Here is a 124,785-nt window from a genome sequence, read left to right as displayed (position 1 = left end):
TAACAACACAATCATGCATACATGCATTCATGCATAAACATTTTTCATGCATTCATCGAAGGGTTTAAACAAATGAGAATTTTTGTAAATAATCACAGGTATGAAGAAGACTAAGTGCTACAAGTTCAAGGAAGTGGATTTGGTTAGTTTGAGAGAGTTGGCACTCAAGGTCAAGAGTCAAACAGGGTTCCGACTCCGATATGGGGGATTGCTTACTTTGCTCCGAACCGATGTGGAAGAGAAGCTAGTGCACACTCTAGTGCAGTTTTATGATCCGAGCTTCCGTTGCTTCACTTTCCCGGACTTCCAGTTGGTTCCTACTCTCGAGGCTTACTCCAATCTAGTGGGTTTACCTATAGCCGAGAAGACGCCTTTCACCGGTCCCGGGACTTCTCTTACTCCTCTGGTTATTGCTAAGGATCTCTACCTCAAGACTTCCGACGTCTCCAACCATCTTATTACCAAGTCTCACATCCGGGGGTTCACTTCAAAGTATCTTCTTGATCAGGCTAATCTCAGTACTACTCGTCAGGATACACTCGAGGCTATTCTCGCTTTGCTTATCTACGGGCTCATTCTCTTCCCGAACCTCGACAACTTCGTGGACATGAATGCTATCGAGATCTTTCATTCCAAGAACCCGGTTCCTACTTTGCTAGCAGATACCTACCACGCCATTCATGACAGGACTCTCAAGGGCCGTGGGTATATTCTTTGCTGCACATCTCTTTTGTATAGGTGGTTTATTTCGCACCTTCCGAGTTCCTTCCATGATAACTCGGAGAACTGGTCTTACTCGCAGCGGATTATGGCCCTCACTCCTGACGAGGTCGTCTGGCTCACTCCGGCCGCTCAGGTGAAGGAAATTATCATGGGTTGTGGAGACTTTCTCAATGTACCTCTTCTTGGTACTCGTGGAGGAATTAACTACAACCCCGAGCTTGCTATGAGACAGTTTGGTTTTCCTATGAAGTCGAAGCCCATCAATCTTGCTACATCTCCAGAGTTCTTCTTCTATGCGAACGCTCCTACCGGACAAAGGAAAGCTTTCATGGATGCTTGGTCCAAGGTTCGAAGGAAGAGTGTGAAGCATCTAGGTGTGAGATCCGGTATTGCTCATGAGGCCTATACTCAGTGGGTGATAGATCGAGCTGAGGAGATTGGTATGCCTTATCCAGCTATGAGATACGTGTCTTCGTCTACTCCATCTATGCCTCTACCTCTACTCCCCGCGACTCAGGATATGTATCAGGAGCATCTAGCTATGGAGAGTCGTGAGAAGCAAGTGTGGAAAGCTCGGTACAATCAAGCTGAGAATCTAATCATGACTTTGGATGGTAGAGATGAGCAGAAGACTCATGAGAATCTAATGTTGAAGAAAGAGCTAGCTAAAGCCCGGAGGGAATTGGAAGAGAAAGATGAGCTGCTTATGAGGGACTCCAAGAGAGCTCGAGGACGACGAGACTTCTTTGATAGATACTGTGATTCAGATTCCGAGTCCGATGATCTTCCGACTACTTCCTATGCTTGAGGGCTTCATTTGTTTATCTTGTTGAATTTTCAAAGTCTTCCTTTTGAAAATGCTATGTAGTTTTGATTATTTGCAAAATTTCTAATTTGTTTAAAAATCCTTCGATGAAAAAAATAAGTCTTTCGCATTTGCATTTGCATATCATGCATCATATGCATCATGCATCGGTCCCAAAGGCTTCCAAGTGCTTACCACCTCCTGGTTTCTCTGCCGCAGTGTGAAAAGTGGCTCGTGCTCAGAGAATTTACGAACCTGATAGAATTGATCGAACCAGAGAATACAGAAGAAAGAAAAGGGCTATGGAAGAAGAGAACACACAGCTTCGTACCGAATTGGCATCTTTAAGGGAGGAATTGGCCAAAGCTCATGATGCTATGACTGCTCTGTTGGCTGCTCAGGAACAACCAGTTCCTGTAGTTTCTACAGCTGCAAATGTGACTCCTACCGTAACAACTGATCCCCGCTCTATCATGCCATCCGGGTATCCTTACGGACTTCCGCTGTACTATACTGCTAATACAGGGGCAGGGACCTCTGGTACTACCAACAATGGCCCAATCCCAGGGGCAAACTTAACTCCTGTCAGTACCGCCTTGACTCAAGCCGCAACAACTGTTACCGAGCCCATTGTGAATGCGGTGCCTCTATTTGTCCATGCTAATGCGCACCACGGGAGTATTGCCACAACCGGAACTATGGAAGAGAGAATGGAAGAACTTGCCAAAGAGCTCCGACGGGAAATTAAGGCCAACAGGGGAAATGGAGACTCCATTAAAACCCAGGATCTCTGCTTGGTATCGAAGGTAGATGTTCCAAAAAAGTTCAAAGTCCCGGAGTTCGACAAGTATAACGGGCTGACTTGTCCTCAAAATCATATTGTCAAATACGTCCGGAAGATGGGCAACTACAAGGACAATGATTCCCTTATGATCCATTACTTCCAAGACAGTCTGATGGAAGATGCTGCAGAGTGGTATACTAGTCTGAGCAAAGACGATGTCCATACTTTTGATGAGCTGGCCACTGCTTTCAAGAGCCACTACGGGTTTAACACTCGTTTGAAGCCGAATAGGGAGTTCCTCAGGTCCCTATCTCAGAAAAAGGAGGAGAGTTTCCGTGAATATGCACAAAGGTGGAGAGGGGCAGCTGCCCGTATCACTCCTGCTTTAGATGAAGAAGAAATGACCCAGACATTCTTAAAGACCTTGAAGAAAGATTATGTTGAGAGGATGATCATCGCTGCCCCGAACAACTTTTCGGAGATGGTCACTATGGGAACCCGTCTTGAGGAAGCAGTCAGGGATGGAATCATTGTGTTTGAGAAAGCTGAATCTTCTACGAGTGCATCGAAGAGGTATGGTAATGGACACCACAAGAAGAAAGAAACGGAAGTGGGGATGGTGTCAGCCGGAGCCGGTCAATCTATGGCTACCGTTGCTCCTATCAATGCAGCTCAAATGCCTCCGTCATACCCATATATGCCGTATTCTCAGCATCCGTTCTTCCCACCGTTTTATCATCAGTACCCTTTGCCACCGGGCCAGCCTCAAGTGCCCGTCAATGCAATTGCCCAACAGATGAAACAACAGTTGCCGGTTCAACAACAACAACAACAACAGCAGCAGCAGTATACTAGACCAACTTTTCCTCCTATACCAATGTTGTATGCTGAGTTGCTTCCAACTTTACTCCAGAGAGGACACTGCACGACTAGACAGGGCAAGCCACCACCTGATCCGTTGCCTCCAAGGTTCAGGTCTGATCTCAAATGTGATTTTCATCAAGGTGCCTTAGGTCATGATGTCGAGGGGTGTTATGCTTTGAAGTATATCGTGAAGAAGCTCATTGATCAGGGAAAGCTGACTTTTGAGAACAATGTTCCACATGTCCTTGACAATCCTCTTCCAAATCATGCCGCTGTGAATATGATCGAAGTGTGTGAGGAAGCTCCTAGACTTGATGTCCGCAATGTTGTCGCCCCTCTGGTGCCTCTGCACATCAAGCTGTGCAAAGCTTCTCTGTTCAGCCATGATCATGCCAAGTGTCTAGGATGCCTCTGTGATCCTTTGGGTTGCCATGCTGTTCAAGACGACATCCAAAGTTTGATGAATGATAATCTTCTGACTGTCAGTGATGTTTGCGTGATTGTGCCAGTTTTTCACGATCCGCCTGTCAAGAGTGTACCTTTGAAGAAGAATGCTGAGCCTTTGGTGATAAGGTTGCCAGGACCAATTCCTTATGTTTCGGACAAGGCAGTGCCATACAAGTACAATGCTACTATGATAGAAAATGGAGTAGAGGTGCCTCTAGCCTCCTTTGCCACAGTAAGCAATATTGCCGAAGGGACTTCTGCAGCGCTAAGAAGCGGGAAGGTTCGTCCGCCATTATTTCAGAAGAAAGTAGCTACGCCGACCACTCCACCAGTTGAAGAAGCAACTCCAACCGTTGTTTCACCTATTGCTACAGATGTGAATCAGCCAGGCAAATCTATAGAGGATTCGAATTTAGATGAGATTCTGAGAATAATAAAGAGGAGCGACTACAAGATCGTTGATCAGTTGCTGCAGACTCCTTCAAAGATATCTGTCTTGTCGTTACTCTTGAGCTCTGAGGCTCACAGGAATACCTTGATGAAAGTGCTGGAGCAGGCTTATGTTGACCACGAAGTTACGGTAGACCGTTTCGGTGGCATAGTGGGAAATATTACTGCTTGTAACAACCTCTGGTTCAGTGAAGAAGAGTTGCCAGAAGTGGGAAAGGGTCACAATCTGGCTTTGCACATCTCGGTGAATTGTAAATCAGACATGATATCAAATGTGTTGGTGGATACCGGTTCCTCTCTCAATGTAATGCCCAAGACAACTCTAGATCAGTTGAGCTACCGTGGGACCCCGTTGAGGAGAAGTACTTTCTTGGTCAAAGCTTTTGACGGATCTCGAAAGAATGTGCTGGGGGAGATAGACTTGCCGATAACCATTGGCCCTGAGGATTTCTTGGTTACTTTCCAAGTGATGGACATTAATGCATCCTACAGTTGCCTGCTGGGAAGACCGTGGATACACGATGCAGGTGCGGTTACTTCCACCTTACATCAGAAGTTGAAATTTGTGAAGAATGGAAAACTCGTTACAATCCATGGTGAAGAAGCATACTTAGTCAGCCAGTTGTCTTCTTTCTCTTGTATTGAAGCAGGGTCTGCTGAAGGGACTGCTTTCCAAGGTTTGACCATTGAAGGTGCAGAGCCTAAGGAAGCTGGGGCTGCTATGGCTTCATTGAAGGATGCTCAGAGAGCCATCCAAGAAGGTCAGACTGCCGGCTGGGGCAAGATGATACAGCTCTGTGAGAACAAGCGAAAGGAAGGTCTCGGGTTCTCCCCGTCATCAAGGGTTTCCTCGGGAGTCTTCCACAGTGCAGGGTTTGTTAATGCTATCTCTGAAGAAGCCACTGGATCTGGTCTCAGGCCTATATTTGTTACACCAGGAGGCATTGCGACAAATTGGGATGCCATTGACATTCCTTCAATCATGCATGTTTCTGAGTAATGTGTCTTGTTGCTTTAGTGCTTTGTTTTCAAAATAACAATCCTCTCGCTCTGCCCAAAGCGAGAGTGATATTTTCTGTAAGGGCATGTTTGTTTCGGCATTGCCGTTGATTAATAAAATTTTGTCGTTTCTTCCACGACTACTTTTTTTTAGTGCTTTTTCCCTTGGAAACAATGGTAATGCCAGAAAAAAACCAAAACGTCTGTATTTTCTTATTAATTTCAAAAATCTGCATGAAAAAAACTCTTTCTAAAATCATCCAATCAGTATATGCAGGTTGAACCATAATAAACCCGTTGAACACAGTAATCCTACGGTTCCTCCAAGTTTTGATTTCCCTGTGTATGAAGCCGAAGATGAGGAAGGTGATGACATACCGTATGAGATCACTCGGTTACTTGAGCAAGAAAAGAAAGCCATTCAGTCTCACCAAGAAGAGATTGAGCTTATCAACATAGGTACCGAGGAAAACAAGCGAGAAATCAAGATTGGTGCTACTCTAGAGGAAGGGGTTAAACAGAAGATCATCCAACTCCTCCGGGAATATCCGGATATTTTTGCATGGTCCTATGAAGATATGCCAGGTCTAGACCCTATGATCGTGGAGCATTGGATCCCTACCAAGCCTGAATGTCCTCCCGTCAGGCAGAAATTGAGAAGGACTCATCCAGATATGGCTCTCAAGATTAAGAGCGAGGTTCAAAAGCAGATTGATGCGGGTTTCCTCATGACAGTTGAGTACCCTGAATGGGTTGCTAATATTGTGCCTGTGCCAAAGAAGGATGGTAAAGTCCGGATGTGTGTTGACTTCAGAGACCTGAACAAGGCCAGTCCAAAAGACAACTTTCCATTACCTCATATTGATGTGCTTGTTGATAATACTGCTCAATCTAAGGTGTTCTCCTTCATGGACGGTTTTTCCGGTTATAATCAGATCAAAATGTCTCCTGAAGATAGAGAAAAGACATCTTTTATCACTCCATGGGGTACTTTCTGCTACAAAGTGATGCCGTTCGGCCTAATCAATGCTGGTGCTACCTACCAAAGGGGAATGACCACTCTGTTTCATGACATGATTCACAAAGAAGTTGAGGTATATGTGGATGACATGATTGTGAAGTCAGCAGATGAGGAGCAGCATGTTGAATATTTAACAAAGATGTTTGAAAGGTTGAGAAAATACAAGCTGCGATTGAATCCCAACAAATGTACATTTGGTGTCAGGTCCGGAAAGTTATTAGGCTTCATTGTCAGCCAAAAGGGCATTGAAGTCGATCCTGATAAAGTCCGGGCCATCCGAGAAATGCCAGCTCCACAGACAGAGAAGCAAGTCAGAGGTTTCTTGGGACGTTTGAATTACATCTCCCGATTCATATCTCATATGACTGCAACCTGCGGGCCGATCTTCAAGCTACTTAGAAAGAACCAGCCTGTTGTATGGAATGATGAATGCCAAGAAGCTTTTGATAGCATCAAGAATTACCTGCTGGAACCACCTATCCTTGTCCCACCCGTGGAAGGAAGGCCTTTGATTATGTATTTGGCAGTATTTGATGAATCCATGGGATGTGTACTTGGTCAACAAGATGAAACCGGAAAGAAAGAGCATGCTATCTACTATCTAAGCAAGAAGTTCACCGATTGTGAAACTCGGTATACAATGCTTGAGAAGACTTGTTGTGCTCTAGCTTGGGCTGCTAAACGCCTGCGTCATTATTTGGTGAATCATACAACTTGGCTGATATCCAGAATGGATCCGATAAAGTATATCTTTGAGAAAGCGGCTGTTACTGGGAAGATTGCACGCTGGCAGATGCTTTTGTCTGAATATGATATTGTGTTCAAAACTCAAAAGGCAATCAAAGGCAGCATTCTTGCCGATCACCTTGCTTATCAACCTCTTAATGATTACCAACCAATTGAATTTGATTTCCCTGATGAAGAGATCATGTATTTGAAATCCAAAGACTGCGACGAACCGTTGATTAATGAAGGTCCAGATCCCAATAGCAAGTGGGGTTTAGTCTTTGATGGTGCTGTCAATGCTTATGGCAAAGGAATCGGGGCAGTCATTGTATCCCCGCAAGGGCATCACATTCCCTTTACCGCTCGAATTCTGTTCGAATGTACAAACAACATGGCTGAGTATGAAGCATGTATCTTTGGGATCGAGGAAGCAATTGACATGAGAATCAAACACCTCGACATCTATGGAGATTCTGCGCTCGTCATCAATCAGATAAAGGGTGAATGGGAGACCCACCATGCTAAGTTGATTCCTTATCGTGATTATGCGAGACGTCTTCTGACATATTTTACAAAGGTTGAGCTGCACCATATTCCTCGTGATGAGAACCAAATGGCTGATGCTCTTGCTACTCTATCTTCCATGTTTCGAGTAAACCATTGGAATGATGTGCCATTAATCAAAGTGCAACGCCTTGAAAGGCCTTCGCATGTGTTTGCTATTGGGGATGTGATCGATCAGGCTGGTGAAAATGTGGTTGACTATAGACCTTGGTATTACGACATCAAACAGTTCTTGCTGAGCCGTGAGTATCCGCCGGGTGCTTCCAAACAAGACAAGAAGACCTTGAGAAGATTGGCCAGTAGATTCCTGTTAGATGGAGATATCCTGTACAAGAGGAACTATGACATGGTACTGTTAAGATGTGTTGATGAACATGAGGCGGAGCAGTTAATGCATGATGTACATGACGGTACCTTCGGGACCCATGCTACAGGGCATACTATGTCAAGTAAGTTGTTACGGGCAGGTTACTACTGGATGACTAAGGAGCATGATTGCTACCAGTACGCCAGAAAATGCCACAAATGTCAAATCTATGCTGATAAGATTCATGTGCCTCCGCATGCTCTCAATGTTATGTCATCCCCATGGCCGTTCTCGATGTGGGGCATCGACATGATTGGAAGAATTGAACCGAAGGCTTCAAATGGTCATCGTTTCATCTTAGTGGCAATTGACTACTTTACCAAATGGGTTGAAGCAGCATCTTATACCAATGTGACCAAGCAAGTGGTAGCTAAGTTCATCAAGAACAACATCATCTGTCGATATGGTGTTCCCAGCAAGATTATTACCGATAATGGTACCAACCTGAACAACAATGTGGTGCAAGCTCTTTGTGAAGAATTCAAAATTGAGCATCATAACTCTTCTCCCTATAGACCTCAGATGAATGGTGCAGTTGAGGCCGCTAACAAGAATATCAAGAGAATTGTCCAGAAGATGGTAACCACTTACAAGGACTGGCATGAAATGTTACCCTATGCTCTGCATGGCTACCGCACTACCGTGCGCAGTTCAACGGGGCAACCCCTTTCTCTCTTGTATATGGTATGGAAGCAGTTCTTCCTTTGGAAGTGGAGATCCCATCTCTCCGTGTGATAATGGAAGCAAAGTTATCTGAGGCTGAATGGTGCCAAAGCCGGTATGATCAGTTGAATTTGATTGAGGAAAAACGTATGGATGCCATGGCTCGTGGACAGTCATATCAAGCAAGAATGAAGACTGCTTTTGACAAGAAAGTCCATCCTCGAGAATTCAAGGTAGGGGAACTTGTATTGAAAAGGAGGATAAGCCAGCAACCCGACCCAAGGGGCAAGTGGACGCCTAACTATGAAGGTCCTTATGTTGTCAAGAAGGCCTTCTCCGGTGGTGCTTTAATCCTTACACACATGGATGGTGTAGAGCTTCCAAATCCAGTGAATGCCGATATAGTCAAGAAATACTTTGCCTAGAAATATGAAAAGAACAGCGTGGTAGGTCGAAAACCCGAAAGGGCGCCTAGGCAAAAATGCGCTTCCCGGTGGGCCGAAAACCCGAAAGGGCGGTCCAGGCAAAAATAAGGGACAAAAAAACAAATATGAAAAGCTCGCTGAGATTGTACACAACTCAGGCAAGAATGAGCGTCTCGATGAGCCGAAAACCCGGAAGGGCGGTTCATGCAAAAATGAGATTGAAACAAAAGGCAAGTAACTATATCTGGCCAACCACCGTCCCCCTTGGGGCATCTGCAGCTGTTAATGACCGTCTTCATCAAAAGCTCTTATGCTTGCGAATTCAAAATTTCTGGGAAATGTCATGATTACTGTGTTCAATGTACCACCAACCAATAAAATTACCATTTTCCAAGCTTTGTAAATCCGTGGAGTCACGCCTTCGGCTGACCACCACTCTTATACATCAATTTGAGCTTGTGCTTTTGTTTGAAACTCTATTTTTCTTCTACTTTCAAAGCTGTATACAAAACATTTTCTTTCTATTTTGATAATGACAATGCTTGAAACAAACATTTTTGAAAATTGAAAACCTTTTGTCTATTTTTAAAAAGCAAACCTGAGCAACAGGGTACATTCAAATGAACATGCATGAGCGAGTGTGTGTTGGTGTCTATTTCAATATATGTTACAAACAGGTTCTCCTCCAGGATAGTCTGTGGTCAATGGCAAGAATGAAAAAACAGAATGAAAATGCATGAAAATGAAAAGGCTCGCTAAGTTGAAAACCCGGAAGGGCGGCTTAGGCAAAAATGAGCACCCCGCTGGATTGACAACCCGAAAGGGCAGTTCAGGCAAAAATGGGGCATTGAAAAAGAATTTATTTCCCCGGTGGATCGAAAACCCGAAAAGGCGATCCAGGCAAAAATGGGATGAAAAAATGATGATGAATGAAAGTTGAGAAAATAACATGCAAAAAGCGTTGACCACAGATGCGATGTCCACGATACATCCGGCGTTTTCCCCAGTAAAGTCTTTCAAGATTCTATCTCCAGCAAGTTGCATACCTGCCCACCCTCAGCCTTGGTTCCGAAACGTCTCCCAACGACGTCATCTCCAAAGAGGATTTCCAAGAATGTGTAATATAGCACGAGCCACTACGTGCCCAATACTCTAACGTCTTGTCTTCCCCGTGAAGTCGTGCCTACAAACTGCCAACAGTCATGCATTACAAGCATTCATACATGCATAATCATGCATATTACGTACCCATGCATTTAATGAAACTGTTATATCATCCATGCATATCACATTTCCAATGTCAACATCAGTCTTAATTCAATACTCATGTCAGGTTCTCTGTCAAAACCTTGTGAGCCAATAATATCAGTCAATCTCTACCTTTCAATTCGAATCGACGTCAAGTCAATCTCAATCTATATTTTGTCAACAAACCAATCCCCAGTGAATATGTTTCTGTTTGGTCAAGTGGCTAGTTCAAGTCCAAGAACAGCTTGTACCTATCAATTTGCTTATGTTATCGATCAAGTGCCCAGCTCAATCCAAGAGCAGCTTGTACCTGTCAATATGTTTCCGTTTGGTCGAGTGCCCAGCTCAATCCAAGAGCAGCTTGTACCTGTCTATCTGTTTCTGTCCGGTGGAGTAACCAGTTCGCATCCAAGAACAAGCTCATACCTGTTTATTTGCCTTTGTCTCCGGTGGAGTAACCAGTTCGCATCCAAGAACAAGCTCGCACCTGTCTATTTGCCTTGCTTTCAGTCGAGTAACCAGTTCGAATCCGTAAGAACAACTCGTACTTGCCAATTTTCTCTTTTTCCCAGTCGGGTCACCAGTTCGAATCCATAAGAACAACTCGCACTTTCCAATATCCCCAAGTGAGTTATCAGTTCGAATCCATAAGAACAACTCATGTTTGTCCAGTAACCTCTATCCCCTGTGAAGTGACTAGTTCGAATCCATAAGAACAACTCGCAGTTGTCTGTTTGTTTCATCCCCGGTCAAGTGGCTAGTTTGAATCCAAGAACAGCTTGTACCTGTCCAACTTGTTTCTAGTTTCCCGTTACTCTGCTATTCACTATCTTTGTCAATGTCTACCAATCCCGCAATGGATACGACATATTTTGTTAATTCCAATCCCCGTGAGGTCTTGCATTCATAATCCAAATGATGCATGGCATGCATATTATTTGAAAATGGGTAGGCGTATTTTTACGTCCAAACACAGTGCAAATGCTAATATTTAAGTATCTTCGTCCTGTCAAGCCAAAGACTCCGTCTCTTGACTCTCCAGACAAAGAAACTTAAATAGGGGCAGCTGTTATACCCTGTTTTTGGACCTAAAAATACTGGGCCCAATTTCATTTCAAACTTTGTCAATTATCAAATTTCAACCGCACAGTTCAAATTGTCTCTGCTTCGCAGTATTTTCAATCACAATTTTACCTATGTTTTTCTTGCATAAAACCTTTCGAAATGTCTTTACTTGTCTTGTAAGTCATTCAAAAGTGTCTCTGAATCATTACATTGCTTTTTCTGCAGTTTATTTCAAAATTTGCAAAAAGTCATACAGAAGGGTATTTTGGTCATTTCCTGCAGTGGGACCCATTTTCATCCTTGTGACTATCTCTGAGTCTTTTCAAATTCATTTTTGACATTTCATCAGTAAACCCTGTCTAAATTCATTTTAAATTTGCGTCTGAGTCAGTGTCAGGTCAATTTGAATCTGTTTAGGTCGTTTTTAGCCCTAGGGGCATTTTGGTCATTTCACATGAAATTTTGGCATGGGGAGGTTACTTTGAAGTACCTCATTTAGGCCATTGGTTCGTTTTAGTCCGTTTTGTCAATTTTATTTTTGTTTCGCTTTACGTTTGGTCAAATTACGTTTTTATTCAATTTTATTTTTTATTACATTTTGGTCCCTCAATTGAGGTCCCAAAATTACATTTCAGTCCAGTTTCTTTTCCAATTTTCATTTTAGTCCTTTTTTGGTCAATTGCAGTTTAGTCCTTAAGTTTTGTTTTTTGCAAGAAGGTCCAAATTCCATTTTAAGTCCAAGGCCGTGTCATTTTTTTTTTTTCAGGTCCAGGTGTCACTTTCTCATTTGTTCAGAGGCACACATGTCATGCTATAAAAGGTGCACAGTGCCACTCAAAGCCATGAATCACACGCCAACTCATAAACACAAATACAATTTTCTTTTTCTCAGCAACTGAATCAAAACAGAAAAATTTCTCAGATTCATCAAGAACACCAAGAACACAAAACCCTAACCGTTTTCCAGAAAGCAAGAATCATCAAAATTCGTTGGATTTTCCATTGATTCTCAGAGATTCCTTAGGAATCATCATCATTGAATCATCTCCTTCGCAATTCAAGGCACGGATTCACTGCAGAAGCAGCAAATTCCAGTACCGATCACGAAGAAGGTTCAGCGAGAAGAAGAGGGAAAGAAACAAGGTTCTAAACCGGCGAAGAAGATGAAGAAACAGAACCGGTGAATCACCGATTTATTTTCGGTCCAAAGAACAAGCAGAAGCATCAAAAAATCAGCAAGAACAGAATCAAGTTTTCTGAAGAATCTCACAAAATCTCCAATCAAAAATTTCAGGTAAAACTCAGAATCTTTTTAAAAATATAATATCACAGTTGAACCTGTAAAAACATGCAAGCAACACAGATCTAAGATTTCCAGAATTCAAAAGCGAAGCCGTAACCGTAAACACAAAACCTAGATCTATAAGGATCTAAGTGTTGAAAGCGAAAACAAGCACTAGAGAGGCAATAAACGACGAAACGATGTAGATCCGTAAAGATCTAAACGTTTTCTTTCAAAAAAGATCAAAATCAGTTTCAAAACCGTACGAAGTTTTTTCCCGATCTACGTCGTTTCAAGATTCGTTTGTAAAAACCAGTGCCAAAATCATACTTAGAATAAGAAGACGAATCGTTTGATGTAGAAGTTTTGAAGTTCTGGAAATTTAGGTCACCGGAGGTGCTTAGGCGCGCCGGAGAAGATGAAGCTTCCGGCGGACCTTCAAGGTCTCCGCCGTGGCTTCATCCTCACCGGCGGTGAGGGTTTAGAGAGAGATGAGAGAAGAGAGAAGAGTTAGAGAGAGGAAGGATTTGCAAAAATGAATTAAACCGGTGCTAGTTCCCTTTTATAGACAACTGAACCGGACCGGTTCAAGACCGGTCCAATCCCTTCAATCCTGAGCGTTGGATCTAGGGTTTCCTTTCCTGGATCAATCCAACGCTCCCTGTGCATCCGGATCTTTTAGGTTTGGGCTTTGGTTTGGGCTTAGTCCTTTTTTACGTTTTTTTGTTATTTTCTTGCTATTTGCACTGCCTTTCTTGCTATCTGAACCTGTTACTTGCCTACATTTTTTATAAAAATTCCTAAAAAAATTCTTAGTTGTTTCTTGGTATATTTTTGGCATTTTTATGGTGTTTTCTTGCATGTAAAAAAATATTAAAATGGCATGAACAAATTTCCATGTGTTTTTACACTTTTGGGTATACTTTTTGCTATGTTTTTGTTCTTGATACTTTGATGTGTGTTATGAATAAATGATACCATATCTTATGATGAATATGCCTCTGGACATGTGCTTCTTTTTGCTGTTTTGAATATGATTTTATGGATTTCTTGTTTTACAAGCAACAAGTGTTTGTTTTAGAGAATAAAGTGTCAAATTTCTCTATGAATTTGGTGTGATACCTTGCTTGCATATGTTTCCATTAATTTCATGTCATGGCTTGAAACAAAATTTCTTGCAAAATTGCCATGATGTGATGATTATGGGTTACAAGCACCTTTAGGTATCACATCAAAGTTTTTTAGGTTTATTGCCACTTTATTACCTTTTCTTTGCCATTCTTATGCATTTCCTTTTGATTACTTCCTACTATTGTGTGCTTTATGATTACTAACCATTTCATCTCATGTGCCATACATTTCATAGCATTCCACCACTCTCTCCACTTTCTTTAGCTTAGCATTTATTTTTTTTTGCAAGTTTTAATTCATTTGGTAATGTAATTTGTTATCATTGGTTTGTAGCTTGGCAAAGGGGCCATAGAATGTATTTAGGCAATTTTTGTAATATGGACTATGGACACTATGACGCACCGACACGCACACACTCACCTTAGATGTATGCATAGGATTGTATGGTTAGGTAAGCGCTTAGGTTTGAACACTTAGGGAAAATCCATCTTTTTTCAAAAAAAACAATTGAACTTCACTTCAAAAATTTTCATAATAAGTATGAAGTCAACACTTCATTTTTTCCTTTCTTTTTTCTTAAGAAAAGTTCAATTCATCTTAATCATTTAGACTTTCTTTCTAATCACTAATCAAACCTCACTTTTTTTGCTAAATCTAATGCTCATGAAGCCTCCCAATCTCCTTCTTCAAAACCTTTTTTTCAAAACTTAAAATCAAACAATTAAAACAAAAATAGTCTTTTTAGCAAGAACTACGCCGGTTTTGATCCCGTAAAACGGTACGTAGGCAAGGGACTTTAACCCCTCCAAGCCGAAATAAAATTAAAATTCTACTTCTTCTCACCCCCATTCTTCACTCAAATAAAACTTCTTTTCTTTCAATAAGTAGGCAATAAAAATAAAGCGTAGAAATAAACTTAGGAGAACGGTTCTTATGGAATACCATAATCGCTCCGGGTGCCTAACACCTTCCCGTAGCGAAAACGACCCCCGAACTTAGAATCTAAGGGTTTTTTTCTCAATTTTGCCCTTCCCAAGAAAAAATAGAGATATCAACGGTCGAAAGGTACAAGTCCAATTAATGGCTTGGCACCCAAAAACCATGATAACAATCATGAATAATGATTCAGAATCTGAATCATCTTGTGCAATTTTGGCTTCCTCTTCATCATTTTTTGATTGCTTTCCTTTACCAGACCAACATTCAGAGGCATAGTGTCCAAATTTCTCACATTTGAAACACTGAATCTTCTTCTTATCAACTTTCTTCTTTTGATTAGAATTTCCTTCCTTTGAAGATTCACCTTTATCAGATCCATTGTTCTTGCCTTTAGACCAGTTTCCTCCCTTAGAGTTTTTCTTTCCTTTCTTGAAGTTCTTCCTATCATAATCATCCTTCTTGATAGTTTGAACTTGCAAGGCTTGTTGAATTGATCTTTCATTGCTTCTTTCTGAAACCATCAATTCATGAGCTTCTAATGAACTTTGCAGCTCCTCAATCTTCAATGTCTTAACATCTTTTGATTCCTGAATTGCCACCACAATGAAATCAAACCTTGAAGATAGGGTCCTCATAATCTTTTCAACTATCTGTTGATCAGTGATTGCTTCACTACAAGCCTTCATCTGATTCACAAGATTAATGAGTTTAGAGATGTATTCAGAAATCTTCTGATCATCTTCCATTTGCATCAATTCAAATTTCCTTCTCAGAGATTGAAGCTTAATCAACTTCACTTTATCATCACCTTCATGATACTTTGAAAGAATGTCCCATGCTTCCTTTGAACTCAGTGATTTTGAGATTCTTTCAAAGTTTCCTTCATCAAGACTTTGTTGAATCAAGAACAGAGCCTTGCAATCTTTCTTCTTCAATTCCTTGTGTGCGTTCCTTTGCACCTCAGTAGCATTCGCAGCTAATTCATGTACACCATCCTGCACAATTTCCAACAGGTCTTGTGCTCCAAACAGATTCTTCATCACCGCACTCCATCTTTCCCAATTGCGTGCTTCAAGAATTGGAAGATGTGTGTTGAAACTGCTGCTACCATTCATGGTGATTCCTTCAGCGTTTCTTTCTACAAATTGCGTGATTGAAGATCTTGATTACCCCTTAGAACGAAACCAAAGGCTCTAGATGCCAATTTGATAGCGCAGAAAATCAGAAGCAGAAGCTTTGTTCAGAAGCAGTTGTTCAGAAGCACTGTTCAGAAGCAGTTTCTGATTCTAAGGTTTTATGTGAATAAGAGAGAATTGAGAGAGAAGAAAGTTATGATGAAAATTGTAAATGATCTTTATTGATTCTACATAATGAATGTACAAGATAATGGTCTTATATACAAGTCTAAACGTTGCTTGAAGCACAAGCAATGTAACAAACTCTAACAACCTTATTTGCTAACCTCTAACAAACTTCATAACAAGCTAAAACAAACTTGTGATTAACCACTGATTATGATTATGACTAAAACTAAACTTGAATTAAAACAAACTAACAGCCACATCCCCAACCAAAATGTGGTAGACAGAAAATACATGTGTGGGCTTTACAATCAGTTAAGGGTCGGAAAAGGACACATCTTTGTTGAATGATATCAAATTTTGCTTTTATTTGGTTGTGCTACCAATTGAATGTAATTTATCCCTAAATACCGACCAGAAAACAAAAGAACTAAAAATATATCTTCAATGTATTTATTTAAATTGATAGAATATCATGTTTTGGTCTTTATAAATATACTTAATTTTGTTTTTAATCCTTATTAAAAGTGTCATATTATGATCTCTATAAAAATATCAGCATGTAGTTTTAGTTAAATTAAAATTTGTTTAATTATGTTTAAACTTTTAAATTTTTGAGTGATTTTTTTTACATAATTGTTTAAAACATTATAAAAAGTTCATATGTAAAATATTAGCTTAAAATTTGATTTTTAGATCTAAATTTTCATTAGTTTTATCTTGAAATTTTTATGTTTAAAAAAATTCATATTTAATTCATTATATGTTAAAAAGTTCTAATTTTAAAAAAAAAAAAAGTTTTTAATAATGTTCTTAACATGTCTATAAAAAATGAGTAAATTATATTCCCCTCCCCTCAAATATGCTTGAATTACACTCCCCTCCCCTCTTAAGTTAAAATATACACTCCCCTCCCCTCTTATTCAAAACATATTAGAAAAAATTCCACCCCCCTCCCCTTAGAGAAGCTTGAATTACATCCCCCTCCCCTCTTATGTTAAAATCTACACTTTACTCCCTCAATATTCTTTTTTATTATTTCTAATAATCTAGCAAAAAATAATAATTTAACACACTTAAAAAAAATATTATTGCGGGTCTATTTTAATATAATAAAAAATTGAATACATATTTTTCGCTATTTTTTATTCACAATTTCATTAACATGTAGTTTTAAACTCTATTATAAAACATGAAACAACCCAAAACGAAATTAAAATATGTGAAAAATTACTAAAATCATTAAAACATGATTATTTAAAAGTTAATTTTATACTCTAATTTATAAAAACAATAGCAATATATTTAAATTTAATTATCATGACATTTAAACTATAAAGAAGTGAATTAATTTTTCTTAAATGGTGATTCAAAATTAATATATATATATATATATATATATTAAGAATATTTATTTATGTTCAAATAGATTAAAGTGTAGTGCATATTTAATTATTAAGGGAGAGGTTTGTAATTCAAGCATCTTATAAGAGAGGGGAGTATAAATTTCAACATAAAAAAAATATTGAGGGAGTAAAGTGTATATTTTAACTTAAGAGGGGAGGGGAGTGTAATTCAAGCATCTTTGAGGGGAGGGGAGTGTAATTTACTCATAAAAAATCAATCAAAAATTTAAAAATTTAATCAAATTTTAATTTAATAATAATTTAAACTACGTGCTGAAAAATTTGAGGATCGAAACTTTGTCACTTCTTTTATGAGAACTAACAATGAAATTTGTTATATTTATAGAAACTAAAAACTTATTTAACTTTTTTTTTTCTTTTGTGAAATTGTTGTAGGTTGATATGTTTATAGGAAAGTGGTTTCTAGGGGTCAAAATTTGAAATAATTGGTGTAGTCCAAAAATTGCATATATATATGATTTTTTATTATCTTAATCGGATGATTCATGATCTAATTGTCTGTTTTAGATCTATTTTTCTTAATTGGATAGGTGATGGTCTGACAATGTGTTTATAAGTGGGGGTAATCCTTACCTCACAAGTCGGTTTTGTGGGGTTAAGTTAGGCCCAACCACCATGTCTAACATGGTATCAGAGCTTGTCGAATTCAAGGACCGCCTAAACCTATTTACGCACCAAGCCCAGAGAGTCCAAACAGTGTTGGGCGTGAGGGGGTGTATTGGAAAAAACTCAAGTCTCACATCGGATAGATAAGACTCTTGAGAAGAGTATATAAAGAGGAGGCAATCCTCACCTTACAAGCCGGTTTTGTAAGGATGAGTTAGGCCCCATTTCAACATAGTATCAGAGCTTCAACATTGAAATCCTTTGAGTCCACAAAGCCACATCGTCAGGCCACAAAACCGGCTTGTGATGTGAGGATTTCCCACTTATAAACACATTGTCAGACCATTACCTATCCGACGTGGGACTCTTAACAATTTTGCAAAGATGAAATACTAATCGTTCTATTGAAGATCAAACTATTGTAATTACATGATTGGAAATAATTGTGTGTTTGATCATGATTACAAGAAATTATGTATAGAACCTAATTTTATAGGACAATCTTGGAGATCCGTAAATTGAATATAGCTTAACTGATGAGCTGAAATGTCATGTAAAAAAGGCTTATTAATTCGAACAATTGAAGAAATATCTATAATATTCATTACCAATATCTAATACTAGTATTTTATTAGTGCACTAGACCAAAAAGGATCATTGTTGTTTTTTATTCGGCTAATGATCTATTTGAGCAAAAGTATAGTCGTTGAATAGGTCATTTACTCGATTCTAAACTCCAATTTGGAGATGTATATGATAACTATGACGGCAGATGCATAAACCATGGACGTTGTTAGAGAATGATTCAGATATGTTCTTTATTGCTATCAACACAAGGACCTATGGAAGAAATTGGAAGAGGTTTGAATATTTTTTTATGGGTTAATTAATGTTTTCTCCCTTTCTGAAAACCCCTGTGAAATAAAAAAATTTAGATCCCCCTTTCATTCTTTTTCTCTCCATAAAAAACAGCATTGACCTCATCAAATAACTAGTGAGGATTTGGTACAACATAATCCTTTCTTACTCTTCCTTGTTTCCACTAATTCTTTAGTACTCTCAGCAAGCATATAACGCTGTTTTAAGAAGGGTATCATTCAATAAAGTATGTTCCACAAGAAGGGCATCATGCAAATATGGAGTTTATGTAAAGCCTAACCCTCGTTTTCCTTCTTCCGTCGATTCTTCTTCTTCCTTCTTGCATCTTTCTTTTTCTTCCGTCAGTTCTTCTTCTATTTTCCTTTTTTTTTTTTTTTTTCTAGTTATTTATTTAGGTTTTAGAAGGGGATAAAAAAAATGTTTTGCTATTCTGAAGAAGTACTTTAGGTTTTGACTTTAGTTAAGAACATTAGGTTTTGCGATTAATGTTTTTCATTAGGTTTTGACTTTAGTTAAAAACATTAGGTGGGGAATGAAGTGCATTAATGTGCTTTAGTTAATGAAAAAGCACATTAGGTTTTGCGATTCTTCCTTTTGTTTTATAATAATAATCTAATTTTCATTTTAATTTTTTTTCAAAAATGTGAGATGGATTTTAAAAAAATTGAAAAATAAACTAATTTGTCCAGTCAGCGTGCCACATTAGTTTAGTTGCCTAGTCAGCTGAGGTCAAAGTTGTTTTAGATGGAATTTTTAAATGGAGAAAACTTAGGTACAATTCTGCTTTTTGTATGGTTCTTAACTAAAAATACATATTTTTTGTTATAACAAACTTTGAGAAAATTATGAATTTGAGGAAGTCATGGTGAATTTAGTTAAGAACCGTACAAAAAGAACCGTACAAAAAGCACGGAATGAATTGTACCTAAGTTTTCTCCTTTTTAAATTACAAAGGGGATCTATAAAAAATTATTTTACAGGGATTTTTTCAAAACTCGCTCAAATATCGGGAGTAAAACATTATTTAACCCATTTTTTTAATGTTTTTTGAAAAAGAACCCATTTTTTAATGTTAACCGTAACAATTAGATATATTGGTGTCTCCAGTGGTGGAGCCAGAAATTTTATAGAGCCTGGGCAAAAAAATTATTGCAAAATGTTACTTCCTTCCTGCGAATAATTTCACATTTCCTGCGGAATCTGCAGGAAATGTGTTTCCTATGGAATTTACATAACAATTCGCAGGTAAATCCGCAGGAAAAGATAAAAGTTCTAGTAATAGCTGGACTTGCTAGAAAGAAAATTGGAGCTGAGGGGGTGGCTCCGCCCCTGTCCCTTTGTCAACATGAAACTTGTTATTTACTGTGACCTTTGACTTATTTAGTGTGACATTTGACAATGAACTTATGTGTATATTTATGTGTAAAGCATGTTGCGGATGTCTAAAATTGTACTCCATGTACATATACTTATACTACTATAAATTCTCGATTTTTCTACGAATTTTGGTACAAATTCCGCAAGAAAAGGGTCTCCTACAGATTTTGCTAAGGATTTTGATTCCCAGGTAATACCTTCGTGGGTAGTTGTTTCCTTAGGGTGTGTTTGGATGGAGGGTTTACGAGGGAAAGGGAGAGGATGGTTTACTTTTCATTTTTAAACTACAGACACTGAAATGTTTTATAAAAAGTTAACATATTAACATGATAAACGATCATATAATACTTCAATCACACATAATTTATTTTTAAAAAACTTTTATATAGTCCATAATTTAAAAACGAAAAGTAAACTATCATCTCCCTTTCTGTTTATGTGATGCCTTAAGAATGATCTTAATAGTGGTATTTATAGCCCTTTGTGGGCTGGTTATAGTGTGACTTAAGCCCTAATTAAGTTGGGCTTTGGGTCTTTTCACCCAGTTCTAGGTGTTTCTAGAAGTTGGATAAGGCGGCGCCTAGACTTTAGGAGCCCTCCCGGAGGATGCCTGAGCCTTTCTAGATAGCTTTTAGACCCTTAGGAATATATTGATGGTCCACCTCCCCTCCTAAACCCTCAATCCAAACACCCATTAGGATTTTAGGATCTGCAAGAAAAGTACATCCGCAAAAAAAGTGAAAAAATCTCAGTAAACATTCGGTCAGGTTTTGAGGAGTCCTCTTGCCCGTAAGCGCGATGAAACGTTAAAATAGAACACCAATCCGTTGGTAATTCGGCAAGAAATTGGTTTATTTATTTAAAAAAAAATAATGTATTTCAGAACTATAAAAATAAAAATTATAGAAAAAAAATCACAGAATATTCAATGATACAGTCCACTAATATTACCATATTGAAACAAGCTTCCTATTTTGACATGAACCTAGAGTCAAAACTATGCCAAATATGAGCCACTGGACTTCCCTCATCTGTGGCAGTGGCATCATCAAACTTAGTGCTTTTTCTCAATGACATAAACTTCTCACGTGCCTGCAGCATGAATTTCGAAATCAATCAACAAATAAATACAACAATCACGACTTCAAACTTGTGATTGCAATTTCAAGAGCATAAAACATTACCTGCTTCCTAAATATTGCTCCTTGCTTCAATCAAGCTCAGGTTGCCTCTAAGTAGCTTAAGAAGACACTTCTGCCCCATTCTGAGCATATAGCAATTCTGACCCGTGCTTTCGGTAACTTTCTTGTTGCAAGTCTTACATGCACTATGAAATAGGCATAGCATATCATGACAACACAACATATCATGCACAATGCACTTCTTTAACAATTAAATTACTAGATTAGACTAATTTACTTAAGATAGCATTAAGTCCAAACAGAACCAAATTGACCGCATCCAACTGTAATCCAATACACCAATAATGATGAAACTAGGAACTACACTGAAAATGATATATAGTTTACAGTTTATTTAGGTTTACCTTATGACATAAGTGATCATTTAAGTATTAAGGAGGACTTATAACATGGCATGATGTCCATAAGCTATTTATAGCTTATTTCTGCAAGCTTCCAATGACGGCTAATGAAAACAACTTAGTACTATATGAAAATAATAAGTTTAACTACATTTATGTTGTTTTTGGATTTCCAAATTGTTGTATTTGGATTTCCAAATTCTATTATCTACCGAAGTTGTTATTAGGTTGAGTCACGATCAGGTCGCTCTCTTTAAGACGTTTCGTGACATTGTCCAAAATTGTGCAAGGCAGACTATCAACCACGCCACCTCCAGGATAAAACAAGCACTGCTACAAGTGTTGAGACCACTCAAATATGGTGTTAATATCATTCTAACTTTAAGTTCTCTAAACTATCAATATGGTACTACGACCACTTAAATATGGTGATACCACCATTTCTCCTCAAATAGAAAAATATTGAAATACTTTTTATATATACCGTTAAGATCATTATTAATTCCGACGGGACATTGTTATTCCAAATAGGGACTATGATCTTAAAAGTGCTCTTTATTCTGAAGGGACATATATTATCGAATGGACTATGTTTCAAGACCATTCTTAATTCCGAAGGGACATTAAACCGAAAAGGGACTATGGTCTTAAGAACACTCTTATTTCCAAAGGGACAGAAAGGAGTAGAAAAAGGAGAAGGACTTGTCAACACAAGTCGAAGGAAGGAGAAGAGATGAAAAACACAGGAACGTCAGCTGTGAATTTCAGTGTGTTTTTGAATTAAGTGGATGTTGAGGCAAAATCCCTAATTAATTTTAAAGATAATAAACTTTAATGATTAAGGATTAAATGGACTTTGATTAATTCCTTGGTATTTAACTTGTGCTCTTGAGTGTTTTCACTAAGACAAGAACAAGGTTTGAATCATACCAAGATGCATAAAATCAAAGGACATTGAATCCATGAACTAATTCTGAAGTTCAGAAAGTTAGTTCAGAATGTTGATCAGAGAGTTGATCAGAACGTTCTGATGAGAGTTCAGAAGCAACCCAGTTCAGAAGGTTGTTCAGAAGCTACCCAGATTCATCAAGAACGTGAAGAGCATGCAAGTACACTTGACATGAATAAAAGGTCCAGAAAAGTACATCTGCATGGATCTATCAACAAATAAATGCATGGACAAGGATCTATGTCAAAAGGATCTTTAATGTTCATCCAAGACTATGAACATTAAAGTACTAGGAATATTCCAAAGAGAATATTGTCCTAGATGATGCATTCACTGCACTTCAGTTGTATCTTACTATTAGGTTTGATTACATTAAAAGTTAAGTCTTATAAATCAACCTAAAGTAAGAACAAATGGAACATTCTGAGATCAGAATGTTCACTTCTGCACATGCTTCCAGCCATGAACAGTGTAGTTGGTGGAAAGATGGAAAAGCTAGCAAAAGAGATCTTGCATCAAAGATAACGTGTACTCTGAGATGAATCAAGCAAATCTCCTTGAAGCATGGTGTTATCGTGATTTTCGGGTGTCAAGTCAATGATTAGGCTTGAACCTTTCAATCGTTGATAATCTCTATTTTTTGGGGAGGGTGAATCGAGAAAAAAAACCCTTTTAAAAAAAACCTAGGTTCGGGGGTCAGTTTCATTACGGGAAGGTGTTAGGCACCCGGAATGACTATAGTCCTCTATAGGAGCCGCTTTCTTAAGTCTACATTTACGCTTATTTTTACTTATTTTTGAAAATGGGAGGTTTATTTAGTTAAGAATGGGGGAGAGAAGTTGTAAGATTTTTGATTTTTTTAGTTGATTCTAGTGTGTTTCAATTGATTTTAAATGTTTGCAAATAAGGAGTTTTGAAGAAGAGGAAGGGGCCTTAAAGGCATGGGAAGTAAAAATGTGAGGTTTGTCCAATTTGTTAAGAAAATGGTCTAAATTGCATTTAAGATTCATTTGAATTTTTCCTTAAGAAAATAAAAGGAAAGCTAATGGAGTTTTGACTCCAAAGTTTTATTTAAAAAAAACTTGAATTAATTCACTTTATCAAAAAAAAGTTTTTCTAAGTATTCGCATTTCCTAAACATACATCTAAACGAATATCATGCAACGTGTGTGCGTGTCGGTGCTTGTGTCGGTGTACATCACTTATAGTGTCCATGGTCCTTTTACATTGTCCTAGATACATTCTATGGTCTTTGCAAGAAATGTAAAAGAGATAAAATCTACCTAAATATTACAATTCCAAATAAAAGTAAAAATGCAAAAAAAAAACCTAAACTATGTAAAAATGGAAATGGAATGCTAAATGAGATGTATGAAATATAGAGATAAACTTGTTAGTGAAATAAAGCATAAAAATTAACAAGAGACAAAAGCATATAAAATGACACAAAGTTAGTAATAAAATGATAACAAATCCTAAGAATTTTGGTATGAAACCTAAAGCATTTGTGGCCTCTAATTCTCATGCTATAGCAATTTTTGAAATGGTTTTCTTTATCTCAAGCTATAACATAGGATTATTAGAAACATGCAAGCCTAGTTTCATGCCAATCTTTTGGAATAGAATTAGCATTTTATTATTTTCTAGAATATGCATACATTGCTCACAAAATCAAGGCTTCATGAATCAATCCAAAACAGCAAGATCAACATGTGATTATAGGCACAATTATCTCATATCAACACATCAAAAGGCCTTTATCACATATCCACCAATCAAGGACAAAGATATGACAAAAAATTCATAAGAAATAATCCAAAAAGAATTAAAATGCTATGAATTAATCATACAAGATTCTTATCAACCTCAATATGCAAAAATGTCATAAAAACATCAAGAAAATATCAAAAAGCAAGCATGAATTTTCTAGAAATTTTATCAAGATTTTTGATCAAAGCACTGGTTCAAATAGCAAGAAAAATGGTGTGAATAGCACAAAAAATAGTAAAAACGTAAAGATCCAAAGGAAAACAGGCCCAACCCAAAACCTAAAAGCCTGGGCGCACAGGAGCCACATGATTGATCCAGAATCCTGAAACCCTAGATCAAACGGCCAGGAACAAAGGGGAATGGACCGGTTCTGGACCGGTCCGGTTCACTGGCTTATTTAAAAGGCAAGGCTCCGGTTTTTTTCATTTGCAAACTCTCTCTCTCTCTCTCTAAACTCAGAGCTTCTCTCTCTTCTCTCTTCTCTCACCTCTCTCCTCCCTTCTCCGGTGGTTGTTGGCCGGAGAAGATGAAGGTTCCGCCGGAAACTTCATCTTCTCCGGTGAGATGTTAGGGTTCCGACGAGAAAACAACCAGAACTTCAATTTTTTTACACCTTCTTGTTCGATTTTAAACCCTAAACATGAATCCAACACTGATTTTCACAAACAAGGCTTGAAACGATGTAGATCGGAGAATTTTCATACGGTTTTAAAATTGTTTTTTTTTTTTTTTTTTTAGGGTTTTGAATGCGTACACTCAAACTCTTGAGGATCTACATCATTTCGTGTTCGTTACTTCTCTGGTGCTTGTTCTTGCTTACAAAGCTTGGATCCTTATGGATCTAGGTTTTGTGCTTACGGTTATGATTTTATTTTTATGGTTCTGGAAATTTTGTAGATCTGTTTGCAGGTTTAACTGTGATTAATACTTTTTAAAAGAAAGATGAGTTTTACCTGAGTTTTTGGTTCGGAGATTCTTGATGAAGATCTTCTGGAAATTTCGATCTGGTTCTTTTGTTGCTTTGATCTGATTCTGGAAACTTCTTCTTCCTCTCACTGATTCCTTTGTTCTTCCTTCCTTCTTCTTCTCACTGATTCCTTCGTGATCGGTGCTGGAGTTCGCCAATGGCGAATTCTCACCTTGAATTGCGAAGGAATACCAATTCGATGATGATGATTCTTTGAAGAATCTCTGAGAATTGCGAAGGATCTTGGTGATTCTTTGTTGATTTGCACTGATTTGTGATATTTTGTATAGATTTGTGTTGATTCTGGGTTGGTTTGGAAATGGTTAGGGTTTAAAGGTTCTTGGTGTTCTTCATGATTTCTGGAAATTGTTGAGCTTTGATCTTTGACAGCAGAAAGAGAAAATTGGAAAGTGTTTGTTGAGGTGGCGTGTGATTAATGGATCTTATTCTGACTTGTACAGTAATTGCACCTTTTATAGGCTGCCAAGTGTGCTCGAGACCCAATGAAAGAGGGACACCTGTAATTGGACTTTTCTGCAAAAAAAACAAAATTAAAGGACTGGACAGCAAATAAGAAAAAGGACTAAAAAAATGCAATTTTTAAAGAATAGTGGACTAAAATGCAATTCTGGGAACTATTTGAGGGACCATAATGAAATTAAAAATAAAATTGAATTAAAATTGGTAAATTGAAAAAACGTAAAGTGAAACAAAAATAAAATCAACAAAAGGACTAAAACGAACCAATTACTGACATGAGGTATTTCAAAATACCTCCCTGTCAAAATTTTGACAGGAAAAGACCAAAATGCCCCTAGGGACTAAACTGACTCAGATGCAATTTTTTGAAATGATTTTTAAACAAAGACTCAACAAAGATTTGTATAGACAAATTGAAAAGACTCAGAGACAAACACAGGGATTGAAATGGGTTCCACTGCAGGAAATGACCAAAATACCCTTTTGTATGATTTTTGAAATAAAATGCAAGAAAAGGCAATGCGATGTTTCTGAGAGAGTTTTTTTCAAATGACTTGTAATGCAAGAAAGACATTTTGGATAGCTTTATGCAAGAAAATCATGATTGAACATACTTTGAGACAGAGACATTAAAATATGCAGATGAAAAGAGAGCAAATGTTCGGAGTAAAATAACAGCGAATTGACCAACATCAGTGGTAGAAAATAAATTTGAATGAGCATTTTTAGGTCCAAAATCAGGGTACAACACATGGGCCTGAAGATTGCAGATCCACTATCCTCTCTTTCCTGCACCAAATCCAAGACAGATTTAATCAACTTTATCCTATTTTTTCAAGCAACTTTTGATGCAATGGAGAAGTAACTTTTGAAGGATAAAACTTGAACAAATCTCATGTCACGTATTGGATGGACCCAGAAACTCATCAGACATTCATCCTTGATGAACCCAGATGAAGAACATTATGAATATTAAACATTCTGATGGTCAGAATGTTCAGCTCAGCACATGCTTACTTTATGAACAGTACAGTAGGTGAAAAGCAAAAAGCAAATCTGTCTTGATCAACAAGAGATAGACACATATGGGAGTTGGTATAGTACAAGGACCACACAATCCCTCAAAGCATGGGCATGAAGATGCAGAATCCCACTATATCTTCCTGCACCGGTCCCAAGGCAAAATCTGGGAAAGGAACATTCTGATGTATGAAGAAAAGTCCATACATTGGTTATTGTCCAGAAATTCATATGAAAAGCATATGCATATCCCAGAACTTCATGTGTTCATTCATACATGATGAACCCAGATGAAGATCATCATGAACACAACAACATTCTGATGTTCATCAGAGATCAGAATGTTTGCCCAGAATTTCAAGTTAAAGCTTGTGGGACCTAGAACACATGGCATAACACCATTGGACATCCTACAACGGTTATATGAGCCCAAAGACTCTATAAATAGAGATCAAGGAATTAGCAAAACTTGCACCATTGCAAAGCATACAAGAAAACAACAAAGATTGTTTGAAGCTCTTGCAAATTGAAATTTATCAATCTCTAAGGCTTTTGTTTCCTTAGTGCAAATCAATACTCTTAGTTATCTCGTGCAAAGATAACTTTCTTCCTCCTCCTCTGTTTGATTCTCAAACATTCAAACTCCACAACAAATTGCAAAGCATACAAGAAAACAACTTGATTGTTTGAAGCTCTTGCAAATTGAAATTGATCAATCTCTAAGGTTCTTGTTTCTTTAGTGCACATCAATACTCTTTGTTATCTCTTTAAAGATAACACTTCCTTCCTTTCTTCTCTTGTCTGATTTCAATCATTCAAGCTTCAAACATCTTGTAAAGTCTCATCTAGCTTTAGGGGTACTAAAGTGTTAGTTTGAGCTAAAGGTGCAAAAGTCTAAGTGGGTAACTTAGCAAGAAGAAAAGAAAGTCTCATCTAGCTTTAGGGGTACTAAAGTGTTAGTTTGAGCAGAAGGAGAAAAAGTCTAAGTGGGTAACTTAGCAAGAAGAAAAACAAATCTCATCTAGCTTTAGAGGTACTAAAGTGTTAGTTTAAGCTGAGTTTGTAAAAGTCTAAGTGGTTAACTTAGCAACAAGGTGCAAGCCTGCTGAGGCTTAGAGAATACAGATGTTGTAATTGTTCAGGTGAACAAGGAATGTAAGGTGCAGGATTTGAGAGGTTATCTCAAGCATCATAGTGGAAACTCTCAAAAGATTGTGAGGAGTGGACTAACCCACATTGGGTGAACCACTATAAATTCTCTGTGTGTTGATTCTCTCTTCCCTATACTCTTTACTTACTGCATACACAACACACACAAACACATTTACTTTATTAAACTGTTTTTGCAATCAGACATCAGAACGTTCTGAAGTCTGTTTTAACTTAACCATTCCAAGTTTCAACTTGAGAATCAATTTTAAGTTACAGGTTTAATTTTTAAAGGGTCACAATTCAAACCCCCCCTTCCTTGTGACTATTTTATCTACTTCAGTGGAGTCCTCTATTTATATAGAGATTCTGTAACTGTTTTAGCAAAAATTGTGACAACAGTTACTCTAATGGATAAGATTAAAATGGAGTTTATCTATTAATCAGTTCAACAACACTTGTGGATAGGATCAAAAGAAACAAATCCACAAAAGTGGAGGAAAAAAACTATTGGATTTGAATGAAGGAAATATAATAATAATTAAATTATTATTTTATCACAACCACCATAAGCTAAATTTATGGAAAGTGATATTCTCGAATAAAATAATAATTACTATTATTTTTATCATTATCAAGTATTTAAAATTAAATACCACAATTTAAACACTAATAATATGTGTGTGTTCTATTTTATGTGGGACCCCCACACTCTATTTTTTCAATTCACACAACATTAGATCAAAGTATAATTACTTGATGTTTAATCTTCCAATTTTTCATCAAGCATCACATCAATGTTCCAACAATTTCCAAAATAACTAGTTAGATAACAAGTTATTGTACCTATCTACTCAAAATCAACACTCTATTTTGCTGGTTTCTTTATACCTCCCCTGTTTATATAAATCACTCCCCGCTCCATTTTAAAAGAAATAAAAACATTTGAATAAAGAATACTTGGTGTACATCTCGATCGATAAAGAATGCCACAAACGAGGCTAGGAAATCAAATTGCCAATGTAACACCACATGTGATGGTTGAAAACTAGTACTTTTGTACCACCTATTTAACCAATGTAACATAAACTGTTCAATCAAATGTCTTAAAAATAATTCTCCCCACAAATTAAAAGAAAAAGTAGCCATTAATATGCATTAAAATCCTATAATTTGGTGGCAAGAATATTAAAAATCAAGAGAATCTTCTCACCTACCTATACATATTGACCTTTTAAGGTCGAGTCAAACTTACTTGCCTTTTGCTAATCCAATATTTTGAACCAGATGATAAATGTAATAAGACAACATGACTTCCTTTCATAGTGAGGAAACACCCTTCAATCAAGAGTTCAAAATCTTTACGGTCTATACAAATTCTGACAGATATTTAGTGAGTGAAGTTAGAAGATGAGATCACTATTCCTTTGAGAAAGTGAGATACAAATCTTGAGCAAATTGTTAATACATCAGATCCTCCACCTGGTCATATGTACTATTTTTGGATTTGGCTCCTCTAAAATGATGAGTGCTCCTCAGAGAATATGATGCAAAATTATAACTATTGAATTTTTTTTTAAGAAGTTAAAATGGAATATATTACGAAATCAATGAGTCTTTCCTAGCACAAGATGTACTAAGAAAGAACCAGCAAAATCCAAACAATATTTATAATAGAAACAGAGCAAAAAACTAAGAAACAATATTTATAACTATTGAATTGAAATCAATGGTTAAGACTATAATTTAACTACTTCATAGTTCGTTCCTTTTGAGTACAGTACAAGCCCAGATTGATGAAACAACTGAAAATGGTGTGCAAGAGGTTGATGGAGGAATAAAACTTGGGTTGTGGACCGAGTCTGCAGGGGGTCGTACCCGTGGTCGAGTTTATGGTACAACAGACTTGTCTGTCAACCTTTGACATGGGTGCACGTCATTTACTCAAAAATCTCAAGATCATCATGGTTCCATGTATGAGATGTCTACTAGCCACGCAATGTGGTCAAGGGTGACGAGCCTTTCCTTGGAAAATTTTACAGGTTGCGCGTGGAAAAAGTTAATATCACAACTTAATTTTTGTGTTACAATAATTCTTCTCCATTTTAAAAAAATTCTTTTATTTTATTTTAAAAAAGGACATGTGTAAACGTCTCTTGTTTGATGTCACATATATGTTCCAATATCATTTTTCTTCATGGAATTGTCTCATTTGGCTAAAGCCAAGTCTTGTAATATTTTTTAAAAACTAGATTTAACCAATTAATTGAATTGATTGTCATTCATCAGTTCAATAGAATCAATTCGTTGGAAGTATCAATAGTTATATTTTTTATTTTTAAAAATAAGAAGAATGTAAATATGTTTGATATTATCAACTGCAAATATATATATTTTTCTTTATTTTTGAAAGTTCATAATTGAAATTTACCATTAATTTTGATGATCTGATTCTCAATGTGCTTGTGGACATTGGTAGAAAGAAACTACAAATAAATATATTCGGTTTTATTGTCAAATAACTGTCAAATACATTATTATATAAAATTTTATTTAAAAAATATTGTTTTATATAATTAGACATTACAAAATTTGGTACCAATTTCGACGTATGACATATATAGAAAACTTCAATAAAAGGTAACTTTTACATTGGTTTAGGCGCAACACTAATGTAAATTTATGACGGTTGAAATTGATTTTGTAGATAAGTGACTTAGTGTAAAACTGATGTTAGAAGTTAAATATGTTTAATTTTGGATTTTTTACGCAAGATTTAAAATAAGTGGAAAATATCCCTCGGTGCGACATATCATTTTTTTGTCATAGCCTAGTGGTTAGAGTTCAAACTCCGGCCCCTACAAATAATAATGCATTGTGCTACTAACTGAGTTATACTCACGGGACCCTCTGTGCGGCATATCTAATGCATTAACATTGGTATTCTATGAAGTGTCGATGCTTGTAAAACACTAAAGTAAGCGCATCATATATGTATATGGTACGCGTATGATACTTGTCTGATACTCCAGTTTGTCTCATTATTTTGTTGCAAGTGAGATGTACAGTTTTCGTGTATGTTAATATAAATAATATAATATTATTTGTATATTTGAGTTTTTTAGTATGCAAAACACTTTTTGATTTTTTTTTAAACTTTTATTGTGCCTTTTTTGTTGTGATTTTAACTCTTATTGTTTATGCAATAAAACTCATATTTTTTACTAGAGTGAATATAGTTGGACACCCATAATTCTTCAACAATCATTCAATATTAAATTGGCTATCAAAAATAGTTCACAATCTCTTGTTATAGCTTACCTCCTTGGATGGTAATCATGTTCGAGATACAATCAAAGTCTAAGAATGGGTTGAACCTTTTCTTGAAAGGATGAATTGAACCTTAGTATGTTATGTTTTAGGAGATTAATTATCATATGCTATACCTAAACCTGGTTTGTCCACAAATTCATCTGTTTTCTAGAAAGTACAAAATATACTAATTTATTCTTTTTTGTTTTTTACAGAATACTATTTATTCCTTAAAACTCTAAAATTTAAATCAAATCATTGTTTTAAGAAAATGAATTGCATATGTACTTTAATCTTATTAGAGACTAATTTGATTGACAATTAATATATTTTTAAGGACTTTGACAGTTAATTATTAGAGTAAATTATACCGGAGTTCTTTAAGTTTTGGGTTTATAATATATTGGTCATTTAAGTTATTTTGATCACTCATAAGTCCTTTAACATTGATGTTTGTAACGGATTGACCCTTTAAATTATTTTGGTCACAAATAAGTCCTTTAAGTTTGTAAACGGTTTCGAATTAGTCCTTTTACCACATCATCTTTTGGTTAATAGAATGACTAAATCGAAAACGTTTACAAACTTAAAGGATTTATTTGAGACCAAAATAACTTAAATGAGCAACATGTTACAAACTTAAAACTTAAACGACTTATGTGTTGTCAAAATAACCTAAAGGACCAATATACTACAAACATAAAACTTAAAGTACCCTGATCTAATTTAGCCTAATTATTAAAAACCAAATTAATATGTTTCATATTTTAAGGGCAAAATAGCTCTATTTTTTTTTATTCTCAAAGGTACTCAGTTCGATATTTACTCCAAATTATAAAATGTCTAATTTTAACAATTGATTGTTGCCGCAAGAATTTAGCTCAGTTGGTAGGAACATTATATATTATTATATATAAGGATCTGATTCGAACACCGAACACCCTATTTGTTCACCTTAATTAAAAACATCCCCTAGCTAAAATTACGATTTTGATTAATATTACAACTTAATTAATTTGTGTTACAATAATTCTCCTCCATTTTAAAAAAGTTCTTTTTTTTATTTTTTTAAAAAGGATGTGTGTAGAAGACGTCTCTTGTTTAATGTCACATATATGTTCCAATATCATTTTTCTTCATGGAATTGTCTCATTTGGCTAAAGCCAAGTCTTGTAATATTTCTATGGATGCTAATGAATTAATTATCGTATCATTAAAATTGCAACCACAAAAAAAAATTCCACTGGAGTGCTCCATACGGTTGAAGAAGACATCCCCTAGCTACTACTACCTAACAGGAGCACTGCAAGATTCAATTTCTAAAATGTTTACTATGTTTTCTACGCAAAATTCATTCATTGGCTCAATTTATTAAAGGTAACTCTTCATTCAACTTTAGAATTAATTTGTTAAAGTAATTTTATACTCCCTCCGGTCCTATTTATAAGAGAATTTTGGGTCAATAAAAGTTGATGTATCTAGTTAAAAATTCAGTCCACATACATTCACTTTTTATTGACCTAAATTTCTCTTATAAATAGGACCGGAGGTAGTATTATTTACTCAAAAATAAATTCATAAATGTTTGGTTGACCCTACTAATGAATTAATTAATGTTTTTTTAAGATACTAATAAATGAATGTTCTCGTCAATTAGTATAATGGACTCAAAATACTCCATCACTAAAAAATTGCAACCACAAAAAAATCAATCTTCTAACTGGAGTGCCTCATACGGTTGAAGATAAGCACCAGCACTTACTACAAAACAAACCCATCTTATATCAATGCTTTAGTTTCTTTGAATATAAATAACTAAATAGAGGGAAATCAATTGGTACATCCAAAATCATATCATAAAGGAAAAAGGAAATAATACTGAGAAGAGAGTATTAAGTGTAATTAAGTTTCTCTAAATGGGATCCTTTTTTATTCCATTGCCTTATTTTACCTTTCACTTCTTGTTGTTGTTGTTGATTACTCATTTTACTTCCTACACTTTCTCACTGTGCAACCAACATGACACCTCTGCCTTGTTACAATTCAAAAACTCTTTTTCTGTCAACACTTCATCTAAACCGGACGATATTTTGTCTAGTTGTCCCTCTTTTTCTTTCAAGACAGAATCTTGGAAAAACAATACAGATTGTTGTGAGTGGGATGGTGTCACGTGCGACACCATGTCAGATCACGTGATTGGTCTGGACCTCAGTTGCAACAATCTAAAAGGTGAATTACATCCCAATAGCACCATCTTTCAGCTTAAACACCTTCACCAACTCAACTTGGCTTTTAATAATTTTTCTTTGTCTTCAATGCCTATTGGTGTTGGAGATTTAGTGAAACTCACACATCTAAATCTATCAAAATGTTACCTCAATGGTAATATTCCTTCCACAATCTCTCATTTGTCAAAATTAGTATCACTTGATCTTAGCAGTTACTGGTCCGAACAAGTGGGATTGAAACTCAATTCATTCATTTGGAAGAAACTCATTCATAATGCTACTAATTTAAGGGAGCTTCATTTGAATAGTGTGGATATGTCTTCCATTACGGAGAGCTCTTTGTCAATGCTAAAGAATTTGTCATCCTCTTTGGTTTCTCTTAGTCTACGAAAAACTGAGTTGCAAGGAAATTTGTCAAGTGACATCCTCTCTTTACCTAATCTTCAAAGATTGGATTTGTCATTTAATCAAAACCTTAGTGGTCAACTTCCAAAGTCCAACTGGAGCACTCCTCTAAGGTACTTGAACCTCCGTTTATCTGCTTTCTCAGGTGAAATTCCTTATTCCATAGGTCAATTGAAGTCTCTTACTCAATTAGTCCTTTCAGATTGCAATTTAGATGGGATGGTTCCTCTATCTTTGTGGAACCTCACCCAACTAACATATTTGGACCTTTCATTTAATAAACTTAATGGTGAGATCTCACCATTACTTTCAAACCTCAAACACCTCATTCATTGTGATCTTGGATTTAATAACTTTAGCGGTAGCATCCCAATTGTTTATGGAAATTTAATCAAATTGGAATATTTATCACTTTACTTTAACAACCTAACAGGCCAAGTTCCATCATCACTTTTTCATCTACCTCATCTTTCTCATTTATATTTAGCATATAACAAACTAGTTGGCCCAATTCCAATTGAAATCGCAAAACGTTCCAAATTGAGATATGTGGGTTTGGATGATAACATGTTAAATGGAACAATTCCACATTGGTGTTATTCTTTGCCTTCGTTGTTAGAGTTGTACCTCAGTGACAACAATCTCACAGGGTTCATTGGTGAGTTCTCAACATATTCTTTGCAATCTTTGTATCTCTTTAATAACAACCTACAAGGTCATTTTCCAAATTCAATATTTCAACTCCAAAATCTTACTTACTTAGATTTGTCATCAACAAACTTGAGTGGTGTTGTGGATTTTCACCAATTTTCAAAATTAAACAAACTAAGTTCCCTTGATCTTTCCCATAATAGTTTTCTTTCTATCAACATTGATAGCAGTGCTGACTCCATCTTACCCAACCTTGAATCATTATATTTATCTTCTGCTAATATTAAAAGTTTTCCCAAATTCCTAGCACGAGTACATAATTTGCAATGGTTAGATCTCTCCAATAACAACATTCATGGGAAAATTCCCAAATGGTTTCATAAGAAGCTCTTAAACACATGGAAGGACATTCGGTACATTGATCTTAGTTTCAACATGTTGCAAGGACATCTTCCAATTCCACCTGATGGCATTGTATACTTTTTACTCTCAAATAACAACTTCACAGGAAATATTTCTTCAACATTCCGCAACGCAAGTTCCCTTTATACCCTCAATTTGGCTCACAACAACTTTCAAGGAGATCTTCCAATTCCACCTTCTGGCATTAAATACTTTTCACTCTCAAATAACAACTTCACAGGATACATTTCTTCAACATTCTGCAATGCCAGTTCCCTTTATATGCTCGATTTGGCTCACAACAATTTGACAGGTATGATTCCACAATGCCTGGGAACATTAACTTCTCTTACTGTATTGGATATGCAAATGAACAACCTCTATGGAAGCATTCCTAGAACCTTCTCCAAAGGAAATGCATTTGAGACTATAAAGTTGAATGGCAACCAATTGGAAGGACCATTACCACAATCTTTGGCTAACTGTTCATATCTTGAAGTTTTGGACCTTGGTGACAACAACGTTGAGGATACATTTCCTGATTGGCTAGAAACTCTACCAGAGTTACAGGTGATAAGTTTACGATCAAATAATCTTCATGGTGCAATCACCTGTTCTAGCACCAAGCATACATTTCCCAAGTTGAGAATTTTTGATGTCTCTAACAACAATTTTAGTGGGCCCTTGCCAACATCATGCATCAAGAACTTTCAAGGAATGATGAATGTGAATGACAATAACACTGGTTTGCAATACATGGGTGACTCTTATTACTACAATGATTCTGTTGTGGTCACAATGAAAGGTTTTTTCATGGAGCTAACAAAGATATTGACTACTTTCACAACTATTGATTTATCAAATAACATGTTTGAAGGTGAAATTCCACAAGTCATTGGAGAATTAAATTCTCTCAAAGGACTTAACCTTTCAAACAATGGAATCATAGGTAGCATTCCACAATCTTTGAGTCATTTGAGAAATTTGGAGTGGTTGGACCTCTCATGCAACCAATTGAAGGGTGAGATTCCTGTGGCTTTGACAAATTTGAACTTCCTCTCAGTCTTAAACCTTTCACAAAACCATCTTGAGGGAATCATACCTAAAGGTCAACAGTTTAATACATTTGGAAATGATTCTTTTGAAGGAAATACAATGTTGTGTGGATTCCAATTGTCTAAATCATGCAAAAATGAGGAAGATCTGCCACCTCATTCAACATCTGAAGATGAAGAAGAATCCGGATTTGGCTGGAAAGCGGTAGCAATCGGATATGCATGTGGGGCAATATTCGGGTTGCTATTGGGATATAATGTATTCTTCTTCACTGGTAAACCCGAATGGCTTGCAAGACATGTTGAACATATGTTTGACATAAGATTGAAAAGAACGAACAACAGAGCCATCGCAAATCGCAGAAGAATGAATTAATTGGATGAGGGTCTTTTCAAATATGTAGTTACAACTGTTTGTAATTAATCTGAATTTCCCAGTTTAAGGGATGTAGTATTATATATATATATATATATATATATATAATTTAATCATTCTTCATTTAATTATGTAAGTTACGAAATTTTTTTGTTGGCAAAAGATACTAAATTTTGATGTAACATTTCTTCTTTCAAATGCACCTTTAGCACTAACCTTTTTTGACCATTTTATTCTCCACACCAATCAAGTAACTTAATTTTTAAATCACTAGACACTAGCTTGAAGCTAAATTATACCGTTTTTTTTTTTGGTCTAAATAAATTATAACGTTTTACTTTATCTATTCTATTTTAATTTTGATTTGCTTGTTTTAAATTCATAATATCTTTTTTTTAGGGAAAATTCATAATATCTATAAAATCATCTACGTTCCGGTTAATATATCCATGTTTTTTTTTAATACAAATTTAAATTTTAAAAAAAAAATTATATTGCAAAAAGAAAACTTGTTTTGAAAAAGATTGACTAAAATTAGTAGTTAATTTTCTGACTCCTTAAACTATATTGTCGGATGGTGATTGACTTAAAACATTGCAGTTTACTTCTTTCAAAGTCTAAAGTTCAATTATCTCCAACACAAATTTCGGTAGATCGGTTCGGCTTATTGAAAAATTAAATTTAAAAAAGTTAATTAAAATGTTAAGAGTATATTTGTCTAGAAAAAAATTCGATCAAAATTGATTACAAACGGTAGTTAATTTACAGTTTTCATTATATAATGATATAAATAAACTCTATTTGTGACAAAAAAAAAAGTATATATATACAAAGGAAATCATACATTTTTTATTTGGACAAAATCTACAAAACATTGATGGTCCCAACTTGTTACCAATCACATGGAGACATCAAACGGGCAGTTATTATCAACGGCTTTTGCTTTTTATCGAAGACCAGTAATGTATGTCATTTGTAATGTAGTTCCTCTGTTTTTAAATACAAACAAATCTTATTTTTTAGGTTGATTCAATTAATAATGTATGTAGTTTATATTATGAGTCACATACATCATTAATTGAATGAACTTAAAAAATAAAATTTACTTATATTTAGAGACGGATGGTGTATTTTGACATTGGAATGCGTTAATTAGTGAAATTCAACTGTCTATAAACTACACTAGATCCAATATGAAGTTTTTTTAAGTTAATCTAATCCATCGAAATTGACATCAGAGTGAATTAAATCTAAAATCTTTAAGAGAATCATCACACTACAATGTCTCAAACCAACTCAAGTTGATTCGAATCCAATGTGAAGTTATTGGTATCTATTATGAAGTTTAACATATGAAATAGAGAAACAAGACATCTTTTCCGGGGTCCGTAGATGATAAAAAAGAATACCAACCCTCTAGGCTCTAGCTTGCTAAATGGTGCATTTATGTTATTTATTTATTTATTAAAGGATTTTTTTTTTCACGCAGGGACATTGCATAATTTATGCAGGGGCTGAGGTTCAAACCCCGTATACCTCACTTCTCCACATTTAATTGTGTAAGCTCTAGCCACTGGGGTATTAGACAAAAAAAAAAGATTTTTTTTTTCACATTCATTGAATAACTTATCTATTGAAGTGGTGGATAGTTTTTCATACAATTTCCAATCCGTCGTTCTTCAATTCAGGTATATTATTCTTGGATAAATTTGTTGCTTCTTGTTAGTGTGAACTGCACTGATTGTGTTTGCTATTGAAGTGGTGGCTTAGTTGCATTTGAACACCAATTCAATTGGATCACGTTTGTTCCATTAGTTTACGTAATTGGAAAATTCATTGGAGAATTGGAAGTTAGCAAAACAACATTCTAATCCAAGACCATTTTACGTGTTTGCTTCCCCTTTTTCCTTCTCTGATCTCAGCCGCCATGTTTGATTGGCAGGCTGAGATGTCTGCTATCTCAATCGCTCCAAAAGTTGCCACAGCCCTTTCACCGCCTGCCCCATCGGTCTCGCCGAAGGTTTCGTTTGCACATGCTCTTACAACCTCCCATCAGACTGCCCCCAATGTCATGCCAACACCAACAATTATGGGAGAAACACTAAGTATCAAAATCACACAGATCCTATATGAACGTGGAATGAATTTCTGTAAGACCAACCTACGGGGACGTCTGGTTTTAAACAAAGGAGAGAAAGCCTATTCTACAAAGGAGATTGAATCGAAATTACAAAAGCACTGGAAGACTGCAGGTTCATGGCGCATGATGTCTCTTGGAAGAGGTTATTATGAATTCTTCTTTGCTTCAGAGATGGATAAATGTAATGTCTGGGCAGCAGGCACAGTTACGCTAAAACCGGGTGTCCTTTGACTTTTTGAATGGTCCAAGGATTTCAATATGCATACGCAGCGAAACACTCACGCTCATGTTTGGATTCGCCTGTTAGAACTTCCGCAGGAGTACTGGATGGAACAAACTCTCCGGGAGATTGCAAGTGCGGTGGGAACCCCTCTTGTGATAGACAATGCGACAACAAAGAGATTGTTTGGACACTACGCGAGAATTCTAGTTGATATGGATTTCTCCCGTAAGATTTTTCATGAAATTGTTGTTGAGAGGGAAGGATATGTTTTCCTGGTTGCCGTGGCCTATGAATGGATGCTCGACTTCTGTTCTCACTGTCAGAATATCGGCCATGACGTCACTGTCTGCAGAAGACTGTATCCTAGAAAGGAAATCACAAAGGACATAACAGTTGCCAAAGAAAAAATAACGCATGGGAAAAAGCAAGTTCAGGCAACGAAAGATACTTGGATTCCAAGGACTGACAACCCTTCAGGGATCGGTTCTTCAAGAGCATTTGGCGCAACACATGGCACTAATTCAACACCGATTTTTATAGAAAAGGAAAGGGAAGTAAATGATGATATTCAGCAAGATATTCGTGTTACTGAGCAGCAAACAGAAGTAACAACAATTCCTCTGCAATTGAATCACAAACGGACCAAGAGGATGAAATTCCGGCCCAGATTAATTTACATGAGGTGCAAGAGGAGGATATTGTTCCTGTCAGATCAGAGGTTGTGCCTGCTGCTGTACCGACTCCTATGTTTGATGACCAAAATCATGGGGAAGAAATACCTGACCATATAGATGCAACCCTGGTAGCAAACCAAGGGGCAGACTGCACAGACACTCTGGGAGGAATTTCGTCACCTGTGGTAACTCATACTTCTAGTCATGTTATTTAAAATAATAATTTTAGTATGCAGCTTGAGAATGTTTCCGATGATATAGTTGCTAATAATCTTGAGGGAAATACTATATCTGTTTTATCTCCCGTAAAAAATAAAACTCTTGATATCAGTAGTATTGTGGCTCCCGAGGGTTCTAAGATAGATCCGGTGCTACAAAAAGACTTGGATTTTATGCACACTTGGCTATCAAAGGCAGCAGCTACCGAGGTACCATTTACACAGGTTGTTTCCAAGTCTCAGAAAAAAAAGAATATGCAAAAAGTTTCATATAAAACCCGCTCTCATGGTCCTCTTCCACCGTTTAAATGAATATCATGTTTTGGAGGAATGTATGTGCTCTATATATACGGTAATTTTTGTCTCTTCTCAGTATGCAGAGGAACAAAATTATATATTGCAGGTATTTCTGGATGATTATTAGTTCTCATATTTTTCGGGATGGAAATGGTTGTACGGCTGGCCTAGCAACCCTAGGACATGTCATAGCTGATGCTACTTGCTTCATCATGTTTCCTTCTACGTTGTTGGCGGACTTTGCACATGACAGGAATGGGCTACCAAACTATAGATTTCCTTAGCTTTTTCTGTTCCTTTTTATTTCTGTCTTTTTTCTTCATTTTGAGGGTTTTGGCCTAGTCCCCCCTCTTTTGTAAATATTTTTCCCTTTTTTTAATAATATTACGTATTGGAATGGTGGTAGAGGATGGGGGTTTCTGTGGGATGCCAACCTAGTTGGGATGCTGCAGATTCTCCCGGATGCCCGACCTTTCTCATGGCCTTATAAAAAAAATCTAATTAGTTATTCAATTAATATGAATTTTGATAAGAGAATTTTTGCTTAAATTTAAAACCGGAGTATTAGATTTTAAATTTTTTATCAACTCACTTTCAAACACTCGCTTCAACACACTTTAATCGAATAAAATTAAATGTATCTCACTGAATAATATAAGCCCGGCATAAACATAGACCCATTTAAATTTCAATCGATTAGAAAGTGTTTTTTTTTTTTTTGAGAGCGTTGATTAGAAAGTGTTGGTTTGGCACTAAATAATTGTTTATTTAAAAGTCAATTGTTTAGAAGTAAAAATTAAATGGGAAAGTGTTTAGAAGTGTTGGTTTGGCACTAAATAATTGTTTATTTAAAAGTCAATTGTTTAGAAGTAAAAATTAAATGGGTCTTGCGAAAAGTCAAACCAACACTTCTCCAACACTTATACTACTACGTCCGATCCTTTTTAATTGTCACTTTTTGATATTTTACACAAACCAAGACAATTAATAAATGTTACTACTTTTGATACAATTGTTTTTACTTTTACTATAATGATCTTGTTAATTTAATATTTTAATTCATATGTTTCTCTTTCTGCAATAAATATATAAGGGTAATATTGGTAAAACATCATTTAATGTTGCAATGAACTTTGAAAGTGACAGTTAATTAGAAACAAATTTTTTCTCTAAAAGTGACGGTTAAAAAGGAACAAGTATTATTTAGTGGGATACATTTAATTTTATCAACGGCACTTCTAAACACTTAGATACATTTAATTTTAATAATGTAAAACCTTGTAGCAATTATTAAATTCATTCACCATAATAGTTTGACTTTTCCCTAGACCCCTTCATGGTGGGATATTTGTAGTACCAACTTTTCCTTTTCAGCATATTTAAAAAGTAAGAAGTACTGCAACCACGGAATATAATCGAATCGCTCTATTTCATTATTTATCACTTAATGTCATGTCATTTTTGGAGGTAACGAGCCTGCAGCTTCTTTTGGACCAAAAGTTGTTGCATATTAAAAATAGTTGTAAAAACACCTAAGGAAAAGTCAAGGTTTTTCCTAAATTTTTAGAATGACAATAGTTTACATCTATGAACACATGTTGTGTTAATTCATACAGGGTATGTACAAATGTTTAAAAGTATATAAAATAAACAAGCACAAAGTACCTTACCCGTAGTGAAAGGTGCAATGCCTCAGAAACACCACAAGGGACCTATACATTTTATGCATTGGCAAATACCACATTTAAAAGAAGCTTTTAAGATGGGCTACTTACACCAGGAATTGCATGATCAAGACTCTTTTCAGTCTTCTCAACTTCTGCTCTCAGTTTATCAATTTCAGCAGTAAGTTCATTCTCTCTGCTCCATAAGGACCTATAATATAACAATATCAAACATTAAGAAATACTCATTGACTATGAAATCAAAAACATATAGTGCATCACAAAAAAAAAGACAAGATACGAACTTATTAGACCGTTCACATAACTTGGCCATTTGAAATTCCAAAGCATTAATATTTGTTCTACGGCTCTCGATATCCATATCACAACCATGCATTTCAACATTAAGTCGTTCAATTTCTTCCGTCAGCTTTTTCTCCTCTGGCGCAAAACAAAAATAAAAAAAACAAGACGGAAAGTGAAGTACAAGAGAGCAAAGTTACTGTAACAGTACCAGACAATGGCAAGAGCTATTGATCAGTGTTGCAAATCACAGATAGTGGAGCACAGCAGCCGACCCCAACTAAAAATACTTGATACTTGAATCTTAAAAGGCTTTGTTTGCGAGTTTTGAGGGGAATGAAAGGAAAGGCTAAGGAGGGGAAGGGAAGGAAAGGGAGGGAAGGGAGAAAGGAGGGAAAACCTTCCTGGAGTTAAAAGGCCAATAAAGAAATGAAATGGAGGGCTTATGTTATAATTTTACTATTTTACCCTTTTCCTCTTAAAATCAATACATTGTTATACTTTGTAATTTAACTTTTAATTTATTCAAAACAACTTATCTCATGAAAAACAAATTATTACGATCTATTTTTAAAAAACAACTTATTCAAAACAACTTATTCATAAAAAATTAAAAAAAAAACTTATTACAACCACATTTTAAAAACAATTTATTTATACAAAAACAATTTATTATGGCCTCTTTTTAAAAAACAGCTTATCTTATGAAAAACAAATAATTACGATCTTCTTTTAAAAAACAACTTATTCAAAAAAGCTTATTTATACAAAACAGCTTATTATGACCTCTTTTAAAAAAAACAGCTTATTCAAAACAGCTTAATACGATCTCTTTTTCAAAAACAACTTATCCAAAACAGCTTATGTATACAAAACAGCTTATTACGACCTCTTTTCAAAAAACAACTTGTTCAAAACAGCTTATTTATACAAAACAACTTATTACAATCTCTTTTTCAAAAACAACTTATTCCAAACAGCTTATTTATGCAAAAACAGCTTATTACGACCTCATTTTCAAAAACTGCTTATTCAAAACAACTTATTTATGCAAAACAGCTTCATACGACCTCTATTTCAAAAACAGCTTATTACGGCCTCATTTTCAAAAACCGCTTATTCAAAACAACTTAGTTATACAAAACAGCTTATTACGACCTATTAGGGGGGTATTCCAAAAAAAAATAAAATTACAGGGGGATAAATCAAAAAAAAAATTTTACAGGGGAGAACCAAAAATGACATATATTACAGGGGGTAAAGCACCATTAACCTTTAAAACATTATCAGTAGACATGTACAACCACATTATACCTCATTGTAATGTCTTTTTCTCTCTGGACCAGACCATCATATATAGGACTGATTTTTCCCAGTTCATCCATCGAGTCTTCTATTTGTTTCTCAAATATCTTCAATTCTTTTTCAGCATCTCCCTAAAACCATGTAGGTCAAAGATAAATCATGAACAGAACTACCCTGTTCATAAGAACTATAACTCATAGCATAATATCATCATTAGAATAATACTTTGTCACGTTCATTTCGAGAGATCTTCTCTTGCAAGTCTTTGACATCAAGCTCTGCGCGCTTGTTAAATGCTGTTGTTTGTTGCTTTTCAATAACTTCTTTTTCTTTGATAAAGTTTTTATGTTCCTTTGTTATATCTTTCAAATTATTCTCCAAATTATTGGATTTCTCATGTGCATCAAGAACCTCATTATACATCTTTGCTGATACTTCAGAAACCTTGGTCCGAGCTTCTTCTATCTAAAACAAAGAGTCAAGCATTTACCTTCAGGCATCAGAAATCCAATAGAGTAAAACAAGAATTAAAAATGTCTAGAAGACTATAACAATATAAATTTGGCATCCTAATTTTTTATTGATCTATAAAGACTAACAACAAAAATTTAGTTGTACAATTACGAACTGCAAATAATTGCATTGAATATTTGAGAGCATTTTACCCAAGTTTATAGCAGGGATAAAAGGAGTCGAAGATGTTAGGCTGATTGGGAATGGACGGGGATGAAATAGAGATAAGAGACAATTACAAAAGAAAAAGGGAATGACAGAGTAGAAAAGGGGAGGAGTGGCAGAGTAACCAACTGCCAGAAGACTAAGGAGCGGAAGATTTGGGTATGAATGAGGTGGAAGACTTACCCTAAAACTTGCTCTGAGAAACAAATATTTTTGGTAGTCTGGTCTCTCCAAAACATAACGAATTTAGAGATGTCAACTAAGTTGGAAGATCGTTAATTTGCTATTGCTATATGTCTAGTGCATTTTACTCTCTGCTTGACCTAGCTCCAGTGTTGTCAAATACTGGTCATGGCGATTTACAGTGGCGGATTTCTTGACAACTGCTATAGCCAATTTGTGAAGGACGGAAGCACCATGGCACTTTATAGCAGAAACAGCAGCGTAAAATGTCGGATTTTTGGCCTTCAGCCATAGTCTGCCATTGCTAATAGATAGCATTGTTTGGCTTCTACTTTTACCAAGGTCGTTACTTTCCTCCACCTCTCAGGCAAATTGATGACAGACCAGTCTACAGCACAAGGCCTTGGAATTTTGGAGAGTTTATGTCCAAAGAAAAAAGGAGCTACTGGTGATAGTTATGTGTATGGCCGGTAAGTTATTTTATTAAGCAGTTAGACAGTTATTTTTATTAGACGGATAGGTTAGGAGGACAGTTATGTGCGTTGTATATTTATATGTATAGTGGCAGTTATTATTGTATTATGGTAGGTAGTAAACAGTGTTGATGTATTCTATTTCTGATTTTAGTCAAGAATTGTTATCATTAAAACCTTCCCAAACAATTGAGACTGTGAATCTGCTGGAGTATCTCAAGTACTCAAGTATCTGGCTATCTGCCACTCTGTCTAATTAGCTACACCCAAGCAAAATATTAATTGAAAACAAAAATGAGATCTTCATAAGAATTTATTATAACATCTGTCATCTTAGTATCTCAGCATTGATTTTGAACCATGCATTACGAATTAACAAAAACAACAAATTATTACCAAAATGGATGTAATTGATAATCCAATCATCATGAAAAAATTCAAAAACAAAACAAGGTAAAAAAAAATCATTCAAATAACTATAAATAAGGAAATATTTTAATATAGATAACCTCTGCAAGCTTAAGCTGAGCATCTTTAACTTCTTTGTTATATATGGCATATTCCAAGGATTTTCTCTGCTTGTCAAGTTGCTGATATCTCTAAGTTCATCTTTCTCCGCATCTAGTTCCTTCAACCTCTTGTCTAAATACTGTACAACTTGGATAATTTGTTTTCTTTTATTACCTGTCTCAAAGTAAAATACATGATAATAACATCGATAACATGAAAATAAACATAAATAACAGAAATTTAAAAATAATGATAATAATTGAAAAAACTTGCCTGTATCCTGCATTATTTTCAAACTTTCACGACGCCTCTCCTCATAAACTCTAGTACCACCTATTTCCTTCAGTAAATCCAATCGCTCAGAGTCTTTCATCAAGGTTAGGGATGCTATCTAGGCAAGAGAAATAAATGAGCAAGTTCAGTAATTACTTTGAATTTTATCAACATAAGAATTTAAAAAACCAAACCATAGTACCATCAGCATGCACCAATACCTTTCCTTGTTGTACAACATAATATGGATTTGAGCGAGAAAACCCAGCAAATTCATCACTTCAGCTTTACTGCAAATTATTTATCATCTTTCTTTAGGCTATAGGTAAATAAATACTCAAATAACCAAAGAGCATAAGATAAAATGTCAATTTTCTATAAAAATGAATGTATAGTATGTGTTCGATGTCTTGATCTATTACACTCACGTTATGTGTTTTCCATCTAGAAAATATTCGTCCTTTTTTGAACTAATCGTCCGGCGTAAGTGCACTTCCTCCTTGTCAACCTATTCAGAGACACAAATAGATACCAAGATAAAGTACATGTGCAAAATTTTGTAAAAAAGTGGTTGTCAAAGATAAAGCACTTGAATAATAAAGAAAGTAAAAAAGAAAGCTATCAGGTTGCAATGTATAAAGAAGTACATCGGCAAGCACCGATCGAGAGATTTTGCAGAAAACTTCGATAAAAGGATACTTAATATAAAGCAAGTTCTAGAATGATGAAATTGTATCAGAAAGTTTTTCAAAAAAAAAAAACTCCGACGAACCCAAAGAACCATATCATTAATCAAATTACTTCTCAACTTGAAGTAGGTGATAGTTACAATCAAACCCCGGAGAACAATGCCAAAGATTTTCATACATGGAATAAGAATAAATTACATCAACATTGAAAATGGATGAGTTAAAAATGACAGGTAAAATTAAAAGAGGAAAATGGAAATAATACGCATCCAGTAGTCATCACAGATTCACAAGTCTTTTAAGTTAAATAAATCCAAAATCTCTCTTATATTAGATTCTTTTTTTGCCTATAGATCCTTTATGTTGATAGATTGAGCAGCAAAACCCATAGTGTAGAACTTGGTGCATAAGAACGGATAAATACCTAATCATCCGCTATTTTAAAAGATATAGATTAATATAGTAACGAAATCCAGGAAAAAAAAGGGTAACTACACTTATCAGAATCTTCCCAATATAGTCTATAAAAAAATTCAAGATAAAGTCATTTTCCTTGACATGGCAATTGTAACATCCGGGTAATTTGCCTCAAATTTATTAGGGAAATCTACTTTGCTTAGTCAGTTTTGAGGACGAAACTATTTTAGGTGGGTAGAATGTAAGATTTCGATATTTTATCATATTTTTATTCTAAATTATTTTATCTTAATTTGACTTTAAAATAATTACCTTTGTGATTTATTGAGTGATAATATTATTTTGCATTTTTCTTTCAAAGTATATAGCCAAAATTCATTATATTAATTATTAAATAGTGTACCCTATAACTATTTATTCCTACTATTTTTATGTGTGCACGTGTAGAATTCCTCATCTTTATCTCATGTTAGTATCAATTTAATTAAGTATAATGATCAGCCAATAGTATAGAACAAGAAATGGGACAGGTATACAATAGGATAACTAGTGTAGAGAAAAAGAAATGTGTAGAAGAAAGAAAGAAAAAAACCGTGTAACCTACCATTCCTCAAGTATAGTGCCACTCATCTAGGAAGAGAGTTAGTGGGAGAGTTATTTCACTAATAATAACAATCAGTTACCTCTTCTCTTCTATTTAGTCACCACTTTTGCTGATTCTACACTTTGAAGAATAGAGAGAAAAGGAAGAACCATAGCGGAAAAGGATGAAGGGCTAATAGAGAGATTAGAGCAAACCTTAGGAAAATTATCTAATCAAGTGTAGATTCAGTGGAGCAATAATATTAATAGCTGCTATATTGCTAAGGTAAGGGAAAGGGCGCTCCATTTTTTATTTTATATATGTATTTACTTGTTTTTTTAAAAGGATGATGTTTTTAACATGTTTATGTATTGTATCATGCTTACATACTATGTGAACTTGATTTTATATTGCTTGGTTGTGAGTATAAATTGTTGTTTCATGCCTTGATTGAGGTCTAGCATATTTTGTTAGTCAGCATTCCTGTCGGTGTAATCAATGTCTCTAGCAGGTGGTTAAGACAATGATTAATTTAGTCGCATACTCATTGTGAGTGGTCTATTTGTGGAGTTAATATGCAGGTGTCGCATGCATACATTCATTGTCGCTTGGTGCCCATAATTGGTTGGGATCCGAAGTCTTGAGTGCCCATAATTGGTTGAGGCTTATTGTTTCCTTTTGAGTGCTCATAATTGGTTGAGGCTCGTGTCTTCTTTTGGTGCCCATAATTGGTTGGGACCCGTGGGGTATGTGGTGTCCATAATTGGTTGGAGTCACGGTGGAGTGTTCATAATTGGTTGAAGCCCACAAATATCTACGAAGAACTTTTGTTGCCCTATAAGGGAGGTGATATCCGGATCATTTGTGTCGCATATAGGTCAACCTTTAGGGTGTTGTGCATTTGTCGAGTCCATTGTTGTTTTGGGTGTTGACACATGTGTACTTTATATTAATATTTGTACTATTTGCATGCCTTTAAATACATGTTAAATAAATGTATAACTTGTATATTTGTTTGTTTGGGAGTTGACCCTTTTCCGTATTTCAAAATCAGATAATGATAATGACTTACGGTTGGAGGCTCCGAGATATGTGGACCTTTGGTGCGCCTTGTTGAGATTTCTCACAAGTGTCCAAAGTTATGACCAGCTAGGATGTGTCTTTAGGTAGTGAAAGGCGGAAAGCCTTGTTGTTAGGAATTTTATATTTTGATGTAAAACAACTCTGATTTACTATTCTGAAAATTCAAGAGAAACTTATTTATTCAATTTTTTGAAGTCAATGAGTTTTCAGGTACTTTTATTATTATTTAAAAAAAAAAAATGTTCATCTTTTTCACTAAGAATTTCATAAGTTAATCTCTCAAATTTTGGGTCGTTATAGCAATCATGCAACGTATACAATTTACGCACAATGATAAACCAGCCAAGTATGTGTACCACATGAGAAAGAAGGATAATAGGCCTGGGAACCCAAGTCTGCAGAGGGACAGCGAGGCGTGAAGGAGGGAAAGGAAGGGGAGCAGTTAGAAGGCATAACAGAAAGAAAGGATATGCATATAGGAGGGAGTAGTGGAACGGGAGGGTAGAGTATAGTGGGAAACGTTGCAACTGAGCCTTGAGAATTATTTTCATATCAGTAGTGCGGTATTCTCTTAGGAGAGTATCATTTCCTTCAACCATTGTAACACGTTACTGTATCATTCAGCTGCCAGAGGACTCTTTCCCTGAGTTTATATATGTTAATCAATCTTACCCAACAAACAACGATAGAAAGTGGTATTTCTTTTTTTCAAGGCTAAAACAAAATATGCATAAGAGATGTTTTTATAACGTAATTAAAGCAAATGAACTTCAAAACAGTGGAAAATCATGCTCCTTGTTATTAATAAAAATGAAATTATTATTTTCAAATTATTACCGGGATGTAAAGAGAAAAATTTGTTTAATCATTGTCAAATTCTACAATTGGAAGGAACCAGAAGTACAAATATATAAAAGGAAGTATGAACTATGCCATACATGGAGTAGTGCATTCCTATCCTCACTTCTTATGTTCTGAAACTGAAAGAGATCACTCAACACGAAACGAATGGCTAGATACAAAAGAAACGGGGGAAGTAAGGGTCAAATTCAAGTTGAGCCATCCAGTTTCAACCAACTCACAAAAGGAGATTTTCTTACCATGGAAAAAAATTGTTTTGCCAGATCCATTAGCACCAACTGCAAAAAAATGAGCAAACAGATACTATTGATGTTACTAAGAAATACCATCAAGGCACATTAGTTTGAAACAACTTCACAATAAGTTAGATGGAATAAACATAAGGAAGAAGCATGAGAGAATAAAAATGTAATGAAAATGAAGAGAATGTAATTCGCAACAGGATTCACTTTGCTAGCCCCCCTCCCAGAAATAGTTGAACTGGTAAATCTCTCTAACTCATCTTCCAAACAAGATTCCTTTCAATAGCCCCGATTAGGAAATGGAATCGAAGTTTTGTTCTAAAGTAAATCCTTTCATTTCGATTTTGGATAATTATATTCAATAGAATCAAAAACATATGGCTTATTCCAGAATTGCAATCTTATAAAACCACTTTGCGAATTTCTAATAAAAATTTAGTCGTACACTTCTCAACAAAATACTAGTAATCGTTCCTACATTGCTCCGATGCTATATCAGCATAGTGCAGCTTTCCAAAGTCTTTGCACATTTTAAGTACGACAACGCTTAATGGAAATGTGCAAATTTTGTGGTTAATGTGTTGTATGATTGGGAATAAAAAGCAACTGCTGCACCTTATATGGGACAGAAATGTGTTGTTAAATTCTTCATGGTGTTAAGATAGTAGGGTGTTTTAGAGATATTCCTTCTTTATATATATATATCGACAAGGAATATCTCTAAAACACTCTACTATCTTAATAATAGTTTTTTTTTAAAGGGTGCCATAATAAAAGTTGACTATTAGTCAAATTACAAACTAATATTCCTTCGTATTTTATTACAAGTTTTTTTTTAAGAAATTATAAGTTGTTTTTGTCATCTTTACACATATTAATAAATATAATATATTTTATATTATAACGAGAAACTATGGAAATTTTGTGAAATTTGCCTTTTTGTAGGATTTTTGTTTATAGACAAACAAAATATATGGAAGCGAGTTAATAAATGTAAAAAATGACGATTTTTGTTAACTTATTTTGCAATAAACTCAATAAAAACCCTCAATTTTGTGTCAATATGAAAAACTAAGTCAAATATGAAATTTTCCAATACATTTTGTATCTAAACTCTAAAGAGAGTAAATGATGCTCTTAGCCAGCAAGATTACTTAACTTTGAAAAAACCATAAAAGTAAACTTAGTAATCGTGAAAGAGACTTTGCTAGCACGAAACTAAAAAGCTTGACTTTAAAGTAACTTATCCATGAAAGAAACTTGGTCTCATTTTTTTGGAATCTATAAATAGGAGCTGAAAGTCTCATTATTATTTATTATTTTTTGTATATTTTCACTTCCTGAAGTTCCAAAACTAGATAGAGAGTGATATAGGGTGAGAAAGTTGAAGGCACGGAAGATCAAGACATCGTCTTCAACGTCGACTCTCTCTTTTTCTTGATATGTATTGTAAGGTTATATATAATTAATTCCCACAATTGATGGGATTATGTATAGTTTCTATGATTTTGATGTAGATGCTTGATTTGATTGGTTATATACAAGTCATATTTCGTTATATTGATGTTTCTATTCTCACTCTAAGTGCTTTTTTGACGTGCAGTTTGAAAATAATATTTATTTGTAAGGGACATGGGTAGAGACATTTGAAGATGTTAGTTGTGAGACATCAAGTTAGGTTTAGAATCACACACATTGTCGGAACATTATGTCATGTTATCAGCTAACTGAGTAAAACATTAGAAGTTAGAGGATAGAATGGATCTCTCGTTATTTGCAAGACCATAAATGAATGTATGATTGAAATAGAAGGAGTGCATATAATCGATCAAAGAAGAACATTAGATTATTAGTTAACAAAACTTAATCCCATGAATACTATCTCTCCATTATTGTATCACAAGAGATGCTTATATCATTTATCATTAACAAACAAACATCTTTTCGTACTTAAAAACAATAATAAGTCTTGAAAGGCACTAGTGTCGCATGATCCCATGTGAATGCGATAGATTCTAAATACTTAGATATTGCAAAACAATGTTATATGTTCCACATATCATACTTTGGAAGTTAACTATATATGTATTTAGAAATCTCTTTAGACTGCATACAATTGAGAAACGTTGAACCAATGGTCCTTATTTTCATATTTTGCTTCTAAATAAGGTTACGACCAATTGCTCAATAGCTTAGGCAAAGTCTTTTCTGAAGTGACTATAAATTATTATTTCCAAATAAACTACTGTATAATCTAGCCTCAGTGCGAGTCAAGTTTTGTAGACCACAATCTACAGCTGCATAATTATGCAAGTTAATCGAAATAGCCACCAACAACATTTAAACATAAACCCAAATTTGCACATGCATAAATTAAAATTTTATGTATTTCACTTGATTGTTGACCTCTTGTTATAATTTTATCATGTGTGAGTCTTTGACCGTTTGTCTCAACATTCCATTGGTTTTTTATGCAGCCACAATCTTTGAAGACCTTGTAGGCGGTAGCTTAAATGCCTTAGAGCTGGGGAACACCATCTTTGTGTTAGTAACAAAATATACTTCTCTGAAACAAACTATATTAACCGTATCATAAATAAATAATGTAGACAAAATATACTTCTTTGAAACAAACTATTAATTGTTTCATATGTGTTCTTGTACAAGGAACCTTTGCAAATAATTTCATACATAATAGTAAGCAATAATAAACGTAAAAAAGTGGGGTGTTCGAGGTTCGAATCCCGACCCCTGCATATATACTTCTTTGAAAAAGTGGGGTGTTCAAGGTAGGATTTAAGATTATCTTTCATTTTAGCCCTCCCACACACACATCACCATGTTATCTCATCATTTTCAACTATCATGTCAACAATTTTGGGTGAGTTAATGTTATGGACAAAATGATTAATGAATTGAAGAGTGGAGGAATTATTTGAGTTGTCGTATAAGTTAGAGATCAACATGATAATATGTTACATTTTAGAGACCAAAAAGTGGTTTGTCCTGAAAATTATTTTTTATTTACTACCATCAAATAACAATTCATAAATAATATACCTTGAGTTCAAATCATTATACAACTAAATTGGTTGATATTGTCGTGTAAGTACAACTAAGTTGATAGCTGCAAAAACAATCATATATAAGGGTTGGAGTATTCGGAAATTCTCACTTCTTTGCACTTACTTAAAAGTGTGTTAATACACCCACCGGGCAACTTGACAATAAAAAAAATGGTTTATTTTAAATTTAAAAGTGAAACGAATAGGTTCAAACAATTTCAGTTTATTATTTTGCCCGAAAAATTAAGAGTCTGGCCTGTCTAGTACATGAATACAAGTTACTTCGTTTTGCCTAGCTAGCCCCAAAATAAATGTCATTTTAACTTTATGCAAACAAATATGCATCTAAAATACATGTCATTTTAACTTTCAATGTAATATTAATTATTTATTTTCAATCGTAACATATAATAAATACTATATGTGCTTCTTCAACAACAAAAAAAAACTATATGCATCAACCTCAATTCAATACTCGTAATGAAAGAATAGACAAATACTACTACTTTGCACAAATACTACTACCTCTCTACTGTAGTGTGTTGATTTTTTAAATTCTTTACAACACAAAAGATAATATTAATATATTAGAAGATGGGTATTGAGTTTTATAGACGATGGGTGCTTGAATTAACGTGTTAAAATTGTTACCCTTACAAAGTTGATTATAATTGCAAAGAGAATTAATAATAGACCCAATTTTTATAGGACAAACTTGGAGATCCATCCGTATATTGAAAAGCTTAACTGATGACCTGAAATATCATGTAAAAAAGGCTTATTAATTTGAACAATTTAAGAAATATCTGTAATATTGTTGTTTTTTTTATTCAGCTAATGATCTATTTGAGCAAAAGCATAGTCGTTGAGTTGGTCATTTACTTGATTCTAAACTCCAATTTGGAGATGTAAGTATGATAACTATGACGACAGATGCATAAACCATGGAGGTTGTCAGAAAATAATTCAGATATGTTCTTTATTGCTATCAAGACAAGGACCTTTGGAAGAAATTGGAAGAGGTTTGAATAATTTTTAAATGTTAACTGTAAAAATTCAATATATTGGTGTCTCTTTGTATACATAAAACTTGTTATTTATATATGCGGTGGCACCTGTGCCAATGAACTTATATGTATATTTATGTGTAAAGTATGTTGTTGATGTGTAGAATTGTACTCACTCTACATATACTTGTTCGTCTGTAACTTGTTGCAGATACTTGGTGTAGATCGATAAAGAATACCACATCCTTACAAATATGGCAATGAATAGATTTGTTGGTGGGGAGACTGATAATTCCATCACTGAGGCTATGGAAATTGGAAAACATCACATCTGATGGTTGAGAACTAGTAGTACTTTTGTACCACCTATTTAAAACAACTCTCCACAAATTTAAACAAAATGTAGCCAATCAATCAATATGCCTTAAAATCCTATAATTTGGTGGCAAAAATATTAAAAATCAATAGAACCTTCTCACCTACCTGTACATCACGACCTCCAATATTTTCAGTCAAATGAGAAATGCGTGAAAGACAGCAGAGATTCTTTTCTGAGTAAGGAAACACCCTTTCTCTTGACACAATCAAGATTACAAAATCTTTACAGCCTATACAAATTCTGACAGATATTTAATGACTGAAGTTAGAAGATGAAATCCCTCCCCATGATAGGGGTGAGGGTAACAAACCAGTCAATGGACATCTCTATTCCTGAGTAAAAGTGAGATATGAGTCTTGAGCAATTGTTAATACATCTGGTCTCTCCGCCTGGTCATATGTAAGACACCGCCGAATAAAATCCTGACAATATTGTACAGAGTATAGATAATTGTCAGGTTTCATAGTAAGGATGTAGATAAAAAAGGTACTATTTTTGGATTTGGCTCCTCTAAAATGATGAGTGCTCCTTAGAGAATATGATGCAGAATTATAACTATTGATTGGAAATTAATGGTTGAGACTTTAACTACACCATTCGTTTTTCATATAGCTGTATTTCATCACAATCTTTCAATCAACGGTTGGCATTGCACTTTATAGGGAGTCAACTCAATTTCTTTAAGCTAAATTAAGAAAGTGAACACCAAACGTAAGCATGCTTATATCTGGGGTCATAAATGAAAATTACAACCTTCCTATATTAAAATAAAAAGGGAAATTCCGTAAAACTCTCTGTTCAAGCCTAAGAAATATTATTATGGTTCTGTCAGTGATAATAAGAAGGATAAAGTTTTTAACTAAAAAACATATCTTGCACAACCAATAATTTCTCATTGGTCCAAATTACTTTCAACTATTAAACCAACATCATTTTAATGGCATAACAAATTCAGATATGGAGGAATGAAATAACAAATTCAGATAAATCACAAAGGCCAATTGTGCTTGCACATGGAATAAAGTTGACATTTTGTCCAATAAATATAACCTAAAACAAGCAAAGATTGTGTCCACCACTAAATAATAGAATAATATAAGTAAATGAAAGATGGCCAAAGAACAATTAGCAACAGGCAGTAATTACTAGAAAAGGGGCTCAACTCACCTTAGCCTTATTAGAAACAGTAGATCCAGAGGGAAATTCTACTTCGTATGCATTAATAATTGTGTGCTTAAGAAATATTTTCTGTTGTGTTTGGTCATGCCCGAAAGGACGTCTGCCAAAGAGCATGTAATAAAAACAAATACCAGCAGACCAGACATCAACCTGTTTTCCACGAGTCAGAAATGTAAAGTGAGTACTGATTATCATGAAAGATGGTTATCTATCAGTTAGTTGTTTTCAGAATACGGACACCATGACACAAATCCCAGAATGTCCACTGACCATAATGACTGACAAATTGAAAATCGATAACACAGAAAAAGCTTTTCATGTATTCACGAATTAAAAAGTTTTTTACCTTGGATGATATGCGAGGTGTCTTGCTCTGCTCAAAGCATTCAGGAGGCAAATACCTGCAAATCAAAAAAGAAAAGGGAAAGAGGTTTTATTGAAGCAAATGCTGAAAGATCATTGAAACATGAAGGGGGCATCAAAGTTAGAGTATAATAAAGAGGCTAAAGCTTAAAACTAACAAATTTGGAACACTTCAAAATTTGAAATCCTACAACAACGATCTTCATCGCTTACCAATATGTTCCAGCACCCTGGGATGTAAGTTCCATACCCTGGGATCCCACGTCATTCTCCACTATCTTGCTAAGACCAAAATCAGTCACTTTGGCAATACCAAGCTCATCAAACAAAACATTTCCGGGCTTTAAATCATAATGGATAACCTTCGGCGTTCTTTCATTCATGTAAACAAGGGCTTTGATAATCTGAAATAAAACGACTTTAGCCTCGTTCTCGGGCAAAATAGGTGTTTCCTTAAGAACATCATCAAGATCTTTACCTGGTAGAAAACAAGGGAGGATTAAAGGAAGGTGCGTAGATAAAACAAGAAATCAAACAGACAATATTAGAGGCCATGTTTGGATGAACAACTTAATTAAGCACATACAGCATAAGTGTTTATCGTATAAGTGCTTATGCAAAAGCTATTTCTATTATAAAAGATAAAATGAAATCAAACTGTTTACATAAGCTTTCTCTACCATTATATACAAGCTCAAATAACTCAATCCAAACAGACTCGTAATCTACCAAAAAAGTCAGCAAAATAGTCGTTTTAAGAAAACAAGTGAGGTGTATATATACCACTACAAAACTCCAGAACAGTGCAGAATGTATTTGGATCAATCTTAAAGATGTCCCATAAACGAACAATATGACGATGAACCAAGGTCTTGTGAATATTATACTCCCGAATTGCATGCCTTATGTAACTTTGCTTCTTCTCTTCACTCCATTGAGCATTTACACCATGAAGCTTGCATGCAACATATCTATGCTCCACCAAGTCAAAAGCCTGCTGGAAATTTTTTACTTCAAATCACTGCAAAAAAGTATTTATTTACATTTGCCAATAAAAGGCAAAGGAACTCTCTAGGATTTTGGTTTTAGTAACTCAACCTTGTATAATATTCACAAAATTAATATAAATACGATAAAATGATTAATATTGAACAGTAAAGTTTAGACCTTGTACACCTCGCTATAGCCTCCCTTTCCAAGAAGGTTTAGGAAGACATAACGATGGTTTAAAATCTGAAAGTTGTTGAACTGTGAAGCATCTTCATCCAGTATGCGTTTCATTTCACGAATTAGTCTTCCCTTCTCTAGTTCGTAGAGGTGGCACTCTCGCAAAGCGATTTCTTCTTCCTAAAAATTGTTCTACCATTAGAAGTATAAAGAGGAAATAGAATAATCGAAGAAGTAGCAACTTACCCGTTTAATGCTGGCTAGTCGAGACTTATAGATTTCCTCCTGAATGAGAATATCTTCCGACAATCCAGCCTCTGCATCTATTCCATCACCCTTATCTTCAACCATAGAAAAGGGCCAAGAAAAACAAAATTCAAACCATTAGAAAGTAAGCAGAATAATGTGATACAACATAGCCTAGCAGTATCCGATAGGTTGATTTGAAACAAATATTTTATGTCAATTAGTCATCTTAAGGAGCACATTCATGATATATAATAGTACAAGGGTAATGTATAAATAGCAAAATGCAAACTAAGAATGAAGGGAAAGAGGAAAAGAACAGTCACTCATGCGGTCAGCTTAACACGTCTTCCCCAAGTTTAGTAAGACAGGTGCTAAAAGAAAGGAAAAAAAAGGACACTGGGTGTTACCAGATTGTTTTTTCTTGAATAAATTGTGCTGCTGCTCAATATCCTCCTTTGTTTCTTGCAGTTGTTTCTGTAAAACATAAATCAAGGGATAAGGAAATTCATGGTATTACTAACGCAAACTGCTGTCATAGGCAATGGTTTTGATTGCAAAAAAAAAAAAAAAAAAACTACCATACAGAAGTAATAGAAACATTCACAAAATATACAAGCTAATAAGTTCTTTAATTGTATTTAGTACTGAAAATGAAAACGCTTGGAAGTTTCAAGACACCACCGTCCTTATAATTGTATTTAGTCATCAATCCAAAAAAAAAAGCAAAATGGCGAAAGTTTGATAATATTTAGAATATAAGATCTTTAATGAGAGGCCCATAAAACCATTGTTGCACAAATGAAAACGAAAATATCTTTAGAGACAATTTAATTTACCGATGATGTGTTACGTCACAAACAATCAGTTTGTTGATATATTGAGACAGAAATTATCCAAAACAGGGTGTGACATCTATCTGATCATACTTGCAAATACCATTGTTGAAAAATAAATACAAGGGGAAGAAAGAGGTTAGACATACAAGCTGGGCATGCAGATCCTTCAACGCCGGACCATCTTCCCAGATCTCAGATACGACAGTTCCAGCTCTGACATTCATAATCAAACCAATAAGAAACCCAAAATAAAAATATTATGAAAATTTGACACAGTGCTCCACCTATACCTGATTAAAACATTTCCAAGTCTCGACGAATTCTGTCGTGCTTTTAGCCTTGCTTCTTGTCTCTCAACCTTTGACACTGACTTCAGCAAGTCATATATTGTTTCTGTTCTCTGCAAAATACAAGAACAGGCTGCTTAACCTTTTTTTTAATGCGTGACACATGGAATGCTCCTTAACTTATACAGGAGTATGAGAACAATAACCTCTTCAAAATTTCTAGTTCATCTTTGTTATAGAAGTTTGATGCACATGCACGATTTCATCCACCACTTCATTATATTTTAAATACCACGTAGGAGTCTTGTGTCGTGATAGAATCAGGAAGAAAAGTTTACCAACAACTGCTGTGCGATAAAAAGCTGAAAAATAATCAAACCTTAGGTTTCATTTTCTCTTCGGTATCTTTCAGTTGCTTCAGTTCCTACATGTGCCAAAATCAAATATTAAAGTAACAGGAAACAATCATGTTAACTTCAACAACTGTCAATTTTATTACCTAGAATACACATGTCCTTACAATTTACATTTCAAAAAGACATTTACAATTTACTATAAATTTGAAGTTGTACTATTCTTGAAACCAGGAGATACAATGTAAATTATTGTAATTTTTTCAGTTTGAGCATAAATTTTGTTGAATCTAAGATTTATATATGACGCGTAAGATTTATTGTTAATAGCAAATTAAGTGTCAATTAGTTAAATTTGGGCTAAATTTTATTTCATTTATAGGTGTACCTTTTTGAAACTATATATTAATTATCATGGTATATTATGTCTTTAGAATTCATGATTAAGAAAACATCCTACTGAATCACAACCTTGCAGACAATTATTGGTATACCTTTTCTTTATCAGAGGTTTCTTGCTTAGCTTTACGTAAGTCTCTCTCCAACTGAGCAACTTTGTACGTAGAGATGCAATCTCCCCCTAATTTAATACAAAGATAAATCAAATGATAGAAGAAATTGAATCACAGTGATGAAATTTTAAAGCATTAGCGACATCATTGGGATATGGTGGCTAAAGTGACAATTGAAAGAGATCATATAAAAGGTCTTAATTATTTATTTACATATAAAGCAACACATTTGCAAACCAAGCAGTCTTGCGCACCCAAAACAGCCAACACACCAAAACAACCAACAAAGAGAAAGACAAGAAATAAATGCAATTAGGAAACAGAGTGTATTTTTATTGATAGTAAAAAGATAATAGTAGTAGAGGGTTTCTCAAACTACTCCAAAAGCACAAAAGAGTATCAACCATTTAAGGCTTAATAATAATCTACTTATCCATACATAGCCCGCCACAACCATCCTAATAGTTACTTAAATATTCACAGCATCACTCACGCCGCTGCAGCTTTTAAGCAACGCATCCTTCAGTCCCTCCCAAGTCGGAGCTTCTTCTTTACCCTCCTTAATCAAAGCTTTAGAAACGTCATCATGCATACAATGTTTAGCCAAATTGACTTTTAAATCGGCAGGAGTATTTTGAACATTGAAATACACTTCAGATTTGGTGATCCAAGCGAACGGATCATCACCGTTGGAGAACATGCCTACACACGAACTAAACTTTGATCTTTCCTTTAAGTTGTCAATATCAATGTCGGCGGCGTCGGCGTCGGAAGCTTTCTTGCTCTCAGCTTTTGATGACAGCAAAGTGAGCAGGGCGTTGAAATTTTCGGCGTTTTTTGATTCAATGGCTTCAAACTTGGCTTCAAACTTGGCTTCGAACCTAAGCTCCATATCATGCAACATAGCTTCCATAATTCTTTCTCCTGTGAAGACAGTCAAAGTGTTTTGACATAAAAATCAAGTACCAGAACAATAAATTCAAGTAAAAACTTGTCAGAAATCAATTTAGCGTTTTGAAATTATTTTGATTATACGAAGTGTTTTTCACGATTTAGCACGCGGAACAGAAAATTCAAATAAACACTTATCGGAAATCTATTTAGGGCTTTGAAGTTTATTTTCAATGAAAATGAGAAAACAATTACGAAACTATGGAGCGAAGCTTTCCTCCATGATTTAGCATCGAAATCAACAGGCGGAACAAGAACAAATACAAGTGAAAATTGAATTGGAAATAGTGAATCACTACATATGCATTAACATGTGAAGAGTTGAAATCGTTTTGAAGTGGTTTTTATACAAAGTGTTCTTTCAGGATTTAGCATTGAAATCAACTAGCCGAAAAACAAATTCAAGTAAAAATCAAATTGAAAACCCGATTTAGGGTTTCAAAGCGAATCACTGCAAGCATAAAAATGTGAAAAATTGAAAACGATGAAGAGAATTGAGATCGGAGAAAACGTTACCTGAGCGATAGAGTTTTGAAGTAGTCGTTTTTCCCTCGAATCAAAATGAATTCACTAATAGTCTAAATTTGTTGGCAAAACTGATCCGATCCGTCGGGCGTGGATATTTTGTTGCACCAACCACCCGATACTTTTTTTTCTTAATATTATTTAGAGAAGTGTTAATTTTATTGTTAGTTTTTTTAAATAAAAAAAACAATTTACTTTTTATAAATTGTCGTCGTGAGCTTAGCTCAGTTGGTAGAGACAACGCATAATATATGCAAGGTTCGAGGTTCAAACTTCGGCCACCACAAAAAAAAAAATTGTCCTCGTGAACTTAACTCACTATGGACAATGCATAATATATGCAAGGTCTGGGATTCGAACCCAGCCACCACAAAAAAATTATATATATGAGGTGGTCCAATCAATTTAATTAATAGATTGATAATTTTAAATAATCATTGATATCAAATGGATGAAAATAATATTTATAGACCCAATTTTTATAGGACAAACTTTGTAGATACGTAAATTGAAAAGCTAAACTAATGAGCTGAAATATCATGTAAAAAAGGCTTATTAATTTGAACAATTGAAGAAATATATGTAATATTCATTACCAATATCTAATACTAGTATTCTATTAGGGCACTAGACCAAAAAGGATCATTGCTGCTTCTACTTGGCTATTGATCTATTTGAGCAAAAGTATAGTCGTTGACATAGTCATTTACTTCAGAGAAATGTTAAAGAGTGTCCTTAACTCTTAGGACATTGGTTAAATAAATAAAAATAAAAAGTAAAATATTGTGTTGAAAAGTGACGAATTCGACTTTTAAAAATTTAAAGTTTAAAGAGTCTACTATACATGCACCATGGAGGTTGTAAGAAAATAATTCAGATCAAATTTTTATTGCTATCAAGACAAGGACCTATGGAAGAAATTGGAAGAGGTTTGAATAATTTTTTAATGTTAACTGTAAAAATTGAATATATTGGTCTCTTTGTATACATGAAACTTGTTATTTACATATATGGTGTGACCTGTGCCAATGAACTTATGTGTATATTTATGTGTAAAGTATGTTGTGGATGTGTAGAATTGTACTCACTCTACATATACTTATTCGTATGTACTTGGCCGAGTTTAATTGAAATTAACAGAACGAATGATAATTACTGGATTACAAAGTATCCATTGCTGGGAATTCAAATAGTATCCATTGCTGAGAATTTAAATTTGATCTCCTTCCCGACTTCACAAGCAGCAGCTAGTTCAGGACTCCATTTGGTAGCTTCACAGCTAATTTCATTACCCTCACAAGCAAGATCACGTCCCTCATTACGAGCTTGTACACATGCTTCCAGAGCTACTCGATTCGCTACGGCACCAGGTGCATTTCCCCAAGGCTTGTTGCAGATACTTGGTGTAGATCGATAAGGAATGCCACATCCTTACGAATATGGCAATGAATAGATTATTTGGTGGAGACTGATAATTCCATCACTGGGGCTATGGAAATTGGAAAACATTGAGAACTAGTAGTACTTTTGTACCACCTATTTAGTCAATTTATCATAAACTCTTCAATCAAATGTCTTTAAAACATCTCCACAAATTTAAACAAAAAGTAGCCAATCAATATCAATATGCCTTAAAATCCTATAATTCGGTGGCAAAAATATTAAAAATCAAGAGAACCTTCTCACTCACCTACCTACCTATACATCACGACCTCCAATATTTTCAATCAAATGAGAAATGCATGAAAGACAACAGGGATGCTTTTCAGAGTAAGGAAACATCCTTTCTCTTGACACAATCAAGATTACAAAATCTTTACAACCTATACAAATTCGGACATATATTTAGTGACTGAAGTTAGAAGATGATATCCCTCCCCATGGTAGGGGTGAGGGTAACAACCCATGTCAATGGACATCACTATTTCTTTGAGTAAGCAAGATACGAATCTTGGGCAATGGTTAATACATCTGGTCTCTCAGCCTGGTTGTATGTAAGACACCGCGGAATAAAATCCTGGCAAAATTGTACACACAGTAGAGATAATTGTCAGGTTTCAAAGTAAGAACTGTAGACGGTAAGTACTGCTATTTTTTATTGGGCTCCTCTAAAGTGAGGAGTGCTCTTCAGAAAATACAACGCAGAATTATAGTGTGAGGAGTGTTCTTCAGAAAATACAACGCAGAATTATAGTTATTGATCGGAAATCAACGGTTGAGACTTTATTTAACTCCTTCATAGTCTGTTTCCCACTTCGACAATTAAAACCTTAACTACATTTCAGTTTGCTGCTTAGAGAATACAATTGCCTAAGAAATAATAAAAGATGGCCAAAGAACAATCAGCCACTTGGCGGTAATTATTAAAAAAGGTCTCAACTCACCTTTGCCTCATTAGAAACAGTAGGTCTAGAGGGAAATTCAACCTTGTGTGCCTTGATAATCGTTTTTTCACCAAGTATTCTCTCTTGTGATTGGTCATGTCCGAAAGGACGTCTACCAAAGAGCATTTGATAAAACAAAATACCAGCAGACCAGACATCAACCTGTTTTCACAAGTTAGAAATGTAAAGAGATTATCGTGTAAGATGTCTGTCCAAGAGTTAGTAGTTTGCATAATACAGACATCATGAAATTAATGTTCAAGTGAAATATCCATTGACCAAAATGACTGACAAATTGAAAATTGACACAAAAAAGCTATCCATGTATTCACGACTTGAAAAAAAAAATTACCTTGGATGATATGAGAGGTGTCTTGCTGAGGTCAAAGCATTCCGGAGGCAAATACCTGCAAATTAAAAAAGAAAAGAAGGCAACAAGAGGTTTTATTAAAGAAAATGTTGAAAGATCATGGGAACATAAAAGGAGCATCAAAATTAAAGTACAATGAAGAGATAGAAGCTTAAAAGTTAAAACCAACAAATTTGGAATACTTCAAAATTCGAAATCCTACAACAATGATCTTCATCACTTACCAATACGTTCCAGCCCCCTGGGATGTAAGTTCCATACCCTGGGATCCCACATCATTCTCTACTATCTTGCTAAGACCAAAATCAGTCACTTTGGCAATACCAAGTTCATCAAACAAAACATTTCCAGGCTTCAAATCATAATGGATAATCTTGAGTGCTCCTTTATTCATGTAAATAAGGCCTTGGAAAATCTGAACTAAAATGACTCTAGCCTCCCTCTCGAGCAATATAGGTGTTGCTTTAAGAACAGCATCAAGATCTTTTCCTGGTAGAGAACAGAGGAGGATCAAAGGAAGGATAGGTTGACCAAACAAGAAATCAAGCATACAATAGTTATAAGCCCTGTTTGTGTAAACAATTTAATTAAGCACTTATAGCATAAATGGTTGTCATATAAGTGCTTATGTAAAAGCTATTTCTATAATAAAAGAAAATCAAATCAAATTGTTTTCATAAGCTATCTTGGAGAGCTTATGGAAATAACCTGAAAACAGCTTATGAACATGTCACAAGTTGTTTTCATAAGCTCTCTCAAACAATCTCACAAGTACTTGTGCCAGTAGATAAGTTCAAATAATTATCTGAAAAGGCAACAAAATAAGTATCTTCATAAAACAGATGAGGTGTATATACCACTACAATATTCTAGAACAGTGCAGAATGTATCCGGATCAATTGGAAGTGGTTTGAATATAAGGGGTTAATTAATGTTTTCTCCCTTTCTGAAAACCCCTGTGAAATAAAAAATTTAGATCCCCCTTTCATTTACACGTTCATCAAAATAACTAGTGAGGATTTGGTACAACATAATCCTTTCTTACTCTTCCTTGTTTCCACTAATTCTTTAGTACTCTCAGCAAGCATATAACGCTGTTTTAAGAAGGGTATCATTCAATAAAGTATGTTCCACAAGAAGGGCATCATGCAAATATGGAGTTTATGTAAAGCCTAACCCTCGTTTTCTTTCTTCCGTCGATTCTTCTTCTTCCTTCTTGCATCTTTCTTTTTCTTCCGTCAGTTCTTCTTCTATTTTCCTATTCTTTTTTATTTTTGGCTTAATTGTACTTTCCCCCCTATAGTTTGCTAATTGTGCGATTTTGCACCTCATTGTTTTAAACGAGCGATTTTGCCCCCTATAGTTTCCCCCTTTCTGATTTTATGGTCCCCATGACATTTAGTGTTGGTTTTTATCAATTAATGTGTGCCACGTGTGTAATTCCATTTCTAAAAAAAATAGTATTTTTCAGATTTTGAAAGAAGGAGCACGTGATTTTTAAGATTTTAAGAAGAAATATCACGTGCCTCCTTCTCTCAAAATCAGAAAAATACCATTTTTTTTTAAAAAAAAAAAAATGGAATTACACACGTGACACACATTAATTGATAAAAAACAGACATATCAACACTAAATGTTATGGGGACCATAAAGGGAAAACTATAAGGGGCAAAATCGCTCGTTTAAAACTATGGGGTGCAAAATCACACAATTGGCAAACTATAGGGGGAAAAGTGCAATTAAGCCTTTATTTTTTTTTTCTTCTAGTTATTTATTTAGGTTTTAGAAGGGGATAAAAAAAAATGTTTTGCTATTCTGAAGAAGTACTTTAGGTTTTGACTTAGTTTATGAAAAAGCACATTAGGTTTTGCGATTCTTCCTTTTGTTTTACTAGACCATTGACGCGTGCTGACGCACGGGTCATACAGAAAAAAAAAATAGCGCAAATATAAGAATAAATACTCTACTTGAATCGAAAAAATAGTATAATTCAACTCAAAATAAATTGACATAAACGTTTTTAATGTACTATATTAAAAAAATTCCATGAAATCGACCCTGTTATTGAAGAAAAGAAAATCCAAAGTTTATCGATATAAAAATAGTACTGATAACAACAATACTACAAAACAAAGTGCTACACATCATTGTAACAAAAAAAAAGTGTTACACATTACGGAAAACTTCTCTGTAGACCACATTTGATGTCACATCAGTATCTTGGCCGTAAATTTACCCATCTTTGTAATAATCAATCTTGTACCGTTACATAAGCCCAAATTTTGATCTATGGTCCTCAATAACATCACAGGTACTCCTACTTTCAATCGAATCCTATGATTTGGCAATCCGGACGCAACAATGGTGTTGAGAAATTCAGGCGTGTGGATGTCGTTCACTGCGTCACCGTCTAGGTTTTCACGATAAGGTTTAATTCAATATTTTTAAAGGAGGAATAGGAGGAATAATAGCTGACAGTGGTTATTCACAATTAAAACTAATTTTAAAATTTATCTCTTAATTAAAACAAAAGGGTTAAAAACGCAAAAGACATATGAAAATCTAGGTTAAAATTAGGTTTAGGGTTTGCTTTCGGGACTACTTTTATATATAAAGACTAGACTTTTCACCCGTGCTATCGCACGGGTGTGATATAGAAGAAGACATTTATATTATATTCGCAATAAGACAATCAAATATAATGGAATGAAACAAAATAAATTTATCACAACTTTTCACTAATATAAGATTTTATCTTACAAAATAGTCTAAGTTAAAAGTTTTTGCTGGATGGGGTAATAGGAACTTGATCCTACTTGATATTTTTTAGACAACTTGATCACAACTTAATCATATTATTGTCCTCCACATGTTTGATTGTTTCCTCTGTGATCCAGTTCAGTTCATTGTCTATACATCCAACAGCTTATTTTGTTGTTTCATAAAAAAATAAAAAATAAAAATCAATAGCAAGTCGCAAAAGTGTGTCTAGGAAGCTTATTAATGCATTGTTCAATATCAGTGATTTATGATTTTTAAGATTGAATTAGTAATGTGACATAAACACACTTCAATGGAATACAATTGTATTTTACTCTTTATTCTCTTTCAATTTTACTAAAAGTGTGCCAATTGATTAGGAACATACATAATATGCAAAACCTGTAGTGTTTGAAAACTTGGAAATAAATTGATACTTCACTTGCTGTTAAAAATTAAATAATTCATCACACAACAATAGAACCCATATAAGAGTGTGAAAGCCACTAATCCAAGATGACATCACTTCACTGTAAAAAATCACGTGGGAGTGCTCTTGGCTTAAAACAATTAATGTGACTTTTTTAGGAGAATTGATGGTTGTTCTTTATATAGTTAGTAAAATTAATGTATTAGAATATTTCAGCATAACTATAACTATAGTTTACATAAGTATTCAACACCAATAAGTTGGTCACGGACTTACACCATTACAATGTGGGAAAAAGAGTGTTATAACACCAAAGCCACTAAAAAATTCATCAAGACACATTATTTGCCTCAGTTGAAAGAAACTTGATCACTTAAACTCAGCAAACTATACAGAGGCAACTTCTGCCACAGAGAAGCATGAGTTGCACAGTTATAAGGCACCTCTCACAAAATACAACAACAGTCTATATGAATTCGGCAAGCTGAAAAACAGTCATATGGATAGTCTGCAAGCCATGTCTCTCTTGATTGATACATAAACTCCCCACTGAAGATACAATACAGCCACCAAAATCCTGAAACAGTATGCATATATCAACACTGCAAAATTATGGCTAAAATATGCTTATAAGAAGATGTATCGAGAAATTGAGAAGGGGAAAAATTCAATAAGGTTAAACAAATGAATTTAGCATCAGGGTTAAAATAGTAAATTTATGCAATATATTTAGGTTTAAATTAGGGCTAAAATATGCGTCTGTGTTAACTTTAATATATAAGAAGATAATCTAATTTTCATTTTATTTTTTTTTTCAAAAATGTGAGATGGATTTTAAAATATTGAAAAATAAACTAATTTGTCCAATCAGCATGCCACATTAGTTTAGTTGCCTAGTCAGATGAGATCAAAGTTGTTTTAGATGGAATTTTTAAATTACAAAGGGGATCTATAAAAAATTATTTTACAAGGATTTTTTCAAAACTCGCTCAAATATCGGGAGTAAAACGTTATTTAACCCATTTTTTTAATGTTTTTTGAAAAAGAACCCATTTTTTAACGTTAACCGTAACAATTAGATATATTGGTGTCCCCAGTGGCGGAAACATAAATTTTATAGAGCTTGTGCAAAAAAATTATCGTAAAATGTTACTTCCTTCCAGCAAATAATTTCACATTTCCTGCGGAATCTGCAGGAAATCCTAGACAAAATCTGCAGGAAATGTGTTTCATACGGAATTTACATAAATATTTGCAGGTAAATCCGCAGAAAAAACTAAAAGTTCTCTCGTAATGGCTGAACTTGCTACAAAGAAAATTGGAGTTGAGCCTGGACTAGTGCCCAGGCTAGCTGGGGGTGGCTCCGCCCCTGGGTGTCCCTTTGTCAACATGAAACTTGTTATTTACTGTGACCTTTGACAATGAACTTATGTGTATATTTATGTGTAAAGTATGTTGCGGATGTCTAAAATTGTACTCCATGTACATATACTTATACTACTATAAATTCTCGATTTTTCTACGAATTTTGGTACAAATTCCGCAAGAAAAGGGTCTCCTACGGATTTGGCTAGGGATTTTGGTTCCCAGGTAATACCTTCGTGGGTAGTTGTTTCCTTAGGGTGTGTTTGGATGGAGGGTTTACGAGGGAAAGGGAGATGATGGTTTACTTTTCATTTTTAAAATACAGATACTATGAAATGTTTTATAAAAAGTTAACATATTAACATGATAAACGATCATATAATACTTCAATCACATATAATTTATTTTAAAAAAACATTTATATAGTCCTTAATTTAAAAACGAAAAGTAAACTCTCATCTCCCTTCCTGTTTATGTGATGCCTTGAGAATGATCTCAATAGTGGTATTTATAGTCCTTTGTGGGCTGGTTATAGTGTGACTTAGTGTAACGCCCGTTTCGAATTAATTATTTATTTAATTGAGTCTAGAGTTATTTTAGATGGGTTTATATTATATTTATATAATATATGTGTGATTTATGCGATTTTTATGATTGAGGTGGTTTATATGATTTTTATGAGGAGTTGTTGTAACACCCCGTTTTCCCGACTTAAAAATTTCATTTAATTAATCAGAGTATTCAACATGTAAACGGAATGCTACACTTCTTAAAATCATAAATAAGTTAATTAACTAATTTATCCTTCAACATATTAACTCAAACTTTGCAGCGGATTAAATTCATTAACATAAAAAGTCTTGGCACGAATGCCTCATCAAAACATCTCATAAAAATCCAATTAACAACTTAATCATTTAAATTTATAAACAATACGTAAGGAATAGAAAAGCATGCAACAAAGTTCTCATCCCATTACGTATCAGAGCACCTAAACGACTCAGTGAGGGATAGCCACTCACGACAGGAAAACACAGCAACCTACTCTCGATCACCTGCAAGTTACTCATACGAAGAGCAACATTTTCAAGCAGAAGGGGTGAGATTCACAATCAATAATAATAATATATAATTCATCAAATGCATCTAACAACTTAAACTCCATCAATTAGTAATAATAATTCTTTTAACGACTCCTAAACCATATCATGTACTCATCATATAAACAGTCATAACTCGATACCATAAACAATCATCATAACAGCATCATTTAACTTCATAATCAACATCTTAATTATAACAGGAATGATAAGTAAACACAATAATACAAACACAAATATGACACCATACACTGTTACTCAATACTTATGTTTTTTCTTTTTTCTTTTTTCCTTTCTTTCCTTCTTTCTTACTATTTACCACCATCTTTCCCTCGTTTCATTTTCCCACTTGTTTCGTTTTCCTTCCCTCTTTCTGAATCACTCATTTCCTATGAGCAAGAAAAAATCATCTTTCATTCACTCATAGGTTCTCGTCACTCCTTCTTCATCTTTGTACAGTGCCACCCTCATGCTATTTTCGGTCGCTCCACCTATCTCGGCTGCGATTTCATATTCCTCTCCTTGTTTTCATACCCAGGTTTTTTCCTTTCTCTGTTCTTGTTTTTAGAATTTCAGTGGCTTGTAATTGTTGTTATACCTTGTTGTGCTAAACTTTGGTTTGATTCTTAGTAGATAAGAAGAAGAAAAAAATTCCTAAACCCAAATAATTTTTGTTTTATTCTTACTTATTATCTCATTTCATTACTTCATTCTTGCATTTTTATCATGGGGTGAGATGATTCCTTCATTATTTTCGTTTTCCCCAAATTTCAAATTAAAAACCCTAAATTTTTGAATTGACTAAATGATGAAATTGATTAAGGTTTTATATACTGAATATATTCAATATTAATTTTCTCAACTTAATTGCATGATTATAGACTTCAACACAGCTAATACTTAAATCTAATACCCCATAATCAATTGTGTTACAATGTTTCTCTTGTATTTTTTTGTTAGGTGTTTTGATGTTTGTTTCTAATGATAAAGTATGTGAGGTAGTTTTAAGGGGGAGGGTCTGTGTTGTGCTCTGAGTTCACAACATGTTTTTGTTGGTTTTTTCCCACACTCACCTAATCTTTCTTTGCATTCCAAAGAAGATTGGTAGTTTTAATAGAAAAGTAGTAAGAATTGTAAGAAAAAGTTATCTCATTCAGTAGAGTATGAAAGTGAATGTAAACACACTTGAACATATAATTTAAAAGAAATAGTGTCAGTGATGAATTGAGTTTTTTTTTCTTCTTTTTAAGAGATATGAATATGATATGTACTTTGAGAAAGTAGAGTGAAACCTCTTTATGTTGAAATTGTGAATAGTTGAGTATTTATATATGAGAGGGAACTTCATAATCTTGAAGAGAAAGGTAGGAATATAGTTGTTGCATTGATTTCATAAGTGTGGACTTCAGAGTCTTAGAGAACAAGTTATTTCACTATTTTGCTATCTGTAGTAGTGCTACTATCTTAGGGGGTGCAGGGAGTGTTTTTATGGCTGGGCCTTTTCTGCTATCTGGCTTGGGAAGGGAGGTCTGTGCTGTTTGTGAGGCCTGTTTGTGATTTCTGGTCTGCTGTTTGCGCCTCCCCTGTTTTTTGGTATGCTGTTTGTGTTTATATGAACAAAGTTCATGCTTAAATTATATTTAATGTTTTTGTTTGTGATGCTTACGTTGTTTCTGATGTTTTTGCTACATTATATTTGATGCAATAAGCTTGTAAATCACTATGTTTGCAATATAACTTATTATTGATCTAATTAAGTAATTTTGTGCAGTTTTGGTGTGCCAATTTCACCCACAATTGAAAATTTATGGATAGTTCAAATGTTCTTGTGGATTGTGGTAGTATTGATGATGAAGGTATAGAAGTTGGCAACTTTAATGTTGAAGAAGAAGATGATGATGCATGCTGGGAGCCTAAAATAGATATGTGTTTTTCTAGCTTAGATGAAGTTAAATCATTTTATAAAGAGTATGCTTTTAGAAAGGGTTTTGAATGGAAGATTAGAACATCGAGAAAAGGACGAGATGGGGAGGTCTGCTACTTAATTCTTGCATGCACAAGAGAAAGGTCTCAAGTGACAAAAAGTCTGTGTACATTGAAGACACGTCCGACAATGGGAAAAAATTGTCCTGCTAAAATTTGTATCAAATTGAAAGAAGATGGATTGTGGTACATTCAGAAATTTGAACCTGATCATTCTCATCATACCAGCCCTAGAAAGGCAAGGTTGTTCAAGGCCAACAAGAAAATGGACTTGCATGTAAGGAGGACAATTGAAATCAATGATGATGCAGGTGTGAGGGTCAACAAGACTTTTCAATCTCTGGTTAAAGATGCAGGAGGGTATGAAAATATTCCATTTAATGAAAGAGATGTAAGGAACTATGTTAACAAGGAACGACGTGCAATTGGAAAAGAAGGTGATGGCAAGGCCTTGATAAGCTATTTTTGTCAAATGAGGGAACAAAATCCTAATTTCTTCTATGAAATAGATTTGGATGATGATTTTCATGTAAAAAATGTGTTTTGGGCTGATGCAAGAAGTAGGGCTGCTTATGAGTATTTTGGAGATGTAGTAACTTTCGATACAACATATCTGACAAATAGATATGATATGCCTTTTGCTGTTTTTGTTGGTGTGAATCACCATGGTCAATCAACATTACTTGGATGTGGGTTGCTATCAGGAGAAGACACAGAATCATTTGAATGGCTTTTTAATTCATGGCTTCGTTGTATGCTAGGAAAGCCTCCTATTGGTATTGTGACCGACCAATGTAAGGCAATGCAAAATGCAATTGAGGCAGTTTTCCCTACAACTCGTCACAGGTGGTGTTTATGGCATATAATGAAAAAAATTGCTGAAAAACTAAGCGGATATGGTGATTATAAAAGGATTAAGTTTGCAATGAAAGAAGCTGTTTATGATACGTTTACAACAGATGATTTTGAAGAGAAATGGTGTTCCTTCATCGAAAAATTTGAGCTTCAAGAGAATCATTGGTTGAGGGGGTTGTATAACGAGCGTCATAGATGGGTACCAACCTTGTTAAGAAAATATTTTTGGGCTGGTATGTCAACAACTCAGCGAAGTGAGAGTATACATGCTTTCTTTGATGGTTATATCAATTCAACGACAAGTCTGAATCAATTTGTAAAACAATATGATAATGCTCTCCGAAGTCGAGCAGAAAAGGAATTTGAAGCAGATTTTACTTCGATGAATACCACAATTTCTTGCGGTTCAAACTCATCAATTGAAAAGCAATTCCAAGGTCAGTACACTCATGCTAAATTTAAGGAGCTTCAAGTTGAATTTAGATCTAAAATGAATTGTGCTTCCTCATTGAACACTGTGGAGGACTGCTTTGCCACATATCATGTGTTGGAGGACGTGTTAGTTGGAGATAGAACAAAAGAACATGTATTTAAAGTTGTGTTTAATCGAGAAAACCATGATGTAAGTTGTGAATGCTCATTGTTTGAATTTAGAGGTATTTTGTGCCGTCATGTGTTATGTGTGTGTGCTCAAGAGAGAGTAAAAAATGTACCAGAGAAGTATGTTTTAACTAAATGGAACAAAAATATTAAAAGGAAGCATACATATATTAAGAGCAGTTATTGTGTGACACAACTGAAGCCACAAATGGACAGGTTTGACAAGTTATGCAAGCACTTCTACGAGGTTGCTGAAATAGCGGCTGAGTTTGAAGACACATCTGTAGACCTCCATGAAATACTACATCAGTTTGCTTCTGATTTACCCACCAGGAATGCTACAGCTGAAAATATTAAAGGAAGTTTCAATGGTGACTCAAATCCAAACAATGGTACAAAAATTCACAGTCCATTGCGGGTAAAACGTAAAGGTCGCCCTCCATCAAAAAGAAAAATATCTATACATGAAAAATTTGCTAAGAGGCCAAGTAATCGACACAAACAGAGTGATGATAGAGGGACTAATGTATGTTTTATTTTATTTAGAAGTTTTGTAATCACCATGTATATATGGATTGCATCTTAATTTTTTGTTTGTCCAAATTTGTAGGATATCAATACTGAAAGAGTGACAAATCAGTTTGACAGCAACATCTGCATTAAATCATCTCTTGATGTTGTTAGTGGTGGAAATGTGCTGGATGCAAGTACAATGATAGTTAACTAGCATGGACAGCTCTAATATTTTTTGGACAAAAGCTAATGCACTCATTGCTAAGTATATGAAGTGACCCTTTTGTGTATATAACCAGACTTTTATAACTATGATATTGTGTTTTTTGGTGGCCAAATCATGGTGACAAAGGTCAACACATGACTATGAATTCGTATTTTTTTTTTAAAAACATGTTTGTAAAGTTAACATTAGGTACAATGCTAGTTAACTTATGTAATTTAAGTTCTATTTTGTGATGTACTTAATCAACCATGTAAATGGTATGGTTTTGGAAGTTGTAAATGGTATGGTTGTAATTGACAAATTAGTGATCAATTTAAGGTAGCAATGCTATTTTATAAGTTCCTGTCAAAACTTTAAAATTGATCACAAAATTTATCATCAAGATACTAGATGACTGGATTTGAATCAGTCATAAAATAGCCACTTAATAAACTTCAATTTTGCATAATTGTTCTAAACAACCACAAAATAGGTCAACAAGTGTAACAAATTAACCCTTAAAAAAAAATTGTAACAAATACATCAAATACACTTGAGAACATCAATTTTCCACTAAAACCTAAGTACGCGAGTAACAAAAATCTCCATGACAACAAAAAATAATGATTGCCCAATTCTTTTCTTCTCATCAGATAACTTGACCTTCAGCTTCTCAATTTTCTAATTACTCATCTCCTTCATTATATCTGAACATATACAACCTTGTCGAGTTGGTGCTGTTTCGGATAATTCATATAAAGAAGACGCAATTGGTAGAAAATCTATAACTTGACCTTTTTATTCTTTGATATAGACAAGTTTATTAACAGGGCATGAGAAAACTGAGCAAACACACACTTCACAGCAAAACGAAGCCACGGCAGCAAGAAAGCGAAGCCACGACAGCTCAGCATTGCGGCGGCCAACTCTCACAGTGCCAGGCAAAAAACTGAGCACAAAACCACCACTGCAAAATCACAGATATAGCAACAGTGAATGCAGCCCCCAAAAGCTGAAAACAATCCTACCGAAACAGCAATACACAACACTAACAGCAAAACTAGAACAAAATAGTGACCCATCCTATCTTTTCAATTGTGCTCATTTGAAATTGGAAGAGCATGTAGACATTTTTTCACTGCAAAAGGCAAACACAATAATGAAATAAATCAATACAATGTCCATAGCTTCACACCAGATAACATGAAGCAAAAGAAAACTTAAGCAAACTTACAAACATGTTGAACAACAAAAGAAATATAATTTCAAAGACAAATTAAATGTTTTACCTTTTTACCCGTAGCCATCAAAATTCAGAGAAAACAAAATCAGTAGCACAACACATCAATGAGAGTGAAAAGATTGAACTCCAACACAACACCATATTGAACTCAAAACAGATTAACATCAACATAATACAATGCACACAGACTCCATGATGACCAACGACGACGTCTCTGTTACCAACGCCGGTGAATACTACCAGATTTTAGATAGAGAGTGAGGACGAACGGATCTCCATGATGATTGCCGGCGACGTACCTCAACGTCGGGGAAAGAAGAGGGGCAGCGCGGCGGTGGTTGGTGGTTGATAGTGGCGAGAGGCAAAGAAACGATGGTGGTGGTGATAAAGGACAAAGTCATGGGGGAGAAAGGATCTGGAAGGTGTGGTGATGGGGAGAGTGCGCAATTTTCTGAGAGAGGAGAGAAGCTACAGATCTAGGTTTTAATGAGGGGGAAATTACGAAACTACCCTTGCTGTCGTATTTGTGTATGTATTTTTGTGTCCATTTATCATTCCTGTAATTATAATCATATAACATCATACTCATAATTCGTATACAACATGACAACTTCATAATCAATGACATAAACAACGTAACAACATCATATTCATATTTCATATACACATAACAACATCATTAATTCGTATTAACATTATCCACCAAGCACTTTATTAACAACTCATGAATAGGGGCAACTTAGCAACTATACGTAACATCATCATTTCATAATAATAATTATTCATCAAACATTCCATTAGCAATTCATGAATAAAAGACAACTTATCAACTTAACATAACCATCATCAAGTACATTTAACAACTCATAGATAACATCACATAATCATCATCACAACATTCATAATCATCATCATGTAACATCATAACAACCTCATATTCAACACCATAAACAGTCTTCATAACATCGTAATCAATATCATAAACATCTTCTCATAATAATATAAACGACACAACATAATCATCACATCATAACAATATAAACAACTACATATATTCAACAATAATGTTCTTACTTCTTTAACTTTAGTAACACTTGCTAATTCAACCATCAACGATGACAACAACTTAATCAACAACAACAACAACAAATCTCTCAAAAACAATGGCAACTACAATTATCCAATATATGTATATATTTCATAGTCAACAATATCATCAATAATAGATATCTAATTCATCAATTAAATCTAACACCCTGTCATAATAATAATTCATCAATATAGAAGTATATCATCATTAACAACATCAACAACAAATGGTAATTAAAACCAACAACAACGACTCATGCAACAACTCGACACCACCGCTAAGACTCATGCAAGACATGACAACTCCACTAAGACTTCTCAACAAATGCAACTATGCATGTGGTACCATAACAGAGTCGAAGCCCTCATCTTTATAGAATGATTAAAGCATTCTTTTATCAGGACATGAGTCCTCATCATAACATCGTTTTGAACAACATAGTGTTCCATCATTTTGAACGACAAAGCGTTCCAGGACCGAAGTCCTCATCATAACATCATTTTTATGCTTATGCAACTGACTCCACTTGTGTATATCTACATACAACTCAACGACAAATGCATATGTACTTATATGACTCACCACCCTTTAATGCAACTGACTCCACTTGTGTATATCTACATACAACTCAACAACATCAACGACAACCACTACTCATCAATGCATATATGTAAATATGACTTCACCTCGACAATCCAATTAATAATACTTCAACCTTTGAAAAGAATTCAGCAACATGTATAATTTATTTAAATATAAATATACATCACAGTCAACAATAATCCATCATAATTGATCCAACGATTCCAGAAAATACACAATTAATCATCTCCAGATTCACTAAACTCAACAACGGCAACATAGGCAGCACATAAACATCTCAAGATATAACAATATCAAATGATAATCAATATCAACTTAAACATCTTATATAATCCACATAATGCATATACAAATATATCTCATTACTAACAACATCAAATCATATTATATCTGACTCACTCAACATCAACAGTACTATAATCAACCTCCATTCCTACCCCAAGGGTCAACTCACAACATGGGTTAAATACTCTTAAAAACCTTAATTGCACTCATATTAATTCTAGTTTTGAGCCTTGGAATTGTCCCACAAGTTTTGGATTAACTTGGAAAATGTTTTGCTGAATTTTCATAAAATTTCCCTAAGACCTACTTGGAGTATTTTCATCATAACTCCTAAACCAAAAATCATTTTAGAGTCAAACCAAAGCCATTGGAAATCTAACAAAATTATTTACAACTTTCATGTTTACACCAAAGGCCAATTCAAAACAGAAACGTCTGATAAAGACACAAGAACGTGAAATAAGAAATGCTGTAAAAAGGCACTTCGCTTATGCGAACGAGTCTTCGCTTAAGCGAACTACTTACAGTAGCTGTTCGCTAACAGCTCGCTTCCGGCTCGCTTAGTTACAGTTTATTTCACTGTGATGAAACTAGGAACTACACTGTGAAAATGATATATAGTTTACAGTTTATTTAGGTTTACCTTATGACATAAGTGATCATTTAAGTATTAAGGAGGACTTATAACATGGCATGATGTCCATAAGCTATTTATAGCTTATTTCTACAAGCTTCAAATGACGGCTAATGAAAACAACTTAGTACTATATGAAAATAATAAGTTTAACTACATTCCCAAAATAACTAGTTATATAACAAGTTATTGTACAACCAAGATATCCTATCTACTCAAAATCAACACTCTATTTTGTTGGTTTGTTTATATAAATCCCTTCCCACTCCATTTTAAAAGAAATAAAACATTTGAATAATTATTCGTCTTTACTTGCTTGTTGCAGATACTTGGTGTACATCGATCGATAAAGAATGCCACATCCTTACGAATATGGCAATGAATAGATTAGTTGGTGGGGAGACTGATAATTCCATCACTGAGGCTAGGAAATCAAATTGCCAATGTAACACCACATGTGATATCGATGGTTGAAAACTAGTCCTTTTGTACCACCTATTTAACCAATATAACATAAACTGTTCAATCAAATGTCTTAAAAATAATTCTCCCCACAAATTAAAAGAAAAAGTAGCCATTAATATGCATTAAAATCCTATAATTTGGTGGCAAGAATATTAAAAATCAAGAGAATCTTCTCCCCTACCTATACCTATTGACCTTTTAAGGTCGAGTCAAACTTACTTGCCTTTTGCTAATCCAATATTTTTTGAACCAGATGATAAATGCAATAAGACAGCATGACTTCCTTTCATAGTGAGGAAACACCCTTCAATCAAGAGTTCAAAATCTTTACGGTCTATACAAATTCTGACAGATATTTAGTGAGTGAAATTAGCAGATGAGATCACTATTCCTTAGAGAAAGTGAGATACTCCAGAATATGATGCAAAATTATAACTATTAAATTTTTTTTTTAAAGAAGCTAAAATGAAATATATTACGAAATCAATGAGTCATTTCTAACACAAAATGTACTAAGAAAGAACCAGCAAAGTCCAAACAATATTTACAATAGAAACAGAGCAAAAATTAAGAAACAATATTTATAACTATTGAATTGAAATCAATGGTTAAGACTATAATTTAACTACTTCATAGTTCGTTCCTTTTGAGTACAGTACAAGCCCAGATTGATGAAACAACTCGAGATGGTGTGCAAGAGGTTGATGGAGGAACAAAACTTGGGTTGTGGACCGAATCTGCAGGGGTCGTAACCGTGGTCGAGTTTATGGTACAACAGACTTGTCTGTCAACCTTTGGCGTGGGTGCACGTCATTTACTCAAAAATCTCAAGATCATCATAGTTCCATATATGACATGTCTACTAGCCATGCGCGTGAAAAAAGTTAATATCACAACTTAATTTTTGTGTTACAATAATTCTCCACCATTTTAAAAAAGTTTTTTTTAAATATTAAAAAAGAACATGTGTAGACGTCTCTTGTTTGATGTCACATATGTGTTCCAATATCTTTCTATAAAAAAAAAAAATCTGTTCCAATATCATTTTTCTTCATGGAATTGTCTCATTTGGCTAAAGTCAAGTCTTGTAATATTTCTGTGGATGCTAATGAATTAATTATCGTATCATTAAAATTTCAACCACAAAAAATATTTCCACTGGAGTGCTCCATACGGTTGAAGAAGACATCGCCTAGCTACTACCAAACAAGAGCACCGCAAGACTCAATTTCTAAAATGTTTACTCGGTTTTCTACGCAAAATACCTTTCATTCATTGGCTCAATTTATTTTCTTAATTTCTTTTAAATTAAAGGTAACTCTTCCTTCAACTTTAGAATTAATTTGTTAAAGTAATTTTATATTACTTTACTCAAAAATAAATTCATAAATGTTTGGTTGACCCTACATATCTTAATTATGCACCACTTAATTATACACCAAATGTTTGTATGGATACTAATGAATTAATTAATGTTTTTTTAAGATACTAATAAATGAATGATATCGTCAATTAGTATAATTGACTCAAAATACTCCCTCACTAAAATTGCAACCACAAAAAATCAATCTTCAAACTGGAGTGCCTCATACGGTTGAAGATAAGCACCAGCACTTACTACAAAACAAACCCATCTTATATCAATGCTTTAGTTTCTTTGAATATAAATAACTAAATAGAGGGAAATCAATTGGTACATCCAAAATCATATCATAAAGGAAAAAGGAAAGAATACTGATAAGAGAGTATTAAGTGTAATTATGTTTCTCTAAATGGGATCCTTTTTTATTCCATTGCCTTATTTTACCTTTCACTTTTTCTTGTTGTTGTTGCTGCTTACTCATTTTACTTCCTACACTTTCTCATTGTGCAACAAACATGACAACTCTGCCTTGTTACAATTCAAAAACTCTTTTTCTGTCAACACTTCATCTCAACCCAATCCGTACTTTGGTTGTTCCTCTTTTTCTTTCAAGACAGAATCTTGGGAAAACAGTACAGATTGTTGTGAGTGGGATGGTGTCACGTGCGACACCATGTCAGATCACGTGATTGGTCTGGACCTCAGTTGCAACAATCTTAAAGGTGAATTACATCCCAATAGCACCATCTTTCAGCTTAAACACCTTCAACAACTCAACTTGGCTTTTAATAATTTTTCTGAGTCTTCAATGCCTATTGGTGTTGGAGATTTAGTGAAACTCACACATCTAAATCTATCATATTGTTACCTCAGTGGTAATATTCCTTCCACAATCTCTCATTTGTCAAAATTAGTATCACTTGATCTTAGCAGTTACTGGTCCGAAGAAGTGGGATTGAAACTCAAGTCATTCATTTGGAAGAAACTCATTCATAATGCTACTAATTTAAGGGAGCTTCATTTGAATAGTGTGGATATGTCTTCCATTACGGAGAGCTCTTTGTCCATGCTAAAGAATTTTTCATCCTCTTTGGTTTCTCTTCTTCTACGAAACACTGGGTTGCAAGGAAATTTGTCAAGTGACATCCTCTCTTTACCTAATCTTCAAAGATTGGATTTGTCATTTAATGATAACCTTAGTGGTCAACTTCCAAAGTCCAACTTGAGCACTCCTCTAAGGTACTTGAACCTCCGTTTATCTGCTTTTTCAGGTGAAATTCCTTATTCCATAGGTCAATTGAAGTATCTTACTCGATTAGATTTTTCATGGTGCCATTTAGATGGGATGGTTCCTCTATCTTTGTGGAACCTCACCCAACTAACATATTTGAGTCTTTCATATAATAAGCTTGACGGTGAGATCTCACCATTACTTTCAAACCTCAAACACCTCATTCATTATGATCTTACAGATAATAACTTTAGCGGTAGCATCCCAATTGTTTATGGAAATTTAATCAAATTGGAATATTTAGCACTTTCCTTTAACAACCTAACAGGCCAAGTTCCATCATCACTTTTTCATCTACCTCACCTTTCTATTTTAGGTTTATCATATAACAAACTAGTTGGGCCAATTCCAATTGAAATCACAAAACGTTCAAAATTGAGCTATGTGGGTTTGAGGGATAACATGTTAAATGGAACAATTCCACATTGGTGTTATTCTTTGCCTTCGTTGTTAGAATTGTACCTCAGCAACAACAATCTTACAGGGTTCATTGGTGAGTTTTCAACATATTCTTTGCAATATTTGTTTCTCTCTAATAACAGCCTACATGGTCATTTTCCAAATTCAATATTTCAACTCCAAAATCTATCTTACTTAACTTTGTCATCAACCAACTTGAGTGGTGTTGTCGATTTTCACCAATTTTCAAAATTAAACAAACTAGAATATCTCCATCTTTCACACAATAGTTTTCTTTCTATCAACTTTGATAGCAGTGCTGACTCCATCTTACCCAACCTTGTTGACTTAGTTTTATCTTATTCTAATATTAATAGTTTTCCTAAATTCCAAACACGAAATCTTCAAAGATTAGATCTCTCCAATAACAACATTCATGGGAAAATTCCCAAATGGTTTCATAAGAAGCTCTTAAACTCATGGAATGAGATTTCGTACATTGACTTGAGTTTCAACAAGTTACAAGGAGATCTTCCAATTCCACCTTCTGGCATTCAATACTTTTCACTCTCAAATAACAACTTCACAGGAAATATTTCTTCAACATTCTGCAATGCAAGTTCCCTTTATACCCTCAATTTGGCTCACAACAACTTTCAAGGAGATCTTCCAATTCCACCTGATGGCATTAAAAACTATTTACTCTCAAACAACAATTTCACAGGAGATATATCTTCAACATTCTGCAATGCAAGTTACCTGAATGTTCTCAATTTGGCTCACAACAATTTAACAGGTATGATTCCACAATGCCTGGGAACATTAACTTCTCTTAATGTATTGGATATGCAAATGAACAACCTCTATGGAAACATTCCTAGAACCTTTTCCAAAGAAAATGCATTTCAGACTATAAAGTTGAATGGAAACCAATTGGAAGGACCATTACCACAGTCTTTGTCTCACTGTTCATTTCTTGAAGTTTTGGACCTTGGTGACAACAACATAGAGGACACATTTCCAAATTGGCTAGAAACTCTACAAGAGTTACAAGTTCTAAGCTTACGATCAAATAATCTTCATGGTGCAATCACTTGTTCTAGCACCAAGCATTCATTTCCTAAGTTGAGAATTTTTGATGTTTCTATCAACAATTTTAGTGGGCCCTTGCCAACATCATGCATCAAGAACTTTCAAGGAATGATGAATGTGAATGACAGCCAAATTGGTTTGCAATACAAGGGTGTGGGTTATTACTATAATGATTCTGTTGTGGTCACAGTGAAAGGTTTTTTCATTGAGCTAACAAGGATATTGACTGCTTTCACAACTATTGATTTATCAAATAACATGTTTGAAGGTGAAATTCCACAAGTCATTGGAGAATTAAATTCTCTCAAAGGACTTAACCTTTCAAACAATGGAATCACAGGTAGCATTCCACAATCTTTGAGTCATTTGAGAAATTTGGAGTGGTTGGACCTCTCATGCAACCAATTGAAGGGTGAGATTCCTGTGGCTTTGACAAATTTGAACTTCCTCTCAGTCTTAAACCTTTCACAAAACCACCTTGAGGGAATCATACCTAAAGGTCAACAGTTTAATACATTTGGAAATGATTCTTTTGAAGGAAATACAATGTTGTGTGGATTCCAATTGTCTAAATCATGCAAAAATGAGGAAGATCTGCCACCTCATTCAACATCTGAAGATGAAGAAGAATCCGGATTTGGCTGGAAAGCTGTGGCAATTGGATATGGATGTGGGGCAATATCCGGGTTCCTCTTGGGATATAATGTATTCTTCTTCACTGGTAAACCTCAATGGCTTGTTAGAATTGTTGAAAACATGTTTAACATAAGACTGAAAAGAACAAACAACAGATACTGTGCAAATCGCAGAAGAATGAATTAATTTGATGTTTGTATTTTCAAATATGTAGTTACAGCTGTTTGTAATTAATCAGAACTTCCCAGTTTAAGGGATGTTGTATTATATATATATATATATATATACACCAATGTGTTATTGTAAGTTGTTGAACAAATAAGAAATTAAAGTGATTAATTGCTTTTTTGTTACTTTCAAGATTTTATTGTTGAATAAATGATAAGACTTAATTGCTTCAACTTCTAAACTTTTTTTTATCTCAATGTCTTTTGGTTGTTAGGTAGTTCACACATATCAAAATATGTTGTTTTTAATTTCTATGATGGATATAGATGTTGGTGCTTCAATTGAAGGATGGTGATGTTTTTTACCTTTTGAATAATGTATATTTGAAACAATATCCTCATTGTGTAATATTTAATCTATTTCAGTGTTCAACTTCTCTTATAAAATGGAATTGAATGGTGTCACAGCATCCAAATATTATTTCTATGTAATTATCGCTCCTTTATGCCTGTTCAAGTGTGTCATCGACTCGATTAGGGTACTGCGGCAATGAATGAATAATTGAACAATATTCATTAAAACATGCGTAAATACATACACATTCATATGAAAATATGAGTAAAACGTATTGTTGCTTTAAGCTGTGATGTGCAAATATGGTTCAAGTATAATATTTAATCTCTTGAATCTATTCCTTGTGGTCAACTTCTCTTGAATTATAAACCAAACTAGCGATTCGGCACTAAGCGGTGCCACCCCTCGTATAATGTCGTTCACTACCAAACTCCCAGCATGCCTTCGAAAATGATGATGCTGAATATTGTACTTCCTAATCCTTTCATCAAATAGTCGGCATAAATGACAAACAAAACGCACATCAACTCAAATCACTATGATATGTCCATTGTCCAACAAACAACGAAGGTAAATTCAAGGCTTTAGGCATTGTTGCAAGTACAAGTTCATTTTCATACTTCGATAGCTAGTAAATAAAATGTTTTGCTTAACAAAAAAATATTGTAGATGATAGACTTGTTTAAAAAAAATAATAAGGGTTAACCAAAGCTATTTAGCTATTTTCTTGTGGGGTCACAATGGGAGTCTGGGGCACTCTATTTAGTGAAGTGCAACTACGTGAGAGAGACATTTTTATCTAAAACATTAATGCAAATCATTGAGTGGTGATAAGTTGACCACCACAAGTGTCACATACCTTTTCTACCACCACATATAAATGTGACACGTGGTCATGTGACCCTCACTACCGGACACCTTTTTTGTTATTGAATGTTTTTTCTTTTATTACTTTTGAGCATTGTTGTCAACTTGGAGATCCGTAAGTTGAATAGCTTAATTGATTAGCTGACATGTCATGTAAGAAGGCTTACAAATTTTAACAATTGAAGCAATATTTGTAATATTAATCACCAATATCTAATATTCTATCAGTGCACTAGACTGAAAAGGATCGTTGTTGTTTTTTATTAAGCTATTGATCTATTACAGCACAAGTTTTGTCGTCGAGATGGTCATTTATTTAAATCTAAACTGGTGGAAGAAATTTGGAGATGTTAGTATAATAAATGTGTGAAGGCAGATGCATGAACCATTGAGAATTCAGATCTGTTCTTTTTTTGCTATCAAGACAAGATATTTACGAATCTGACAATGAAAATATTGATTGGTGGGGAGTTTGATAATCCCAACGCTAAGTTTAGGAGATCAAATTGAAGTGTACAGAAGTATCACTAGAAGAGTAAAAGGCTTATGGACTATGGCAATGAGGAAATATATAAAATGTAGAGATTTGAAGTTCTAAATGTAGAGATTGTGAGGCAAGCTCAAGCAATTACAATAATTTGGTTGCGCAACTGTCGATAAAAGTTCTAAGACTCTTGAGAACTCAAGAAGCATGCTCTTGGTGATGATGATCTATAGAAGGAGGCAAAGAATAGAGCTCATAACGTCCAAGCCCTTGTGGCAAAACACAGATTGCGGTCGCCACACCCACGCGGCCACAATGGTAGTGTGCCAAATGCCTTCCTTCTACTTGTGCATGTGCGAGTTCGTCTTTCAGAAATGATGTTGGGGGCCCCCAATTGCCATCATTATTATTGAGGCACTGCAAACCCTCATCAGGGAATTACAAAACCCAAGGTTTCAAAAGTTGGCTCGCCAAAGTTGAACAAGCATATGTAACTGAGGCCAAGTTACAAATAACAAGTTGTTTTTCATTGCTGTACCATTGCCAGTTTGATTGAAATACATCATCACACATACTAGGCTGAACCATCTATTACACAATTGTAAGATAAGCAAACTCTTCAATAAAATGTCTTTAAACAACTCTTTACAAATGAAAAGAAAATGTAGCCGATCAATATGCATTATAATCCAATAATTTGGTGGCAAGAAGAATAATTAAAAAAATAATTAAAAAAAAAAAAAAAAAAAACTTCTTACCTACCTATACATCATGACCCTTTCAAGGTCAAGTCAACTCAACTAGCTTTTTGCTACTCCGGTATTTTGAACCAAAATGATAAATGCATGAAGAAAACAAGAACTCCTTGTAGAATGGGAAAAATCCTTTCCCTCACTCATTTGAGACAAGAAAACCTTAATAGCCTATACAAATTCTGACAGATATTTAGTGACTGAAGTTAGAAGATGAGATCCCCATATGCTTTTTTGGTAGGGAAAGGGTAACAAAGCCATGTCAATGAACATCACTACTTCTTCACGTATGTGAGATATGGATCTTGAGCAATGGTCAATACATCTGGTCTCTCAGCCTGGTTATATGTCAGACACCGCCGTATAAATTCCTGACAAATTTGTACATGCAGTAGAGATAATTGTCAGGTTTCAGTGATATTTGTAGGCAGTAAGTACAGGTATTTTGGATTTGGTTCCTCTAAACTGTGAGGAGTTTTATTCAGAGAAAACAGTGCGAAATTATATTTCTTGATTGGAAATCAACAGTGAGACTTTAACTTCTTCATAGTTTGTTTCCTTCTTCAACAGTTGAGATTATAATTACTTTATAGTTTGTTACTTAGAGAATAATACAATGCCTAAGAAATATTATTATGGTTCTGCTGAGTGCTGATGATAATTAGAAATATAAATTTTTAAATGAAAAAATATCTTGCACTACCAATAGTTTCTCATTGCTGCAAATTACTTTCAACTATCAAACCATTATTAACATTTTAATGGCATTGTGATACCAAGGAGAGAATTTGCACATTCAGATGAATTGTCAAGGCTAATTGCGACTGCACATAGAATAAAGTCGAATTTTCATGCAATAATATAACCTAAAACAGGTGAAGATCGTGTCCACAGAATAATAGAATAATATAAATAAATGAACGATGGCCAAAGAACAATAAGCTACGGGCAGTACTTATCGTAAAAGGTCTCAACCTACCTTTGCCTCATTAGAAACAGTAGGTCTTGAGGGAAATTCAACCTTGCGTGCTTTAATAATTGTATCTTCACGAAGTATTCTTTCTTGTATTTGGTCATGTCCGAAAGGACGTCTGCTGAATAGCATTTGATAAAACAAAATACCAGCAGACCAGACATCAACCTGTTTTCCACAAGTCAGAAATATTATGTGAATATCAAGTAAGATAATTATCCAACACTTAGTTGTTTGCACAATACCGACATCACGAAACTTATGTTAAAACGAAATATCCATTGACCAAAATGACTGACAAATTGAGATTCATAAATCATAACACAAAAAAATGATCCATGCATCCACGACTAAAAAATAATTAATGACCTTGGATGATATAAGAGGCGTCTTGCTGAGCTCAAAGCATTCAGGAGGCAAATACCTGCAAATCAAAAATGAAAGAAAGGCAAAAAGAAGTTTATTAAAGCAAATGTTAAAGAAGTTTAAAACCAACAAGTTTGGAACACTTCAAAATTAGAAATCCTACAACAATGATCTTCATCACTTACCAATACGTTCCAGCCCCCTGGGATGTAAGTTCCATACCCTGGGATCCCACGTCATTCTCCACAATCTTGCTAAGACCAAAATCAGTCACTTTGGCAATACCAAGCTCATCAAACAAAACATTTCCAGGCTTTAAATCATAATGGATAATCTTCAGTGCTCTTCTATTCATGTAAATAAGGCCTTGGAAAATCTGAACTAAAATGACTCTAGCCTCCTTCTCAGGCAATATAGGTGTTTCTTTAAGAACAGCATCAAGATCTTTCCCTGGTAGAACAGAGGAGGATCAAATGAAGGAGCAGTAGACAAAACAAGAAATCAAACATACAATATTTATAAGCATGTTTGGATAAACAACTTCATCAAGCACTTATAGATGTGTTTATCATTTAAGTGCTATGCAAAAGTTATTTCTATAATAAAAGATAAAATCAAATCAAAAAGTTTTCATATAAGCTATAAGTTGTTTTCATAAGTTATTCTGGAGAGCTTATGGAAATAAGCTGAAAACAGCTTATTAACATTTCATAGGTTGTATTCATAAGCTCTCTCAAACAGTCTCACAAAGTGCAAGCTCAAATAACTCAATCCAAACAGACCCATAGTCTATAACAAAAGTAAACAAAATAATTATCTTCATAAAACATATGAGGTGTATATACCGCTGCAATACTCTAGAACAGTGCAGAATGTATTTGGATCAATCTCAAAGATGTTCCATAAACGAACAATATGACGATGGACCAAGGTCTTGTGAATATTATACTCCCGAATTGCATGCCTTATGTAACTTTGCTTCTTCTCTTCACTCCATTGAGCATTTAAACCATGAAGCTTGCATGCAACATATCTATGCTCCACCAAATCAAAAGCCTGCTGGAAATTTTTTACTTCAAATCACTGCAAAAAGGTATTTATTTACATTTGCCAATAAAAGGCAAAGGAACTCTCTAGGATTCTGGTTTTAGTAACTCAACCATGTATAATATTCGCTAAATTAATATAAATATGATAAAATGATTAATATTGTACAGTAAAGTTTAGACCTTGTACACCTCGCTGAATCCTCACTTTCCAAAAAGGTTTAGAAGGGCGTAACGATGGTTTAGAATCTGAAAATTGTTGAACCGTGAACCATCTTCATCCCGAATGCGTTTCATTTCACGAATTAGTCTTCCCTTCTCTAGTTCGTAGTGGTCCCTCTCTCGCAAAACAATTTCTTCTTCCTGAAAATTGTTCAGTCAGTAGAAGTATAAAGAGGAAATAGAATAAGCGGAGAAGTAGCAACTTACCCGTTTAATGCTGGCTAGTCGAGACTTATAGATTTCCTCGTGAATGAGAATATCTTCCAGCAATCCAGCCTCTGCATCTATTCCATCACCCTTAAAAGGGCCAAGAAAAACAAAATTCTAACCATTAGAAAGTGAGCAGAATAATGTGATACAAGATAGCATAGCAGTATCTCATAGCCTGAAACAGATATTTATTGTATCGATTAGCCATCTTAAGGAGCATATTCATGATTTATAATAATATCGTATAAATAATGTCGCGCCATTTTTCGGACGTCAAGGCCATTTGATTGACTTTGACTCACTTTTTATCTCACGACTGAACAAATTTTTTTTTAAGGGGAAAAAGTTCCAAACAACCCATTTTGAAGAGATTTAGGGTTCGGGGGTTGGTTATATTTAGGGAAGGTGTTAGCACCCTAAATATTCGTAGTACTCTACGAGAACCTCTTGATTTTATTTAACTTTTTGTGCTTAAACTTGCTTGCTTTTAAAGAGATGAAAATAGAATTGAATGATGAGTTGAAAAGAAAAAGAAAATTGATTTTGATTGAAGGAAAAAAAAGAAAATTGTTTTTTAGTTGAAAGTTGAAAAGAAAAAAGAAAATTGTTTTTTAATTGATTTGGAAGGACAAGGTCCTCTGCCTACGTACCCGTGAGGGATCAAAACCTCGTAGTTCGGGGTAGAAATTGACGTTTGATTTGTTTGGTGTTTTTTATATGTTTTGAAAAAGGTTTTGAAATAAAAAGCCAAATGGCAAATGAGAATTGATTTGTGTTTTTTAGATTGAAGAAAATTGACTTGAAGTTGAATTAGAATTGATTTGAAATTTGATTAAGAAAAATAAAATAAAAAGACGGTCACTTGATTGAAAGTCAAGGTTTGTTGTGAAAAGCTCTTTTTGTGAATTTTGGATATTTGAATGTTTTTGTTGTTTTTTGAATATTTGAATGTTTTTGTTGTTTTGAATAGTAATGGAAAATTAAACAAATAGAGCAACAAAAAAATAAAGTGTGTGGGTGTGAAGAAAAGATTGTTAGTTCAACAAGATAAATAGTATTTAATATATATATAGGACCAGAATATTCTGGAGAATATAATATTAACAGTTAATTTAGGACCAGAGCACTCTGGATTAATTTAATTAACAATGACCAGAGCACTCTGGAGAATAATTAAATTAAACAAAAATATAATATTAACAGTTAATATAGGACCAGAGCACTCTGGATTAATTTAATTAACAAGGACCAGATTGTTCTGGAGAATAATTAAATTAAACAAAAATATAATATTAACAGTTAATATAGGACCAGAGCACTCTGGATTAATTTAATTAACAAGGACCAGATTGTTCTGGAGAATAATTAAATTAAACAAGAATATAATATTAACAGTTAATATAGGACCAGAGCACTCTGGATTAATAGAGAGGAAATTAAAATGCATGAAAAAAAGAAAGTAAAAAGATGAGATGCTGGTGGTGTATGAGCAGTAAAGTGAGGGTGCAAGAATAAAAATGAAGAATCGAGATTGGGCCTCAGGAAAAACGCATGGGCCTGGATTAGACCGGTTCAGACCGGTTCAGATTTGAACCGGTTCGGTCTAGTAGTATAAATAGGCAGGACTGGTTTTTTTCATTCACTTTTATTTTTCTTTCTCTCTCTTCTCTTATTTCTAGAGAGAGAAGCTCTGCCTTCTCTCTAGAATTTCTTCATCTTCTCCGGTGGAGAGATGGTGGTCGGAGGGGGTTCCGGCGCGGTGGCCGGTGAGCCATAGCGGCTGCGCCGCCGCGCCGGAGATGAAAGCGTCTCCTTTTTTCGTTCTTTTTACTTCTTTTTACTTCTTTTTACTCACTCTTTATGATTTTAAGCTCAAAAAATATTTTTACCAAGCGGTTGGACCTAGATCTAAGGAAAGAAATACTACCTTTTTGGTTTGAGAGGGTTTGTAAAGATTTGGTTCGATTTGAGTTGCGATGGTTCGGTTTTGTTATGAGAACAGTTTGTGTGTTGTTTTGCGGTTTGGTTACCGGATCTGTGAGTTTGGTTGTTGATCTTGTGTTAGAAATGTTCTGGTTTGAAATTTGTGTTTGGTTGGTTGATTGGAAAGGTTTGGATTGTAAGAAAAAATGGGAGGAAAATTGTTCTCTGTTGGTTGCTGGTTTGGGATCGAAAAAAGAATGAAAATTGTTGTCTTGTGTGTTGTGTTGTGGCCGTGGAATGTTTTTTTTGTTTGTTGGGCCCCCCTCTCTGTGTGCTGCTTGCGTGTTGTATTTATAGAGCTTGAAATGAGCAAAATTTTGTTGCTTGGGGAGGAAACATGACAGGCTGTTGTGGCTTGGAGAGGAAGCTGACAGGCTGTAAATTGGATATTATCGGACCAAATTGGAAAATAATAATAATAAAGATAAAATAAAATAAAAGATAGAAGTGAATCAAAATGAGATAAAAAGATAAAAATTTAAGATGGATTTAAAGTTGATAAAAGATGGAAATTAGATGAAAATTGAAAATTGAGAGAAGAGGGCCCGACTCGGAACCAACTATGAGGTATTTTAAAATACCTCCCTGCCGAATTTTTTGCTCGAAAGGCTGAGACCGGTCGGAGTTTAAATGACACGTGTAAGTGGTATCTTGGGTCAAAAATTGGGGTATGACAGATGCCCCTATTTAAGTTTCTTCGACCAGAGATTTGAAGATGGAATCTTTGATTCGACGGGTCGAAGAGACTTAAATACAAAGTACACAATTTTTGGCCTAAGATGTTATGAATGCATGCGATGCAATTATGAATGCAGGATGACATAGATGGCTTGACTGGAATGAGAAACAACAATGGGATACCCGAATTCGCTGAAGAAAGGGATCCTGACTCCACGAGGGGAATGTAGTTTCACTGGGGGAAATGATTGTCTACTACATGTATAACAGGTGATTGAAATTAAACTAGTGACATCACTGACACAGCTTCACGCCTAGGGATGACACTTTGAAATTGATTAGTGACATCACTAGTACGGCTTTACGCCGGGGAAGACACTTTTGAAATTGAAATTGAAATTGAAATTGATTAGTGACATGGCTTGCACGGCTTTCCGCCGGGTATGACACTTTTGAAATTGAAAATTGAAATTGAAATTGAAATTGATTAGTGACATGGCTTGCACGGCTTTACGCCGGGTATGACACTTTTGAAATTGAAAATTGAAATTGAAATTGATTAGTGACATGGCTTGCACGGCTTTACGCCGGGTATGACACTTTTGAAATTGAAATTGAAATTGAAATTGAAATGACTGGAAATAGGTTCAAGCTGTCCCTTTATCGGGAACTTGCCGTTTGACTGAAACTAGATTCAAGTTGTCCCTTTATCGGGAACTTGCCGCTTGAACTTGACTGAAAATAGATTCAAGTTGTCCCTTTATCGGGAACTCGCCGCTTGAACTTGACTGAAAATAGATTCAAGTTGTCCCTTTTATCGGAAACTCGCCGCTTGAAATTGACTGAAAATAGATTCAAGTTGTCCCTTTATCGGAAACTTGCCGCTTGAAATTGACTGAAAATAGATTCAAGTTGTCCCTTTATCGGAAACTTGCCGCTTGAAATTGACTGAAAATAGATTCAAGTTGTCCCTTTTATCGGAAACTCGCCGCTTGAAATTGACTGAAAATAGATTCAAGTTGTCCCTTTATCGGAAACTGGCCGCTTGAAATTGACTGAAAATAGATTCAAGTTGTCCCTTTATCCGAAACTTGCCGCTTGAAATTGATAAGTTAAAACCGAACTTAAGAGACATGACTGAAACGATATTATGGATGACTGATGTAATTATGGGTGGATCGATGTTGTGCATATGTTGTGTACACGTAAACGTAAGAATATGTGAAAATATTGATGAATGCATGATTGTATGAATGTATTGATGTGTGAATGTGTGAATGAATGTATGATTGTATAGACTCGATGGAACGAGACAGGATTGGTAAGGTGGGAGGCGGACTGACATCGCAGTACAAACACTTGGCAAACTTCCTTGGAGATGACATTATTGTTAACAAATCAAACCGTTGACGGTATAAGAACCTGGCACAAGGTAGCAACTGATGCCTCTTGGGGGTAAAGCCCATTGTTGATAGAAAGTCTAGAAGAAGTCGCCAGTTGTAAGACGACGCAGGGTGTTCCTCCTCTTGCATGCTTCAAAAGTCGTGTTTTTTTTTTTTGAAATCCCTAACTTTTGCCTGGACTGCCCTTTCGGGTTTTCAGTCCACCGGGAGTATATTTCTTTTTTGTGTCCCTAACTTTTGCCTAGACCGCCCTTTCGGGTTTTCAGTCTACCGGGACGCTCATTTTTTGCCTAAGCTACCTTTCCAGGTTTTCACTTAGCGAGCTTTGATTTTTTTTTTTGTATTTTTTTGACTGTGACAGCATCTTGCTCAAGGCAGAGGTTCTTTCCATATGTGCTTAGCCCTGCTTCTCTTTCGTAGTGTAACCGTTCTTGAGGCAAATGTTGATGTACGCTTCACCTACTTATGAGTTCAAAGAGAGTGTGTTTGTTGTTCACACTTTTCAAAAGATGTAAAAAAAAAAAAATGTTTTGTATTTTGAAAATTTTTGCTTTAAGTATTGCCATAAAAAATAGAAAAAAATTATGCAAACAGAATAAATGAGAGTTCCAAATAAATGGGCACAGGCTCAAATTTGCTGAATTGAGTGGTGACCTGCCAAGGGCATGGCTCCACGGATTTTGAAAATCTTGGAAAAATGGTAAATGTAATGGGAAGGGTGCATTGAACACAATAACCGTTATTCTCCCCAACAACTTTGAATGCCCCTGTTCTGGGTCTTTGATATGTAGAGGCTTCGAGTCGGAAGTCCTTTGATAGTTGGATGCCCCAAGTGTATGGTGCCTGACTGATGCAGTTACTTTGTCTTTTGATCCTTAATTTTTGCATAGATCGCCCTTTCGGGTTTTCAATCTATCAGGATAATCATTTTTGTGTCTCTAACTTTTGCCTGGACCGCCCTTTTGGGTTTTCAGTCCACCGAGACGCTCATTTTTGCCTAAGCCGCCTTTTCAGGTTTGCGACTTATCGAGCTTTCATTTTTTGACAAAGTATTTCTTGACTGCATTGACATTCATAGGAAGTGTGAGTTTGTCACCATTTGTAGGCACAAGAGTCAGTGCACATGGGCCTTCCTAGTTATGCGTCCACTTGCCCCTGAGTGTGGTTGGAAAGATAGTACCTTTTTGGGCACAAAGTCTCTTTCTTGAATTCCATGAGGACGAACCTTCTTGTTTGAAGTTTGTTTCAACCTCTTTTAACATGGTTGTACAAGGTCGTCATGTGTTTTAAGTTCAATCAAGCTTGGACTTTGGTAGAACTCCTATTGTTGGGACTTCGACCTCCATGGGAAGCACAAACTTCATGTTGTATACTGAGGGATGGAGGGGGGGGGGGCTTGCCCCTGTTGAAATGTGCATTGAAGTACTATACTCAAGAAGTGCGGATGGTAGCATCTTGTGCCAGTCTTTGTAAATGAAAGCCATCTTCTGGGCAATCTTCTTGATATTTTTGTTTGTAGATTCGACGGCTAAGATGCCCCAGTAAGCAAGAGATCTCACTAGGAGTCTCCTCATTTTCCTCTTCTTCATCTTCGGACATAGGGAACTCAAAGTTGGAAGAGAGTACATGGTTATTGTGTTCAACGAGTTTATTAATGCATGATTTGATTATTGATTTTGACGAGTAAATGAAAGTTATGATTATGCAGATATTTGAAAATGATTATTGTTTTTTGGTTTTTTTGTATTTACCATTTTTCTAGAAAAAGCAAAAAGGCAAAGTCGGGATCGAAGCGACTTTTTTTATTTATTAATGATGACAATTCTTAAAGCAAAAAGCCCTACACCAGTTCACTTTCATCTCGGGCGGGACGAAAGGATTTTTTTGAAAAGGTAGTAAACCAACAAACGTATCGCTGGAAGAAAATCGAGTAGCAGAAGAAGGCATAAACGTTGACCCAATTGCAGCTACACACTCGGATTCAAATTTTTGAAAGGCAAGACATCGTCGTCAATCAGCTTCTGGACTTCAATCTTCAAGGAGAAACAATGCTCAATGTCATGACCTTGTGCTCCTTGATGGAAAGCACAAAAGAGGTCAGGTCTCCATTGAGCCGGCAATTTCTTCGGCACTAGAGGAGGTGCCCTAGTTTGGATTAAGTTCTTCTTGAGCAGATAAGGAAACAATTCTGCGTACTTCATAGGAATCGGATCAAACTGCAGTGCTCTTGGAGCCTGTTGTTGAAGTTGTGGCTGGTAAACCGGCTTTTGAGATCTTTGTTGGACAAGTAGCTGACCCTCAGGGGACAGTGTGTTAGCTTGGATTAACTTCTGGACTACAGTCCTGAAAGCAAAGCATTGCTCGATATCGTGACCTGATGCCCCTTGATGGAAAGCACAAGAAAGGTCAGCTCTATGCCCTATTGGCAACCTTTTTGGTACCGGGAGAGGTGGTCTAGTTTGGATCAGATTTTCCTTAAGAAGTGCGGGAAACAACTCTGCATATTTCACAGGGATCAGACCAAACCGTGGTGCTCCCTTAGCTTGATCTTGAGCAATAAACTGCTGAAGAGCTTGTTGTCGAGGCTGTTGTGGGCATAGCGGCTGATCCTCCGTAGCCAATAGTGAAGATACCAAGTTAGTTAACTTCTCTACCTCGGCCCGAAGTATAGTCACTTCTTCACGAAGCTCGTGGACCTCTTCTCCAAGTCGATCCATTTTTTGTGTTTGCACGAGTGTTTGCATGTGTGAGCTGAAGTTGAATGAAGACATGAAACCCTTCTTTGACCTTTTTGTGGAAAAGAAAAATAAAATAAAATTTGTGAGACTTGTATTTGAAACTATGAAATGCGGGATGATGCATGATGTTATGCAAAAAGATAGACATATTTTATTTATCGAAGGACTTATAAAAGCAATTTTAGTAAACATCATAACTGAAAGTTTCCTTGGACAAGATAATTCCCTTTCTAAAACAAAGTCAAGGGATAGTCCTACAAATAGAAACAAGTTAATTCCCTTTTTAACAAATTGAGCCAAGGGATAGACTCCAAAGTACATAATAGAAAGCATAAAGGATAAAACAAACGGGGAGCTCTTGAGCTCTTGAAGCAGACTACTCCTCGAAATCTGAATGTGCACCATCAAACAAATCCATGAAGTCCATGCGTTGCTTCTTAGTGATATGCTTTCCAAGCAACCTGTCCTTCTCCTGGAGTAGATCGTCTCTCTCGATCATTTGTTGCCTCATCTTGCTGAGCTCATGATCTTTCTGTTCTACTTGTCCCTTTAGAGTCCCAATCTTGTTCTCGGCTTCCATATATCTCATTCTCCATATGTCCTTTTCTCGTGTCATCTCGGTTAACAGGTATTGAGCTTCCTCCTTGGTTTTAGAAGTCATGGGTAAGGATGGAGATGGGGTAGTTGAAGATGGGAGTCTTTGTAGAGGATAAGGTATTCCATTTTTTGCAGCTCTATCAATGACCCACTTAGTGTAAGATTCATAGATCAAACCTGACCTCCTTCCTAACTGACCTTTTTCCCTCTTATGAACTGCACGCCAAGCTTGTATAAATCTTCCTCTCATGCCCTTGTTATCCTCTTGGTTGAGGTAGAATATCCCGTCTAGTGAGATATCCTTTGGTTTTTCCATTGGGTACCCAAATTGACGCCTGGCGAGAATAGGGTTATAGCTAATTCCCCCACATATACCGAGAAGAGGTACGTTAGAGAATTCTCCGCAACTGTCAATGATTGTTCCAGTGTCATAATTTCGGTTGTACCAAACTATATCAGATGGAGCGAGGGACATGGTTTTTTTGTGACCAAAGGGTGTTTTCTGGATTGGTTTTGAAGTGATTGGGTAAATGTAAGGTAAACCAATTGTACAACAAGGGTGCACAACAAAGTATAGTTCCTTGCCCTTTTTGGGTTCGATCATGGATGGAGAGATATGTATCGGCAAGCAAAGTGGGGATGGGGTTTTTGGCTAGGAATATTTTGATGGCATTAATATTAACAAAGTTGGTGACATCTGGGAAAAGCAAAAGACCATATATGAGTAGGGCAAGGATGGATTCAAAGGCATCAATACTGCCCATATCGGCGAAAGCGACGGCCTTTTCAAAGAGGACATTGGCGGGTAGACCTAGAAGGCCTCCTTTGGTGGTAAGTTTAGCTGTTATAACAGATGTTTCAAGGTGAAGGGCCTTTGCAATGGTTGCGTGCTTAGGAACAGGCTCAAGGCCGTTGAATGGTTCTTCGTTAGACACTGTAACCCGATCAAGTAGGAGTATTCCTCAAGGGTGGGGACAAGTTGGTAGTCGAGGAAAGTGAAACAATGGCAATAAGGGTCATAAAACTGGACCAAAGTATCGAGGATCCCTTGCACCACCTTCGTCTCGAGGAGGTTAAGCAGTCTTCCATGGCGATTTTGAAAATCTACCGGATTAGTCACCCTTTTCCCTAGCTTCCTTAGGTTTGACAAATCCGGGTTTCGGAAATAGTACTTCCTAGTGGTTCTTGTCGCAGGATTCATACCTATGATGTTTACAAAAGATTTTTTTTTTTTAGTCCTTCGATATTTTGATGAGAGAAAAAAAAAGTTATTTATGAACGAATGCATGTATGCATGATTATGCGACACAAATGGTGAAAACATGGTGAGGTTTAAGGCCATGACGATGGAGTCGAGGGGTAAACACGCCATTTGGTAAGGACTATGGTTTCATTTTGTACCTGTATCATGGGTTCTACCAAGTTCCCAAAGTCTACAACCACTTCCAAATATTATCAGGTTACAAGATTACTCTTGATCCAATGACATTTGTAGGAAAGTCTTGTTTGGGTGTAGTATCGCGTATCGACTAATTCAAGATTACTCTTGATTACCCACCGCACTACGTCCTAAGAGGCCAAGATGGGTTAAAGGTAACTAAAGGTCCTCAACTTCGACGATTACTTGAAAATAATAGTGTCAAACACGATTACTCATGTCAACATAGTATTACTTCCAAGAACCTCCATTGAGCGGGATTATCACATGTACTAACACTCAAGATTACTCTTGGAATAGCACTTTGATTATATCACCATCCTATCTTATGTTTTCCTCAAGCCCGGGTGTAGGACTTATCTCACCACTCATGTTAAGGAAAAAGAAAGAAGAAAAGAGAACATATATGCACGTATTTTCATCTTTTATTTTTTGATTTGTAAGCAAGTTATGGCACAAAATTTAAATAAATTCAAGTTAGGCTCAACCCTCTTATGACATCCCCAGTGAAGTCGCCATTTCTGTCGCGCCATTTTTCGGACGTCAAGGCCATTTGATTGACTTTGACTCACTTTTTATCTCACGACTGAACAAATTTTTTTTAAGGGGAAAAAGTTCCAAACAACCCATTTTGAAGAGATTTAGGGTTTGGGGGTTGGTTATATTTAGGGAAGGTGTTAGCACCCTAAATATTCGTAGTACTCTACGAGAACCTCTTGATTTTATTTAACTTTTTGTGCTTAAACTTGCTTGCTTTTAAAGAGATGAAAATAGAATTGAATGATGAGTTGAAAAGAAAAAGAAAATTGATTTTGATTGAAGGAAAAAAAAGAAAATTGTTTTTTAGTTGAAAGTTGAAAAGAAAAAAGAAAATTGTTTTTTAATTGATTTGGAAGGACAAGGTCCTCTGCCTACGTACCCGTGAGGGATCAAAACCTCGTAGTTCGGGGTAGAAATTGACGTTTGATTTGTTTGGTGTTTTTTATATGTTTTGAAAAAGGTTTTGAAATAAAAAGCCAAATGGCAAATGAGAATTGATTTGTGTTTTTTAGATTGAAGAAAATTGACTTGAAGTTGAATTAGAATTGATTTGAAATTTGATTAAGAAAAATAAAATAAAAAGACGGTCACTTGATTGAAAGTCAAGGTTTGTTGTGAAAAGCTCTTTTTGTGAATTTTGGATATTTGAATGTTTTTGTTGTTTTTTGAATATTTGAATGTTTTTGTTGTTTTGAATAGTAATGGAAAATTAAACAAATAGAGCAACAAAAAAATAAAGTGTGTGGGTGTGAAGAAAAGATTGTTAGTTCAACAAGATAAATAGTATTTAATATATATATATAGGACCAGAATATTCTGGAGAATATAATATTAACAGTTAATTTAGGACCAGAGCACTCTGGATTAATTTAATTAACAATGACCAGAGCACTCTGGAGAATAATTAAATTAAACAAAAATATAATATTAACAGTTAATATAGGACCAGAGCACTCTGGATTAATTTAATTAACAAGGACCAGATTGTTCTGGAGAATAATTAAATTAAACAAAAATATAATATTAACAGTTAATATAGGACCAGAGCACTCTGGATTAATTTAATTAACAAGGACCAGATTGTTCTGGAGAATAATTAAATTAAACAAGAATATAATATTAACAGTTAATATAGGACCAGAGCACTCTGGATTAATAGAGAGGAAATTAAAATGCATGAAAAAAAGAAAGTAAAAAGATGAGATGCTGGTGGTGTATGAGCAGTAAAGTGAGGGTGCAAGAATAAAAATGAAGAATCGAGATTGGGCCTCAGGAAAAACGCATGGGCCTGGATTAGACCGGTTCAGACCGGTTCAGATTTGAACCGGTTCGGTCTAGTAGTATAAATAGGCAGGACTGGTTTTTTTCATTCACTTTTATTTTTCTTTCTCTCTCTTCTCTTATTTCTAGAGAGAGAAGCTCTGCCTTCTCTCTAGAATTTCTTCATCTTCTCCGGTGGAGAGATGGTGGTCGGAGGGGGTTCCGGCGCGGTGGCCGGTGAGCCATAGCGGCTGCGCCGCCGCGCCGGAGATGAAAGCGTCTCCTTTTTTCGTTCTTTTTACTTCTTTTTACTTCTTTTTACTCACTCTTTATGATTTTAAGCTCAAAAAATATTTTTACCAAGCGGTTGGACCTAGATCTAAGGAAAGAAATACTACCTTTTTGGTTTGAGAGGGTTTGTAAAGATTTGGTTCGATTTGAGTTGCGATGGTTCGGTTTTGTTATGAGAACAGTTTGTGTGTTGTTTTGCGGTTTGGTTACCGGATCTGTGAGTTTGGTTGTTGATCTTGTGTTAGAAATGTTCTGGTTTGAAATTTGTGTTTGGTTGGTTGATTGGAAAGGTTTGGATTGTAAGAAAAAATGGGAGGAAAATTGTTCTCTGTTGGTTGCTGGTTTGGGATCGAAAAAAGAATGAAAATTGTTGTCTTGTGTGTTGTGTTGTGGCCGTGGAATGTTTTTTTTGTTTGTTGGGCCCCCCTCTCTGTGTGCTGCTTGCGTGTTGTATTTATAGAGCTTGAAATGAGCAAAATTTTGTTGCTTGGGGAGGAAACATGACAGGCTGTTGTGGCTTGGAGAGGAAGCTGACAGGCTGTAAATTGGATATTATCGGACCAAATTGGAAAATAATAATAATAAAGATAAAATAAAATAAAAGATAGAAGTGAATCAAAATGAGATAAAAAGATAAAAATTTAAGATGGATTTAAAGTTGATAAAAGATGGAAATTAGATGAAAATTGAAAATTGAGAGAAGAGGGCCCGACTCGGAACCAACTATGAGGTATTTTAAAATACCTCCCTGCCGAATTTTTTGCTCGAAAGGCTGAGACCGGTCGGAGTTTAAATGACACGTGTAAGTGGTATCTTGGGTCAAAAATTGGGGTATGACAAATAAGTAAATAGTGAAGGCTATTAAAAGTAGATGTGTAACACTCCAATCGTTGTGCTATTTATTTTTGGATTATGTGGAGTCTAATATATATATATATATATATATATGATTTTTGGTGATTTATGTGGTGTGTTTATATTATTATACGGTTTATTTTAATAATAATTAGAATAAGTGAGAAATAATAATTATTTTGGAGTTTGGGGAGTTATTTAATATTTAATAGAATTAAAGGGAGTTAAATGAAAATAAAGGGGAGTTAAGTAATGGGAAGTTAGGAAAAGAGAAGTTAGAAAACTCTGTACGTGAAAACTGTCCAGTTAGGAGAAAAGGGAGAGAAGAGCAAGTTAGAGCCAAGAACCATTTATGCTGTGCATTTTCTGCAATTTCTAAGGTAAGGGTGAGGTTTACTCAAGTAGTATAGATTTTAATTTCTGAATTTGAGTTTAACAGAGTTTTGGAGTGAATTGGGATTTTGGGGTTTTATGATGAAATGATGATTTTGGGGTTGAGATTGTGATTCTGATGTTAGAAATAGGTTCTGAGTGCATACAGTAAGTTAACTCACATCTGTAAACCAATTTGTGGAGTGAATGGAAGAAAAATGGGATTTTTGGAAAAAACCTGTTTTCTGCCCGTACTGATGTTCATCGCTCGCCTCGCGAGCATTCATGTCTCGCCTCGCTAGTGAACAACAGCATGGCTCGCCTCGCGAGAAGACCAACTCGCCATGGCGAGCAAGCCAGTTCAAAACTTGATTTTCAAATTGTTGTTATAAGATGTTTTGGGGATGATTTAATGTACCTAAATGATTTTAATGATGAATGGAACAAGTTTTAGGTTAAAACACTACAAGAAACATTGCGTTTTGCCAGGGATTTTGTCAAGGTTTGAAACCCCTGGCAAATTTGCCAGGGACAACCGCTGGCAAAAAAGCCAGGGACTTTGCCCCTCGTTTTTTGTCAAAAGCCGTGGCATATTTTTAGGCGCCAGATTGAAATTTCAAAAGCTGGTGCAATTTCTGCAATGTCAGAAATAACCGAGGGCTTATGCGAGGGAAAGCCCCTCGGATGTACGCGTTTCCATAGATTCCTGCTGCTTTTTCTGTTGACTTGACAAGGGCCTGGGAAAGGTGATGTGCTGCAGGCTTGCCAGGGGCAGAACCCCTCGGAAATTGCACATATCCCTGGCTTTTTGCAAGCCGTTATGTGCCCTATTGTTGCGCCTAGCTAGGTAGGATTTGACCAGATAAGCCAGGGGGCAGGCCGTCGCAGAAGCCGTGGCTTTTTCCCCTCCCTATATAAGAGTTGCACCGGTCTCAGGGAAGCAAGATAGAACATTTTCTTCTCTTAAAACTCAACACTTTCATCAAACTTCATTTCTTTGGTAAAAAATACTTCATTTCTTATATGTTTTATCATGATATTAATTTTTAACACCTATTAATCTTATTTATTTTCTATGTTATTTGCAGTTGTGTTACTTATCTGCCTCCTGTGGTCAGCTATTGCTTCAACTGTTGTTGTTTTTGGATTGCATTGGAGATCTTCTAGTGTAATAAAGCTTCAACAAGTTAGTGATTTTTTTTCCTCATAACAATATATGCTGACTGTTTGGTAATTTTTTTGGCCTAAAAATTATACATTTTGATGATATGTTGTAAAAATATATGATGACTGTTTGGTATTTTTTTTTTCCGAAAATCTAAAATATTTAATATAATCATGTAATATTTTTTTTTCTTCATATATATTATTATGCATGAATATTGTTGGTTTATTTATTCGAATTTGAGAAATATATCCATGCTTTTTTTGTGAAAAAATGAAATGTATGCATGTTTTTTTATTTGTTGTGATAAAATGAAATATATATATATATATATATATATATATATATATATATATATATATATATATATATATGCATGTTTATTTTTTGTGATGAAATGAAATATATGCATGTTGTTTTTATTGTGATAAAATGAAATATATGCATGCTGTCTTTTTTTTTTTTTTTTTTTATAAAATGTAATATATATGTATGTTGTAGTAGAATGTTAAAAAAAATATGGTCAAACACTTATTGCTTATATTCTGTTTTTTCTTTTAATAATAAACTTATTTAATTGTAAGAAAGAAAAATAGGACCAATTTAATTAATTTTAGCAAGTGTACCTTTCGGTACTGTTTTAAAATAACAAAATAAGGGAATATTGTTTTAAAAGTAAAATTGTTTGTTAAACTAAATCTGTTATTAAAAATATTTTTTTTTTAAATTTTAATAACTGGTTTTTATAAATATAATTTAGTTTAGTTAATACCATATAAAAACCAGTTTTTAAATTATAAAAACAGATTTTTAAACCTAATGCTGTTTTTTATGAAATTAAAATATGTTTATATATTTAAAAATCTGTTTTTATATTGAAATTATAATTATGTTATAATTATTATTTTCATAAATTAAAACTAATTAAAGCGTAGGAAAATAAAAATACTACATAAAAAATACTACACTAAAAAGTTCTTGGAAAACGATTTATTAAAATAGTGTATTAAAAATCAGTTTTTTTTAAAAAAAATTAAAACTTTGTTAAAATGTAATTTTTTTTAATAAATTAAAATATGTTTGATTTCCGTGTCTAAAATGTTATAATTATTATTTTTATAAAATAAAACAATATAATATAATAATGCATATTGTTTAAAAAGGAGGGACTCAAAAATAGTATAGTACAAGAAAGTTGTTTATCGATGAAAATTAAAACTATGTTACAATTATTTAATAATTAATTATTATATGTTTAATTTGCGAGTTAAAAATTTAATTTGTTTGCGCGTAAACTTATATTTTATTGTTTGAGCGGGATTTTTTTTTTGCGCGTAATGTTAGTTATCTCCGTCGAGTAATAATTTATTTTTGACGACGTGGAATATGTCAATGAAGTTGCGGAACGTGTAGAAGATGGAGTATTATGAATATTATCGTCGTTGGATGTACGATAGGACGTTTCCGAGAAGAACTGGACTAAAACCGCAATTTGTCGAAGGAGTTGACGGATTTATTTCATGGGCATGGGAGCAAGAAATATGTAGAGATGAGGGAGGAATTAGATGTCCGTGTCTAAAATGTAGGTGCAGACATATAATTACCGATCCTGGAGATGTGAAGAAACACCTAAAAAAAGTTGGTTTTATGCCTAATTATTGGGTTTGGACATATAATGGTGAAATGTTTCAGAATTTTGGGGTAGGGGTCAATGCACAAGCTTCTACTAGCCATGGTGGAACAAATGTGGAAACAAATGTGGAATACAATGAAGATGTCAACACAGAACAATTCAACATGATGGATGATATGGTTGCGGATGCTTTAGGGGTGGAATTGTCTTACGGTGAAGATGTTGAAGATGATGAAGAGGAACAACCCCCGAATGAGAAGGCGCAAAGATTTTACCGATTGTTGAGTGAAAGTAATACACCTTTGTATGAAGGGTCTTCGCACTCTAAGCTATCTATGTGTGTGTGGCTTTTATCTCATAAGTCGAATTATCTTAATCCTGATGATGGTATGGATGATATTACGAAGATGTTGAAGGCCGTGACTCCGTTCAAAGATAATCTGCCAATGAATTATCATGCTGCGAAGAGGTTGGTGATGAAGTTGGGAGTATCAGTTAAAAAGATTGATTGTTGTAGAAATGGATGCATGTTGTTTTATGACAATGAGTTTGGGATAAATGATGGAGCATTGGAGGAATGTAAATTTTGTCAAAGCCCGAGGTACGGTATTAGCAAGCAGAAACGAGTTGCGGTTAAGTCAATGTTTTACTTGCCGATAATACCAAGATTACAAAGACTGTTTGCATCGATGAAAACTGCTAGTCAAATGACGTGGCATCATTCAAATGGAATTCCCGGAGTGATGCGACATCCTTCTGACGGTGAAGCATGGAAACACTTTGATCGAGTACATCCTGATTTTGCAGCAGATCCACGGAATGTGAGACTTGGATTATGCTCTGACGGTTTTCAGCCATATGTCCAATCCTCGGCAAAACCATATTCTTGTTGGCCAATCATTGTAACCCCGTATAATCTCCCTCCTGAAATGTGCATGACAAAACCATACTTGTTTTTGAGTTGTATTGTACCAGGACCAGATAACCCTAAAGCAGGCATAGACGTGTTTCTACAACCTTTAATTGATGATTTGAAGAGGTTGTGGGCTGGAGAATTGACATATGATATTTCTAGAAAACAAAATTTCAAGTTGAGAGCAGCTTTGATGTGGACCATTAATGATTTTCCCGCTTATGGCATGTTGTCCGGTTGGAGTACTCATGGTAGATTTGCATGTCCACATTGTATGGAAAATACAAAGGCATTTACTTTGGAAAGTGGAGGGAAGAGTTCGTGGTTTGACTGTCATCATCCGTTCTTGCCTCATAATCACCCGTTTAGAAGACTTAAGAATGGTTTCAAGAAGGATGAGAGAGTTTTTGTTGGTCCTCCACCTAAGATTACATCAGAAGAAGTGTGGACAAGAGTTTGTGATTATCCAAAAGTCACTGATTATGGTCGAGCTGTCCCAATACCAAGATACGGAGTAGACCATCACTGGACTAAAAGGAGTATATTTTGGGACCTCCCATATTGGAAAGATAACTTGCTCAGACATAATCTTGATGTAATGCACATTGAGAAGAATGTCTTTGACAACATATTTAACACAGTGATGGATGTCAAAGGAAAAACAAAAGACACTGAGAAGGCTAGAAAAGACTTACAAATATATTGCAAAAGAAAGGATTTGGAGTTGAAACCTCAACCGAATGGGAAGTTGTTGAAACCGAAAGCCAACTACAGCCTATCTGCCCAAGAAGCAAAATTAGTGTGTCAATGGTTGAAGGATTTGAGAATGCCCGATGGATATTCTTCTAACATAGGCAGGTGTGCCGATGTCAACACGGGAAGGTTGCATGGGATGAAAAGTCATGACTCTCACATTTTCATGGAGAACTTTATCCCAATTGCATTTAGTTCATTGCCCAAACATGTGCTAGATCCACTTATTGAGATTAGTCAATTTTTTAAAAATTTGTGCGCTTCAACCTTGAGAGTTGATGAACTTGAGAAAATGGAGAATAATATGCCAATCATTATCTGTCAGTTGGAGCAAATTTTTCCACCAGGTTTCTTTGACTCTATGGAACATCTTCCTGTGCATCTGGCATATGAAGCTATACTTGGCGGACCTGTTCAATATAGGTGGATGTACCCTTTTGAAAGATTCATGGGTGACTCAAAACGAGCATTTAAAAATCTGGCCAAAGTGGAAGGATCAATTGTTGCTATTTACACCGCCAAGGAAACCACATACTTCATCGGCCATTATTTCGTTGATCGTCTACTTACTCCATCAAATACAAGAAATGAAGTTGAGGTTAACGATGTTCGGGATCCGTCAACCTTATCCGTATTCAATCTTCATGGTCGACACGCGGGCAAGGTGCTTCAATATTGGATGGTAGATCAGAAAGAGATGCGGTCTGCTCATGTTCATGTTTTGATTAATTGTGCGGAAGTTAAACCATACCTTGAGTAAGTAAATTTATTCCTACCCATTTTTACTAGTCCATATAACAATAAGTTTTAACGCGGTTAACAACATCGTATTGAATTTATTGCTTTTTAGGGAATTTATTGCTCTTTATGCGGAGTTTGGTGAAGGATCGACAGCTGGTTCTATACATGAATATTTTCCAGCTTGGTTTAAACAAAGAGTGTATAATGCCGAGCCAACTGATGAAGTCATCCGTTTACGGCAATTATCTCAGGGTCCTTTACAATGTGCCAATGAATTTCACACCTACTTCGTGAATGGATATAAATTTCATACCCACTCTTGGACGGAAGGAAAAAAGACTATTAATAGTGGTGTTTATGTAAAAGGAGTTACAGATGGAGGTGAAGATGATTTCTATGGCGTGATCAAACACATTTATGAGCTTTCATATAATGACAATAAAGTTGTGTTGTTTTATTGTGACTGGTTTGATCCCTCGCCTAGATGGACTAAAATTAATAAATTATGCAACACTGTTGATATTCGAGTCGACAAAAAATATAAAGAATATGACCCGTTTATCATGGCACACAATGTTAGGCAAGTGTACTATGTTCCTTATCCCCCAACTCTACCACGCAAACGAGGTTGGTCTGTTGCAATCAAAACAAAACCGAGGGGCCGCATTGAGACTGGAGAACCAAACGAAGAAGTTGCTTACCAAGCCGATGATATGACACATGTAAATGAGATAATTGAAGTAGATCAAGTGACAAGTTGGCAAGACTCTCACGTTGAAGGGGATCAGGTTGATCTTTCTATTTTGGAGATGCGTGATGAAGTTGAAGATGAGAATGAAGACGTTGTTGATGATAATAATGAAGGGGACCAGCAAGACAATCAAGTTGATGATGGTGATGTAGATGAATATAACTATGCGTCTGATAACAACACTTGAAGTATATTGTTATCCACCCTTGTAATGATTGAATTTGAATTTATTGTAATCTTGAATACATTTGAGTTTGAATGAAGATATCGCTTGTTTAATGATGTATATATATTTGAGTCCTTTACAATATCGCTTTTTTTGTTATTTAACAGATTCACAATGCCTCCGAAACAAAAAGAGAAAGGCAAGAGCAAGGACCCCAGGAGGCGGTTCACAACACACATTGCGGATCCAGCCACACTTGCCACATTGACTCCCTTTCCCAGACCACCCTCTTCTTCTAGCCAGGGATCGACTGGGTCATCCCAAGCTAGTGCTGCTGCACCCGCTGGAGGGTCTGGTGTTGTTGCACCTGTTGGTTTTATCCTCCCTACAGGTTACCAGTTGCCTCCTCCACCAACATTTCCTCATGGGCAGACCAGCTTTATAATCCCTCAACATCAACAACCCCCACCACCCCAACATCAACAACCCCAACCCCAACCCCAACAGGGTGCTGATGATGATGATGAGGAGATGGCAGATTATCCGCAAGATGAACAAGAGCGTTACATCATTGTGCCTAGCGGGAACTCGTAAGTCTTTATGTATTTTTGTTCAATATGTATATTGTTATAAATTTATGTAATGTTTAACTATATGAGTTTTCATTGTTTGTAGTTTCATGCCCTGCAAGCCAGCCGCCAGTGCCATTAGAGACATCATCCAGGGAAGGTTTCATGGATTTTGGAAGACTTATGGTGATATCCCAGATGATGAAAAGGATGCATGGTTTGGTCTTTTTGAGGTTACATTAATACTTATCATAATATATTTTAACTTATCTGCACATATGTTATAATTTACTAATTTCCTAAAATATGTTAACAAATATGCAGATGAAGTGTACCTGGAACCCCAGGTACTATGCTCAGATAAGGAGGAACTTTCACATTAGAGCTTCTGCCCGCCTCTCCGACATGTTGCGACATGTCCGACTTCGTCACGAGACTGCTGGAAAGAGGCCCTACTGGATCGGGGAGCCACTTATGAGGCAGTTGGTGGACTATTGGGGGAGTCCAGAGTTTAAGGCGAAATCAGAGAAGGCAAAGAAGAACAGAGCATCAGAGAAAGGGGGATGCATCCACACGGGAGGCTGCATAAGCACAGCAGAGCATGCCCGTCGACTGGTAATTAAAAATAATAACTCTGTTAATTAATTTTATAGAATGTATGTTTTTAAATATTTTGTGGTTAAATATAGTTTAATGTTTTACTAACTACTTAATAATTGTGTTTCTTGTCAATTAGGCAAAGAAGCTGGGTAGGGAGCCATACATAAATGAGCTCCACAAGAAGACCCACACATATCGATCAGGCCAGTATGTTGATGATCGCTCCAAGATATGCCAGGTAATTGTTACATAAGTGTATTTTAATTAATTTTATTAGTGATTATAATTTTTTTTTAATGTTTATTTATCTTTAACTATTTTATTCTTATTTATTTTAGGAGGAGTATGATCGTCAGCTATCGGAGGCGCTCTCCCGTGGATGCTCTGTTGATGAAGCTCTCACACTTCGTGCATGGACGAAAGTTGCTGGTGAGAAGAAGAAGGGGCGATTGTACGGTGCAGGAAACTTAGCTGGAAACTTCCGCAAGGGTGTTGCTACCACTCTAAAGTTGACCCTTAATGCTGGGGAGGGCTCTTCTCGGCAACCTGAGCTCACTCCAGAAATGCGGGATCTGATCACTAGGTTGACTCAAGAACAGCTTGCTGCCCATATGCAAACCCAACAGGACCTGATCCATGAGGTGGTTAGGAAGCAACGAGAATTCCTAGACTCTCAGTTGGACACATTTAGGCAAGAGCAAGGTGTTGGGCAGCAGAGTGGAAGCCGAGAGAGTGTGAGGGCTCCTCCAGTGTGTGATGATGATGCGGATGACCCCTATGAAGTGTATGGTGAGGGCGAAGAGGATGATGATGACGACCTCGAGATGGATGATTGATGCTTAATTATGATGCTTGTTGTGTGTTTTCTTTACTATTATGTTATGGTTTGTATGATTTTGGGAGGTTTTCCATGCTTCCCGGCACAATATTTATTTTCCTGCACGGTTTGTAATATTATTAAGTACACTTTCTATTTCATGCATTTTAATTAGACTTATTAGTGTTTCTGTGATTAAACTTTATCTATATGCATTTAATTGTGTTTTAAAAAAAAAATTAATTTTTTAAATATATATTTTTTAATTAAATTGATTTTTTAACCATTTAATTGTATTACAAAAACAATTTTTAAAAAAAAAAATTGATTTTTAAATTAATTTAAATATATTTTATTAATTAATAAAAAAAATCGTTTTCATAAAAATGATTTTTTAAAAAAAAAAATAAGGACATTTGCCAGGGGTTAAACCCCTCGCTTTGTCCCTCGTTTTTTGCTGCTGTCACTTCAGTCAGAGCCGCCGCAGAGGTGTCAGTCGTAGTCAGTGGTGCAGGAAAGCTGCAGACGAAAGTGAGGGAACATGCCAGGGGTTCTGCCTGGGAGAAAGCGTTGCGTTTTGCCAGGGGTTCAGCCCCTTGTTTTTCTGCCAGGGGTGTAGCCCCTGGCAAAGTGTTTGCGATGAGCGCTTTTGCCAGGCCATCTGCCCCTCGTTTTTTCCCTCACAAATGTCCCGTTTGCCAGGGATTTTGTCCTTTTGACAGGGATTTTGCCCCTGGCAAAAGGCAATGTTTCTTGTAGTGAAAAGATGAATAGGGAGCTTAGAATTGAGGTTTGAGTGAGAAAAATGTCAAATTTCCAAGAGCACCTACTTTTCACTCGCTTCGAGTTCGCCTTGAACTCGCCGTGGCGAGCAACCAACTTTGTGAACTCGCCATAGCGAGCTACCCAGATTTTGAGTGCTGAATTTGCTTGCATGAATGGTAGTGATTGATGTTGTTGTTTTGAGCATAGTTATATTAAATTGTGCATTATTCCGGATTGTTGGATTGCTGGTTGTTGATGTTGCTGATGGCTGTGTTGTATGATTTATTTATTGAACCATACATGTTGTATAATTGGAGTCATATGGAGTATGTATGCATGGTCAAGTTGTATGTAGATATACACAAGTAGGTCCATTGCATATGCATAAACAGCGGAGATGACTCATGTTCTGGAGCACTAGTTGTTCACAACGGTGAGGGCTTCGGTCCTGATGAATGCTTTAACCATTCAAAAGCGGTGAGGGCTTCGGTCCTGTCTGGTACCACATGCATAATTGCATATTTTGAGGAGTCTTAGTGGTGTTATCATGTCATGCATGAGTCTTAGTTGTTGGTTGTAGTTGCCACATTGATGATGATGATGTTGTTGATGAATATATACATTTATATACATATTGTGATGAGTGGATTTTGATGATGTTGTTGTTGCTTGTGAAATTATATGCTTATATTTACAAGATGATGTATTTGATGTTATAGGGTGTTAGATTCAATTGAAGATTTTAATATCTATATTTTATTGTTGTGAATCTCACCCCTTCTGCTTGAAAATGTTGCCCTTCCTATGGGTAACTTGCAGGTGATCCTGAGTAGTCGGTGGTGGCTCAAGAGTCGTGTCTAGGGCTCTGATACGTGGGATGAGAATTATTATTAGTTTTATTGTTGTTTTCCTTCCTATGTATCAATTTTTGGAACTTGATGATGTGGCCCTTTGTTGGTTGATTAGGCTTAATGCCAAGATATTGCTTGGAGACTTTAACCGTTGTCGTTGTTATTTGAGATGCAAATATTCCGCTGCATGATTTTTGAAGTTATGAAAGATGTTGAATTAAATAGTTTTATTTTCTATTTAAGAATTTTTGAAATGTAGTGTAGCATGCCCGTTTGTGGAATTACGTGGAATTTGATTGTCATTTAAATGATTTTGGGTAACGGCGTGTTATAAGATGCAAACAAATTACATAGTGTTCTGGTTTATTATGATCCAAGGTATATGTTGGTTATAATGACAATTGGTACAAACTACGAATGAAGGGAAAGGGAAAGGAAAAGCGGAAAAGGACAGTTACTCGTTCAGTCCACTTAACCCTTCTTCCCCAAGTTCAGGAAGACAAGTGTTAACAGAAAAAAGGAAACTGAGTGGTACCAGATTGTTTTTTCTTGAATAACTTGCGCTGGCGCTCAATTGCCTCCTTTGTTTCGAGTAGTTGTTTATGTAAAAATCAAGAGATAAAGTAATTCATGTTATTACTAATGCAAACTACTGATATATGCAATGGCTCCAATTGAAAATAAAAAAACCACCACAGAAAAGTTATAGAAACATTCACAAAATATACCACAAGCTAATGCCTAATAGTACCGGAAAGGAAAACAAGTAGAAGTTCGAAGACACCATCCTTAAAATTGTATTTTGAATAGGAATCTCATCTTGAATCCCAATATATTATGAAGAAATTGTCCCAAAGAGGGTAAGACATCTACGATCATACTTACAAATACCATTGGTGCATAATAAATTCAATAAATAAATATGAAGGGAAAGAAAGAGGTTAGACATACAAGCTGGGCATTCAGATCCTTTAACGCCTGACCATCTTCCCAGGTCTCAGATAAGACAGTTCCAGCTCTAAAATTCATATAATAAACCAATAAGAAAACCTAAATAAAAATATTATAAAAAGGTATTTGTCACAATGCTCTACCTATACCTGATTACACCAACATTTCCGAGTCTCAATGAGTCCTGTCGTACTTTTAGTCTTGCTTCTTGTCTCTCAGCCTTTGAAACTGATATCAGCAAATCGGATATTATTTTTGTTCTCTACAAAATTCAAGGACTGGATGTTAATATGCCGGCTTAACTTAATTTTTATAAGTGACACGTGCAATGCTCCTTAACTTATTTTGGAGTAAGAGAACGATAACCTCTTTAAAATTTCTAGTTCATCTTTGTTATAGAAGATTCGTGTGCATGCACAATTGAATCCACCACTTCATTATATTTTAAATAACATGTATACCAATAGGAGTTTTGTGTCTTGAGAGAATCGAGAAGGAAAAGTTTAACCACAATTAAAAGATGAAAATAATCAAACCTTAGGTTTCATTTGCTCCTCAAGATCTTTCAATTCCTTCAGTTCCTACATGTGCCAAAATCAAACATTAGAAGAAGAACAGAAAACCATCACATTAATTTCAACACCGTCAATTCTATTACCTTTAATACGTATTTACAATTCATAAAAGCATAATTACAGTTCACTATAAATTCAATTAGCAAATGGTATCAAAAGAATGCAGTTTGAATAACACAGTTCGGTTGTTTCACTGCCATTTTTGTCAGGTCGTAGAACGGACTTGGTTTGGAATATGAGTTACAATACCAACTGCCCAGTTGCACCTTCTATAAGAAATACAGTGTAAATTATTGTCATTTTTTAGTTTGGGCCTTAAATTTTGTTGAATCTGAGAATTATATATGCCGTGTATGACTCATTATTAGTGACAAATTAAGTTCCATTGAGTAAAATTTGGGCGAAAATTCTATTGTAATTATTTTCTTTCATTTATAGGTGTATGTTTTTGAAACTATTTATCAATTGTCATGATATCTTATCATTTGATACAATTCAAGATTCAGAAAACATCCTTCTGATTCACATCTCTTGTTGCAATAGGACAATTAGAGTGCATCTGTTTTGGATTTTTTCCAAAAAAAATCTATTTTTTCCTTTAAAAAAATCACTTTTTTCATTTTTAAGTGTTTGTTTAGGATTTTTAGAAAAATCATTTTATCAAAAACATCTATTTTGATCATAAAATGAAAAGCTATTAGGATTAGCTTTTCTCAAAATCTATTTTTTTCAACAACAAGGAGGTAACACATGTACAAGTTAAAACTCATTTTTTAGAAAAAATGGATTTTTATGGGTAGTAAACAAACAAAATTAACTTTAAATTTTTTTTAAAATCTCTAGATTCTTTTAACATAAAATCTATTTTTTTTTTAAAGCTGAAACAAACGCACCCTTATTCATATACCTTTTCTAACTGTGGACAAATATTCTGATGCTGAGAGGCTTCTTGCTTTGCTTTACGTAAGTCTTCCTCCAACACAACAACTTTTGCACGTAAAGATGCAATCTCCTCCTAATTTAATACAAAGATGAAATAAAATAAGAAAATGAAAGTTAATGAAGTTAAAGTACCAGCAATGTCATTGAGATATGTTGGGGAAAGGGACAATTTAAAGAGATAATATCATAATTCTAATCATATACTCCATCCGTCCCATAATATAAGCAAAAAAAACACATTTTCTTCGTCCCAAAATATAAGCAAAAAAGACAAACTTTTATCTTTTCCATGATTTTTTTTGTTTATTCTCATAAAATTAAATGCAAATTACATTCAATTTTCTCTGTCTTTCATTTTTTCCATAAACAATAGCTAATGAAAATTGTTTTTACATCTTCCTATAAAACTTTTTCCAAAAAAAAACACAAAAAACTATACTCCAAATTCTTATGTTTTAGTTTTCTTAATAAGTGTGATTTTTTTTTTGCTTATAATTTGGGACGGAGGGAGTACATATAAAGCCACCCATTCTTCTACTTGCCTTAAAACTTGCACGTGGAACTCAAAAATATAAAAACAAAAATATAAAGCCACCCATTCTTCTACATATACCTCTAATGAAGCACCATTATCATTACGAAACGGATCTTTGAGTCTACCATCCTGCAAACAAAAATATGAGTTCTGTAACGAACAATCAAGGAGTGTGACATAAATGATCAATCCATAAAATTTATTGCTTAAAGAACCAAATATTTGATGGGAAGTAACTTTACGACATACATTCTCATTCTGACCATTTGAAGCCGAAACTGTTGAAGAAGAAATTTGTGTTCTGGTCTGATCATTAGATTTGGAACCACGGCCTCTGCTTGAACCAGAACTCCCTCTTCCACGACCAGATTTCTTTCTATTTGCATCAACATTATTTTTTGTCTCCAAACTAGTTTGTCTTCCTTCAGTAACAACCTGATATAGTGATAGTTATTCAGTTGGAATGGAAACAACTACGACACCAAATTGAGACAGAATACCACTTCTTACAATTGTTGAAGTCATCAAAATACTAGTAACAGAAGATGGCAACTACATATAGTATTTAGAAGTAAGCCAAGCACAAGCAATTTATCTGACGCATTGTCGTATTTTCAATGAGACACGGCTATTCTATTACTACTATAGCAAAGAGTATATAGAGCCACCATATAAAAACAAACCTCAGCACGTTCAAAAACATCATCGTTATCATCGTGCGGTTTTAAGCGCTTACGTGTGTTGGCTTGAATCAAGAAATCCGCACCATTCTGGAATAGAAAGAAAAATGAAGATAAGGGCTATCTATCAATTTAGTCCATCAAAAGAACACATTCGACCATTTACATTTTCCAGATAATCAACAATAAAATACTCAAAATAAATTATCTTGTCAACAAAATAACACCAACAATGAAAACACAAAAATACCGCATGCGTTTATAATATCAAAAACTGTTGTGAATCCGGTTCAACTAATCAAACCTTCACACCAATGATAATAAACCAAAGATGTGTGGAGCAAGTGATAGTGATAATCTATGAGAGCAAATGGCCTCCAAGCTAACAACAACAAAACAGCCTATGACTTGTGTATAGCAAAACCACACTAAGAGCTAACAAGCATAAACAAGATAAACGGTAAATGGAAAGAACAAAACACCGAGCAAGATTGTTGACCCAGTTCAGCCAATGTGGCCTAATCTGGGGGAGAGAGCAGCTCTCCAATCCAATATGTGAAAGTGTTACAAAAGGTTACAAGTATCTAGCTTATCAAGCTTTACACATGAACAAACCCTAGAACTACCCTTTGGTATTTTCCCACTCTCACACTATGAACCCAAAATCCCAAGGTGATTACAATGTTTTCCCAACCTAAGAAACACTCACATCAAAGGAACACACCCCATAGGATCCCCTCTTTGATCTCCAAGTTTTCTCTCTTAAGCCATCTTAAGGTTCTCTTCAAAAAAGCACAAGAACACAATATATACTAGTCCTGCCCTGAAGAAATCGTGCCACGATTTCCCTAGATCATGTCACGATCTGCAACGGTCCCCAGGTTAACCAGTCCTTATCAGAGATACTTAACCAGCAAGTTTCTGGATCGTGTCACGATTTCCCAAGATCGTGCCACGATTTGCCTCCATCAAAACTTGGCTCACGGCATCTCAGATCGTGTCACGATTATCAAATCGTGTCACGATTACTCTGTTCTTCCAGACCACAAATTTGAAGCCAAATTCAACATTTCTCCACCTTGACTTCTAATTTGGTGGTGATGTCAATTTAACCATCAACCACCATGCTGCTCTCTCCAAAAGGGAATTACTCTTCGACAAACTTGATCAAGTCCAAGCAATGCTTGAATCTTGATCGAGGCAATGACTTGGTGAACACATCCGCCGGATTCTCCTCCGATGCCACTTTCTCAACCACAATCTCTTTTGTTTCAATCATGTCTCTGACAAAGTGCAGGCGAATGTCAATGTGCTTTGTCCTTTCATGATACACTTGATGATTTTCCAAGTGAATGGCACTTTGACTATCACAATGTATCTTCACACATTCTTGAGTAATTCCTAACTCACCAATCATCCCTTTCAACCATATGGCCTCCTTCACACCTTCAACAAGTGCAATGTACTCCGCTTGAGTTGTAGATAATGCCACCACGGATTGTTGATTTGCCTTCCAACTAATCGTCGTGCCATAAAGAGTAAACACAAAACCCGACAAGGATTTTCTAGTGTCCACGTTGCCCGCATAATCCGCATCAACATACCCCTCCAAAGCGTCTTCATCTTGAGCTGCCCTTGTGTACTTCAAACCGCCCTTCAACGACCCATTCAAATACCTCAAAACCCACTTCAAAGCTTGCCAATGCACAATTCCCGGATTTGCCATAAACCGACTCACAATGCTAACTGCATAAGCCAAGTCCGGCCTACTACAAACCATTCCATACATGATGCTTCCAACCCCACTTGCATAGGGAGTACCTTCCATCAATTGCTTCTCATCCTCGGATTGAGGACATTGTTGTATGGACAACTTTGTGTGGTGACCCAAGGGAGTGCTCACGGTTTTAGAGTTTGACATTCTAAACCGCTCCACCACCTTCTTCAAATAACCAAGTTGAGATAAGAAAAGTTCGCCTTTGTCACGATTCCTCTTGATATCAATCCCAAGGACTCTCTTTGCCGGACCAAGATCTTTCATCTCAAATTCACCATTTAACCTCTCCTTGAGCTTCATAATCTCATCCTTGCTAGAGTTCGCCATCAAGATGTCATCCACATATAAAAGAAGATAGAGAATGACTTTCTCACTCTTCTTCAACATGTACACACAAGAATCATATCCGCTTCTCACAAAACCGGTCTTCAAAAGAAACTCATCAAACCGACGATACCATTGCCTAGGGCTTTGCTTCAACCCATACAAAGATTTCTTCAAAAGACACGCCTTAGACTTGTCCTCCACAAAACCTTCTGGTTGCTCCATGTAGATTGTCTCTTCAAGGTCACCATGTAAGAAAGCGGTCTTCACATCCATTTGTTCCAACTCAAGATTGAATTAATTCACAATAGCCATAAGTATCCTTATGGAACAATGCTTCACCACCGGTGAAAAGATCTCGTTGTAGTCGATCCCCTCCACTTGAGTGAAACCCTTTGCCACAAGTCTTGCTTTATACCTTGGACCTTCAACACCCGGAATGCCATCCTTTTTCTTGAAGATCCACTTGCATCCAACTACCCTTTGGTGATTAGGTAGCTTCACAAGTTTCCAAGTTTGGTTCCTTTCCAATGAATCCATTTCTTCATTCACCGCCTTCAACCAATACTTGCTCTCTTTGCTCTCAAATGCCTCCTTGAAGTTTCTAGGCTCCGAGTCTTGCACATCTTCCGCCGCATTTAGAGCAAAACACACCAAGTCCGCATAACCGAATCTCTTAGGAGCCGTAATGGTCCTTCTTTCTCTATCTCTTGCCAATAGATACTTAGGATCCACCACCGGTTGAGTTCCACTTGTATCCGATATCGAAGCTTCATCTTCTTCTTCTTCATTTGGAAGCTCCACCTCAAACTGAGTTTTCTCCACCATAGTTTCCGGTACTTGAGTCTCTAGGTCTTTACACTTCATCCCCATCCGGGTCTCATCAAAGGTAACATCCCTACTTATCACGACTCTTGATCCTCCACTAGATTCCAATTTCCACAACTTGTACCCCTTCACACCTTCCGGATAACCAATGAAGACACATTTCAAAGCTCTAGGCTCAAGCTTGTCTTGCTTGATATGCGCATATGCCAAAGCTCCGAAAACCTTCAAAGAGGAGTAATCCACCGGTTTCCCACTCCATACCTCCATAAGTGTCTTGAAGTCTATCCCCGTTGATGGACATCTATTGATCAAATAAGCAGCTGTTGTCACGGCTTCACCCCAGAAACTCTTAGGTAACCCAGCTCCTAGAATCATACACCTCACACGCTCCAAAAGAGTCCTATTCATGCGTTCCGCAAGACCATTTTGTTGAGGTGTTCTTGGTACGGTTCTATGCCTCTTGATTCCTTTCAACCTGCAAAACTCATTAAACTGCTCTGAAACAAACTCCAGGCCATTGTCAGTTCTCAAACCTTTTAGTTTAGTTCCCATTTGATTTTCTATGAGAGTGTGCCATTCTTTGAACTTTTCAAAGGTATCACTTTTGTTTTTCAAAACAAAGACCCACACTCTCCTAGAATAATCATCAATGATAGAAAGAAAATAGGAACCTCCCCCATGAGTAGGAGTCTTAGAAGGAGCCCAAAGATCCGAATGCACATACTCAAAAGGTCTACTAGAATGATGCATGCCACTCCCAAACTTCACCCTATGTTGTTTGCCTAGTATGCAATGTTCACAAAATTCTAGCTTGTCCAATGTTTAGCTAGTTCAACTAAACCCCTCTCACTAACATGCCCCAATCTCAAATGCCACAATTCAGAATTATTATGAGATGCAACACTAGCTACCGATGCATTACCAATTACTATGGAACCATCTAAAATGTATAAACCATTCATTCTAGACCCCTTAATAGTAATCAATGCACCATGCGAAATTTTACAAACCCCATGCTCTATTCTAGTGCAATAACCTAGATTATCAAACATGCTTATGGAAATTAAATTTCGCTTAAGTTCGGGAACAAACCTCACATCCCTTAAAAGGAATTCACGGCCATCAAACATCTTTAGACGAACGTTGCCCATGCCTTGGACTTTGCAAGCTTTGTTATTTCCGAGTCGAACAATTCCTCCTTCTTTTAGAATCAAAGTCTCAAAATATTCCATTCTAGGAATCATGTGATAAGAGCATCCCGAGTCCAAAACCCAACTCTTCTCTGGTTCCCAACTTGTTACCACTAGTGCACCCGCACTCTCATAACCTTCTTCATTTGAAGCCTCCGCAACTTGAACCGAGGGACCACCTTCGCCCCCCTTATCCGGACAATCTTTCTTGAAATGACCTTGCTTGTGACAAAGAAAGCATTTATACTTTGATTTGTCAAAGCCCTTGGACCTAGACTTGGATCTTGATTTCCCTTTGCCTTTTCCTCTATGCTCATTCCTCCCTCTTGTAACATTCAAGCCTTCACTACCTTCATCAACCCTCATGTCCTTGAACTTGGTCAATTCTTTGGTTCTCAAAGCCGCTTGGACCTCCTCCAAAGTAGTAGTGCCCTCCTTACCATAAAGGATGGTATCCTTGAAATGCTCAAAGGACTTTGGTAATGAACAAAGTAACAACAAAGCCTTATCCTCATCTTCCATGTTAACTTCAATGTTGGCCAAATCATCAAGAATCTTGTTAAACTCCGTTAGTTGCTCCGAGATCGATTTAGACTCCACCATCTTGAATGAATAGAGTTGTTGCTTCAAGAGTTGCCTATGAGCCAAAGATTTCGTCATATACAATGACTCCAACTTCGCCCACATCGATGTCGCGGTAGCTTCTCTCGCGACATCCCTTAAGACCTTATCTCCGAGACATAAGACAATAGCACTCTTTGCCTTGTCTACCATCTCACGCTTCTCCTCTTGTGTCAAGGTTGCCGGCATCGCCGCTTCACCCTTCAATGCTTCTACACATTTTTGTTAAGTCAAAACCGCTTCCATCTTAACCTTCCATAACCCGAAATCATTACTTCCGGTGAACTTCTCGATGTCCCACTTTGACCCCATGATACCAACTATCAATCACGCCTATGCCCCACGGTGGGCGCCAATTGTTGTGAATCCGGTTCAACTAATCAAATCTTCACACCAATGATAATAAACCAAAGATGTGTGGAGCAAGTGATAGTGATAATCTATGAGAGCAAATGGCCTCCAAGCTAACAACAACAAAACAGCCTATGACTTGTGTATAGCAAAACCACACTAAGAGCTAACAAGCATAAACAAGATAAACGGTAAATGGAAAGAACAAAACACCGAGCAAGATTGTTGACCCAGTTCAGCCAATGTGGCCTAATCTGGGGGAGAGAGCAGCTCTCCAATCCAATATGTGAAAGTGTTACAAAAGGTTACAAGTATCTAGCTTATCAAGCTTTACACATGAACAAACCCTAGAACTACCCTTTGGTATTTTCCCACTCTCACACTATGAACCCAAAATCCCAAGGTGATTACAATGTTTTCCCAACCTAAGAAACACTCACATCAAAGGAACACACCCCATAGGATCCCCTCTTTGATCTCCAAGTTTTCTCTCTTAAGCCATCTTAAGGTTCTCTTCAAAAAAGCACAAGAACACAATATATACTAGTCCTGCCCTGAAGAAATCGTGCCATGATTTCCCTAGATCGTGTCACGATCTGCAACGGTCCTCTGGTTAACCAGTCCTTATCAGAGATACTTAACCAGCAAGTTTCTAGATCGTGTCACAATTTCCCAAGATCGTGCCACGATTTGCCTCCATCAAAACTTGGCTCACGGCATCTCAGATCGTGTCACGATTACCAAATCGTGTCACGATTACTCTGTTCTTCCAGACCACAAATTTGAAGCCAAATTCAACAAAAACCATAAACAGATAAATAATGAGGATAAACAAAGAGTAAACAGTCATTTTGGTTCTCAAATGAGCGAGACCGTATCGCTAAAGTCCTTGACTGTATCAAATTTATATAAACATCCATAAATGTGTCTCAACTCTCGATTAATGTTCGATACATTCAACGACCATATTCACAAACAAAAGACACGTTTGAGGATCAAAACGCCAAACGAAAGATATATTTGAGGATTTTTTGCAATTGTAATTTTGAAAATTCAAGGACGGTGTAAAACGCCCAACACATTCATGGACCCAGATGGCTATTTACTCAATAAACAATCAGTCAACCAACAAAACGAAACAAACAAAAATTGCTACAAAAAGCTACTAGATCAGCGTTGAAAATCTCTATCACTACAAGCAACTGAGCAACAAATATAACAAAAAGAGACCTCATAAATGCATACACTCAAAGTACCAAACCTATCTCGCAGATAAAAAGGGATAAAACTTACATCATCATCAGAATCACTTGTTAACATATCTAGCTCGTATCATATTCTAAATTTAAAAAAAAAAAAAAAAAATCACGCATTTGTATCATATATCACACCTCCCACCCGCACTACGTATTCGAGCTTCATAGTGGACAACACATTCAAGGACTTAACTTATTAACAAACGACACTTCAAAGAATCAAACCAACTAACGAAATATATATTTGGAGATGTTTTTCTAATTTTGATACATTCAAACGAAGATGGTAGTAACAGTGTCTTCCACATTCAGAATCCAAATGACTATCTACTCGATAAACAATCAGTCAACCAACAAAACAACAATAGACAAAAATTTCCACAATCAGAATTGAAAATCCCTATCACTACAAATAAATGAGCAACAAATACAACAAAAATAACCCTCAAACCACCAAACCTTGCAGATAAAAAGGGGAAAAAAAATTGGGTTAGGGTGAGCTTGTAGCATGAGGGACTGAATACTTTCCATACGAACTCATTGAAAATACGACGATATGTTCCAGGAAATCCATAACGGAAAAGACACACTATTTTTTTTTTATTGATATATTATTTATATAATATAATATAATGAGTAAATAAAAATGACAGGATATATTCATGTTTTTTTTAATACAAATTTGAATTTTAAAAAAAAATTATATTGCAAAAAGAAAACTTTTTGAAAAAGATTGACTAAAATTAGTAGTTAATTTTTTGACTCCTATGGTGATTGACTTAAAATATTGCAGTTTACTTCTTTCAAAGTCCAAAATTCAATTATCTCCAACACAAATTTCAGTAGACCGGTTCGGCCTATTGAAAAATTAAATTTAAAAAAGTTAATTAAAATGTTAAGAGTATATTTGTCTATAAAAAAAATTCGATCAAAATTGATTACCAACGGTAGTTAATTTACAGTTTTCATTATATAATGATATAAATTTGAACTATAAACTCTATTTGTGACAAAAAAAAATAAAAAGTATATATGTACAATCATAGAATTTTTTTTTGGACAAAATCAACAAAACTAGTACCAACTTGTTGCCAATCACATGTAGACATCAAACGGGCAGTTATTATCAACGGCTTTTGCTTTTTATCGAAGAAGACCTGTAATGTATGTCATTTATAATGTGCTCTGTTTTTTATATAAGCAAATTTTATTTTTTAGATTCATTCAATTAATAATGTATGTAGTTTATATTATGAACCACATACATCATTAATTGAATGAACTTAAAAAGTAAAATTTACTTATATTTAGAGACGGATGGAGTATGTTGACAGTGGAATGCGTTAATTAGTGAAGTTCAACGGTCTATAAACTACACTAGATCCAATATGAAGTTTTTTTAAGTCAATCTAATCCATCGAAATTGACATCAGAGTGAATCGAATTTAAGACCTTTGAGAGGATCATCACACTACAATGTCTCAAACCAACATGATCAAACCAACTCAAGTGGATTCGAATCCCATGTGAAGTTATTCGTATCTATTATGAAGTTTAACATATGAAATAGAGAAACAAGACATCTTTTCCTGGGTCCGTAGATGATAAAAAAGAATACCAATCCTCTAGCTTGCTAAATGGTGCATTTATGTTATTTATTTATTTATTAAGGGATTTTTTTTTTCTCACATTGGCAGGGACATTGCATAATTTATGCAGAGGCCGAGGTTCGAACTCCAGACACCCCACTTATCCACATTTAATTGTGTGAGCTATAGCCACTAGACTACTGGACACAAAAAAAAAAAAGATTTTTTTTTCACGTTCATTGAATAACTTATCTAATCAGTTATTCAATTAATATGAATTCTGATAAGAGAATTTTTTTGCTTAAATTTAAGACCGGAGTATTAGATTTTAAAATTGTTATCAACTCACTTTCAAACACTCGCTTTAACACACTCTAATCGAATAAAAATTAAATGTATCTCACTAAATAATATAAACCCGGCATAAACATAGACCCATTTAAATTTCAATTGATCAGAAAGTGTTGAGAAGTGTTGGTGTGGCACTAAATAATTGTTTATTTTTAGGGCACATGTTAATGTACTAAAATTAGAATTTCTATATTGAAAATTGTGTCGATTTATTTCTCTTAAAGTTGAATTTTAATTTATTCTTCTCAATAATGATTTGCTATTTCTCACAAAGACCCTTATTTTTGTCCTGTCTCATTTGTGTCTTGTGTCCTAAACAATCTTCAGTCTTCAGATCAAACATGAAACAATTTTTGTTTTTCAGCCCAACATTTTTGCAAATGAAGCAGATTCAAATCACACACACCAAGATCTTCCAGCCTCTAAAATTTTTGGTTTGAATATAAGGGGTTAATTAATGTTTTCTCCCTTTCTGAAAACCCCTGTGAAATAAAAAATTTAGATCCCCCTTTCATTTTTTTTCTCTCCATAAAAAACAGCATTGACCTCATCAAATTAACTAGTGAGGATTTGGTACAACATAATCCTTTCTTACTCTTCCTTGTTTCCACTAATTCTTTAGTACTCTCAGCAAGCATATAACGCTGTTTTAAGAAGGGTATCATTAATAAAGTATGTTCCACATAGGTTATCATGCAAATATGGAGTTTATGTAAAGCCTAACCCTCGTTTTCCTTCTTCCGTCGATTCTTCTTCTTCCTTCTTGCATCTTTCTTTTTCTTCCGTCAGTTCTTCTTCTATTTTCCTTTTTTTTTTTTCTAGTTATTTATTTAGGTTTTAGAAGGGGATAAAAAAAAATGTTTTGCTATTCTGAAGAAGTACTTTAGGTTTTGACTTTAGTTTTTTTTGAGCAAAGGTTTTGACTTTAGTTAAGAACATTAGGTTTTGCGATTAATGTTTTTCATTAGGTTTTGCGATTAATGTTTTTCATTAGGTTTTGACTTTAGTTAAAAACATTAGGGGGGGAATGAAGTGCATTAATGTGCTTTAGTTAATGAAAAAGCACATTAGGTTTTGCGATTCTTCCTTTTGTTTTATAATAATAATCTAATTTTCATTTTAATTTTTTTTCAAAAATGTGAGATGGATTTTAAAAAAATTGAAAGATAAACTAATTTGTCCAGTCAGCGTGCCACATTAGTTTAGTTGCCTAGTCAGCTGAGGTCAAAGTTGTTTTAGATGGAATTTTTAAATGGAGAAAACTTAGGTACAATTCTGCTTTTTGTATGGTTCTTGACTAAAAATACATATTTTTTTGTTATAACAAACTTTGAGAAAATTATGAATTTGAGGAAGTCATGGTGAATTTAGTTAAGAACCGTACAAAAAGCACGGAATGAATTGTACCTAAGTTTTCTCCTTTTTAAATTACAAAGGGGATCTATAAAAAATTATTTTACAGGGATTTTTTCAAAACTCGCTCAAATATCGGGAGTAAAACATTATTTAACCCATTTTTTTAATGTTTTTTGAAAAAGAACCCATTTTTTAATGTTAACCGTAACAATTAGATATATTGGTGTCTCCAGTGGTGGAGCCAGAAATTTTATAGAGCCTGGGCAAAAAAATTATTGCAAAATGTTACTTCCTTCCTGCGAATAATTTCACATTTCCTGCGGAATCTACAGGAAATGTGTTTCCTATGAAATTTACATAACAATTCGCAGGTAACTCCGCAGGAAAAGATAAAAGTTCTAGTAATAGCTGGACTTGCTAGAAAGAAAATTGGAGCTGAGGGGGTGGCTCCGCCCCTGTCCCTTTGTCAACATGAAACTTGTTATTTACTGTGACCTTTGACTTATTTACTGTGACATTTGACAATGAACTTATGTGTATATTTATGTGTAAAGCATGTTGCGGATGTCTAAAATTGTACTCCATGTACATATACTTATACTACTATAAATTCTCGATTTTTCTACGAATTTTGGTACAAATTCCGCAAGAAAAGGGTCTCCTACAGATTTTGCTAAGGATTTTGATTCCCAGGTAATACCTTCGTGGGTAGTTGTTTCCTTAGGGTGTGTTTGGATGGAGGGTTTACGAGGGAAAGGGAGAGGATGGTTTACTTTTCATTTTTAAACTACAGACACTGAAATGTTTTATAAAAAGTTAACATATTAACATGATAAACGATCATATAATACTTCAATCACACATAATTTATTTTTAAAAAACTTTTATATAGTCCATAATTTAAAAACGAAAAGTAAACTATCATCTCCCTTTCTGTTTATGTGATGCCTTAAGAATGATCTCAATAGTGGTATTTATAGCCCTTTGTGGGCTGGTTATAGTGTGACTTAAGCCCTAATTAAGTTGGGCTTTGGGTCTTTTCACCCAGTTCTAGGTGTTTCTAGAAGTTGGATAAGGCGGCGCCTAGACTTTAGGAGCCCTCCCGGAGGATGCCTGAGCCTTTCTAGATAGCTTTTAGACCCTTAGGAATATATTGACGGTCCACCTCCCCTCCTAAACCCTCAATCCAAACACCCATTAGGATTTTAGGATCTGCAAGAAAAGTACATCCGCAAAAAAAGTGAAAAAATCTCAGTAAACATTCGGTCAGGTTTTGAGGAGTCCTCTTGCCCGTAAGCGCGATGAAACGTTAAAATAGAACACCAATCCGTTGGTAATTCGGCAAAAAATTGGTTTATTTATTTAAAAAAAATAATGTATTTCAGAACCATAAAAATAAAAATTATAGAAAAAAAATCACAGAATATTCAATGATACAGTCCACTAATATTACCATATTGAAACAAGCTTCCTATTTTGACATGAACCTAGAGTCAAAACTATGCCAAATATGAGCCACTGGACTTCCCTCATCTGTGGCAGTGGCATCATCAAACTTAGTGCTTTTTCTCAATGACATAAACTTCTCACGTGCCTGCAGCATGAATTTCGAAATCAATCAACAAATAAATACAACAATCACGACTTCAAACTTGTGATTGCAATTTCAAGAGCATAAAACATTACCTGCTTCCTAAATATTGCTCCTTGCTTCAATCAAGCTCAGGTTGCCTCTAAGTAGCTTAAGAAGACACTTCTGCCCCATTCTGAGCATATAGCAATTCTGACCCGTGCTTTCGGTAACTTTCTTGTTGCAAGTCTTACATGCACTATGAAATAGGCATAGCATATCATGACAACACAACATATCATGCACAATGCACTTCTTTAACAATTAAATTACTAGATTAGACTAATTTACTTAAGATAGCATTAAGTCCAAACAGAACCAAATTGACCGCATCCAACTGTAATCCAATACACCAATAATGATGAAACTAGGAACTACACTGAAAATGATATATAGTTTACAGTTTATTTAGGTTTACCTTATGACATAAGTGATCATTTAAGTATTAAGGAGGACTTATAACATGGCATGATGTCCATAAGCTATTTATAGCTTATTTCTGCAAGCTTCCAATGACGGCTAATGAAAACAACTTAGTACTATATGAAAATAATAAGTTTAACTACATTTATGTTGTTTTTGGATTTTCAAATTGTTGTATTTGGATTTCCAAATTCTATTATCTACCGAAGTTGTATTAGGTTGAGTCACGAAATTGTCCAAAATTGTGCAAGGCAGACTATCAACCACGCCACCTCCAGGATAAAACAAGCACTGCTACAAATGTTGAGACCACTCAAATATGGTGTTAAT

The 124,785-nt window shown here is 35.3% G+C and overlaps 7 protein-coding genes and 3 long non-coding RNA genes across 12 annotated transcripts; 4 read left to right on the top strand and 6 right to left on the bottom strand.

Moving 5' to 3' along the window:
• Window positions 1-12,477: 12,477 nt before the first annotated feature.
• On the bottom strand, window positions 12,478-15,618 carry LOC112422183 (uncharacterized). The gene is made up of 2 exons (XM_024785009.1): window positions 14,665-15,618; window positions 12,478-12,489 (listed from the first exon to the last, which is right to left on the bottom strand). Exons 1-2 carry the CDS (start codon window positions 15,616-15,618, stop codon window positions 12,478-12,480), a joined length of 966 nt encoding a protein of 321 aa, XP_024640777.1.
• A 17,778-nt stretch (window positions 15,619-33,396) lies between these two features.
• LOC112422182 (receptor-like protein 9DC3) lies at window positions 33,397-36,450 on the top strand. The gene is made up of 3 exons (XM_039834101.1): window positions 33,397-34,205; window positions 34,566-35,002; window positions 35,138-36,450. The coding sequence occupies exons 1-3, from the start codon at window positions 33,464-33,466 to the stop codon at window positions 36,398-36,400; spliced, it is 2,442 nt and encodes an 813-aa protein (XP_039690035.1). The 5' UTR covers window positions 33,397-33,463; the 3' UTR covers window positions 36,401-36,450.
• Window positions 36,451-45,337: 8,887 nt separating this feature from the next.
• On the bottom strand, window positions 45,338-45,616 carry LOC120580490 (uncharacterized). The gene is made up of 2 exons (XR_005646197.1): window positions 45,563-45,616; window positions 45,338-45,459 (listed from the first exon to the last, which is right to left on the bottom strand). It is a non-coding gene; the product is annotated as an uncharacterized lncRNA (long non-coding RNA).
• An 8,377-nt stretch (window positions 45,617-53,993) lies between these two features.
• Window positions 53,994-119,170, bottom strand: LOC11424529 (serine/threonine-protein kinase TOUSLED). The gene is made up of 16 exons (XM_024785007.2): window positions 119,144-119,170; window positions 112,763-112,849; window positions 112,329-112,514; window positions 112,158-112,208; window positions 111,510-111,617; window positions 110,564-110,608; window positions 110,177-110,289; window positions 110,028-110,094; window positions 109,612-109,678; window positions 56,623-56,717; window positions 56,377-56,556; window positions 55,993-56,203; window positions 55,423-55,687; window positions 55,193-55,247; window positions 54,835-54,996; window positions 53,994-54,089 (listed from the first exon to the last, which is right to left on the bottom strand). Exons 1-16 carry the CDS (start codon window positions 119,168-119,170, stop codon window positions 53,994-53,996), a joined length of 1,815 nt encoding a protein of 604 aa, XP_024640775.1.
• LOC120580543 (uncharacterized) lies at window positions 58,917-60,195 on the bottom strand. Its single transcript, XM_039834331.1, has 2 exons — window positions 60,081-60,195; window positions 58,917-59,537 (listed from the first exon to the last, which is right to left on the bottom strand). The coding sequence occupies exon 2, from the start codon at window positions 59,524-59,526 to the stop codon at window positions 59,083-59,085; it is 444 nt and encodes a 147-aa protein (XP_039690265.1). The 5' UTR covers window positions 59,527-59,537; window positions 60,081-60,195; the 3' UTR covers window positions 58,917-59,082.
• Window positions 68,777-72,992, top strand: LOC120580541 (protein FAR1-RELATED SEQUENCE 5-like). 3 transcript variants are annotated; one of them, XM_039834327.1, is made up of 3 exons: window positions 68,777-69,036; window positions 70,270-72,462; window positions 72,547-72,992. In XM_039834327.1, the coding sequence occupies exons 2-3, from the start codon at window positions 70,306-70,308 to the stop codon at window positions 72,661-72,663; spliced, it is 2,274 nt and encodes a 757-aa protein (XP_039690261.1). In that variant the 5' UTR covers window positions 68,777-69,036; window positions 70,270-70,305; the 3' UTR covers window positions 72,664-72,992. The 3 variants fall into 3 exon arrangements, with proteins under 3 accessions (XP_039690261.1, XP_039690263.1, XP_039690262.1); XM_039834329.1 differs by having other exon boundaries at window positions 70,270-71,773; window positions 72,547-72,664; XM_039834328.1 differs by lacking the exon at window positions 72,547-72,992 and having other exon boundaries at window positions 70,270-71,773; window positions 72,153-72,288.
• Window positions 73,100-74,399, bottom strand: LOC120580546 (uncharacterized). Its single transcript, XR_005646276.1, has 2 exons — window positions 73,944-74,399; window positions 73,100-73,792 (listed from the first exon to the last, which is right to left on the bottom strand). It is a non-coding gene; the product is annotated as an uncharacterized lncRNA (long non-coding RNA).
• LOC120580544 (receptor-like protein 6) lies at window positions 78,935-81,962 on the top strand. Its single transcript, XM_039834332.1, has 2 exons — window positions 78,935-79,752; window positions 80,113-81,962. The coding sequence occupies exons 1-2, from the start codon at window positions 79,011-79,013 to the stop codon at window positions 81,939-81,941; spliced, it is 2,571 nt and encodes an 856-aa protein (XP_039690266.1). The 5' UTR covers window positions 78,935-79,010; the 3' UTR covers window positions 81,942-81,962.
• LOC120580545 (uncharacterized) lies at window positions 84,359-85,424 on the bottom strand. Its single transcript, XR_005646275.1, has 2 exons — window positions 85,360-85,424; window positions 84,359-84,751 (listed from the first exon to the last, which is right to left on the bottom strand). It is a non-coding gene; the product is annotated as an uncharacterized lncRNA (long non-coding RNA).
• Window positions 105,362-107,597, top strand: LOC120580542 (uncharacterized). Its single transcript, XM_039834330.1, has 6 exons — window positions 105,362-105,496; window positions 105,642-106,064; window positions 106,150-106,276; window positions 106,368-106,658; window positions 106,780-106,881; window positions 106,982-107,597. Exons 2-6 carry the CDS (start codon window positions 105,649-105,651, stop codon window positions 107,477-107,479), a joined length of 1,434 nt encoding a protein of 477 aa, XP_039690264.1. The 5' UTR covers window positions 105,362-105,496; window positions 105,642-105,648; the 3' UTR covers window positions 107,480-107,597.
• Window positions 119,171-124,785: the final 5,615 nt, after the last annotated feature.

This window comes from Medicago truncatula, chromosome 5 (assembly GCF_003473485.1).
Source record: "Medicago truncatula cultivar Jemalong A17 chromosome 5, MtrunA17r5.0-ANR, whole genome shotgun sequence".
Classification (NCBI taxonomy): domain Eukaryota; kingdom Viridiplantae; phylum Streptophyta; class Magnoliopsida; order Fabales; family Fabaceae; genus Medicago; species Medicago truncatula.
Note: the sequence above shows the minus strand (reverse complement) of the source record. Positions and strands in the feature narration are given on the sequence as shown.

Excerpts from the sequence above, each read along its gene's own strand:
- LOC112422183 (XM_024785009.1), bottom strand. The coding sequence starts at position 15,618 with ATGAATGGTAGCAGCAGTTTCAACACACATCTTCCAATTCTTGAAGCA.
- LOC112422182 (XM_039834101.1), top strand. The coding sequence starts at position 33,464 with ATGTCAGATCACGTGATTGGTCTGGACCTCAGTTGCAACAATCTAAAA. Across the intron at positions 34,206-34,565 it reads TTCATTTAATAAACTTAATG|GGTTCATTGGTGAGTTCTCA; the intron begins GTGAGATCTCAC and ends ACAATCTCACAG. Across the intron at positions 35,003-35,137 it reads ACATTGATCTTAGTTTCAAC|AACTTTCAAGGAGATCTTCC; the intron begins ATGTTGCAAGGA and ends TTGGCTCACAAC.
- LOC120580543 (XM_039834331.1), bottom strand. The coding sequence starts at position 59,526 with ATGGAAGCTATGTTGCATGATATGGAGCTTAGGTTCGAAGCCAAGTTT.
- LOC120580541 (XM_039834327.1), top strand. The coding sequence starts at position 70,306 with ATGGATAGTTCAAATGTTCTTGTGGATTGTGGTAGTATTGATGATGAA. Across the intron at positions 72,463-72,546 it reads GTGATGATAGAGGGACTAAT|GATATCAATACTGAAAGAGT; the intron begins GTATGTTTTATT and ends CCAAATTTGTAG.
- LOC120580544 (XM_039834332.1), top strand. The coding sequence starts at position 79,011 with ATGTCAGATCACGTGATTGGTCTGGACCTCAGTTGCAACAATCTTAAA. Across the intron at positions 79,753-80,112 it reads TTCATATAATAAGCTTGACG|GGTTCATTGGTGAGTTTTCA; the intron begins GTGAGATCTCAC and ends ACAATCTTACAG.
- LOC120580542 (XM_039834330.1), top strand. The coding sequence starts at position 105,649 with ATGCCTCCGAAACAAAAAGAGAAAGGCAAGAGCAAGGACCCCAGGAGG. Across the intron at positions 106,065-106,149 it reads ATTGTGCCTAGCGGGAACTC|TTTCATGCCCTGCAAGCCAG; the intron begins GTAAGTCTTTAT and ends CATTGTTTGTAG. Across the intron at positions 106,882-106,981 it reads ATCGCTCCAAGATATGCCAG|GAGGAGTATGATCGTCAGCT; the intron begins GTAATTGTTACA and ends TATTTATTTTAG.
- LOC11424529 (XM_024785007.2), bottom strand. The coding sequence starts at position 119,170 with ATGTTAACAAGTGATTCTGATGATGAT. Across the intron at positions 111,618-112,157 it reads ATAATGGTGCTTCATTAGAG|GAGGAGATTGCATCTTTACG; the intron begins GTATATGTAGAA and ends GTATTAAATTAG. Across the intron at positions 109,679-110,027 it reads AGGATCTGAATGCCCAGCTT|AAACAACTACTCGAAACAAA; the intron begins GTATGTCTAACC and ends TGATTTTTACAT.